Raw genomic sequence first — 116,981 nt, 5'->3', positions numbered from 1 at the left:
CTATCTATCTATTGGCCACTGGGATAGGATTAAGAAAAATGAGGCAAAATATGAAACTAAATTGCAGTACTTTTTAATGATTTTTAAAGACAGTATTTTTTCCTACAGTCAGCACAAACCCACAGACATCCTATTTATATATGTATGGGATGGATGAACCATTGTCTGCAGTCCTACCAAACTGATAACAATTGTCACTGCTGGATTTCTTACTTCCTGTGGACACACACACACACACACACACACACACACACACTCACAATCAGCAACTGCTAGTTTCCTGTCTGTGTATAATGGCTGTGTGTTTTTGGTGGTAATGGGGTGTGTGTGGTTGTGTGTGTAAATGAGTGGCACAGAGCTCCATCTATGTAAACACCAGCTCTTTATTAACACACAACCGTCAGTGACTCTGTAAGGTCACCAAATATCAGGCAGATACATGTGAAATGTCAGGAATGTGGTGGCGATCACATCTACCAAAATAGCTGCGATACAGCGGTGTGGTTAGTCATGTTAGCCTCCCACTTGCTCGACCTGAAACGGTGGCTACTCATGAACACATTAGTCACTGTTACTGTATTTGTGGGTGTGAGTGCTGCGCTGATGTCATGTGTGAGTAATGAATGAAAAATAGGCTTTTATCAGAGTAGCTGATCAAACCGAACACAGTGGATTACAGATCAAAGTAAACAACAACAAAACAAACTAAAATCATTCTAAATTGACCTCATATCACATGTTTGATGTTAAAATTAAATTTCTTCAAAGAAAAACTGATGAATGAAGATAATAAGAAGTGCTGGGAAGTTTCTATGTACATGTCTACTAAAGTGCTGTACTTCAGTACAATTGTGAGGTACTTTACTTGTGTGTTTTGATTTTAATCTATACTTCTACTCCACTACATTTATCTCCCAGGTGTAGTTCCAAGTTACTTTTCAGATTTAGATTTATGTAAAGAATATTAAAAGCTTATAAAAAAGGCCTTTTGGCTTGTGACCCCTTAAATAAAAGCAGTTGGGGCCCCTTGTCATGTTTCAGATGTCTATGAGTTGTTAGTTGTTCCACCAAAGAGATCTTTCCCTTCAACACCTCAAAAGGTTTAATTTAAATAAAATCAATTATCCAGTATTCCACACAAAAAACTAAGATTTGAGAAAATCCAAACAATTAATAAAAATCTGCGTAGTTGATTTTAGTTTTTTCTTCTTTTGTGCGTCATTAATCAGCACGCGGCCCCTCAGATTTATGCTGTGACTCTTTGGAGGGTGCCTGACTCCTCAGTTGGGAACCACTAGATGAAACTACTTAACTGTGTGAAGTAGTTCAAAGTAGCATAAACCAGATCTGGCAGTAAAATGCTGCTAACAATCAGCCATAAATATTAATATATTAGAGCAAGAACTTTAAGTACATTCTGCTGCAAATACTGGTGTTTTCATTGTATTTGTATTTTAACTTAAGTCAAATGTGGTGGGAAGATGAGTCAGTTTTTGCTGAACTCTTTTAAAATCAGTGCCAGAAGTGAGAAACCACAACAGGAAACCATCTTTACCAGATAGCCCTGACACTTCCTGTATCTGTGATATTATCACACACACACACACACACAAACACACACACACACAAACTGGGAGGACACAGACAGAAGTCGCACTGATTTGTACTGACAAAATGGAAACCAATGTTCCTGCTGCCAGTGTCTCTATTTAGACTTTTTTTTTAAACCAGTAACTGGAGGAGTCAATATCTGTCCAGTTCAGATAAACAGCCACTGAGATCATCTGCTTTTTATCATTTGCTTCTTTTTTATTTCACACACGCAGAGATGAGAATCACATACTGGTTTGATGTCCTCGTCCGCCTGAATACTTATCATTATTTTGTCTCTTGCTCTGACTAAAACAACCCTCTCTTATTATCTGTTTTTAAATAAATGATAACATGTAGGAATGTAATGTGTTTTACACCGTATCCAGCTTACTAAACCTTTCTGTTTGTAGAAAAGCACAAAAGTGAGATTGGAGTTGATGCAAACAAAGTCTAAAGACAAAACAGTAAGAGCTACCAACGCAAGCAAATATTTGATAGCGGATGACTAAAGAGCCAGTTCAGCACACTTAATCACAAAGATAGCATAAAATATGGTAATAGGCGTTTCAGTAAAATCAAACTTACATGGAACGAAACAATGCAATTTGAATAGAGGAAGTTGGGTGTGATGTGAAAGCATCAAAATGAGGAAAAGGCAAGGTGAGCCAAAGCAGTTTGTTATGTTGAAATATGTAAAGGAAAGCTATTTGCTCTAAAGAGCTTAACAACTTGAATCATGGACAAAAACTCAGCCTGTAATAAAGTAAAGATCACAGAGGAGAATGACTTTTCTTCTAGCACCACCATGAAGTTCACATTTGAGTGAAATGTCTACATCTACTGAATAGATTGTCATGAAATTTGGCACATATAGTAATTTCCCCACAGGATGAAATGTAACTTTTAACATCTAGCGCCATAATCAGGTCATAAAAAATACCTGCAAAACTAATGCTGTGTTTTGAGTTAATCAGCATGCTAACACACTAAGCTAAGATGAAGATTATATCAGCTAAACACCAGCATCTTACTAGCATGCTAACATTAGCATCTTTCCTCACAGACACTGGCTGTAGACCTTTACTAGCTTTTCATCTGTGTCAGTCTTTCTGTATTTCCACTCTTGACATTAATGTTATTTATGTCAATGAGTAGATTCAGACCTGACCTCTTGAGTGTTTTGCTCGACTCGGGCCACTCCCAATAATTTATCACCATCTGCGTGTGCATATGTAGTGTTGTCTGAAGTGTGTTAAATGGATTGCTGTCATGGTAGATGGCCACCTTTTTAAATCATCAAATCTATACTCTGCAGTGGGGCCAGTATTAACTACATGCAGGAAGAGAGAGAGACACAGACCTGAGATAGGGGTGGTGAATATATATAGCCCACTGGGTGTGCCAGATAAAAAATGGATGGATCAAGATGAAGAGGAAGTAAAGTACTGATGTATAAAGCTCATCAGAAAAGCTGGTAAAAAGTTAGAAATCAGAGAAAAGAAAAAGAGGGCAGGGAGATGAACAAATGTAGAAGATATGGAGGGTTTCCTTTTGTGATGAATGACATGATTGTTTGACCTGTGGCTCGAGGTCAGCGTCTGCTCTCTGTCTTGATTCACCAACTGTTAATCTCAAACACAGATTATACTCCCAATTTCAGATTCACATTTCCCTTTGTCAGACCTTCCCTTTAACAACTATCAACCCTGACATAATCCTTATTCCACTGATTTCTAAGGGGAGGGAGAAAATCTTCAAGAAAAGAAGATTTAAGTAGCCCAGATTATCACCAGTCGACCACGCTTCTTAAAAAGATAACAAAAGAAAACGTCAAACGTCATCAGTGCTGAGAAAGTTACTGCATGGGGAGAAAGAAGGTTCTGAACTGAATGAAAAATCAGCCTTTCCTTTCTGAGACACATGTGAAATACTAAACTAGCCTGGGGGAGATAAAGTAAACTAGGGGCTCATACAGAGTGTGAGACAGCTGCACAAAAACACCAGCCTGGAAAAAAAGACACATTTTCTCTCTTACCTTTAGTTGTAGACATGGAGATACTTTTGATACCATTTTTTTGAGATATCTCTCTTCACTCCAGTATAATGGAGGTAAAATCTATTTAATTTATGGTGCTCCAGTGTAGATATAGTAGGTTTTTAAAACGCTTCCACAGCAAATATGTCTTTTGAGAAACAATGTCCTGGTCACTCTGGTTTATCCATATTTTCATGGTGATGAAATTGTGAAATACAATATTTATGTCTAAATACCTAAAGGGAAAGTTTGACATTTTGGGAAACGCTCTTAATTGCTTGTTGCTAAGAATTAGATGAGAAAATCGACCACGGACATGTCTGTACAATAAACATGAAGTTACAACCAGCAGCCAGTTAGCTTATCTTAGCTTAGCATAAACACTGGAAACAGCTAAGCTAAGCTAACTGTCTCCTGGCTGCCGCTTCACATTTAACAGACAAAAATAAGAGTGGTATCAATCCTTTCATCTAACTCATGAAAGTTAGTCTGTTTCCCAAAATGTAGAACTATTCCTTTAAGTAATAGTGAAATTACTGAATTAACAACTAAAACAAGTTCTCCTTTATGGTAACGTTTGTGATTCTCTTCCTGTTTGCTGTGACACATTGGTGAATCAGCTGATAGTGAGGTCATCAGAACTGTTCTCTATATTTAGCATCTTGTTTCTTTTGCTTGAGAAAAATCCTATATTTTTCAGACATAGGGAAACACGCCAGTGAGAAAGACATGCACATGAAGATGGATGGTAAGTGTAATTTAAAACTTAAAAAAGCAAGGCAACTTTATTTGTATAGCACATTTAAACAACAAGGCAAAGTGCTTTCCATAAAACATAAATGCTCTGTTTTTGTATAGCAACTTTCTAGTCTTTTCAACCACTCAAAGTGCTTTTACATTAGATCTGCATTCACCATCTGAGCCTAAGTGCCCCTGGCAGCTGTTCCGCCAAGGGCAATTCAGGGTTCAGTATCTTGCCTAAGGACACTTCGACATGCAGCCTGGAGGAACCAAGGATTGAACCGCTGACCTTCCGATTAACAGGCAACCCGCTCTACTTCCTGAGCCACAGCCGCAACATAGGGAAATATAAAAAAGACATTTAAATACAATATTTAAGAAGAGTCAAATAGTAAATAAAAACAGGTTAACTTACCTGGTGTACCCTTTTGTTAACCCATAATTCTAATGAGTTACGATTAATCAGGTTTTTCACCTTCCATTGTTTTGCCTTTTTGATTTCCCATCTCTCACACCAGTCAAACCTGATATTTAATTCCTCTCATTCATGATCGTCATTCTACAAATATGAAGATGCTTCTGCTGACTCAAAAAACCAAAAGGTACTACTATTTACATGGTAAACAACTACTTTTTTGATGTAAACTAAGTACTTTTCACTACAAATTAGTTAAAAGGACAAAATATAACTTACAACAACAAGGAACTCAAACCAACAGTGTTTTAGCCTGAAATTCCTCAATGTAACTTGATGTTGATGTTGAAAATGTTTGAAATAGCAATGTGTCGATGAGTTATTTAGTTTGAACTATTTTAAGTTTAAAACTAAAAGAAGTCATTCAAAAGTAGGAAGTCGCTGAACTAGAGCGCAGATAATATAAGCAGCCAGACCTTTGTTATGTAAATCATCATGTTTGAGTGCAATATAAAACATTTTCTAGATTTGTATTGCATTTGATTATAATGCAGGACACTCAGGGCTCAACAAGGTAAACAATAAAAGTATTTGCATTTCAGTAAGTAAATGAGTTCCCAGAGACATTCTTGCTTAAGTTCTCATCACTCCCATCTTCAGAACAACCCCCGCAAATACTCACATTTACACTCAAAGTCTCTGTTCGGTGAAGTCTCATGTAAGAGTGTGTGATCCCTTCACATCTAAAGTAACAATGAAATGTGATCCGACAGGCAGCTAAAAAATGCACTTCTCTCTCTGCATGGCGGCATGATTCAGTTTGTTATCTATCAACACACCTTTCTTTTTTCCTGTTCTGTTCTCACCATCTGTTGCTCATATTCCAAGAGAAACATTTATTTCTCCCACACAGTGCAACAGGAAACATCTGCTGTAGCGTGAAACGTGGCCATACAGGACACATCCAAAAGTGGAGAGAGTATTGCATGAATTTAAAGGTGTGAACAAATGACTGTAAGCTCTTATAACAGTAATAACAGAGCCACAGAGAACTCAGTATGTTAAAACACTCCAACACATCTCTGTGCTCCTTTCTTTAAAAGGTGATGGGCCCATGTGACACAAATATTCTGGATTAATGCCAAGTCTCCTTAGGGAGACATCACACACTGTCAGCATAAGCACCAATGTGATGTTTTATTCATCACATTCATCACACCCATCACACCGAGGCAGGTCTTTCTAATTGATGACACCATGTGTGTCTTATATTTGTTGATCAGGGTCATCCATATTTATCTCAGAGATCAATGCAAAGCTTCCAGAACGGCAGAATCTAACTTTACAGACACAACATCAGACCGATTACATGTGCAAGCCAGCAGGGATTAACAGCATTGAATAACTTCTTTTTCTAACAGGATTCAAATGAAGCAGGTGAGGTTTAATGTTGAAATTAATGGGAACCATAAAATGCAGATTCTGTCATGACTGTAGTTTCATAAAACTTTGTACAACAACCACAAAAAGACATTAGGAGTACATTTTCTTGACTATTTCTCACAGTGTTTTTATTATTGAAAGAAAATCGCCTCACACTTTCTACTTCACTTGCCTTTTTTTTTATTGGGATCAACCTTTCTGAAATCAGCCTTTCTAACAGCAGATATTTAGACTTCTCACAACAAGAAAAGCACAGGTGTTATGTTAACTTTACAGGTTTGGTCACACCAGAATATAAAACAGCCAGTCTGGGGGAAGCTAAATTCTTGTAAATCTTTCATTTTAAGTTCAACTTTGTTGAACACTGACACGCAGAAGCATCGACCAAAAGCAAATCGAGATGGAATTGAGAGCTCTCCAAAATGTCACAGATATGCACGAAAAGTTGTGCCTTGCAGTTATGAGACAGGAGTCAATGGTACAAATGCAAGTGATGAACAAACTGTGTTAATGTATTCTCATTAGCAACCAAGCCTGCTACCTTACTGACTGACACTTGGCAAGCCTGAGAGCTCTTGTAATCAATAAGTACCAGCATGTTCCCAGCTAGCCAGCTACAGTAGCCATCTAGCCATGCGAGTCTTCATTGCATCAGCAAGCATCCAGCCCCACCTATACTGCAAAGACGCAAGTTAATTTTACCACTTTCTGGTGTGACCAAGACATAATAATGACTCTCACCCATTTAGGAAGTGAACCAGCATACAATACAATGACCCTGGAACTGAAACAGCTATCAATGTTATTAGTTATACCTGTGTTATCTAATTATATTTGCCCAAAATATTATCATACCCATTATAAAAATGTATTCACATGCATGTTTTAATGTACTTTCCATACAACATATAATCTCAAACTATACAGTAGAAGTAAATGAAAAACTAGCAAAACAAAGAACATCAATGTAAAATCATTGATCTACTATATGCTGTGTCTTCAGTCTGCTGTCTTTCTGTTCCTCTGACTCAGCATTCCTGTTGGTGCTCCTTCTACATGAAAACAAATCAATAAATGAACTCTGCCAACATGCAACAACAGCACAAAAATACAAACATGCAAGCTGGCTTTCACATACAACCCAACGTCACACATGTTCTACAGACTACAACATATGCCCTTGGTAAAGTGGAGGGGAAGCATGTGGTATTTGTCAAAATCCAGCACATGCCCTGACACATCTATGCATTTATGAAGACACACACATGCACAGCACCGTGGCTTATTGTTTTAACCTTCTGTTGTGTCCTCCCTTCGTTCCCAAGTGACAGATATCCTGTGTAACTAATACACATTCGTTTCTGTTGTTCCAGAGACAAGTCAGGCATTGTTGGTCTAACTGAGGAACCTAATCACATGTTGTTAAGCCTAAATGAATTGCTCTATTTATGGCTCTAATGAATTGCTATGTATAGCCCTTCCAGTTAAGCCCATATTAATCTAAAAGAGCACTGTAGCTCAGTGTTATTCATTTACTGTTTCTTTGTCATGTGGTGTTTTTACTTTTTCTTATGTTCATTAATTGTGTACTTTTTCATCATCATGCTTCTTCTCTTGAGGTTTTCATTCTTGCTTCAGACCTAAACAGCACAACACAACACAAGATGAGTTAGGATTGTGTCTGAGATTGTCAGTGTGCAGGAGCAGTAGCATGATAAGGAAGTCCTCTTTAATAGGTGGACAAAGTACACAAATTCTGTATTCGAGTACAGATACCCTTGCTACAAATTAAAATAAAATAAATAAAAAGTCAATTTGAATTCCTACTTGAGTCAAAGTACAAAAGTACCTGCTTTTAAAAAGTTATATTAGTATGGTTATGTTTGTCAGGAGTTGCTGACATGACAAACAAAATTAAAAAAACATTTGGCAAACTTTACTATTTATTAAACAAGGACCTTCATGATTTCAATAATAATTCAAGTTACTAATTTATGTGTTTATGTGTGTGTGTGTGTGTGTGTGTGTGTGTGTGTGTGTGTAGTATTCAGATCCTTTACTTAAGTACTAATACTGCACTGTAAAGTACTCAGTTACAATTAAAAGTCCTGCACTGAAAATGTTATTAAAGAACTAAAAAGTTACTAAAGTATGTACTTAAAGTATTAAAGTAAAGTAAAAGTACTCAGAGCAGAAAGACAAAGTCCTGTGATTGTTGTACTATTAGATATGAGATTATTATTATTACTAATGCATTAATGTAAAAGCAGGATTTTATGTATATATTATTTTGTATCGGACTGCAGCTACTAATTATTTCCATTATGGATTCATTTGTTTATTATTTTCTCCATAACTGATTTTCAAAGTTCTGAAAATAGTGAGAAATGCCGCCACAATTACCCAGAGCCACCTTCACAATGCTTGCTTTGTCTAACCAACAGTACAGAGCTCAAAATTATCACATATAAAATAAAATAATTAAAAGGAAATTTCACAATTTCTATCTAATAATCGTGTCAGCTGTACTTGTATAACATGACGGGTAGTTTAATTTACAAAAAAACATAGTGTTCATATAATTTGTGTGTAAAAATCTTAATTTGTAAAGTAACTACTTACTGAAGCTGTTAGATAAATGTAGTGAAGTAAAAAGTACAATATCTCCCCTCATCAAATCATCTATGAAACTGTGGCCATTGTGTTTCAGCTAATAGCAACTACATGTAAGTTTTTACATTTTATGTCATAAATACCCAGTTCAGGAGAGGTGAGATGGACTGTGTTTTTGTTTCTTGGAAATAAATAAAACCTGTGAGCTATGTTGAGCCACACGAGACAAAGAAGAAGAAGAAAAGGACAGAAATAAAAGCACCAACAGAAACTCATGCACAGAAAACCCAAAGATAAAGATCTCACAGCACACGAGGACACACGATATAGAGGAAAACAAGGAGAACAAAATAATGTAAGGACATGCCTATTTTAAGTGTATACTGGATATACTGTAGACCCAGTAATTCTGCACATATGATGATGTGCTACAGGGGCTTTGCAGCATCTGTTGATCTGTCCTGTTGACTGAACATCTATTAGTCATGAAACAGTGGAAGTCACTCCACCCACACACAGCTGACTAAGATCTCCCTTCTTGTTTTTGTTCAAAATGTTGTAATTTACTGACATGCATGCACTGTAGATTCATACAGCCTGTTGTTGCTAAAAAAAGCCATACATTTATATATTTGTACTTTACAAGTTTTCGAACTTGACAGTCTGTTTTTATCTCAATTGCTCTAGTCTCTGATTTTTACCTGTATTTATATTTCTGTTTGTTTATGCTGTTTCCTTGTTTTTCCCAGTTTCCTTTCAAACACTTTTTATCCTCTATAATATTCTGTAATGCAATCAGTTGCCCTTCCTCTCTGTTATTCGGTGGCTGGTCCTACAGCCTGGCTGCCTATTTTTTCAGTGAATGTTTCCTCTTCTTTTCCTCTGTGCTGCCAAGTCTACCCTGTCCCCCCAAAAAACACATACCCAAGTAGAGATAATTGACCAAATGGCTTCAGGTGGAAGTAATCTGATACACTTGGCTTAGCATAAAGACTGGAAGCACGGGGAAACAGCTTGCCTGGGTAGGCACAGTGACTTCTGGCACCCTTAGAAAAACTGCAGCCTGTTGTTTTTACACTCCAGTTTTACGGATTACAACATTTGAGTTACTGCTTTGAAAGTTGTTGAGACAAAAGTCTCACATCCCTCTGTTTGTCCCAGTAATCTTGGGCAAAAATCTATTTGCCAAATGTTATTTCTTTACACCTAATTGCTGTTAAGCACTTCACTTAATGTCAGTCTGTCCAAAGATAAAGTCCGTAGGACTGGGCAACATGTTGCTTTTACTAGACAACTGTTCTAGTAAACTCTAGACTCTGTTCTATTGTGTATCAGACTTGATGTGGGAGTGGGGAGCAGTGTAACAAACAGATCCACTCACTTCCACACTGTTGAACAAGCAATTAAACAGCAACAGAGTGAAAGTGGAACATCTTTGTCTTGTCTCACTGCACCGGCCATCTGCAATCCACGGAGACTTATTAAGTTTCCATTGCGCTCAATACGTTTGTGCAAAGCAGCAGGCTAGAAACATGCTAGAAATGAGGAGATTGAGTGGAGTTAAAAACCGAGAGAAAAGGAAGGGAGGGGTGGACAGGAGGTGACAAACCCACGGAGGGGAACTGAGATTCATAGATGTTTGGGGAGCTTGTGCTGGGCAGAGCGGTCATTGACAGGGATCTGGAAAAGGCATTAGTGACTGCGGTTGCAAGTATGGAGAATTCCTTTCTAAATGCGGTTTCCTAAAACAGCTGCAGGGCTGTTTTGGGTTGACGCATGTTAACATTATAACTGGGGTGGAATAATCTGGTAAACACATACTTGGATTTTGAATAACAAACAGGGTGAAGATGACAGGTTACTATAACATAAGATCATCTTATAGCGTATCGTGTTAGTTTTCAGCAGATATAGTTAAGATGCCTGACTTATGTGGGAGATGAAGTGGCTGCAAACGTCATATTAATGATTTACTAACCTTTCAATGTATAAATTCACTTCAAAATCCTGTTTTGTAGGATTTTAATTCAATGGAAAACTGTGAATTTTCTCATAATGTGATATAGATTATGTCATCTCTATCTTGTTGACATTGAAAACAGTAGTTCACAAACCAACACCAACCACAAGGTCTATTTAATAGCTGTCCTGGAGCTTTTGGTCATACCACATGTCATTCAACTTTTAAGTTAACATGAATAAGAAGTCCACTGCTGAGGAATCTCATGTGATATTTCTATGTGACTATGATTCTGAGTGTTTTTTTCTGCTTCTTGTCCTGTTAATAGTCTTGTGACCCCTGAGTTTCATCTTGAGTCTGCTTGTGGGGGTCCTGACCCCTGCGTTGGGAACCACTGACGTAAAAGAGTCTGCGGTAACTGGACTTTTATTGCGTTTCTTGACGTTATGTTACTAGTATGCCGTAGATAGAGTAAAAAAAACTTCTTCACTTGTTTAATTTATTCTATTAGCTCATTCCCTAGAGACAAGTGACAAATGAATTGCTGCATTCTGTATTTTAAGTATTTTAGAATGTCTTTTTTTCATAGAGGTTATATCAGTATAACGAAACTGTGTTATCACATTTTAGTAATATGATCTGGTTAGCAGGACTTGTGAAACAAATTAGTTTTTGCCCCAGCTTATTTCCTCCAGCTTATATTCGTCAAAGGGAGACGATATGCTGATGACTTTCACAGTACAGTACAGTGTTCTCTTTATGGCCTTATGGCAGTCACACAGTATGACATTTTATGATGTCAGTGTATGGTGGCTGAACAGGGAAACTCTGGCTGATGGAAATCTTGTGGACAGTATACACACAGTACACAGGGGTAGATGACATTATAGATTGCTTATAGATTTTATATAGTTGCTGTCAGAGTTAAAGAGTCAGACTCAGGCCACAACACAGCTAGCTGAGATAATAAAGACTGATCTCACACAGGATTTGACTTTTTTCTACCCAAAAGTATTTCAACAAAAGAACATATGCAAACACTAGATTCCCTCTGGCAGACAGATGGAAAGACAGCCAGGCTTCTCAGCCAGTTCTCGTGTTTTTTCTTCAGAATAGCATTTTTCCCTGACCAGCAGTAATGTGGAAAGTCCTCATTTGAACCAGGTGCAGCCATCATTCAGCGGTACAAGCCATCAGCAAATTGCAACCCCTCCTCTGGTCTCTGGCTCTGTGCCTGCATGTTGTGTAGCTGGACTGATGCTGTCCAGCCAGATCGAGGTCAAAAAGGTGTTTCTAAATAAATCTGGGAGGTGTTCTCCCTCACTTTGGGAAAAGCAGAAATGCCGGTGGATTCTGATTGAACCAGAAATATATATAAATGCATAATGTAGTTTGAAAACCAATTCTTGCAAAACAAAGGACATTTCTCTGTTAAGTTAATGAGCAAACCACCCAGAGTCTAAAGGCCGTTAACATTTAACAGGGAAACAAGGATTACACAGGTCAAATCATTCAAAGGCCTTGTTTGGTTGTAAAGGTCATTTTATTGAATGGACCATGGCAACAGTGACAGCGGCAACACTTCCCACACTAAGTGCTGCTACTTCCATCCATGTTCATACACATGTACTGATATTTACAAATGTTTGAGATGAGCTAAGTGAGTATTTGTAAGGTGTAGAGTATCCTAATGAATGTATACACTTACAGAGAGGTGACTGTGTGTATGTATCAGCTCTGTACCTTTTAAGCAGCACAAACAAAATTCTATTCACTCCCTATTTCTGGAGTGGCAAAGCTTCAGAGATGGATATCTCGAAATCCTTGGCACATAAAAACAAAACCACCTGCACAACATTGCTTTAAAAAAATGGAATTGGTGAACCTTCATAAGGGAAGCAGATCAGAAGATGTTTACATGGGTCACTTGGAACATAGAGACAAGTTACATCGTTGTCAAACTAGTATGAAAACTACTGCTGATGAAATTCACAAGACCGGGGTTTCCAGACAGTTTGAAATATTCAGCCAAATAACTATGAGTTCTGATGTCTGTGCTCCTACTGGTTCCTATGTTTACCAGCTCAATAATATCCTCTTAAAATGACAGATTTTTCTTTAGGTCAAATGTTCACTGTATGTTTCAATTTGTTAATATGTTGAACCCAAAGCTTCTACAGTTTACAGTTACATTCTTTGAAACCTCATGTATGCCCTCAAAATGGGCAAGACCGTCTCCACAGTGACTGAATGGATTTTTAATATTCAAACTGGAATAAAACTTCATCTCCTTTAAGTTATTTTACAATTTGAACTGCAAAGTTAACACAATCTCTTAAAATGTTAATTTATGAGACACATGATTCCAGCTGTTTTAATGTGAGATGGGGTCTCTATCTTTATCATGCAGTTGATGGTTACATACTTTTTATTCAGGCTATACCACATACATGACATCCTGCTAAAAGACTAAGCTGAACCTGCATGTCCCTAGCAAAAAAGCTTTACTGACTTAGGCTATATATTTTCAGTATGAGTACTAACTAACTAACTGCTATCTCAGCTTTACCTGGGGTGGCTGGAAACTTCAAATATATAATTCCAATATAATCCAATAAAGAGTCGGACAAAGAAACTACTGTTAACCTAAATTCTGATATAGTATCCGGCTCAACAGAGTGGTGTGTCATCAGAAACTGGGCTATTACCCAAGAAAATATAATTAGCTAAAGAAATTCTCCTAAAGCTGGCTTTATAAAAGCGGGGTGTAATAAACGCCCTATTTGATCATTCTTTACACTTTGCTTCTGGTTTTCCAAAGGCTGAAAACAATGACAACACCCTTCAAACTCTTTAGATACTGACCTGTCTTTTGCCACATTCATGGCATATTGTTTAGACCATAATTACAAGAAAGTGACTAAGATACAGGAGACAATGTCTCCCACTGACAAGTTTCTGAGGAAACTGTTGGATATGAACAAGAAAAGAACTGAGACAGGCAATATGTAATCAAGTTCAGTTTTACTGATTGGGCAAGCTACGGTCAGAATACCAGGAAATCAGTCCAACGGGCAACCAAAACCCAAGAGAGAAGGGAGATCCGGGAAAAACATGCAAACAGGATCAAACACAGGCAGGTCAGGCAGATCAGGATCAAGGAACTGCCTGATAGCTTAACTGAAGACACTAGACAATCTGACAGGGAAGTGAAAGAGGGCTTGTATATGTACTGAGGGCTAATTGGTGGAATGAGCTGCAGGTGATGAGAACTCATATTAGCAACCTGGTTTCTAAGCTCAAGATAAAGTTTGGCTTTCTCTACAGATCAAAATCATGCTTATCCATTCGTGCTAGAAAATACCTGGTGACGGACACTTTTCTTCCCATATTAGATTATGGTGATCTGATATATATGAATGCTTCTGCCCAATGCCTACAGAAATTGGATGTTGTGTATCATTGTGCATTGCGTTTTTTCACTGGCTTTAATTATAGGACACATCGTTGTACCCTTTACTATAAAGCTAAATCGCCCTCTCTTTATGCAAGAAGGTACACTCATTGGCTGTGTTTCATCTAAAAGGCACTTCTTGGACTAGTTCCTACCTATTTGATCATCTTTTTAAGAAGTACTCAAGGCCATTATGGATTACGTTCAAAGGACGTCCTACACTTGTTGGTCCCCCGTGTCCGAACAGAATTAGGTAAAAAAAAGCCTTCATGTTTTCTGCACCTTCTGCTTGGAACCTTCTTCAGAACTCGTTGAAATTTACTGTCTTTATTCCTTATAGACATTTTGTTTCAACTCTGAAGGAAATGGAGCAGGTGAACATTGCTCAATGTTGCTGTTTATAAAGTTGTATTCTGCCTTATTCAACACAGGGGCTTGTCTTATATGTATGTGTACTTGATGTCTTTTGTATATGTTTGGAAACTGTTCTTTATGTTCTTTTATGCTGCATCTTGGCCAGGTCTCTCTTGCAAAAGAGATTTTAAACTCAATGAGACTCACCTGGTTAAACAAAGGTTAAATAAAAAAAATAAATAAATAAAAAGATAAGAGGGGAAAAACAGGTGAAGGGAATGAAATTAAGTGATGGCCAGGCAGGAGGGAGAAATGGGATCTGAAATGACAAGAGAGTTAATCAACTGGCATGAAAACAGAAACCAAATAACGGAGTAGATCATGTGCAGGGAGGATTTGTGAAAATAACCACAGAATTGTCAACAAAGTGCTGGCAAAGCCTCAAATGCTCGCAGTCAGATCTAAATAAAACCCATCAATACAACCAATTCACCTAATTTAAAAGGAGCTACACACAGTTTGTTTGCAAAAGCACCTAATTTAGGTTATTTAAATTATGTGACTACAAAATAGCAACAGCAGTGACCATCTTGGAATAATGCCTAAACACTCCAGAGTCAGAACAATGGGTCATTGTCCTGTTCTTCCCATTCAGTCGACAGGCCTGTCAAACACACTGCTTGACAGCCCTGCTCCTGCTGTCGCTAAGTTATGACTGGACAGTCACTGGTTGCCTGTTTTGAATAGTTGGCATCTTTTGTGATGTTAATAGTTTATATTATGTAGTATGGCAAATAAATATTACCATGACAATGTGAACTCTTCACATTCTTAGGTCTGTTGAGAACTAAAGCAACATCTACAGGGACATAACTGTTGATCCAGCTGTATGACTTAAATACTGTGTACTGTGAGTGTGTGTATTAGAGGTGAGATAAGAGGGAGACTGCACTGCCAGTTAGACCAGTTTCAAATATTCAAACTATCAGTGGGTCACAGAGTGTGACTGTTGCCATACCTGCGTGACTGTGTGTGTGTTTGTGAGAGAAAGAGAGAGAGAGAGTGAGTAAGCATCAGGAACCAGTTTGTGCAGAATCAGCTGGCCGGCTCGTTCCTGAAAACAATGGGATTAAGAGCTATTTGGCATCTCGTTTGCTTGCTGAATTAAAACACAATAAAAGCAACACTGGTGTAAATCTGTTCTCTGTTTGCTGACACAGTTTCAATGTCAGTTTACAAGACATCCTGTCTTGTACAACACATCCTGTCTTGTAAACTCGGAAGCAATGACACTGAAATTACCCTCCTCCGTATAGTACAGTTAGGAGGCTGTGCATCATCTGTGGCACGGTACAGCGATTTACCATGAATGTGACATGGCATGAATGCAGTATTAGTTTATTCGTCTGATAATTATCTGTAACAGGGAGCTTATGTATTTGGCATGGATGGGTTACCACACTGTCGGTGCCTTGCAGGTACAGACTGAGGGGCCCGTGCTCAGGGGGCCCCAATACCAGAGAGTCTGTTTGAAGTGACTTTTCATTGGAAAGTTAAAAGTAAAGATATACCAATCATGTTTCTTTTTGCCCCTGAGTTCATTAATATTGAGTATCCATCGATACCAAATCTAATCAAATATTTATGTTTGTTTACTTTTCCAACATATGCCCTCCTACTTTGCTGATTTCTGGTTGGTTTGGGGGCCTTTATGTGACTGTGCCAAATGACCCATTGTCTCATACTTTACCAATAGTTTTTTTGTCCCATTTGTTTGTCAGCTTGTTGCACAGTGGGATAGCTTAAGCATAATATATTTCAATGAAATTTGGTAGAATGACATTTAGAGCCATGGAACAAGCACCACCATTTTGGCCATTTAATATACATTACATTTTTGCTTGACCCATTTTTGCCTGACCATTGACCCTTCGCTAAGCCCCGCCCCTCTTAATTACTGTTGCTGTTGTTTCAAGTCTGAGAAACTGTCGGCATTGCCACTGTCTATTACTGCACTCTCTGGAGAAATATTTGTTGGAAAAAGAGATCTCAGAAAGAAGCAGACAGTTTTGCAGTTGCATTGTACATTTGAAGGTTGTATTCAGGCTGTCAGACTGACTCAAAGGGACGTGAAAACATGAAAGATAGAAGCTAAAGGCTACCGATCACACAGTACAGGTGAACCACCGTATCTCCCGACGATTGAGACAAAAGACAACGAAATGAATGATCAACACTGTTCCTGTGAAGCTGGGTAGGCCTCTATTCATTACAATCATTAAAAAGCAGAACAGTAGGGCTTTATTATGTTACATTCAGTAGGAACAACCCACAGCCTACATTTTTCTGAATTTATTTTAGGTTTTGGAGAGAGACTAAATCGTACTTCTCCTTTCAACCTCTCTGGGTAGCGACTGTAACTATTACAAGTGCCCCAGGAACAGCGTTTGACCATATCTTAAAAAAAAAATACAGCTAAAAAAAGCTAGAAAATGACTCTTTTTACATTAGAGTCAATGGAGCACATCCATGAAAGTGTCGGACCTCAGTTAGAGCAGTCCTATACTGCGCTGTGATTGGCCAGCTGCGTATTCGGGCCGTGGCTTAGTGAAGGGTCAATAGAGAGTATGCGCATGACGTCACAGAACGCAATTACGCTCACTGAGTGGCAGAAAAACAAGCAGCAGTGTTAGCATGAATCAGCTAAAACACAAACAACACATCTTAAATGGTAAAGAGCTGCACCGGTTCTTTGGTAAGCAGATAGGATAACTGTCGAGTCCAACTGCCTTTAATTTGAGCAAATAATCACTTGTTTTACTCCCGGTTTGCTAAACGCAGCCACGGTAACAGATGTTTTGCCACTCAGTCCAGCGTGTTCCAGAAGGGGAAGTGACATCAACGCAACGGATGTGATGAAGAACCTGATTTGTTAAGACTAGTCCTTCAGTACAGGCTATAAGCAAACCTCAATTGTTTGCCATGTTGACGTTTAACCAACTCTCCTACAAATTCAGTTCATTTACTATCCTCACCAAATTTGATATATACTATATTAAGATGTTTTATTTATTTAAACATTCTCCAAAAATCAACATCATCAGCCAATCAACATGATTAAAAAACACACAGAAAACCCACACCTTCTATTAATAACCTAATGCATTTAGAGGATTGTGCAGCCCCAGCAGAGGTTCATGCAGCTTAACACTTTGTAGTTTAGTAAAACAAGATATTTGTGATTTTTGTGTGTGTCTCTTTTCACTGGATTTTGTCAAATTCTGTTTTCTGTCTCTCAGAAATCTTCCCCCTCTGTGCCCACAGTGCCTTCTGTTTCTCTGGCTGTCTCACCATCATTAAAAAAAACAATTAATAAGCTAGTATTTCCTATTGTTCTCTGCTACTAAAATCCTGATGAACTTTGAATCCAGCAGCCCAACTGATAATCACACTAACACCCTGACTCCTTTTTCCCCCTCTGCCTTTAGAAATCAAAAAACACTCCTGGTCCTTTGCCATCCCTGCAATAAAGGAAACACTTAAGCTGCCTACGTTTCCCACAGTCCTCAGCTGCAGGCAGGCAGAAAGGACTGTAATTTGCCTGCCTAATTACCAGGCTATTTAAAGTGGTGTGTATGTGTGTGTGTGTGTGTGCGTGTGTGGGTGGACACAAGGCACTACTGCACTATTATGCAGCACTTACACAGTATACACACATCCCAAACGCCCCAAGCTTCACACGAACATGAGAATAGAAACACACACGCGCGCACACACACACACACACACACACACACATGCTGAGTAGCTCCCAGCAGCTACAATAAAGCTGTCAGAGTCTGTAGCATCTCGGGGAAGAGAGTAGAAAAAGAGAGGATTGAGAGATAAATGGAGGGCTCACAAAGAGAGAGTTGAATAATTCATAGAAGTTTTTTTTTCCGGATGGAGCTTTCCTTTGTCATCATCTCTCTCTCTCTCTCTCTCTCTCTCTCTCTCTCTCTCTCTCTTTCTGAATATCTTTGCCTCACATACAGCGCAAGTGCAAGGAGATGATGTTCTTGAATTAAACCTTGATAATAAGAGCTGACTTCACAAAGTATAAAGGAAACTGAGATATGAGAATATTTGAACTGCATGTTCTGTGAGTTTGCATGACATGTTGTGTAAGTCATGCTTTTAATTATTCAAAGCGTCAGGGTTTAACAGAAAAAGCAGTCACATGGGATGATTCTGTGTTTTTTGTTCTTGTATTGTTTTATTATGTTTATTTGCTATTTTATAAATAGATTTGTCATGTTAACCTGGTAATTTTTCTCTTTGTTTGAATCACTGTACAGCTTTTTATATGATAGAACATTCTATAATATATTTTACTGTAATTATAAAAAACTTTTTGCAGTACTTATATTTTGTGAAGATTTAGATATGTGCATTAAAAGCTGTGTGGGTTGCACACAACTACATACTATATATTTAATAGTGCTCTTTTGTTTTGAATAGATTGTGAATGCCATAATCAGAGTATCACAGTATGCAGCATGTGCTCTTTTTTTAAACCTGCACCCATTTATATTGTTACAACCATATTCAAAAACCAAGACATTAAAATAGCACCAGATATGAAATAATAAAGCTTTTATAATTCATGCAGATTTCTTGTCTCATTTTCTACACATGGCATTTTAATGACACACAATGCAGCGTTCAGAGCACACTGGTGGCGGTCATACTGCCAACTGAACAATTTCAGATGCAGCCACACCCCACAGACACTAATCTTCAACGTGTTTGAATGAAAAAAGAAAATAAGCTCACATCAGATTTTAAATAGATTACTAAAGCATAAAAGTATTTTCTAATGGTCCTTGGCAATGCTCAAGAAAAGTATTTCCTTTCCTGTAAAAACTCTCTCACTCCTTTTGAAATGTCAACACACACACATTTCTCTCTCTCTCCCTGCCTCTCTTTCTACTGTGTGTGTGTGTCATTCAGCTAAATAAAGCCGTGGAGTGTTGGGCTCAGCATCTCTGCATTGCCTGTTCATTGTGCTGCCGGGAAAGCAACAGTAGCAACCCCGCGGATGATGCACCATGTCAGCAAACACATAACAATGGATTGTCTCATACAGACACACACACGTGCATACACACAGAGTGACTCCCGGCTGTCACTAGTGTAACACACTATGCCTGTTTGCAATATGTAGCCTGGTACAAACAACATGCACACACACACACGCGCACACAAATGCAAAACAAAAACAAATACCAAAACATTCTTCAGAGGCAAAAGAAGGCTTTATGGGATTTTGTTATAGATTTTCCTGGAGTACAATGAGGGTTTTAAAAAGCGAAAACCAGGTTATTTAAATATGGACAGTTAAGTCAACAAGTACCTTAAAACAAAGTATAAAATTGTTATGCTGATGATTCAGACTACAAAACGTTACTGACTTTGAAGATACGGGCAAGATAGGACCGCTATTGTATATTAATTGAACACATAGGGCAGTGAGACGCGTCATGCAGCACCAATCAACCAATCATATCTGGATCTCAACCAATCAGCTTATGGTATTTCACAACCAACACAAGGTGATCGGGTAAGAGGAATAATAACCATGTGTCTCGGAGCACTTTGTCAAGAGAAGACACAACAAAACAGCTCTGACATGCTAGTTTCCCATACGACTAAAACTTCTTGCTCAGCAGTCATTTTTGTTCCCAACACCATTATTGTGCTCATATGATCCCATAGTCACACGTGGTCTGAATGTGTGTTTCTGTTATTTAAAACTGCGCTAATGATCATTTTTATAATAACAAAAGATCAAATGACTATGGCTCAAATGAACCCCTTCAGCCTTACGGAGCATTTTAACATCTTTCAGCTTTTTCTTCACTGTTACTGCTCTTATAAACCTAATTTTAGCCACAACACTAGCCTTCTGTCCACTACCTGGCCAGCATTTACTGGCAGACAAAGTTATGGCGAACATTTGGTGAACATAGGGGTGCATTTAGTATTTAAAGAGACAGATATTTTCCTCAGGAGTGGGGTGATACCAAAACAGAGTTAAAAGGAGAGTGAAGATTTGACATTTATCAGGTGACTGGACACAAAATTAATGCTAATGTTGCTCTGTGTCTGCAGCATGTGTAACTAGGCAGCTGTTAGCCACATCAACAAGGTGTTAAAATATCAATATTGGTGTTTACAGCTTCCGTTCAACCCAAATTGCAAAATGAAAAATAACATGTTTAAAACTAGACATTTTTTCTTTTCCCTGTTAGTCATTAACCAGTGAGAGAGGCTAATGAGCTAGCTGGCTAGATAAGTAGTGACAAAAACAGACTGCAGGGAGATTTACAACTTTTAACTAATTTAGCATTAGTAAATTAATAATATTAATAATATTTTCTGACAATTTAAAGACAATTAATCAATTATTCTTAAAAAGGTATTGACAGATGAATTGATCATAGTTGTGTCCCAACATCTGCACTCTTCAGTCAAAACTGAAGTAAAATTGAATGACTTAAAAGAAGAAAACACTCAAAGACAAAAAGTACACACAAATCCTGTTCAGTATCATGATAAGGTGTTCTACTAGTTGACATTACATACATTAAGACACATACTGAGACATTTCTTGTGTGTTAGTGAGGAGAACACAAGCTCAGACCCAACCAGCAGAAGATGAGCTCATCTCTGGTTAAGCTCATAAGCTGCAGAAAATACTGAAACCGCTAATGATGGCTAACTGCTGAAATACCCACACATGTCACCGCGACTGGCAGAGGCTGACACCTAAATACAGTGTGAGAGGCTGGAGGCTAAAAGTGAAGCTCGCCACAGACACTAGCTTCTAAAAGCAAAAGGCTCGAATCACTGCCTGCTGTGGTTATTAAGCTTGAGGCAGAGGCTGCGAGCAGCTGCTGTGTGGTTAGCACAGATCTGATTCAGACTGGTATATGTTTTTCAAACCATGATGATATTTTTGAAAAGGTTATCGTTTGTGCTAGTATTTAATTTCTTTAAATACACGTCTTCTGTGCTTCACATAGACATCCAGTGTGTTATTGATCATGCTGAGCGAGTATTTAATTAATCAAACTGGAACATCAGAACAAGGGGGGTAAATCTATACTTCCTGTTGAGCACAAACATCAGTCCTCTCTGCAACAACCCCAGGGAAAACATGCTGCAGCAGCTTGTGTCCCCATATCAGACAAGTCCCTCAAACCCTGGCCTCTCCATAAAAGGATAGAGCAGCTCTCTTGGAGTTTGGATCCTGATCAGGCATGTGCATATTGAGAAATGTCTTTATTTGCTTTCTTTTGGAGAGGTAGATACCATGCTCATGTCGGTAGGCAATTAGCTTAGCTTTGCAAAATGACTAGAAGAGGGAGAAACAGTTTGGCTTTATCAGATGAAAAAAACACCTAACAACAACCCTAAAGCTGACTAATTAACACATTGTATGTCTTTGTTTTCACACAAATACAACATGCATCTGCACCAGCTTAAAAAAATTATGAACTTGAGTGTGAAGAATTTAACTTATTTAGGCAACGAAGGACATCAAGGCAAGATTGCAGAATGCCCAGGGTGCATTTTCCTAACTCATCTCATCATCTGGAAGTCCAAGCAACACAGCTTTAAACAGGTAAAGGTTTATTTCTGTAACAGCAACGTCCATCCTAATGTTTGTCTCTGAATGCTGGTGGGAAACCAAAGCTGGCATTAAAAGGATTTAGGCGTTCCACAATAGATGCCTGAGAAGGTTATGTGGCATCTTCTGGCTGAACAGCATCACAACCCTGGAATTATACAGAAAACCTAAAAGCAAGAAAATGATCTTGAAATAAAGCAGATGTCTGGGCCATGTGCTGCAAATGGAGGTGATTGCATCCAGAAGATGACGTTGAGATGGACTGGAAGACCAAACTGACCGGGCACAGAGCTGAGTTAAGATGAGCCTAAGGCTGTATTCACACTGAATCAGGCATTGCAGCAAGAATGTCAGTCATCCAATTAATTTTAATGTGGATAGTGCATTGCGGCAGTGGGGATCACAGGGGATGCCACCTTGAGGAAAGTTGAAACAGAATCAACTTTTGGAGAAATGCAACCCAGCATCACGATGCAGTGTCAGAAGACAGCCGCTGGAAGAAGAACCTTGTTTACCATGTGGCATCGTAGCAACCTGCTGTTTACCGAGCAACTGTGAAGATGGAAGAGAGACCTTTCCAGAACTGTACAGCCCTGCCATGAGGGAGTACAAAGATTTTAATTCACATGCAGTCGATTGGCGTTATGTTGCTCTTCAATTTGGGATTCATGGTTAGTATTTCTACTTGTTCTACAATCAGCACACCCATCACACAAATAGTCCATGTCGTGACACTCCCACACCGCCGCACAACTTTTGGAATGAATAAGGGAGCTCATTTTGACCTTAAATCCAACAGGGGACCAAAAGGATTATCATGTTTGTTTGCTGTTGTTCTTACAGCCTGAAAAACACTTAACTGATAACTTTTCTTACAGGAGCTACATCAGGTCACGAACCCTCTGATTTCACATCTCCTAATATCACTTTGAGATAATGTCTGAACAAACCAGATTATGTCAAATGTTATCAACAATCTATTTCTTTAGTCCACAAAGTAAATAAAAGTGTTGTTTCTGTTATTGTAATCACTGCTGACTTTACTCTTATTTAGCGTTTTACTACTCTGTGGTGCATTATTGCAGAAGGAAGGAAATTAGTGACTTCTGAACCATCTGTTCCTCTGCTGGTTTCCCTTTACCACCTCCTCCCTAAACTCTAACCTTTCACCTTTGCCTTCGCCTCAGGTCTCTGATTATTCTTGCCTTTGCAAAGAATGCACTTTTGAACACGATAAGCTAATACAGACTGCAAAACATGCTGGCAGCATTTGTTAGACACACCCAGTCATGTAGCACATTTCCAAAGCCAGAATACAAAAAAAAGCAAATAAAAAGCACATTCCTTCTGATCACAGTGTACATTTTAACAAAAGTTTAACATAGACAATAATTACAAGAAACCGAGCAAATACATATTTGTTATGGCGGCAACAATGTGGAATAGTGAAATAGAGAAAAGCAGTACATGTATGAATGTTTACCAGACATGATTATAATGGTTTATACAAATTATAGAGTATAGAATATGTGGAAAACAATAGTAATTTTATATACCATCACTGTCCAAGCATGTTCCAAATAAACAGCTATGTTGTTGTGTCAAACTTCACTTGGCATCTAAGAAAAAATAAATCAGAAAATTATATTTGACCATGGTATTCTACACCCAATGACTCCACCATCTGATAAGCAAATAACTAATTACTGTCTGTCTGGTCAGCTGGATCTCTTTTTTATTTATGGCTTAGAGGAATTTATATTGGGTTTATTAAAGCTAAGATGTGGTTTTGAGTTTGTGCTCCACCCCGATATGATTCATATAATGCAGTTTGATTGATTAAATACTTATAATAAATACTCTTCTTTGATTGTCTGAGGGAAGCTTTTACCCTCAGCTGATTCTAATAAGAGATGTTTATCAGATTGCAGATTGAAGAAATATGTCTTCTATTTGTTGTTTGTAGGTGTCCACAATCTTTGTTCCAGATGCCTTTCTGCACTAATGAGAAGTGAATTCAGATAGGAACAACTTATCTGTCATAAAAGTAGTCAGATTTAAAGATCTGTATTTTGTCGGCATCTTCAATGCAACAGGATCAGTATCGGTCTCAGTCTTTAAAAACTCATATTAGTCAGACCGCAGTCTGGTTCACACACAGGTCTGAGATTCCAGGAGGGATTTGGGCGAGAGAACTGGAGGATTGGGTGAGAACAGAGAGTTTGTAGTAAGAAGAAAGTGTGTGTGTGTGTGTGTGTGTGAGAGAGAAACAAAGTGAGTGCGTGCGAGAGAGTTTTTTCCCATGACTCTGTAGCAGTCAAACAGGTAGAGGTCTGGGATTAAAGAGTGCGGCCCAGCTCAATCTGGAGTAACGAATTCTCCCCTCACAGCTCTCACTGGGCTACATGAGGCATTAGTTCCACTTTACCAGAGACAATCAAAAGAAACAGAAAACCGCAAAAATCTTCTTGTTATTCTTCAATTTTCATATCACACTTTTAAGTCATAACCGGCATCATTTTTATGAATCGATCACCTTTATCCGCGAGTTGCAGCACAGTGGAGATTCAACATACTATATACATCTTTTGTCATGAGCAGAGGGCTCTCAACAAACTGAGAACAGAGCACCACCTGCAGAAAGACACTTAAACAGCAAAAGTTGTGGAAAAAGTAAGACACAATAAACAAGGTTTTATTGACAGGTGATCTGTTGTGCATAGCAGAAATGCCACATCATGAGCACTTTTAAGATAAGAAAGAAAAGGTTTTGAGTTACATCACCTAATCTAAAGGTCTATTTATTCTAAATGCATTTTATTGATAGTTGGTCCCCCCAACTTGTTCCTATTCTTTAACCGTTTTTGCTTTTATTTGATTTGAATATTTATTAAAATGTTTTTGTAACTATGGTATTAAAAGTGCTTTACTTACTATCTTGAAGAAAACCATGTCTTTATAAACGAAACTAAGAGTCTAAAGCCATGTCAGCAGCTCTGTACTCAGAAACAGCGCTTACATCAGCATGCTAACACGTGCATAATAACAAAGTTATTTGAATTCTTCCTGAGGGGAACGTTGAAGGTCTAAACTAAATTTCATAACAATCAGTGAAATGGTGACTTGACTGACCAACCAAAAAAAAAATCCACAAAAACACTGCCAAAGCATTTAATTCAAGCATGACATGTATTGTACAAAAATATAATCTCTTAACTTTTATTTACCAGCCTGTTTTCTGTATTAACACCAAAGCGAAGCAATCCATCAGAACATTGCTGTCAAAAAGTAATGGTGAGTAAATCCACCTTTTAAAGGCAGCAAACACAGTATATTTGAATTTTTGTGCAGTTTTTGAATTAGAACACATCAAAGTCACGGTTTCATTTACATATGATATATCATGTTCTGTATGATTTCCAAATATTAGAACAACATGTTGTTTACTGGGACCTTCTGTGGCTTACTGTCTGTCCCTCTCTATCTCTCTCTCTCACACACACACACACACACACACACACACACACACACACAATTGTTCCTCTATCCCTGTGATGACATCTCACTGACATAATGCATTCCCTAGCAACTTACCCTCACCTGAACCATCACAACTACATGCGTAACCTTTACCTTAACTCTAACCTAATTCTAACCTGAACCCTAAAACCAAGTCTTAACCCTCAAAAAGCAAGCAGTCTCTACCCGTTGGGATATAAATGTTTGTCCCGACGGTGACACAAGTCCCCATTGCTTAGTGTGGATTCAGGTAAAAGTCCCCACCCGGATATAAAAACATGAACCACAAACACACACACACACACACACACACACACACACACACACACACACACACACACACACACACACACACACACACACACACACAAAGAGGTATATTATTAAAGTGCCCTAAGCCGGTGTGCTCAGGGAGCTTTCAGCTCATATGTGAAGCAGAGTAGACATACCTGTCTGTCTGCCACTGTAATACCTGTAATTCTCTACCTCAGGGCCTGGCAGTGTGTTTGTGTGTGTGTGTGCAGAGAGTGGTTACCTCTTACTCCCATAGGTCCATTTATTTAGCCAATAAAGCATTAGTAAACTGTAGTTAAAATCCAACCAACCAATCAGATGCCTGCTTGCCTGTGTGACTGTATTCAGCGTCAGTCAGCTGTGTGTTGTTGTGTTAGTATATTTTAGGGAATGTTAAATACTTAGAGAGTCAGATATACGGCAACTATTTGAACTGTGTTTACTTAGTAAAGGCAAATTTATTTATGTAGCACAATTCATACACTTCACATAAAAACAGAATGTTATGCAATAGATAAAATATAAAAGGATGCATAAAATCACTTTTACAAAAAAGTAGATCAATGTTTTAATAGTGACACATCGTTAATAATATAATGCCCTTATAATACTGCTTATACTGATGTTTCAGTTAAGTCTATGTCAAGTAAAGTGATATTATCTGACTAATCTCGGCTTTGGTTTGGAGAATGTTTTTTTAAATAAAAAGGCGTGGTGCAGCTGAAGTATTCATGCCGCTCAAGACAGTTGTCTGTGGATGGTGTGCAATGACAACACGTCACTGTATCCTTTAAATCTGGGTTCAACTACTTTGAATAATGGACTTAGGCTGATGTGAGGCATCCATGTTGGTTTGCTTTTTCTGGCACTAATATATGTTGGAATTTGTGGAAAGATCTACTTCTCTTTGTTTTAATTACAGCTAGGATGTTGATGTTAACGCTGATAATTACAGTAATGTCAGATGACATGAATGCAGAATAATGAAATTATTTTGGATGGCTTAACTTGCCACAAAGACTGTAAACAGGGGAAAACAGGTAGTCTGGCTCACTTTGAAGGCAACAAAAGCCCCTTACCAGCATCTTTAAAGGTCAACAATTAATAAGTTATTTCTTGTTAGTTTAATCTGTACAAAAAAAATGTCAGTTTGTGGTTTTACTGGGAGGCTGTAACTGAGAGGTTTCTGATATCTCAAAACTTTAGTAGACTTGTCCCTTCTGTAATATAACAGCACTTTACGGAAAAGTGTTAGCTTCAAAATCAAGAAGTCACTGTGCCCAGCCAAGACACAGAACGGCATATAATCCCACCATAAAACCACAATTTGTCAGTATTACACTTAAATTGTTTTTAATGATTAAGCAAACAAAATTTAGCATGCTAATTCATGATCTTTAAAAGTGCTAACCTTTAATCTTTGGACAGAGCCATGCTAGCCATTTGTAGGTTTTTCTAGTGTTTTTGCTAAGCTAAAGCTAGGTTACAGCTACTTAAAGAGACATTTTAAGGAGAGAATAAGAGGTCAAAAGGGTGTCTGAGGTTACAAAATCAACTCAGTTCAATGTGGTTTACGTCTACATAGGACATTGGACATCACCTCTCTGCTGTTGGACATATCTTTGGTAAAATGTTGAGTAGGCCCCTGTGTCACTGGACAAACGCTGTGTCTTCCCTGTTGTTGTCACCTTGGCTTGTTAACAGAGAAACCACCAAACTGGAAATACGTTTATTGTGTGGCAGGTTTGTCAGCAAGCAGAAGAAAGGAGTTCCTCCTGCAGCATGACACAACATGAAAAATAAAGAGGAAAAACACAGTGGAGTGTGGAAAAAAGTAGAGAAACATTTTAGGGCGTGAGCAGCGAGGAGTTGCAGAGCGGTGTGACGAAAGGAAGATGGTAAGAAATAGAAATAAATCTTTAAATGCAGCATGGCTGTTTCTTGAGCGGATTTATAAAAGGAACCTGAGGATTGGAGGGTAAGCTGGAAAAGTCTCCTGGTGAGGTGAGAAGAGTGTGTGTACAGCTGAATTTGAGAATTTGTGAGATATTACTCTTTATGTAAGACAGGCAGACCAAATCCCCTACTGTGGGTGTGTGTGTGGGCATGTTTGTGCTCTGGAACATACTTATGGCATAATATTTCTTAATAAAGAATATTGATAGGGATTCTTGCAGGAAGATGTTGGGAAAGCTGCAGAGTTTCAACACTTATTTAAAAGAGAACACCTGCTCTGTTATCTGAAAAACTTATATGTTTTATGTAAACATATGTTTTTAAGTTGTCATCTCGCTCCTGTTATTTACATCATTGTACTCTTACTAGTGGTAGGAGAAGTCTTCGCACCCTTTTCTCAAATACAACACAACTATGTAAGAAAACTCTGTTACAAGTAAAAGTCATGCAATCAAAGTTTTCCATTTAAACTTAAGAAAAAGTAAAGAGGTATTAGCAGAAAATGTACTTGTGTAACATTGTCATATAGATTACAGTATATTATTTAATTATTATTATTCATGCATGAAGTCTTGTATCACATAATGTCAATTTGCATTTCCACAGAAAACATTTTCACTTGATTGGTGAAATGTGTTACTATCACTGGACTCTGACTCCCTCTGGTGGTCAAATAAATACCTTAATAAAATGTAGGCAGAGTAAAAGAAACATTTGGATTAGGAACACACCTTCAGACCTAAGACTTTGATTCAGACACCTTAATTACTAATTATTACTAATGCATATTTATGTGAACTGACTGAACCGTTATGAGAACCAATGTAATGTGACGTATACACTGTGTGGTTTTTGTAACATAGTCCACTTAGAGTGTTTCCATAAACAGTCTGATGTTTCTATACTAGAGGAATTTACAAACACAAATCTGATCAGAAATCTCAAAAAACAAAACAAAAACAAAATCCAGTGGAACTAATGAGACAGATTAAACTCATCAGATCCAGCATGTGCACACTTTCTCCTTTTGCCAAGTGCAAACTCACAAACTTGCTTAAAACAGCTTAGACATATGTTTACAAAACACAGGAAGGATTATTTGAAGCTACTGCATGTTTGTGTATTTGGATGTATGTAAGAGCTTCACACAGAAAACAGCTCATAATCAAGCCGACTGCATGATGTTGCTCATATCAGAGGACGGTGGAAAATCGTAAAGAAAAGGATGACACATGTCCGAAAACTGATAACAAATCAACATAAGCAGCCACACCAAATTGTGTGTTAACGACAGGGTGGAGAAGTATATAAGAAGTCTATAAAAGTAAACATCTGATAAAACCACAGCCCAACACTGTTATCACACTGGCCGTGCACTGCTCTTTCTGTATAAAGAAGAGTAAAACCATACCAGGTCTACTCAGCACACAAGAGGGCAAGTCAACCACTGCTTGTGTTATGTTCTCTTTATAGTCCTAACCAACTGCTTATCTGTGCAGGGTCACAGGAGGGCTGGAGCCAATCCCAGCTGACCTGTATACCCTGGACAGGTCGCCGTTTATCACAGGGCTGAGGCATAGAGACAAACAACCACACATTCACATCCACACCTGAGGGCCATTTAGAGTGACCCATTAACCTACTTTGTCTTTGGACGATGGGAGGAAGCCGGAGCACCTGGGAAGAACCCATGCAGACACAGGGAGAACATGCGAACTCCACTGAGAAAGACCTGGGACTACCAAGGTCTGAACCCACAGTGCTCTCCACTGCGCCACCGTGCAGCCCTAGTCCAAACCAAATGGACAGTTTATTCTAAAATATATAAACCATCATCATAATTTCCTATGTAAACAGTTCCAAAGTCAAGACCGTGTCAGAGTAAAACAGGTGATTGTCATAGCTACTATCATTTTATGATAATTGCAGATTATGACTCTTTACGACAGCCAAGCACTGATCGTTTCTTCATAATTACTGATCTGGTATCTTGGATTACTCAGTGAAGTCTGTCACCACTTAACTGTCATTTAAGTTGTTGTAATTTGACTGGTCCAAAGGCCTCCGCTGGCCTCGCTCGGCAAAACCAGCTTGTATCCATTTTCCCTCTCTGTCATGTTTTTTTTTATTTTTATTATGATTCTCAATATTCATGTATGGCAACATGAACCCACATGAAAAAAGATGTACAAAAAACATTATGACCAGCCAGTCTGAGATTGAATTGTTGTTGACTGTCAAACATATAAGGATGTACACAGATTTTCCTGTACTGCATAACCTACCATAAACCTTACACTCGGCACCTTCGTACTCTGCCCTTGGCTGTAAAGAAGAGCAGGAGGCACAAGGAGAACACACTCACAGTCCAACGTCCACTTTAAAATGGATAATTCTGGTGCCAAGAGTCTCAGCACTGCGTTCCCTCTTAGCTCAGAGTAACAAATTACTTCCTTAACTCTTTAGACTTTGGAAATAATGCAATATTAATAACATGTTGAACCTCTCTACGCCTTTTTTATAGGGTTGACCACTCCCTAATCTTAGGGTCGACTTTTGCTCGAAAAGAACTGGTTCATATGACGTGTTGTCCTGCATAGTTGGAAAAAAAACTATATGGCTTCTCTGTGCTGATATAGACAGTTTCACATAATTGTCTGACATGATCAGTCTGAGCTATTTCCTAATCTGCGATAAACCCCGATCCAAGCATTAGATAGTACAGACAGCACTGACACATTTCTGGTTGACACACATTTAACCCAATCGCATGTTTTATTCATTATATACATTCTTCCCCTTCTTCCTTCAGGATGGAAAAGCCTCTAAAGCAGCATTTAGACTATTGCTGGACCAAAAAAGTACCCTTTACTTATTTTGATTTGCAGCTGCTTAAGTCTCTACAGACATGATCCGATAAACATAATACAAATGAACTAACTACACTACAGTGCTTAGAATTAGACCATAGTATTGACTGGGTTTTAATAACAGGTTAATGCAGGCTCGATACACCCGTCTGAAGATGATGTTTGTTTCATTTTGAGTACAGCTGAGATAACAGAGAGTGGACTGATGTGTCCCCGTGTTTTTGTCATATTTTTCAAATAACAACAAGCTCTCGTGTTGCACAAAACGATGAGCTGGCAGTGTCGTAAAAGATAAAGGATAGAAATAACATGCAGTGAACCTTTACTCTGTGCCACTTCTCCTGTATATACGGACAAGAACTTTAATGTATATGCAACAACTGTCAACAACTACTGAACACAGCCAGAGAGAAAAAACACAAGACTATAAAAACCAACCAGAAGGGACTAGGGGTGGAAAGATGCACAGTAAAACATTTAGGAGGAAGTAGGAAAGAGATGGACGGAAGAAAAGTGTCTTTTGACAAATCTTGTGACATCTTTAATGATTCAATGTAGGGAGGGATTAAACCAAGGGAGGTGTTCAGCCTGATACATAGCTGAATTACAAAATTGAACATGTGAGAGGCAATTCAGGGGCTCAATGATAAGGGAGCTCTACCTAAACAGTGTGTGTGAGAAGGCTGGACTTTGTTCGCAGCTATTTCCAGTGCATGAGTCTCACTGACTCAATCGTTTTCAGCAGAAAGAGTTCCTCTGACTTTACTCTGAAGCCGTGCAGCTGCTATATGAGGCCATTGATCCTACATTAACAGTTTTGTTTCTTATTTATTTCAAAAGGTAGAGGGTCTGTGGAGGTCTTTTTCTTTTTGAGAGGCAGCCATGATCAGCCGTAACTTCAAGAATGTGCTGGTGGTCTCTGTCGGCTTTCTGTCCCTGTTCACGGCTTATGGAGGCCTGCAGAGTTTACAGGTAGGTGGAAGAGTTTCTTATTTATTTTTTATCAGATTTATGATGTATTGCTCATTAGAAAAACTCAAATGTAGGAGTTAGTATCATGGGATTTAAGGGATTTATTCAGAGGTTAATTCTTAGTGGGACGACTAATTATGAGATTCTATTGTGTTATGTTAACAGATTTTATTTACAGCCCATTAAATGTTCTTTGTACATCTTTGTTTTAAATCTCTTCTATAAATTGTTCTTATTCAGTGATTTTACTTGCTTTTGTGAACTTGCCCCTCAGTCCAAGTTGACATGACATGATTTTTTTGTCTTCAAATTTATATTAAACCATTTCAGCCTATCTTTAAGATACAATATGATTTTACTGACTATCTTAACGGCAGCTGTTTCTTCATTACTGAAGGAACTCGCACATGCAATCTACATCATTTTAAGAAAATATGATTTTTTTTTTAACCACAAAAATTACCCTTTTTTGACTGTCAAGTTCAAATTTTTTTGATTAACTAAACAACCTGGTTATAGCAGTGGTTAATGAATATTTACATAACTAAGTGAAACAAGACGCAAAAGAAAAGAAACACTTCTATGTATGTGTACAATCTAGGTTGAATAAAATTAAATATTATTAGTTAAACAAAGCACACAAAAACAACAACAGCAATAAAAACAAACAAAAAAACTGCAAAAATCTTGTTAAATCAGAATAAAAAAAGTGCTTAAAAACTACATGGTTAGCCACAGCACATGAAGAACAACTTTCCATAGAGTCAGCCCAGCCCATCTGCACAACTCATATGGTACGCTAATCAATTCCTATCCAGCCAGTTTTCCCAGTTTGACATACCACAGAGATAGTGCAGGTACAGTGGAAGCTTTCCATTTCACAACAGCAAGTTTTAAATCCCGTAACACATGTGGTATTTCCCAAGATGTACAAACTTGGTGTGAATGATATATCCTTACCGGAAACTGTTTCCATATAGTCATGGATATTAGACCAGAAATCCGCACATTTGGGAATGCCCATGGCAAATGAAATACAATAATTCACATTACACCTACAACACCCTGCATCCTCCCACAACCCTGCACTATGTAATCTGTCAAGTTCAAATATTAAAGATGACTCAGTGTGTCTCTATGAAATCCACCCTTTCCCCCATATTTAGAACAGATGGCTTCTTAAAATGTTATACTTTTACTGAACTTCTTAAACAGAAGTTATAAATTAAATAAAATTAAATAAATATTTATAATTAAATAATATAAATAAACTCCCTACTGCGTTATTAATCAGTTTTAATGAATGTGTTTCATATTGACGCAATTTATCTTCCAATCTTGAATTGAAGAGGCTACAAGCTGCTGCTCTTGCATGATGCCCTCTAATGCAGTCTTGTCCTTGTGCTGCAGAGCAGTCTGAATGCAGAGCAGGGGATGGGCGTGGCGTCTTTAAGCGTCATCTACGCCTCCATTATCGTATCCTCCATGTTCCTGCCTCCCCTCCTGATCAAAAATCTGGGCTGTAAATGGACCATCGTTGCTGGCATGGCCTGCTACGTCACCTACTCCATTGGAAACCTCTATCCTGGATGGTAATCAATAAGTCAATCAATGAACTCACCAGTCTCATGGTAGCTGTTAGATTTGTTATTATTATTATTATTATTATTAGTCATTATTTATTATAAATCTTTATTATTTCTGTTTGTAGGCGATGCGGTCGTTTCCAAAAGTGCATTTGATAACAAAATCAAATGAGACACACTGGAGACAAAACTTTGTTACAAAATAAATATTAACAAAATAAATATCAGCATAATAGATGTGAAAATACTGAACTACTAAAAGCACCTCTACCTAATGCAGGGTCAGGTTTCTAAGGGTTTGGGTAAATGTTTCCCCTCAGGTCAACACAGGACAGGACATATATGAAGCATGATAGTGTTTTATTAGGGAATCGACATCTGTAACGACTGAGTAATGTAATGTTTGAGAGTTAGTTCACCCAAATTACAAAAAAAACAAAACATATCCATGCAGATAGCTTTGATTTTATTTAGCTAGATATTAAAGTATCCATCTCTAAAGGTCTAAAGAGTTTTTTTTTAAAAAGTTTTAACAAAGCAGTAAAAAATTTTATTCCTCATTGCTCTCCCACAGGTACACCCTCATGCCCACCTCAGTGATCCTGGGATTGGGCGGCTCTCCCCTGTGGTCGGCTAAATGCACCTACCTGACCATCTCCGGTAACAACCAGGCGGCCAAGGAGGGCAAAAAGGGCTCTGACGTCATCAACCAATACTTTGGCATCTTCTTTTTCATCTTTCAGTCGTCTGCTGTTTGGGGAAACCTCATGTCGTCACTCATCTTTGGACAGGACACCAATATAGGTAGGAAGACAAGTGAAATTGAACATAACTTATTTCAGCCGCCTGTCTTGAAATTATGAGTAGTTTAGTTTAGTTAGTTCATTACTTGCACTTTACTGAGGTACAGTAACTGGCGTGACAAAAGAAGTTTGGTAAATGTAATGAGCTGTGGAAAGTTAGTACATTTATTAGACAAGTACTGTACTTGAGTATAATTTTGACATATTGTACTTTACAACATTTTACAACAGGGTTGTAGAGAAAATCTGCCTGCATTAAAAACTTCTTGAATATTTCCATTTTTTACTACTTTTGACTTCGACTCCGTACATTTCAGAAGGAAATAGTGTACTTTTTACTCCACTACACGTGTCTTACTTTTTACATTCAAAAACATATGATATGTACTTTGTATACTACTAGTCAACACAGTAATATACAAAGTATCTAAAAATCTCTTGCATGTATTTTATTGGTCACAAACACAGAATAATAAAATGTTCTGTAATAATATAAAAGTGTAAGCAGTCAATCAGCATAATAAATACTTTTACTTAATACTTTAGGTACATCTTGCTGATAATAGTTTTAATTAAGTAACATTTTGTATTCTGGTGTTTTTATATTTATTTGGACTACAAAAGAGCTGAGTACATCTTCCACCATTGAATTTAGTATTTTAAGTTCAACTAACTGCTGAATGAAGAGTTATATAATAGTCAGATTAAGTGACAATAACAAAGTTTCAGAAACCTAAATGAAACGTACCTGTGATGACTGAGTCTTCAGGTAAGGTAATAAATAAATACTGATCAGAGCGATGACCAACTGTAAACAGTCTGTGGTGGTGTTGCAAAAGTTTGTGGTCAGGTGAAAATGTACAAAACAGGGTGGTGCAACTTGCTAAAACAGGAGGTCTCCATTTCCAAACATAGTTGGTGATTGGTTATCAATGGCCCATAGTCAAAGTTGAACTGTGAGTCTGGGGGAGTTCGCTGGAGATTCGATTTGATTCCTGGATAACAGCCCATCTTCATTACTGACCTGCAACACTGGTGGGTGTAACTACAAAGCTGCACCAGTAAAGTCAAAAGTATGTCAAAAATCCCAGCTTTCTGTCTGTCCTATCAAATCAAACTTCCTTTTGCTCCATAACAGATAACTGACAGCCCATTGACACGTTTGATGCCGTTTAATTCAACCTTAGGCTGATGAAAAAGAGCAAAGAGGTCCATCTGTTGCATGCTGAGCATCTTTATTTGTCGCTTTGGTTCTTTTGGTTCTGGATGGGGGTGGTGATGGCGCAGTGGATAAGACACATGCCGTGTGAGAGACCCGGGTTTGAATTCACTGTGAGAAACCATTGTGTCACTGAGCGAGACACTTAACCCCTAGTTGCGCCAGAGGCGTGCGACCTCTGACATGTAAGTTGCTTTGGATAAAAGCGTCAGCTAAATAGATAAATGTAAATGGTTCTGGGTATGCTATTAGATACCTTTATGGTATCGAGTAGAATCGAAATGTCTCCAGTCAAACAAGTACTTCATTCGATACTTTTAACCAGATTGCAGCAAAAAATCACTATGTATATGTATTTACACTAACCCAACCCTATTCTGGATCTACTTGATATGCCCTCATCCTAACGCCTCAGCCTCATACTTCATTGTACATCTTGTGTGTAGCTGATAGTGGGCAAGGTTTAACTGCTGGTTTACAGCATTTTTTATGGGTTCAATTTGAGAGAGAATAAGAAAGAGTGTGTTGCCAAGTATGCAGCATACAATTTTATTGGTGTTAATGCTCTCCAGCTTATCAACTTAGATAATGACAGGCACTTCTTGGAAGGATAACACAACACAGCTGTTTATTACATTTTTATTTCCGTACTGTTTTAGGGCACGCACTGTTTATGTTTGCGGAATTATGAATTATAAAATGTGCCTCTTATAAAAGTGAATAAATAGATTTACAATATTTAATGATACACTGCTCATTGAATTAGATAACTGATGGAAACTATACAAACTAATTTAAAATATTAATATCAAGAGCAATATTTTCATCTTTAACTTCTACATTTTTGCTTTCCAACTCATTATATAGATCATCATTTCATACAATGGCCTGCATTATGTTTGAATTTTGCTATAGACATGCATTTTGTCTTTAAAGGGCAATAAATAAGACCCCCCCCCAGAAGTTATATACCATCCATCCATCCATCGTCAACCGCTTATCCTGCGTACATATACACACAAAGAAAATCATTTGTATGATTAGTGAAGGCTACAGCACATTTTCTTCTTTCTTTTCTTGGTGAAGAGTAGTATTTACGTGATATCTACGTGATATGTATTGTTTGTTGTTTTTCTGACAGCTAACATCACAGCCGAGCAGCTGCAGTCCTGTGGAGCGGCTGATTGCGGCCTCAATATCAGCGTCAACAGCACGACCACCAGACCTGCTCAGAAACTAGTGTGGACACTCGTCGGAGCCTACATTGGTAACGCCAGTGTTTACTTTGGCATCACAGTCAAGTCTGAAAGATTAAATAAGGATGTTCTTCCACAACGGTGCAGGGTTCTTTAAACAGCCCCCTAAACATACAGGCAGCAACTAGGACAGATTTTTTGGAAGGTATTTGACTCCAAAACAGAGAACAATTACCAGGGAATAAGTGTTTGCTGTAGGTCAGACATTTAAGACAACATTTGACAGCATGTAAAATATAGTGACTTATGTAGGATATATTTTGACTGCTCAATTACTTTTCACCCACTAGAAGTGGTGATTTATGTGTTTAAAGAGATAAAGTTGCAACAGCGTTCATCTGATTTGGATGTGCACACCCTCAGATTAAAAGGATAGTTTAGGGGTGCTCTAGTGTCACCCCAGAGTCTCCCCTAATATGCTGTCATCTCTATACTGTTGACCTTGATTTCTTAAATAGCCATGTTATAGTTCTTGGGTACAGATCCTCTTCCTGCCAACTAGATAATATATGGTGTTTTATAAAAGTGGCTTAATATTTTTACACAACTTTTACTGAGTCTTTGAGGGATTCTTCCAGAGACTGCAACTGTTAAGAATAGGCTATGTGTAAAACGGAAAATACTTTTTATATTCAATAGTCTTATGGCAGAGATACCAACAAGAAACACAATTTTAATGGACAAAGATGAAATCCTAGATTTTCGGTTTCATTAAAAAACTAAAATAATGAACCCTATAAGAGCTTTTATACTATGGCGAGTGGTAAAATTCAGATTTGAAGTGGTGGCAAAATTGGAAAAATAAAACTCCAACAATAAAATAACTTATTCTTCGACACACCTTCAGTCAGCAGTGTGAAAGTAATCAGAGAAAGCAGTTGCACCCTCTCAGATCATGATAGAACCATGGTTTATTCTACTTCATAACTATCAGTGTTGTGTGGTAGGCGTGGGACTGCTGGCCATGGTCATTGTGGCAGTGTTTCTGGACAACATTGACCAACAGCAAACGAGCCAGTTTCGTGGGAACCGGGAGCCGTTTTGTCACACCTTCCTGGCCACGTTTAGACTGCTGAAGGACTGGAGGCTGGTGACCCTCATCCCTCTCACCATGTACAGTGGCTTCGAACAGAGTTTCCTCTCTGGGGAGTATACTAAGGTATGGAGATCTCCAAACAAGAATCAGTAACCATATTGTCTACGTATACATGACGCTTGATCCTGAGTAAGTCTCCCTTTTACCATGAATAATTGTCAAAGTACTAGATTGTATTCCAATAATATTGTCAGACTCATGATGTACTGTTTTACAGAAAGGATAAAAATTGATGCAGCAGAACCTGAGGAGTATTTTTATCTCTCACATTCTTTTTTTCATTCTTTTAACATGCCGTCTATATTACCCACAATGCTACAGAGGTCTGATAAACTATTTTTATTTTCTAGTCTTCAGACCCAACTGATGCTCCCTCTGGAGACACAAATGGCTTTAATCAACTTTTTTTTTCCACATGTGCAGTAGGCCTGTAAACAGCCTGTAAAATCAGTGAAGTGCATCTTTAAAGAAATTGTTACATACAATATATTGGTGGGAGGCAACACATGTAAACAGATGGGCGCTAGCAGGAAATAGAAGCTGTTAAGCCGCATTTTAGTATATTGTACTAAAATATGACAGAGAAGTGGAATATGTTTCAGGAGACGTTTGATAGTTTTTTCGTGGCTGTGAAACAGGGTTACCGTTAGAATTCCTTGTCATGGTAAATTAACTTACTTACTCTTTGTACTTATACGTGCATCTCAAAAAATAAGAACAACGTGGAAAAGTTTATTTGAGTTTCACTTAACCAGACAGAGAGATTAAATGCTCAGGAAACCTTGCACGTGTTTTGTTTTTTGTTTTGTTTTGTCGACATTTGTGTATTATAAATTCTTTATTTTGAAATTCTAATAAATTTTGAGATGCCGCAGTTTTGATTTCCATGAGCTGTAAGCTTTGATTATCAAGATTAAAACAAACAAAAAGGTTTGACATATTTCACTTTATTTAGCGCTTTACACTAGATTAACTGTTGTGAATCCAAACTGACTACACGCAAAAGAAGAAAAAAAAAATCAAGAACTTTGCACACTTTTCAAGTCAGCCTTCAGACCATCAGTGAGTGTTTGATTTTCAAAAGACATATTTTCAGTGAACTATTCCTTTACAGATGCATTAGTCTTTATTCCACTAGGGGGCAGAAGAACTGTTGAATAAGTGTATCAAACTCCAAACCCCATATAAAAAGTACCTTTCTCTCTCAAGTGTACTCTTCCAGACAATAATCTCACAGCCCTGCCAACAGCAGCAACCTTGATCAATATAGCGGTGTGGGGAATTAATTAACGTCATAGCAGCCATGGCTAACGTTTTACAAGATATACAGCTTCCATCATGTAACTAAGGACTTTCTAAATTTATTACAAGTAATATACGGTAATCTGATGACACCCAAATAAACGACTCGTAACTAACATTATGTAAAAGGGTTAATTGATTTGCTTCAAATTGTTCGTTTGAGATGTAAGTAAATGTTAATGTAATTAATAACTGATTCATAGTTAACTGTTAACGTTGGTCTCAACAAAATCTAACGTTAATGTTGCAAAATAACGTTACCACATTTATATATTAAAAATAATTTAAAACCTTGTGAAGTATAATGTCAATAACAGATATGTGAGTTATTTTAATACTTTCCGGTGTCTTACCTTGACTGTGAGCCATAGACTGCTAACAACACGGCCACAGGATCCAACCGCCACCGTACAGCACTGGGGGTTTAGAAGCTACCTTTGCTAACGCAGAGTAGCATATAGCATTAGTGCCTTAGCATGAGCTAACTCGGTCCTGTCGAGCAATTCGGGTCGTGGGTGGAAACCACTGTCGCCCAGAGCCCTTTAAAGACCCTCTTTAAAGGGCTCTGGGCGAGAGTTTCAGCAACACGTCACCTCAGCTGCACCCATGACCCGAATTGAAATTATTTATATATGAGATACTGGATATATAATTATCCAAGGAAGGTTAAAATCAGGGCAACTGGACTTGGTTGATGATACTAGAAGACGTTTCGTCCCTCATCCAAGAGACTTCTTCAGTTCTGACTGACTGGTAGGGAAACTCAAATATTTAAACTTGCCAAGATGATCAATACTGCTGGTTCGTTAGTGCTCCTGGCTGCTGTAACGACCATCGTTATAGTCACTGAGGCCAAATCTGAACGACCATCGTTGGCAACTGATTGATTTTAACCTTCCCTGGATAACCTTCACAGACATCTTGCTAAGATATATTTGTAAATGTTGTTTCTTTGCAGAACTATGTGACGTGTGCTTTGGGGATCCATTTTGTTGGCTTTGTGATGATGTGTTTTGGAGCCTCTAATTCTCTGTGCTCCTTTCTCTTCGGGAGACTCGCTCGGTACACTGGGAGGGCTGCCCTCTTCTTCCTGGGTAAAATCTCTTTTATAGTTATACACATACAGGGTACTGTACATGTGGTGACTTTCTAAAAAAAATAAACTGCTCACTGCTGTTCTGTAGAGCTACATGCCTTTGCCTTCAAAGTTAGGATTCATCATGTTCTGTGTGAAGAAAATATCCTGCTAAAATGTAATTTGGACAATATGCTCCAATTTGTTGTTTGATTCAGAAGGGTTGAGATGCTCTCTTCTGTTGCAGCCTCACTTTATCTTTCAAGTCAGATCAGGTGGATGTTCACCAGTATTCACTTTGTCATCACCGTTTCCTGTGTTGTCCTAAATTTTGGTTTTCTGAGCTGCAGAAGACGCTTTTATAAATATAATCATGCAGTAAATGGAGACTAAACAAAACATGTATGAAAAACCTGATCTGAATGAACTGCCGATATCCACTTGACTACCATGTTTGTCCATTTTCAGCTGCAGTGACCAACTTTTCCTGTATCATTGCTCTCATGTTCTGGAGGCCTCATCCTAACCAGCTGGCTGTCTTCTTTGTATTTCCTGCCCTGTGGGGTATGGCAGACGCAATCTGGCAAACTCAGACCAACGGTAAGAAACTCCCAACGCCTTCGTCCAAAGAACTGGATATTGTAATGATAATGATAGTTGTGTTTATCCATCGTCCTTGTAATAATCCACACATCGTGCAATATCTGCAACAGTGGAGAGGTATCTACACAAGACTGCTATGAAACTTGGCATGGATATGTGTGGTTCAACCCAAGCACTGCTTCTTTAAATCAAAATCATTATTTAATCACATATTTCAAACAGTTATTGCTGTTGGAGTTTGTAAACACTTGAACTTAACATATGTTGGCCCGTCGTCTGTTTTCTGTCCTGCAGCTCTTTATGGCGTCCTTTTCCCCCAGGAAAAAGAGGCAGCATTTGCTAACTACCGCATGTGGGAGTCACTCGGCTTCGTTATCGCCTTCGCCTACAGCACCTTCTTATGCCTGGAGTATAAACTGTACATCTTGCTGGCTGTTCTGCTGGTGACTGTCATCACTTACCCCATAGTGGAGTACCGCGAATACAAGAATCCCACGCCGCCCATTGAGGAGAGGACCTACCTAAGCCACAAAGAAACTGCTCAAACAGAGGACAAGACCGTTTGCCAGACAAAAATGTAAAAACTGAATTTCAAGTGTTTTGTTCTTATTTAATTTTTTTTTTTTACATCCTGATATGGTCCCTGCAAATCAGGTGTTTGACCTAATGCAAAATTGTTCAAATTGCTTTCAAAATGCTTTCTAAATGCCACAGTGAATAAACCTGCTCAGAAACCTGCTCACTGATTTTCACTGCTTCACCGCCCCCTAAACCCTCTTGTTCCCTTGTGGAACAGTACCACAAATAATAATGTCACATTTCAAATGCCAGCAATTTGCAGCTGAGATCCAAAAAATCCACTACTGACAAGGAAAACTATCACCACGCTAAACGCTGTAACAAAAATGCTGCATATTTGACTTGATGATGAGATCGTAGTTTTTCTGGCGGAATATTGTACTGCGATTTATCCCTGCTGAAAATGCAGGTTATATACAGGTTAAATATCAATTATGTGCTGGGAAATTAGGACCTCAGATTGTTGGTCTGTCATGACCAACAACCTTCTAACAATCTTCTCCACGCCGACTTGTTGTCTTTTTACAGCGGTGTTGTATTTGTATCCAATTATCACAGCTTTTCTACTACAAAGCAATATTTTTTCACATTTTATAAATGTTGACGTACTGTGACTAATATGTGTAACTGAAAATAGATACAGTAACCTACTGTACATGTTAAGAGCTTAAACTTGCAAAGTGAAAAATAAACGTTTTAATATTTAAAACTTTGTGTCGAAATACTGTCAAACTTGTCAAACTTGTGTCCTTTCACCCCATTTTGTGTGATACTACACTGTCAGCTACCACAGGTACAACACACAACAGCATCAGCTGTCTATGATCGCTTGGAAGACTCTCCGGAGCTCCATAGGCCATGGTTAAATCACACACAAATGCAAATAAAGGTCACTTTTCTTGTTTGAGATAATGTATTAAAATAACTTTAGTTTTGATGGGTTTCTTAAGCAACATGGGATTAATTCCATTGAAATTCAGTTTGAAAGGCGTTACCCCCAGCCCAATGTAATGTGCAATGCTATGTTAGAACAGCTGCCAGAGCTGTAACAAACGTTTGGTTTTTGATGGCCTTTTCACTCCAAGTAAATTCGATGTGAAAATTCCTGGGATGATTTGAAAAAGTAATTTAAAGAGGTCATATTGTGCTTTTTGGCTTTTCCCCTCTCCTTTATTGAGTTATATATATTTTCTTTGCATGTATTAGGTTTGCAAAGTGAAAAAGCCCAACGTCCACCCCAAAGGGAGTTCCCATCTCCCACGTAAAACACTGCTCTGAACTGCCTGAAAACAGCTCGTTTGTAGTCCAGACATTTTCCCGCTTTGCTGTGACGTCATAGCAAAATGAGTTAGCTGTTCACTTTCTCCGGTGAGTACATTTAGTTCACTTGACAAAATTATCAGCCATGTTAAAATGCGTTAATGTGAATAACAGACGCACCTAGCTAAGCAAGCTAGCTAGCTCCACACACGGCCGTTATCTCCACTGTCTCGTCCAACTATGGTGACGTCCGGACATAAACTTGTTACTGTGATTTAGAGACAGAGCTCAGTTACAACTTCATGGATGAAAGATACATTAGTTAGATACATACATTAGTTACAGATTAACAACTCACCGCTCTGAAACTCTTGCTCCAGTCTATGTTGCCAAGCTGGTAAGGGGACATACAGCTGAACCGAAGCCGTGTTTACCGGCTTCTCACAACACGCCTTTCTCTGCTTCTGATTGGCTAGTAGTTCTTACCTGGGAACTGCACATGTGCAACTCCCAACAAAGTTCATGTAGAGGCAAGATGTATCACTCCATAGCTAAAACAAAGCGTTCAACACACAGGGTTAAAAGAGGAGCTGCAGCAATGTGCTGTATGACAAAGATATGGTGTTTTTTGAAAATGAAACCATGTAAACCTGTTGTGGTACAATCCCTAAAAATTATTTTGAACCTGAAAATGAGCATAATACCACCTCTTTAAAATATAGTTAACTTTTTTTTGGTCAAAGTGAAAAAACAATCTTAACTGCATAAAGAATATATATACTAATACACCTCAAGCTTTGTATAATGACAACTGAATTCACTTAGAGGGATACCCCCACTGAAGGGGCTTTTTTCTTTTTACATCTGCTTCAAGCAAAACATGGAAAGTCCCATCTACTTCATTTGGCCTTACAAAACACTTATATAGGTGAAAAATGTTTTTTTAACGTGGTTAACAAGGTTATTATTGTTATCAGCAAAGGACCTGCAGAAATATAAATAACACAATAACAATAACAACACCTTTTTCTCCCTTCCCAATGATGACATTAGATATCAGCAAAATTTACTCAGAGGGATACTTCCACTGAAGGAGCATTTTGACATTTATAAGAAACTACAAATATCTTACCCGCAAAACAAACCTGCATCAAACCACAAACTTCAGGTCATGTGTGACTTGACGTTCTATAGTTTTGTAAGCTACTTAACAATTTATACAGGTAGAGCTTAAACGATTAGTTGATCAACAAACAATTAATTGGCAACTGTTGTGGTAATCGTTTATTTTTCATGGTTCCAGCTTCAAGAATGTGAAAACTTTCTGCTTTTTCTTTTTACTTGTTTTAATAATTTTAAAGTGTTTTTAATAATTTTGAGGTTTGGACTGTTGGTTGGCCAAAACAAGCATTGTGAGGGTCACTTTGGGCTGTGACGATTTTTTTTAAACACCAAACTATCAATCAATCAATTAATGATGAGATGATGACAAAATAGTCAGTAGGTTAATCATAACGAAAATAATCATTAGTTGCAGTTATAATACAAAATGAACTCCACTTCGATCAACTATGTCAGTAAAATCTTGCTTTTACATGAAAAATTAATAATCAAATGATATAGTCACTGGGAACCTTTCTCTGCATAGAGTACTTTAACATTATACTTTATGTACATTTCTACGGAAGCCCTAAGCGGCCATCAATTCAAATCTTTGTTTTACTCTGTTTTCCCGTGATAATTATCTCGTGATAACAACTGTTGTTTTCTCGTGATAATGGGATCATTTTCTCGTGATCTTGTGATAACCAAACAGAAGTTTAACACAGTGGTCGGCAGGAACGTTTTGTAATGGTAATTTCAGCTTGGTTTTAAGGGTTACCGATCAGCTCAGTTGGTAGAGCATAAATCTCATTATCTTGAGATTGTGAGTGCAATCCTCATAGAACACCAACTTTAAAAAAAATCTTTTTCATAATCCTCTTTAACAAAGTTGTTATGAAGATGACTAATTTGCATGCTCACAATTAAGCAAGTGCTGGAGTGTGTGCATCCCAGCGATTGGTTCACATTGATCAACCTATGGACTTTTAGGAGGAGGAATTCATCCACTTCTCATTCAGGCGAATCCATTTAACTACACATTTCATGACAGCTATTTCAGAACCTTTGAAATAGCTGTCGGGAAATGTGTGATTGGATTCCCCTGAATCTCTCCATAACAACTTTGTTGAAGAGAATGATGAAAAAACACAGAAGACCCAAAAAAAGTTTGCTGAGTTTAACCTAAAATCCTGGGGCTGCAAGCCCTGGACTCCACCAAGTGAGCTAACTAGTAACACTGTTGAATGAAATTATCCTAAAGAAACACACCTGCCGATCCCCTGTATTCAGCTATGGTTCGTTATCTCGAGATCATGAGAAAATTATCCCGTTATCACGGGAAAACGGAGTAAAAATGTCTAATTAGACATTATGATTAACATTCACATTTTTATAAGATTCTGATTTTGTTTTTTTAAAATAATACTTACTATATAGATTTTTCCTAAAGTGGTCTACACTTAAATGCCTCAGGCCATGATTAGGTATTTGGATTAGAGTCCAAAATAAACAATGCCATCATCTGCAAACTTGATGACGTCAACAGATTTTCGTTTTATTAAGTTTAGGGTAATAAAGAACATACAGGGACAATAAGCTGCATTTCAAATGGTGCTTTTATTGCAATGTGTTGCATTCCCACATTCATAGATGTTATAGATTTGTTAGTCAAAGCATCATTTCCTCAAGGTTGGCATCCTCACCTTGGAAAAAACAAAACAAAAAAAGCAGAGGGATCAAATGCACGAGGTGTTTGTGTTTTGAGTGTAGTAGAGAAGTGTGTGTAAACTTGAGCAGCCATGAACACATGAATAAACATGTCAAACCTCCAAATTTAGACTTCCAGTAGATGCAAATAAAAGAGAGTTTTTAAGTTGTCAAACAAAATGAGTTTTGTTTGTCTGTCAGCCTGCAGGGCTCTCACTCCCTGCAGGGACTGGACCCGGCCTGAGACTGATTGTCTACAACATTCCAAAGAAAAGGTAGATTTCTTTATATTCACGTTACACACCTGAACGGGGGAGGGAGAGGGGGAGTATTAAAAGACACAGAGAGATAGAGAGAGAGATAGAGAAAGAAAATATAACATGCATAAAATTCTCCCAGATGAACATTGTCACTCATATTGTCTTGTAATAGCTGCTCCGATGCCTCTTTAAAAACAAACTTTACATGAGTGTAATATATAAAACTGGACAAAAATGAGTAAAATGGATAATATATATTTATATATTTATTTATATTAATTTGTACATGGGAGAAAGTGGAACCTTGGTCATTTTTTCTCAGATTCTCCAAAGACAGCATTACCGCCCCCTAAAAACAAAAGTGGTGAGTTAATAATAAGCCTTCTTTTAAAGTCTCTCAACCGCCAACCTCAGTCCCAATACGGCAGCACTTACAATACTTGACAACTCATGCTGTAGTAACTTTCACATAAGAGAAGAGATTAGTTTTGAACACCTGCGTTAGGAATGACTGGGAGTTAAAGGACTATGTAGAGTCTTATTGGTGCACAAATACCAAACTATTTTGGACCAATGACAAGCGAGAATGCTTTATATTTTTGACTTAAGATAAAAGCAACCGAAGCTGATCAAACTGTATCCTCAATATTTGATGCGTCAAATGGTTTTTGGTTCTTTTTGCAGTGAATTTCCCTGACACCGAACATGACTACCTACATCAGACATTAGCCCGACCCTGCACCAGGCATTGGCCCAATCCTGGTATCAGCACACCACAACATTATTCTACATCTGGCAGCACAAAAGTGTGACAAGACAAGCAAACCAGAGAAGAGAGGCAACAAAGTTAGTGTGTTGTCATTTATGTCAGTGCACAATTGTTGCTAGATAGCAGAGGTGAAGTCTCACACAACCAGACTTTTGCTAATAAGCGAGTGTCCACCTTGGTTTAAGGAAAAACAAAAACAAAATCCTGCGGCAGAGGGAAGTGAACACTGAGCAGCGGCGGCAGCTACAGAGCTAAGTGTCGACGGTTGCTGAAACTGTGTTGTGAGCAGGAATGTTCTGAGTTCAAGCTGGAGAAGTTAACCTTTATTTTTTATTTTTTTTACAGTATGCCTGGTGTCAGCTGACAGCGCAGAGAGGAGAGGAGGGGAGGGGACATCACCTGAAGAAGACTGGCATAGTATTTATACTGAGGATCGGTTGGTGTAAACAGAGAAAGACAGAAAGAGACAGAACTACATTACAAAGAAGGTAAAGTGTACAATTTTTAGTCATCATTTGGATAATAGATATCCACTAGGTCAAGTTCTTCATAAAGAACCCGAGCAATTCATTGATTTCAAATTAAACTAGTAAAACTAACATTTTCTTTGTACATTCAGGGGACATTACTTACTCTATCTCCAAATACTAATCTGATTGTTTCCGATGGCCTTTTCACTCCCAAGTAAATCCGATATAAAGTGCAAAATTAGATTGTATTTGCAAATTCCTGGAATAATTTGATTAATCTTCTGTGTGTAAAAAAGTCATTTAAAATACAGTAAACTTTTTTTATAAAGGTGAAAAAATGTTTAAAAAAACCCTGGATAACAAGGTTATTATTGTTAAACAGCAAAGGAGCAATCTTTACTCTTTACTCAGAAAATATATACAAGAGGCACCTCAAGTTTGGTATAAAGTATTCAGTTAATGGGGGGGGGGAAAGCAAATTAACTTTTTTTTTCTCCCCCAAGAATGAGATTAAAAGCTGTGAAAGGTCATCAGATTTCAACTAAATTCACTAAGAGGGATTTTGGGTCTGTTTGTTATCTGTGTAAAGCAATTATAAATACCTTAACTATGAAATTAATGATTTAGTGATGCTCCAGTGTTAATTCTACATACCGAAGTGAGGAAACGCTTGTTTCAGTAAGGTGCATAGCTATCAGTTGCAATGTTTTCTTTCTTCCTGTAAACGAGTGATAGCACTACAGGCACAAAATACCTCATCGGTGGCAAGTGGAGACGCCTCTAAACTGACCTAACGTTTGGGGACATCACGCAGAATGTTGCCGATAGGCCACTTTAAAGGACACGTGTCTAGAAAGTAACGAGGAAAAGATGAACATGCAAAACAACGTCAAACAGCAGCAGAATGTCACTGCGAAGAAAGAGAGAAATCCAAAACGAACAAAAGGGCCGCTACATTATGTTTTGTCCAGTGATGATGAGGTTTGCATATGATATACATCAAACATCTTGAAGCTTTGGTCATTTACTATTGATAAATGCAAAAAAGCCTACATCAGTCAGACAGTTAGAAAACTGAAAAAAGAAGCCTACTAATATACACAACAACCAGGCAATGCTTCTCCATAAAACCAAGGCTCCACTCTCCCAGATCTGCTTAAACTTTTGACAACAGAGAAAATTAAATAATATGGCCTTTTTTTTTTAAATTAACCCGTACAAAGAGCCAGTCCACACTGCTTCTCTCTCAGTAAAATCACATTCAGCAGTCGCTAAAACCATTCTCTGGCATAGTTATCTGAAACACCCACAGGTACTGTGCAGGGTCTAAAGAGTAAAAAGAAGAAAAGAATCAAACCAGGACATCTTCGACTTTTCCATCTTAGAGAACACCAGATATACAGTATTAATCACTTACACACACACAGACACACACACACACACACACGCACTCACTGATAGTCATATACATACATACATCATTTGAAAAATAAAAAAGTAGAAAATCAAAACATAAAATCAAAACATGACGGAGGCGAGTAGTTTTTTTTTTTTTTTTCTTTTTTTTACCACAAACTCGGAGCACTACTTTTTTTGTAGATTCTGAACAAATACATATTCACATTTCTCTGTTATATACATTATGTTAACAGCTTGAAACCAATGTTAAAGAACCTAACCTTGTACCTGTTAAATGTAGTGAGGAAGGAGGGACTGTCGTTTCCATTGAATGGCTGTTGCATAAAAAAAAGATTACATATGTATTGGTTGTATTTGGCATGTTCGTTTGTTTTTACGCAGGATAAGCTGACAGTTGCTGTTGCGTTTCTGCAGCTAACAGAGTAACAGAGGAAACCATTTCCATAGGAATGCCTATTCCACGCAGAAAAGTGTAAGGAGTGGGGAGGGGATCAATACTGTATGTGTGAAATCATCAGAGCAGATAAACAATATGAGGCTGACACTGGCAGAATCCTTCCAAAAATACATTCTTCCACTTTGTGCAGCTTCTGTCTCTGAAAAATTTTGACATTGACCAAACAGCGGCACAGGAGTGTCTGACGGGTGTTTTTCACACTGTGAGAAATGAGACAAATGCTCTAGAAAACATGACAACTGCTGCAACATGGATGACGTATGTTTACTGAAGAAACACGTTACCAACTGCAAATTAAGATCTCTGAGCTTCCTCGTTCCGATTGATGGGCTCTCTCTATCTACCAACAGTTTTGCCTGCAGTTAAAGGCATCACATTTACTACAGATTTTATTTTGAACAATACTGGAATCAGAGTCTCAATCAAATTCTGTTGAATTTGGGAGTGCCTCTCCTCAAAGGGAGCTAACAAGGGTTAAAATAGCTCCACCGCAAATCATCACTTTAAGTGGAATGGAAACTGTCTATAAAACCGACAATTTGGGTTGGAGGAGGTTTAACTCTTATTCTGTTCTTAAGTTCTACAGAGAAGCGCAGTAATGGAAACTCTCAGTTTGGAGGTAGAGGAGAAGTTTTAGTCTGAGACACCACTGCATTTCACACGTTTTGCACTGCTGGTTGAACAAAACAAAGACAGTGAAGATGTCACCTTGGGCTCTGGGAAACTGGGATTTTACATACTAAACACTTAACCGATGAACCAAATGTATGTAATGTAAATAGTTCCTGGTAAAAGCTAATGTGATGCACGTAAAGAAGAATATACATGATGCAGAAGGTGTTTAGCGCTGCAGTCGACCAATCGCACAAGCGGCTCACAGTGTGAAAACATGGTCAAGAGGACAGATTATCAGACAGAACTGTCTGATAAAACAGTAATGAGGTAATAAAAAGTTGTTAAAAATATCTACTGATGATTTACCCATATGCCTTTCTAATAAATATACAGACAGACAGAAAAATAATAAAATAAAATAAAACCCATCTCATAAAGTCTTTTTAAATAATTAATTGTTTAAAATATCTGTTTTATGTCCAGGCAGCAGGGTTTTTTCCTGCATTTATCACTTGGTAACTGTTCCTGGGCCTCTGTTTGGATACACAGTGCACTGATTTGCACTTTAACACGTCCAAATATGCACTTAAAGCATTTCAGCTGAGCACAAAGTGGTTCTCACATCATACAACACCGTTGGTGGGTGGAATGTTGACCTTGTATACTATCCCTCTATATATGGGTAATGTTGCATATAGTGAGGCATCTCTGTTAAAAAAAAAAATTATAAAAAACAGTACACAGGAAAGTCGTACTCCACTGAAGCAGCACCCGACTGTACGTTGTTGACCTAATGTGAGTGACTCATTTACAGGAGGTGATGATACTTCCTAACATTTGAACGTGATGTATGCGCTGTATGCAAAAAAACCTCTCCACAGATTCCACAACTGTCTCCGAATTCCCATGACAGAAGGAAGATTAAAAAACAGAAAAACAACAAACCAAGAACGAGGATTCACACAGGATAAGTTCAGTCAGGGAACGTGTGATTTTGTGCTGGAGTACAGACGTGGCAGATTTAAAATCACTGAAGACCTTTGTGGTCGTTACAAATCACAGGGTGTTCCCTAATTAAATTATTCCTGTGCAAAACGAGCTTAAAGGACTGATAAAAAACATGTCAGGCCTTACAGCATCCTACACTAGAAACCCTTGGGTATTAGTGTGCCACACTACGCCCTAAGCAAATTCTGATTCTGTTAATATGCCTGATATCAAGACCATTTGTGTATCTTCACATTATTTAGTCATGTAAAGAATATTTAGAGGCAACGTCTCGGCAGAGTTTTCCTTTTTCTAAATTCCCGGTAAGGTGTGAACTATGAGAAGCACATCATCTTCTGTTTGCAGACTTTTTTCTTTTTTGCTAACAGAGGTCTGTTATCGCTGAGAGAGACAGTGTCTGACTGAGCAACAGTAGTCAACAGAAAACTGTATGTGTGTGTAGCCAGTGGAGTGAAGTCTTCATCAGGGAACCAGAGGTGGAGAGAGAAAGGGTTGAATCCTCCCCAAAAATAAAGAAAGTCCCAGAGGGGAACAACACTGATGAAACAGGTTTGAAGGAGGTGAGGAGAAAATAGAAAATAACCTATCTTCTGTGACTCAACCCATCTTGTTTTGATTCAATTTCATGACAGCTTTAAATTAATTATCCATCACATCTTTGTTAGGAACTTCTATTACTATAGCCTCTACTTAAATATCATTATATAGGAACAATATCCAAAAGCACGCCGTTTGCTGTGACTACAGGCACAATGTTGATGAGGCTCAAGTACCGTTAGCATCACCAGAGGTCATGTAATCACAGCAAAGAACACAGTTTAAGGTATTATTACGCTTTCTTATACAATGGTTACAAACACATGTACTGTCTGAAAGGTTTTCTTGAAAGTATTGTACATACATAAGAATAAAAAAAGAGGAGGTAAGCAAGAAAAAATAGCTAACTAGCTCCCTGGTTACCACAAGAGAAAGCAAAGCAATCAAACTCCCCCTTTTTTTTGCAGAAAGTGTGGCTTCTTGTAGCGTTAAATGGGACGCCGAAGGGAGCGAGACGTAGCTATATTTTAAAAAAATCAATTGCTTAAAATTTCTTTTCACATTTCAGAAGATGGAATAACTTCTTCCTCCACTGCAACATGTAGCGGTGTTACAATAACATGAATATCATGATGCCAAAAAAAAAAATAATAATAACATAATCTCAAAAACCATGAGCGGACATTATTAGAAAAAAACCAACCCTGGATCGAATCACATTATACATAGTTTTGCTGTTCTGAGTAATCAATTAATTACACTTTCTTTTGTTTAAAAGGAAAGCAGTTACAAGAGAAGAGTGAGCTCATCCCCAAGTCTTTGTCCTTCTGTACTGTACAATACTACCCGCCTGCATGGTGCACATGGCAAAAAACACTGATAGGCCGAGAGACAGCATGAAAGATACAGAGAGAGAGAGAGAGAGAGAGAAAGAACCCAACAGGGCTCTGTATTCACAGCTGCTGAGGTGAGGGGTCAAATGTGATGGACAGACAGTTAAATAATCATAACAGTCTTTCTTTTTTATACTCTAAAAATAAAAATAAATCCTCCTCCCAGGGGGAGAAAGACACGCAAGTTCCAAACTGAGCAGCATCCCGTCTGTCTCCCATCCATCCATCAATCCATCCATCCATTCTGGCTGTTGTGAAAGCTTGTTCTAATGACCATGAAGGTGATGATGATGATGATGACGGTGAGAGCAGAAGATTTTAAACTAAACAAAAACAATTCAACCAAAAATAATAAAATAAAACCGAAGACGTTATAGAATAATATGTAGAAGAAGAAGCAGAGCTTGGGAAAAACTCAAACTTCCACCAGGCACTGTAGCTGATAGAGAGAGACAGTCGCAGAACCAGCTGATACTGAGCTTCTATCCCACAATGCCACAGAGGTCTGAAACCTTAACATTCCCACATCGCTGAGAGACAGGTAGAGTAAAACATAAAACAAAACAAAAATAAAAAAGCCAGAGGTGCTGCTGTGCGGGATACGCCCACACTTAAAACGCTGAGCTCAGCTGTATGCTGCAACTCATGCTCCCAAGATGCACTGCTGCGACGGCCCGACAGAAACCGTCCCATCAGAAAATTAAACAAAAGGAGGCCGGCCCTGATTTGACAGTGACGACAACTTGGCAAATCTACAATGATGTCGCAGTTGGTTTCTTGGGTCAGGAAGCAGGAAGTAGGTCACCAAGGAATGAGCAGCAAGACAACACTGCCTTTAATAGGCTGAGGCAGACAGACAGGTTGTCAGACAGATTAGACAGGCAGGTTTAAATACACTGCTGCTCCTTCTGACTCCAGTCTTTTCTTAAAGTATCCCCCTCCCTCCCCCCTGCACAGGAGCGGTCAGGCTGCGTAATGCCACCGACAGCCAAACCTCTGAGCCCACACACTGTGGCCGTCCAAAACATCCATCCTTCCATCCATCCATCCAAAAGGTGAGACAGAGACAGCAATGGGTCTGGTGCACCGAGGAGGCGTAAAAGTGAGAAGTAGAGAGAGTAGGAGAACTGAAGGGGTGGAGGTTGTCACTCGGTGAGCAGCTGCTGGAGGAGGCTCTTCTGCTGGGCCTGGTTGTTCTGGGAGCCCTGCGGTCCGGGGCCCTTCTGGGAGGGCGTCGCTCCGACAGAGCCCTGGTTCAGGTAGGAATCACTGCCAACCAGGTTCACTGTGCACTGGACGTCCGCAAACACCTGAACCTGCTGCACCTGCAGAGACAGAGGCAACAATAATACAAGGACCAGACCAGCATTGAAGGTTTTACAGCCTCATCCTCACTGGAGCCCCACAGATCCTGGATTTTAGAAGCTACTGATACTGATATCTGTATTTGAGAGTAAAAAAGAAAATCTGTCAACAATTATAATTAACAGATGTTTCTATTCTTCTTTTTTTATTTATTTAATTTTTGACATAAAACCGTTTTGGATAAGGGTCCCTTAAAATTGGTGGTGACTGTACTGAGGCGGACATTTTACAGCAGAAACCTGTCTAGTGAACAAGCTATGTATGTAATCACACAGTTTCTAATATACCTGAAACATGTTTTCATCTTGCTAATAAAGGCAGGAATTTATGTGTGTGTTTGTGTGCATTTGTATTTCGAATACGTTAAGAACTGTGCATCCATTAAACCTCAAACTGAGTTATCGCCATCACACAGGTTTGATATAAGTTAGAAAAAAATTTGTTGATACGGAGTTCTAAGAGTTTTAAGTTCTAAGGAAAAGCTGAATATCTAGCGGTATCTCTGCCATTGTCGTGTTGTTCCAGTGTTATTAATGCTGTAGGTGAAACCAATGTGAGACACATGTGAACAGGCAATGCTCTAGTATCTATAATTTCTGTACTTTCTCAATCCAGCAGCTAACATATACACAGATACCATTATATCTGTCATATACCAATAATATGAGCCATGCCAAGTATTAGAAAATGAAATTGGGGTTTTAAGTGTTACCTTTGTTCATTTGATACTGGGCATCTGTAGGTTTCAAAAACAAACTTTTAAGAACAAAAATACCTCTCGTTGGTAAAATTAATTTAACAACCAACCAGCCTGGCCCTTGTAATCAAATAAAGTTGTGACACAATGAACAGAAAATAAATTCCTGTATTTAATTGACAGAAACAGAGAAGTAGAAAAACAATCTAAATGAGAACAACACTCCACGTTACGCATGCTTTTCTTTCCTTAGAGGTTAAATTTAGAACTAACAAGCAACAGATGCCACCAGGATGATGTCCTTTCCAACATGCTGTATACCAGAGTAGAACTCGGTGAACTGTACTTATATTTTATGGACTCGAAACTTCAAGGAAATACACCACAAAGTGGTAGGAGGGTAAGGGGATGGATGGAAGGAAAACACGAGACAACCCTTCAAGACGATAAAGAACCTGGAGGTTAAATGTCACGTACCTGCTGGTCGCTGCATACTGAACCCACGCTGCTGAGGTTACTGTTGCTCATGCCAACCGGCTGCCCCATGGGAGGTAATGAGCCGACACCACCCGAGCCTCCGGCCATGGAGACGGTGATGCTCATGTTGTTGTAGACCCCCTGCTGGCCAAAGGCCTGTCCTGCACTCTGTACTGACTGACTGAACAGGCTGCAGTAGAAACAAGACAGCACATTATTCTGGGGGCACGTGAAAGGGTCTCACTTAAAGGTTCAGTGTGTAAGTTTTAGTTACATCTAGTGGTGAGGGTTATGAATTGCAACCAGTGGCTCACGGTGCATTCACATGCTCCTTGGATGGTTCCATTTTCTCATTGACGACGATCCTGGCAAACGACCCAACTGGGGTTAAATAGCTGAGTTTCCCTGCCAGTCAGTCAGAACTAAAGAAGTCCCTTGGATGAGAGACGAAACGTCTTCCAGTATCTTCAACCAAGTCCAGTTGCCCTTGATTTTAACCTTGGTTGGATAACTATGACCTGGATGACTGAGAATCTTCACAGATATCTTACTACAAAGTTGGATTAGCTTTATCTGAGCGTATAAACAACATGCATCTAGTTCACTCAACATGGACAGCAAACTAACCGGCACCACATGAATGCACCATTCTTCTTTTCTTATTTCTAATAAACCAGACGACTACTACTACTACTACTAACAATACTACTAACATTTCTTCTTCATCATCATTGAAAGTAGTGACGAAACACGCTCTGTAGAGCAGTTTGTCCGATTGGGCTACTGTAGAAACATGGCGGTGCAACATGGCGACGCAACATGGCAACGTCCATGTAAGAGGACCCACGGTGTGTGTAGATAGAAATGGCTCATTCTAAGGCAGTGGTTCTCAACCTTTTTTGGGCCAGCGAACTGTATCCATTATCCAGGTCCCTTACTGCCCCCCATCAAAAAGATGTTGGCTATTTGCCCTAAAAATTGATTATTATAATTGTTATTATATGTTGATGTTGCTATTGTAATTAAAAACATTTAAAAAGCACATAATTGAATGACAAACATATTTATTACTTTCCCAGGGAACAAAAAAGCCTACTTAAATTTAATTAAGAAGTTCATGTTCCTCCCAGAAACTGTGTGAGAAGCCAGAGACGGGGTGGGGCACTTAATAAGTGGGAGGTCTGAGATTTTGGCACGTGACAATTCAAAGTATAACAGAATGGAATATAATGCAGTAAAGCTCTCAGACATTCTTTACTGCTTTTAAAATATGTTCTCCTGTAGATCAACTTCGTTAATATCATCCCTGCTGAGTTAATACACATGATTTAGTCTCCCCTCCTCTTTTGAGTCTTTTGTTTGGGGATTTAACCTCTAAATATTTATTTGAGGCACATTTTCACCTTGGCGATAAATTTTAATTCAGTTATTAACTGGATTTTAATAGCTCATCTGTTTTAGCAGGTTTTCCGCTTACATTCAAAACTTTCTGCACATTCAGAATCTCGCCCACATTTATGTTTTCTCTTGTTGTGAATCTTTGGGGTAAACTCGCCTTAACTTTTTTCCAACCAAACAAATGCCCCCCAAAAGTACCTCAACGCCCCCCTTTCCAAAATATTGCTTCCAGCGCCCCCCATCATACTCTGAACGTTGTTCTAAGGTAATAAAAACAAAATGGTTCATTACATAAGGTCTTTTTACACCACTGAAAACATGGTTATGTATATTATATTGCATTTTTGTCAACAGGTCCTCCTAAATATTACACACTGGACCTTTAAATAAACAAATTAAATAAACTATAAAAAGCTGTTGAGGCATGTGAGATAACAAGTGATTTTATTTTACCAAATTAGGTTTGCATGAGCCCTGTACGCTTCCTAACCTGTTGCTGCCCACGCCTGTCTGTTGCCAGCTCTTCATGTCTGGTGACTGGTAGCCAGGAGGTGGCGCTTGCTGAAGCAGAGGACTCTGGGAGGTGGAGTTCTGAGGTGACAACAACGGGCTGGTCGGGCTCATATCAGGAGGGAAAGGTGGGTCTTGCTGGATAACTTTAAGGAGGAAAAGTAAAAAAGTTAGGTCAGTTAAGACAAAAAGTGAGTGTTCACCTTTCCTGCTAAATGGTCAAAGCAGGAGTACTTACTTCTACTTTTTTGTATTAAGCAGTTACTGCGCATTTTTTACTTTATCGTCAGCTTTTGACCAAACTCTTTTCCTTGTCTCGTCTATCAAACCAATCAGGTCTTTTACTTTATTTTCTGTTGATGGATTAGAGAATTTTTGGTGTCTGCCATTTCCTAAAACTAACTACCTAGCTCATTGTATACATCTTATATTGACAAAAAGTGAAAAGATGAAATACGCCATTGGACATTTAATAATGCAATGTTGAAGTACAACTATCTACAATAAAAAGTAGCAAAACAAACATCTATTTGATATGAAACTGTAGTGGATTGTTAGTCTGGTCTTAAATGTGGTGGAGCCTGTTTCCTTGAACTTACCAGGCCCTCCAAACTGCTGAAACAGGTTCTGCTGTAATGAGGAGTTCACGGTGCTGCCGAACTGGCCCTGCACGGCGCCAATCAACGTCTGGTTATTCAGGGGAACTCTGCTGGACAGTTTGTTGTCCAGAGGGCCCCCGGTCATGGGGCTGAAGTGACTCGGTGAGGTAGGGGATTTTCCCGTCATTGGGTTGTACCCTGGTGGGAAGTTGAACTGCTGCTGTTGAGGCGTTGTTGGGGGACCTTTTGGGACCCTGGCAGTTCCAAAGGACCCCGCGGCTCCAGTCGGAGCACCTGCCATGTTCTGTCTCATCAGCATGACCTTCTGCTGGAAAAGCTGGCGCTGGCGGTGCTGGATGCTATAGAGCTCCCTCTGACGCTGGGCCAGCATCTGGGCATTCAGCGGAGGCTGCTGACAGATTTGATGTAAAAGAACTTGTTACACAATACTTATTCTCTATTTGAAATATACAATACACCTTGTTATTCAAGAGGTCACTCATTCAGTGTATCTGCAGGTTTTAAGAGAGAGTAAATTAATGCAATAATAGTCCAATGGTATAGTCAAATGTTTACGGTCTTTAAAGTGAATCACTTCCCCACTTCTAATTGAACTGTATTATCTGATTTCTGGCCACTTGACTCCATGTGCCACTATGTCCACCAGCTAGCTGCTAACTTTCAGGTTTTTGTGCGGTGCTGCTGAAACTGAAGCAAATGACAGTGGTGAGAGTGAACCAAAACATCAACGAAGCAGACTGTAAAACCAAAAAGAAGTTGGAGGATTAAGAATAAGCAGACAGATGCAGAAATGCTCTGCGGAGCTGAGAGGAGACAGCTGATAATTATCTCTGGGTTAATCACTAAGAGCAACCCTGCACACGAGTATTCAAAACATAGTTAAAATAAAAATATTGTTTACATCAGCTTTAAGTAATATTTTCTTTCAGGCTCTGTGGAAAAATAGCAGCGGGTGGTCAGGGAGAGCAGAGCGTCATTGTCGCCACTGTGCCACTCACTTGTGAGGACATCTGAGGTTGTTGAACCCCCTGACGAATTCCTATGTTCACATGTGGAGCACCTCCTGGAAACTGATTCATGCCTGCCATCCTGTTCTGGAGCTGAACGTAGGGACAGAGAAAAAAGGTTCAGACAGGGAATAAAAAATTTGATCACTGACATTGGTAAGAACATAGAGGAGGGATGAAATCCGAAGATTCATTATGGTAAAGCAGGATTCATACTAACATAAAAAGCTACAAATCAATAATTTGTGCTGTTCATTACACCTCTCAGCATTTGTCTTTGATAGTCAGGAGCAATAACAAAAGCACAAAGGGCACAGAAAGTGTGAAAAATAACTCTAAACAGTTCCTTTCTATGACTTGGTTATGGCTTGTGCATTGCTATTGTATTAGCATCCTTTAAATCATGTGGATAAATTACACCTAATAAGGTTTCTGAACACGTGTCCTCCTGCACAGCTATGACTGTACTCATTAAACACATTGAGCCGCAGCAGAAATAGTTTGTTGCAAAAGCAACTTAGCAACATCTTCCATCCCAAAATGGAATATATCCCTAATGAGGTGAAATACAAACCACCACCCCTGCGTCCTCACCTGCTGTGGGCCCTGCAGCCTCTGCTGCAGCTGCAGACGCAGTTGGTTGGGTGGCAACCTGAGCTGAGGGCCAATCCCCTGTGGTCGCATCATGCCTGGCCTGAGCCCCACGCCCGTTGTCCCACCAGGAAAAGTCCCTCGGGGGGCTCCAAACCCCAGACCCTGTGGCCCTATCGTGGCCAGCTCTGGAGGAAACTGAGCTTGAGGAGACTGTGTAAATTGGGAAGGATAGGTGGGGAGTTTAGGGTCCATAGAAACTGGAGTGGCAGTGGATTGCTGGATTGGGAAGCTTTGGGGCAAAGCGTCAAAACAGCCACCCTGGAAAGAGGCAGACAAAAATAGAAAAAAAAAAGAGATATTAATGATGTGTTTCTTTATTATAAATGAAAAGAGCTCATAGCCATGTCATTTCAAAACAAGTAAAACATTTTGCTACATTCAGAATAGTTAATTTTTGTTTTTGAAATGTTAAATTCTGTTCCTTAAAGTTGAATGTGACTTGCACCAAGTTAGTTTGTGATTTCTAAGAGACTGTCTGATTACCCTCTCCCTCCCTGACATCTCTCATAAGAGCCAGTGAAGCTAAAATAACTTGACTGAAGTTGTGGATTACTTGCAAAATGAAAATACCTCCAGATTTACATGAAAGCAGATCAGCAGGGTTTTTTGCCAAATCCAGCTTGGTGGCTCAAATATTCATGGCAGAGGAAATTAACATTTTAACTGAGCAACTGTTTGTTGTGATTAAACCTGCAGTGCAGACCTTTTGTCTCCCTCTTCTGACAGTGAGAGTAATTACACAACACTGTGGACACGTGCCTTTAGGCTCTGCAATGCTGAGCTGTTGCTACGGTTGCTTCCCCCTTAATATTAAATATGTAAAGCCTTTCCTAACTGCGCTCACGAACGGCACTCTTTATACCTGTGCACATTCACTGCCCAGTATCACACACTTACCTGTACCAGTTTGTCAATACCCAGGGCCTTATCCAGCTCAGCCAGTTCACTCTCATCAGTGCCACTGAGGAAGGAGACGAGCTGCTCTAACAGAGCTTTCTCATCGTTTCTGCCTTCAGGTGTGGTCGGAGGGCCCAGTACTTCATCCAGCGTACAGGGCACACACTGCCTGCACACACAGAGAAACACAGCAAGAGCCAGTGGGTAAAATCAATTTTCTCCCATAATTTCAGAATTAAAATTTACAGTTAAGTGAAATAGATTAGGTATTTAGAGTACAGTAATACTTACTCTTGTGGCGATGCTAAGTTAGTTTGTAAAGGGGCTCCAAGACCATCAAAGGACAAGGTGTCAGATAGAGCCAGAGGCTGGAACTGAGAGTCTCCAACATCCATCTTGGTTAGGCCTGAAACAGATTTGAACAGTTTTAAGGGGGAAAAAATCCACAATTAAAAACCTAAAAAATATATTAACACTGAATTATGTAACAAATTTGGATTAAATTATATTAAAATCTTGTACAGTAACACCTGCTAAATTTAAACGTAAAGTTAACATCAGCTTAAAATCCTACTTTTGAGGCACAATTTTCATCTTGCTGCAATGACATAGCACTGTATTGCTCTCTGCTACATTACAGTGCAAAGCTATTATCACTTCAGGGGTTATATATGTAACACAATACAGTCTGACTTTACTCAATGGTGATGTTGGTCAGGAGTACTGAAACTTTAAACCTGAAGAGGTTGGTTCAACAATTCCTACTGCTACAAAAGATTTAATGTCAAGTTACTGTATATTTGTATATTTTCAATGACTAACTGTGATAGTTTGACTGTATTATGTTTTCTTGTGTACCAGTGCTTGAACTGAACGGGTTGATAACTTCTGCCTCTGGAAACGGGCTGTTGTCTTTGGGGGTCTGAAAAGGGTCTCCCTGACCCTGGGCCTGTGTCTGGCTTGGAGTGGGGGGACCGCAGAAATCAAAAGATGACTGATTCTGAAGGCTGCAGCCAGAGGGCGGGCCGCCATCACAGAGCCCTGTGAAACAAACACAAGCACATGGAAAATCAGGAAAAAACAAAATAAAAGTGTCATTTATAAACATTTTAGTAATGACACACAGACTCAAACTCTGAGACTTTTATAGACACATGACATTCTGCAGTGTTGCAGAAAAGTAACCTATTCTGGATCCACGTGTGGTTTGTTGACACCGCAATACCTCCGAAAAGCCACAAGAGGGCGTACAGACGAACAATGTGTAGGTAAATAGGGACCAGTCTGGCTCATACTACTATACTGGGTACTACTATTACTACTGATAATATTATAATAATAATAATAATAATAATAATAATAATAGATAATTATTTCAAATCCAATAACTATTTATTAAAAACATTATTTTGTAATTTCTTGAAATAATAACGGTATTTTTCTTTTTAAACAAAACACTCTTGTATTGAGTGTAGTATTGATACTGCACTTCAATGTCCATAGGTTGTATGCAGGTAGTATTTTATTTTTTTAACTCATCTTCATGCCTCCCCTCAGCTGAAACTGTACCTCGGTTAGGAGTGCCGGGAGGTTCTCTCTTCACATTTACATTGCGGGGAGTGCTGGCCTCTGCAGGCTGGAGCTGAGAGGGTGACTGCAGTTTAAGCTGGGGGGAAGGGGAGTGGAGCTGGGGTGACAGCGACTGCAACTGGGGCTGGGACAGGGGGGACTGTAGTGGCGCTTGGGCCTGGGGTTGGGGCGCTGGAGACTGGAGTTGGGGGCCTCCTCCAGGGGTTGTTGAATCATCACTGCCCAGTTTGGCCCCACTAGGGCCTCTTAAGCCAGGCAGCAGCTGGTTGAGAGGGTCCATGTCAACAGCACTACCAGACAGCTGAGGGCAGGAAAAAGAGAGTTAAGCAGAAAGAAATACAAAGGGATTGAAATGAGGGGAAAAAACAGGATGGAAGAATGAATGGTGTAATGTCGTAAAGAGTAAATAATTAAAAGAACAACAGGTGGCAGAAAAGGGGGACAGACAATCAGTGACAGAGAGATGGGAAGACAAAAAGGTCAAAGGCCAGTGAGCTTCAAAGGCTGCAGCAGGTAGCTGAGCCTGCAATGGAGACAAAGTCCAAGAAAATAAACATTCAGCATGATTTACAACGCCGGTCCCACAACTGCCTGTGCAGGAGCAAAGCTCATTGGGGGGAATTCCAATGTTTAAATGTTAAGTATTCTTCCTCACCTGTGTAAATATGTTATATGCACTGAATGAGGTGTTAGCTAAACGGGCTAAACATCATTCTGCTCTATCAGGAAAACAGCTAACACTCAGTTCAACTCACTTGCAGGTTGCGAATGCCTGTGGAGTAACCCATGATGAGGCTTTTAAACTCAGCCTTGTCTAGCTTTTATCATATTCTGGTTTTTAGCTCTTTAACTATTTGAGGCAGATAAAGGCACAGCACACCCTCACAGGTGTTTTTAGTTGTTTTGGTTGATTAGCACTTTGCTCGGGTTAAAGGTGATTGACGCTACTAACAGGAGAGTCCAGAAGATTTCAGTCAAACATAGTCTGCATCCCCATTTAAAATTAAGTGTGTGGGTTGACCAGAGGTGTGCTCAGCCTTTAAATGCATTTCTTTTAAATTATTATGATCATCAAGATATGTATTGTATGCATTATAAAGCTTAAAAATAATACTTATAATGATGAAACTGTTTCTAAATGGTCTCAAGTCACATGAATTTACAGTACAGAAGTGCCAGAATATGTTCACCTGCCGACATATATACACACATACCAATGAACAGCAACTGCGAAAAGCCAGGCCAGGTGATTTATTGTCTACTTTTATGCTGGCTGTTTGGTTGGGGTTAGGGAGGGTTAGGGATAGACAATCAAAGTCATGAATCGAAACTTGTGCATTTAAGTTTCGTAAAACTTCTACGAAAACCCACGGCAGTTAATGCCCACTAATATCTGGCTGCACACCCGACCACCAACACCCAGGCGCTGTTCAACAGAGATAGTGGTGTCACAGATAATGTCTTCATTTACAAAACTTTTTTTCTATTCTAAACAGCACAACATTCTCTCGGGAAAACTGTCAAAGGTGAAATCTTGGGTTTAGCTTGGTTTATCACAGATCATTATGACATTGACAACAACCGTACCGTGGAGTCTCGGCTGTCCCTGCGGCTGTCTCTGCGGTTCTCTCTGACGGGGCTTGATTTGGGACTGATGCAAGCAGAGCTGCTGGAAACTCCCGCAGGTTTGGATGCACTTCCTGCTATGACGATAGACCCCGTACAGGCTGCTCCGTCCACGCTGGCTCTCTTCTCCACTTTTACCCTAACCGTCTGCAGGCTGAGAGCAGAGGGGGGTGGCAGGTCCCCCAAGTCCTTCAAAAACAAAATTACGTTTCCGTTAGTATTTTTCATGACAATCGTGTTTTCGTGTGAAGATGATGTGGATTTTACAGGGCGGACACAAATACTGATATTTTATTTAGTAAGGATGTAGTAGGGAGAGAATAAAAAAACAAAAAATTTAAATAAACACTGATAAATCTGTGAAAATAATTAGTTCCATATAAATAAAAATCCATATAAATCTGAACATGCTAAGTCTTGACAGAACCTTGTATGTAAAGGTCATGTTTAAGTCTCACCTTTTCGTCTGTATCCAGGAGAAAACGGAGTAGTTGATGGTCCTGTGGCTCTCTGGAGCTGGACTTGGAACCTGCTGTAGTCAGTGCCGGACTGGTAGGCGGCTCCTTCTTAATCTCAACCTGGTTCTTGTTAATTCCTTCCTCAATGGTGGAGGAGGCATCGTTGGGACTACTGTCCTGGAGCAGCCGGTGTAGGATCTTATGCCGCTCTGTTAGAGTACTGTGCGAGGCAGGGCACTGAGGGGCAGGAGGAGGGTTTGGAGGATGAGGTGATGAGGTGCAGTGAACACTGTTGTTGTTGTTGTTAGATTCAGCTCCTGTCCCGTTGCTGTCCAAGAGCTGACTGGGTCTGGGGTTACCCAGCTGTGAGGCAGAAGGAAGGGGGGCTTTAACAGAGTCCTCTCCCCCTTCTTCTCCTCCCTCTGGAGGTTTTGCTGATGGAGGCCGAGTAGAGGAGCCGGTGGGTGTACTGGTTTGTCTCTGACGGACAGGAGAGGACAGGGAGAAGGACCCTGTTGACCCACTACCGGCGCCGCTACTACAATCACCACAAGACTGCTGCCTGTTGAGGCTGCCTCCACTGCTTGGTGCCCCGGCTGGGGAAAGGAGACCCGGTGTGGAAGGAGAGAAGGGGTTCCCCGGTACGCGAGGGCTTCCCCCTAACCCAGGACTGGCCCGTGGCATCCTGGGTGACATAAAAGAGGTAGGGGCGGCTGTGAGTGGGCTGCTCAAAGGAGATGGGCTATTGACTTGCTGGGAACAGGTCCGATTGGGCGTCAGGTAGCCTGTGGGTGTGGCTGGGTTAAGTCCATGGGAGGAGGCGTTGCTGTTGTTGGGGTGAAGGCCAGCGGTGGCGAGGCCTGAGCCTTGGGTCCAGTTGCTGCCGGGAGGAAGGGAAGGGGAGCGGGAGGCGGTTTGGGCAAGGCTGCCAAGGTTCGGTGGAAGGCTGGGGTTAGTGTTTTCCTGAGAGCTAGCAGTGTTGTGTTCCCTGGGAGAAAGCAGGAAAATAAAGCATAACTGTAACTTGAGGAGACTACATGGTAAAAAAGCACTGTAAAGTCCACACGGTGCACGGTTCATAATATGTGTGTTTACATTCACATTAGTCTTATGCAAGTTTCAAATGGATATATCTATTTCCCTGTATATGATTCCAGGTTTCAGACCATCTGCATCATTGCAGGTGTGTCCGTGACTCTGCCAGAATTCTGTTTCTGTACAAAGCTTTTTACAAAGCTCTTAATAGTCAGGCACCATCTTATCTTAAAGAGCTCATAGTACCTTACTACCCCACCAGAGCACTGCGCTCCCAGAATGCAGGGTTACTTGTGGTTCCTAGAGTCTCCAAAAGTAGACTAGGAGCCAGAGCGTTCAGCTATCAAGCTCCTCTCCTGTGGAACCAGGTTCCAGTTTGGGTTCAGGAGGCAGACACCATCTCCACATTTAAGAGTAGGCTTAAGACTTTCCTCTTTGATAAAGCTTATAGTTAGGGCTGGCTCAGGTTAGTCCTGAACCATCCCTTAGTTATGCTGCTATAGGCCTAGACAGCCGGGAGACTTCCCATAATGAACTGAGCTACTCTCTCCTCTTCTTTCTCTCCCTCTGTATGCAACCTCATCCCATTAATTCATGTTACTGACTTCTTCACTTTCCCGTAGTCTTGTGCTTTCTCGTTCCTCTCCTCTCTCACTTTCTGCAGGTGTTTCTGTCCCTGTACCTGTGGAGTCTGGATCTGTGGTTATGGGTCACCTGCTGCCCCCATGTTCCTGCCTATGTTTGTAGTCAATAACTGACTTTCAAATCAAATAATATTTCAATAATATTTACTGTCAGTTTTCACATCAAACTGGAGGAATAAAAAAAGAACTATTCTAATAATAAATTCTTAATTTCAGTAAACTAAACGCTGCATTTAAAAAAAAGTTAAAGTTAAGTTAAAATAAAGTTCTTAATTTCAGAAAAACAAATAAAGAGTGTTGCCTGAAGTGTAGTCTCAACCAATTTTATAATAAACACTCAACACATCTTAACAATTAAACAGCTTTAATACCTCCTCTTCACTCTCATTCCCTCTTACTAACCGTTTCCCTACTTTCTCTTGTTCATTGAGAATGTGAGCTCTAGCTTGTCTTGCTGCCTAGGATTGTATTTCTGTTCCCTCAGTTCAGATTTGAGTGGGTACGTTTGCTCAAATGAGTGCTTTGTCTCGTAGTGGCGCTTCACATTGCCGCTTTTATTCGTGACAGTCTCGGATCATATGAGATATTCTGGGTTTGAACTTCCTGTGGGAAGAATGTAAATGCAAGAATCTGTGCATTCTTGATTAAAAGCCATGTGAAATCTCTTTTCTCTGTCGTCTCCTCTGTCCACGTGTGTATCTCACTCACGGACTGAACTTGCAATGTTTATCGGAATGCACAGATTTCACAGGCTGAGCAGCATCACATGAGACATTTGGAACACATGTAATTGGCCTGTGAGTTTCCTGGGCCACTAAACCAGTACAGTAAATGCTAGAAAAGATGCGCGAGTTAAAATAGAAACGCTCCATCACGAGGTAGTAATTCCCAATAATAGATCGGCTGTAGGTCCGGGTCCGAAGAGGATGGCGGCTAGGTCCGGATCTGGACCGCCAATTATTGACCCCTGTCATAAACATTACTATAAATATCTGTACCATTATTCATTCAGTCTATAGCAACATAGATTCTCTCCCCTGTGACTGTGCTGTATTTACCACTCTTTAACTTCTCACTCTAATCAATAGAAGACTAAAGAAAACATGACATTTATTCCCTGCATTGCCAGAGCCAGACACTGACTTTCATTTCAAGATGAAAATCAATATTAGTATATTTTTTGTTGTTTTACTTCAACTTAGAACATCAAACATGGCCTGAGAATGAAAAACCTGGATTCAGCAGTTCCTGAGGATGCCACAGTCTATCAGATTACTCCAGCTAGCATATCCCGATCTTATTTGACTTTATTTTATCCCCTTTATTTTATTGTATTTTACTAATTTTATATTTATCTTAAACGTGTATTTTAGTCTTTTCAATGTTTTCATGCTTTTATCTTGTATTGTTTTTGTATTATTGTCTGTTGGGTATTATTGTCTTTACACTTGTTAAAGCACTTTGTAACTTTTTTTTGAAAAGTGCTCTACAAATAAAGATTATTATTATTATTATTATTATTATATCCAGGCTTCCGAAACCATGATATGGAGCTAATATGTGCAAAAAAAACAACCAGGATACTCCAAAGACCTCATCATAACTGGGATTCTCAATCAGATTCACTTTACATTTTGTTGGTCAATTAACTTGTATTTGGGTCTGCATTGATTTTAATCTATTTTTTGGGCATCTTCATGTTTGTGATGATAATTTTTTCAATGCACACAGTCTAATTTCAAAAATAATAGAAATAATGACTAATTTAAACATTTTATAGGAGCATCATAAAGCAATAGATCATTCTGTTGAACACACTGTTAAACTGAGATTTTACGTTTGCTGTCCAAACAATAGTTTGGAATCAGCTCCAAAAATGATCGTAATGTACCACTGCAATACACGGAAATCTGAACAGTAGAGTCAAACACAGTACCTGTCAATAGTGTGAATGCCCATTATGAAGGGCTGTACGTCAGGGTTGGGGGGGCAGCAGAACTTGCAGCGGGTCTGAGCGCTGAGCGGCGTGCCATCACTTAATGCAAAATGGTACAGCGGGCTGACAGCGGTGCCGTGGGTCATCACTGTTGGGAATACCAACACACACAAACACACAAAGGACAAGAGAAAGAAACAGGGTTTAGACTTTAGTTTGTTTTCCTAACTTTTCCTTTCACAGATGAATCCAGGCTTAAAGAGCTCCGACACGTCCTAACGGCCTAAATGAGACGTTAAGGTGTTGCAGTAGCTACACCACAAGTGAATTCAGAGTTGGAATAATCCAATACAGTTCTGCCTTCTATTTATCCTTTTACTTACATGCATTGATCTTATAGGTAAGGTAATTATGTCACAGTCGCCTTGAAACGCTTATAATAAGGTTTGGACTTGAAACAGCTGACCTTGATGAGGAAAAGCTTATTTTTCTTGCAATACAGAGAGAATAGAAGATATCCTTTGATGCATCACATAAAGCTCTACCACACTGCTTAACTTTGGTTTGTATTTACAGGATCTATATGTAACATGATGCTAACATGTAAAAACGATCCATCCCAGCAGTTCTGCTGCTGGCTTTTAGACTTTAGGGTAAATCAAGATTGATTTTAAGATGTGGTGGACAGTTTGATGATACTGGCCTGAATTTAGCAGCTGGAATATGACTGTTTTGATCCACGTTTGAAAGATAGATTGAATTGAAACGTAAACAATTTGTCGATTAATCTATTAGTCTATAAAGAAATATATATGTTACAGCCTTTCCTGTGCTTCCCGCTGGATAAATCTGCATATCCAGAACACAAACTCTGAAGTTGATGCAGGTTTGGAACCAAGCTGGCACTACAACACATCTCCTGCAAGTAGGAAAAGTTACAGAAATTTTGTATTCAAGTCCTTCTATTGTAATGTTATTGAATTAATGCTGAAACTCTGGTAACCATGGCAGAGCTCGCAAGGAGTGCGTCAATGATTTCTGGGAGTGAAGCAGAAAAAAAGAAATCAATTGTGGCTACTCACCCTCATGCAGCAGCTTCTTGGCGTGGGACGGTTCTTTGCCCTGCGGCTGAAAGAAAGTGTAGATGCACTTCCTGACCAGGTCCTCCCAGCCAGGCCGGCCCGTTGCTCGCAAAGCACTCGTTTCTATGGAGATTATCTTCCCTGAAGCGGAGCGCGCACACACACACACACACACACACACACACACACAAAGATCAGTCTACACAGATTTCAAAATCTGCAGTAGCCTCCACACATTCAGGGTTCACACGTGGTTCACACTTTTTGAGTCGGAACATTTCCCAAAAAGGCTCTTTAATTCTTTCTTTTTTTCCTCTCTAAATTTTTTAAAGGGGTTTCAGTCCACCTGGACCTAAATGCATCATATTAATATCATATAATAAAGTAAAAGTTTGAAGCATGATAAAAGTATCTGTATATTCTGCTACTTCCCTGTAATGTAACCCAACGGCATGCAAGAGAACCTTTTTGCTGAGAGTACCGAGGTGAGTACACATCTCAAATTCCATTGTATTCCAGAAATACAATGGCTATTATATTACACATATGTGTGTCTCTGTGTGTGTTACCTGTGGGGTCCTGCTTCGTGATGAAAGACTCAGTGCTGAAAGGCTGGGCACGAGGTATCCGACAGGCAATACAGATCAGGCAGCTCTGCAGGTCTGAAGAAAGAAAGGACACAAGCAGTGAGGTTTGTGTGTGCGTCTGGTTCTGTAAACCAAATAAAGAAAAAGAAAAAGAACGAACATATGTGACCGCCAACAAATGTCTAAACTGCTGTGGAATAGATGCAAGAGCCCGGCCGAATTGGCGTGCCGATATGGTCTAATAATTGCAGATAAATCGGTTTCGGTTTTTATAACAGCCGATAAATGACAATTCAAAAAAGAAACAGAGACAGAAGATGGATCCTTCAATCATGTTAAGAGTGTTGCCATTTCATAGTTTGTCCACCAAACTATACTGGGACTTCAACACAAAAACAGAAAGAAGTAGCATACTGTGAGGAATGTTGGAACTACATTATATAATGTTATCAAGGCCACTGCAGCAACGCCTCCGAACAATATGAAATTTCCTGCAAGAATCTGGTCCCCGTCCAACTGGTCAGATAGTGTAAGTTGAGTAAAAAAGAAAAATAGATGAGAAGATTTTATCTATCAACAATTTATCACAAAAAATTGGATTCCTTCCTGACACAGCCCACCTTTGATGTAGTCAGGGAAATTAGAAAAAGAAGTGTCATAAGAATATCTGAAAATAAATGTTATTTCATATTACACATTTTAACATGTGAGGCTGCTTGTGGGGTTTACTTATTTTACATTTTGTAGTAAAATATACAGTAAATTAAATAAAATACTGACAGCTAAAACTATTCTGTATTAAAATGTTTCCACCCACTCAGCATGGCAGAGGTAACTGAAGTCCCAACTTGAGACCATTTTAATGATTCGTGTGTGGAAAGTACTTCCAAATTCCAATTTCCCACACAAACATTTAATCAAGCTTTTATATTATGTTTCACCAATGCATATAGGAGCTACCTAAGCTGAGCTTGATAAACTCAATTTAGAAGCAAAGAAGTGGTTAAAGCAGTTGTAAAGATGATTTCAGCCACATTGGGTTAGGGAAATAAAAAAAGCCTTCATAATAAAAGACATGAGACTTGCACAGAAATGACAAACTTAAGCTACAGTGATGACACACCAGTAACCAAGTACATTTTATATATCCATTTTCAAAATATTAACATATATACATATATTTTCCTTTCCAAAATATTAGATATATATAATATCCATATTGATATTGGCTTTAACATCGATACAATGTATTGTAGGGTTAGTGTAGGAAATGCCTGAAGACTGCGTGCATATGAGTGTGGATGTTTGCACGTACCATCTCCCTCCTCCTGCATGGTCCGTGGTTGGGACACGGTGAAACACTGCATGATCTCATATTGCTGCCGAGCCTCTGGATTTTCCGAATCCAACTCATCCGGCGGCCTCTTCAGCATGCGACAATTAAAGGCGTGGCTGTTCCTCCGGCCAACTTCCTGCGGCCACGGCACACCATTTACTGGACGAAGAGGAAAATAAACACACAGTTTAGTATTGCTGAGTAAAACTACAATTAACCGTTGTTATTGATACAAAAAAAGAAATACATCATTTGGGAAAATGTTAAAAGTTACCCAAAGGCAGAAAAGAAGAATAAATAAATATAGGTTTGCAAATGTTTTTATGAGGACAGAAATGCACTGTTGCAATGCAATGTTTTGGTGAGTAACAATGAACAAGAATACTCCTCAGGGCACCTTAAGATTAAACATACAGCAAACTATTTAATGTGATACCTTGGCATTGAGTGTTACAAATAGAAAAAAAAACATGGTCAACACAACTGATACGTTGTTTTTATGTTATACAAAATATTTAAAGGCTGGACGCAATTATTATTTAAGCCACATTCCCCATAATCATTGTTGCTATAACATGCCAATCTTATTGACAGTTCATTCAGAGTAATCACTCCTGGCTCAAAGTTGATGCAGCAGCGATTTTCAGATGCAACACACCACATTATGACAAATGAGTTTAGCATATTTTCCTTATTTTGCCCAAATGGTGTAATAGTTCATAGACCAAATCATCCTATAATCACACCCAGATGTACTGAAATACCTTCCTGTAGGGTAATATGTGTGCCTCACTGGGATGGCAAAAATGTAATTTTCACTATGAGACTGGTTTCCAAAGAAAAAAGGAGGAAATACAAATGTTCAACCTTGTCGTCTACTGCACTCTGTTATCTTTTGTGCTGATATGACGCCCGTCAGACCCCCTCCGCTTTCTTTATAATCTCTCCTCAAGGTTGTAGTTAAAAATTAAAACAACACTATCACAGGGAAGAAAGTCACTGTTTCACTCTTCCCTCAAACTCCCCCACACATACTCATATCTGTACACTGACTTTACAGTTCATTCACTCTCCTAGCAACATTTGCAGCTTTGTGTAGAGCACTTAAAACGGTGTTAATTTCAAATTCCCATAGCTCGTCATTCTACTTTTCTTCACAGCTCCTCAAATTTGCTTCAGCTACAGTACTTTCCATCAATAAACCAAGTTAATTATCTGTATTAAAGTATGTATACTGATTTTGCAGCCAAAACCCATCTCCTGCGTTTTAATTGCCTCCTTAATGGGTTTCGTTGGCATGAAAACAGTTAAATTTGAAGATACTGTAAATGTAATTACCAAATATGTTTAAAAAAATAATAGCTATTGGCATCTTAAACCTAGCATATAAAGTATTGGACAGCAGATGCAGTCAGTATTCTCAGTCCCAGCTCACTCACCCAGGCTTTTCGGGAGCAGATTGCGAACAAATTCGTTGTGGTCTCCCACATGGAGGATGCTGTAGACACTGGAGGTCATCAGCTCCTCTTGGGCGTATCCAAGGTAACTCGTCACATTCTCAGAAACAAAGACGATGCGGCCCTCCCGGTTGACGACGAAGAAAAACCCATCAAGGGCCTGAAGGAGAAGGAGAAGGAGCAAGAACAGAGGGAAGAGGAGTAGTAAAAGAAAATCAGATTGTGTGTGATGAGTGAAAATCCCAGCAGTGGACTTCTGGATCAATTCAAAAGAACTGTAGTGTTTTCGATTGTGTATGCATTGTTCACCTCTAGCAGCATGGGCCCCAGCGCCTCTTTCTCCAACAGCCCCTGGCTACTGGAAGAGATGTCGCTCTTCTGCACCTCATCATCTGGAGACAGAAGAGCTGCTTTCTCTGTCAGGAGGGGGAAAAAAACACAATAACAAATCTGAATACACAGACAGAAGTGTCCTGTACCAAAAATCTGATAATAAATTAGGGAATTGTTAAATGCTTTAAATTGTCAGATTTTCTACAGTGTCGATCAAAAAATTATTTTGTAAAACATGAATATGAGAAATTAAGATGTGCCAGTTTGATCAAATGTTTGTTGTTTTTTTACTGTACATACTTTTTGTTATAAAATACTATAACTTCTTATGGATTGCAGACAAAAAAATAATTGTTGTCAGTGAAAATCTAAAGTGCAAACTGGTTAAGCCTCTGACAATTCACTCCAGTGTGTGTGTGTGTGTGTTTCCTCACCCTGCTCACGCCGTTTCATCTGCTGGATTTGGTCCACAGTGCTCTTGAGGATGTGGCACTTGTCGGGCTTGACACTGAGACTGGCAATGTCGCCCATGTTGGATGACAGCAGCTCAGCCAGCTCCTCGATGTAGCGGCACTCCAGCTCCCGTCGCCGCTTCTCCAGACTGCAGAAAAAATAGGAAGTTGTGATTTAACCTGATGTGTTTATTTCTTAATAAACCAATTAATCCTGTGGTCTATAAACATCAGAAAACTGTGAAAAATTGTTTATATTTTCCAAAGACTCTTCAAAACCACCCCCAAAACATAAAGACATTCAATTTACTATAGGACAGAGGGAAGCAGCAAATCTTCACATCTGAGAAGCCAGAAACATAAAAAAATAGACGTGAACAATTAATTGATTATTAAAATAATTAGCCAATTTAAACCTCAAAAGAACTTAGAGAAAATACAAAATACATTTCTGTCTGGCAGTCTGGCACATCATAAAAGTAACACTGTGGCCTTGAGTTGTTTTATCTGTAATAAATAATCTGTTATACCATAAAATAAAAAGATCCCACAAATCAACAAACTTAAGTTAACTTAACTTTGACTAAACCATTTTATCTGATATTTAAACAAATGCTTTGTTTAACTTTGCATGAAAAGTTTTCAAATAATCTTTATAAGGATTTTCACATCGGACACCAACATTTGGAATAAGCCATCAGGGAAAACTGTAATTGTCCCGGAAGACAAAATACACTGTTGTTTCTCAATAATATCAACCTGTTGGCTGCGAGTGACGGAACAGTGAGGAAGCAATAAGAGAAAAACGGGAAGCTGGTGAGAGACCAGAGGATATGTTCAGAGAAGAACAACCTCAGTCTCATTGTGCAGGAGATCCTGCTGAGGGAAAGACAAGGTGGCACCGGGGGGAAGTTGCCGAGAGGAAATAGAGGTGAAGGTGGAGAAAGAGTGTCGCTGATTTTAAATGGTTTATTGTTCTCTTGGCTGAAAGGAACACAATTAATAGAATATCTCTTTAATCGAGATGAAACGTGATTTATGGATTACTTGTTTGTAACTCTTTTGACAATTGATTAATCATTTAGACATTTTTAGGCACAAATGCCAGACTTTTCTTAAATGTTAATATTTCTTCCCTCTTCTATGAGAGTAAACTGACTATCTCTATCTCTTGGACAGTTTTTGTCGTATTGCTCGACCAATACTGGATATTTAAGTGGCCAATACTGATATTTGAAAGCAATTTTCTTTTCTGAGCACACAACAGAAAAAACATTTTTGATAAGGATCTTTGAAATTTGAGTACTCACTGCAACATTTCAGTTGAAAATTTAACTTCAAAGTACTTTCTGGCAAGGGATCTACGCAAGGGAGAATTAGCTCTAACATATCTCTTATTTTCTGCAGTAGAATTGCATTGTTATTTATTTGCCAACATTCACACCATCTGCCTAGCACATTTATCTATAAAGCTCTAATTGGTTAGACAAAACAAGAAATCTGAGGTTATCTTGAGCTGTGGGGACTTGTGATTTTGACTTACATGTTGTTTTACAAATTGTTGACATTCTACAAGCAAATTATTAATAAATTAATCAATATAATCTATAGATTAATCAACACTGAAAATTTCATAGACGCTTCTGTTTTTACATTTTCAGCCCATCTTAACATGTTGCTGTTTAACGTAAACTAAAATTAGCCAAAGATTACATTTTGTTTACTTCAGATCACAGGAGCGAAAAACTGAAACTTTATCAAACAACAGGCGGTTTAACTGTCAGAGTTTGGAAATGTATAAGCAACATCACAGTGTACTGTACGAGTGCAGTGGTATTCAGCCAGCTGCCAGTAATTTGCAAACATGAAAGTGAGTTTTATTTTAAAGCAACTTAAATCTGCCTTTAGCTGTAGTCTCTTCAGGCTCTTCACACGGCCTTGTGCTTAACCTCTTTCTCAAGTTTCAATAATATACTTCCAAACCGACGAGTTACAGCAAGGTATGTGGTAAACATGAAAAAAGGAATGTGCGTATACGTAAGTATGTGCGTGTGAGACGACAACAGTAAAAGTAGGTCAGTGCATTGGCCAGCCAGAACACACAGGCGTGGTGACCGAGGGAAGGAGGGAGGGGTGAGGAGGACGCTGCTGTGTGAATGCGCAGGTCAGTGTCTGCGTGTAGTTGCTGTAGAAATACTAGCTGGGCTGTTACATCAGCTTACATCAGCTATTGGGCCCTACAGATTCACACACTAAGCACACTGAGAACATTCATTCCTTAACCACTACATGACCAACCTTAAACCTAAAGCTGCATCTAACCCTAACCCATAAATCAGGGTCTAAACCCTGCGATGGCTTTTTACAGTTCCAGAAGATTTTCCTTTCCTTCCTCTCATTTAGTCACCCTTATAGATGCGCATACAAGATATCACGCACCAGACAGCGTTGAAAGAGGCTCTCAAAGTGAATGATGTGCCTTTGTGAGCTACCGTTTCTACACTGCACTGCAATACACATCTTCACACTGTCGTCACTCATCACGTCTAGTGCTCTATAGGGGGAGTTAGTGGCTATTTATGAGGCCAAACGATTGGGAGGAGCAACAAAAGTGAGGACAGATGTGACAAGTATGTATTTTGTATGTATACCTTTATTACTAGGAGCCTTGGGCATATTTCTCATCACTCACTGTTTTAACAGTGTTTGGGTAACTACTGTCTGAATATTTTTTAAGGGATGCAACAAATGTTTATTCTTATTATGAATTAATCTGTTGATCAATTTCTAATTATATCAAACAGAAAAACAGCAAACTCTCACATTTGCAAAGGTGAAACCAGGTAATTTCGCTCGAGAAAAGACTTAAATCATTATTCGATTATCAAAATAGTAAACAATTAATATTCTGTTGATTGACTAATTAATTTCTAATCATTACAGCACCCAACTTTTTGGCAATGCTGTTTGGTATGTTCCCCCATCATGAAGTTGTGTCCCTTAAATTCACATGTTAGGGTTTAGTTTCTGCAGCACCTTTTTGCCCAGTAATGTAATGTTTGTATAAATGTCACTAACAAAATAAAAACACGTGGCTCGGTCTTTACCTTTGCCCTGATGTGTCGCATGGTGAGCTCTTCCTCTTGCGTGACTCTGGTGTGGCAGAGTCCAGGGGGTTTTCCCCTACTGCACTCATTTTCAGCTTCAGACCTGTAGAGGAGGAAAAACAAGCAAGGAAAGATCATTAATCATTCATTCTGATGTATTTTTTATTTTGTCAGAATGCTGCAGTTTTCCCAAAAACTTGAAAACAGACTTGTAAAGTGGCTACTGAAACTTTCACTGCCACCAACAACTTTGATGAAACTATAGAGCAGGGTAGTGTTGTAGTCAAGACCACCCAAACCGAGACCAAGTCAAGACCAAGACCAGGGTTTATTGAGACCGAGACAAGACCAAGACTATTAGGGGCTGAGACCAAGTCGGGACCAAGACCGAGTGAGGGCGAGACCAAGACAAGACCAAGACCAGGGTTTATTGAGACCGAGACAAGACCAAGACTATTAGGGGCTGAGACCAAGTCGGGACCAAGACCGAGTGAGGGCGAGACCAAGACAAGACCAAGACTATTAGGGGCAGAGACCAAGTCGAGACCAAGACCGAGTGAGGGCGAGATCAAGACAAGACCAAGACTATTAGGGGCAGAGACCAAGTCAAGACCAAGACCGAGTGAGGGCGAGATCAAGACAAGACCAAGACTATTAGGGGCAGAGACCAAGTCGAGACCAAGACTGTGTGAGGGCGAGATCAAGACAAGACCAAGACTATTAGGGGCAGAGACCAAGTCGAGACCAAGACTGTGTGAGGGCGAGATCAAGACAAGACCAAGACTATTAGGGGCAGAGACCAAGTCGAGACCAAGACCGAGACCAAGTCAGAGACCAAGTCGAGACCAAGACCGAGTGAGGGCGAGATCAAGACAAGACCAAGACTATTAGGGGCAGAGACCAAGTCGAGACCAAGACCGAGTGAGGGCGAGACCAAGACAAGACCAAGACCAGTTCCCCACATTACATGACACACAGTAAAATGTGAAACGTGATCATAGGTACTTCTCAAAGTGATCTGAAAGATCCAGATTCCCATAAAAATGCCCACATACAAACATACTTACGTTGATTTCAAAGATCTGAAATCAACGTAAGCATCTTTATTCAACACTCCTTTTCCATGCTTACCATCGTGGGGAGGGGTGACAGTCATTAACAGTAACAACACATTTTTAATTAGGGTTATTAGTTGCATTTGAAGCAATACTTTTTACATCCAGACTGTTAACAATTAATCATCACTCAATGTCCGAGACCGAGGCAAGACCGAGTACAAATGCCATTTCTCTTGCTCGCTCTCTCTACCTATCCCTCATGAACACAGCTGCACAAATCTGCCCAACACAACGCTGTCAATGTTGGAGACCCAGCTTTACAAAGTTATTAGCAAGCATGTAAGGAGCCTAGCTAATAAGGAGAGCTAAGTTTTTTAGGCTAACACGCTGTACATAGGTGGAAGACAATATCGACTGCACGCCATTATCATAATTATTTAGAGTGTTCTACCTCAGATTTGTTAAGTGATCCACTGGTTGGCATCAAGTGTTTGTCGTGTTCTAACCATAAAGAATAGATGAAAACCACATTTAACCATCTGGTTTCTTCAACTTTCACTCAGGAGCAAAAATCAGCCTTTAAACTTGAAAGAAATAATGATTTGACATTTATTGTGATAATTAGCGCTTTCGAATGACGTGAAAGTTTTTAATCACAATAACATTTATTGGCCATTTTGTCCAGTACTAGCATCCAAACATGAACAGTCAGAATTAAGATGTGTAATAAGTAGGTTAAACTGACAAAAAATTTAATATAAGGCTATTCAGAGAAATAAAAACGTTAAACAAATGCAACACTTGCAATTGAAAGTTTCAACTTACATTAAATATATTCATCGTAACTTGCATTGGCAAAAATACATCAAATATTATACTTATGTGTCAAATCTACACTGTAGGTTCGCCGCAGCCTACTCATTTCTGGCTTGTCTGTTTCTTCATTTTAGTAAAAATTTAAAAATAACTGCTGTTCAACATCGATTAGCTTCAAGTCCAACATGATCCGCTCAGTTTCAGTTGCCATTGTTTGTAGTATCCGACCTACACCACCAACAACAGCAGCTAAACTCACACTGACAGCGCGGAAGAAACTCAACACAGTGGAAGACACAAACCCCACAGCCAACTAGTGTTTTGGCGGTGTAATTGCAGAGCGACACAGACACCAACGCACAAGTATAAAGGCTCACGACCCAGTGCAGAAGTGTGAATCAGCATTTAAAAGTTAGTGCATCACAGCACCATAAGTACTCTGATTTATGTCAATTCCGCAGAAGAGAAGGACACGACCACACTGGATTTAGTTAACATTACAATATTTATTTAGATGTATTTATATATACTTAACTTGTAAATTTTGCTTGGTTTTTGGAACATAGCTATAAGGGATGTACAAAGTAACATACAGTAAATTCGTGTACAGTCTTTTTAATGCTGAAGTCTAAGGTATTGTTCCATCATGTTGAAATGTGTCAGAAACATACAAAATATAACAGGGAGGCTCCCTGTTATATTTTGTATGTTTCTGACATTCCTCTTCAGTCTCTCTTAATGGACTCCTGCTTGTTCTTTATCTGCAAACTCTACAGTCTGCATCTCTCTCGCTGCATCAGGAGGGTAACCATGGCAACAACAAAAAAACGCTGCAACATTCAAAGAAGCACACCGTGTATAGAGAATAGTTAACAGGGTCCCTGCACGACCCATTAAGCCAAGTATTGAAGTTAAACGCCTTTTAATGGTATCAGAAATTTAATTTAAGACCAATGTATTGCATTTACATTTATCCATTTAGCGGACGCTTTTATCCAAAGTGACTAACAATTGCTATACATGTCAGAGGTCGCACGCCTCTGGAGCAACTAGGGGTTAAGTGTCTTGCTCAGGGACACAATGGTGGATGGGTCAGAGTGGGGGATAGAAGCTGGGTCTCTCACACCAAAGGCATAGTCTTATCCATTGCGCCATCGCCACCCCCCTATTAATCCAATTACACACACAGAGCAACAAAAAGCAGAAATGACATGGATTTCTGTCACGCTTAGCAAAGTTTAGAGACAGACAGGATTTATTATTTTATTACTAACCCGCTGTTATGTGTGCTGACAGAATTTGAGACTGAAAGCCTTTAAATTATTTTTGGGGTCTGTACATGTTGTGACTGGGAGGCACATCACAAAGGGCAAAGATCGACTCAAGTTTCTTAATCTGTGAAACCACAGCCATGCTGTAGTATCTAAATAAAAATCTGTAAATGGTGGTCATACAAACTTCAGACACACAAAAAACGTTTTAAATCCACGGGCAACCTTCAAAAAACAAGCCACTATTGTCAGTGTTGGGTACCGCCGCAAGGCCACACTGCTCACAGGACGCTAATCCATCCTGACTAGCCTTGTTTACGTTTCACCTCAAATCACCCTTCTCCTCCTCGGCCCTCCTTGTGTTGCTGACACGCAGCACTTAAAAAAAGATCCATCTGCCACAGTGAGCAATGAGAACATTGCTGCACATTAGCACACAATGAAAATACAAATTAGCCTCGTTTCTCTGAGACTGGGTTCAGTATGTGCTTAAAGAAACAGCTGAAACTGTAAGTATGGTGAGAAAACCTGATTATCAAAATAAAGTTTGCAACAAACAACATGCACAAAATTCAAGAAACAGGAACAAGGCTTACTATAGATCTCTGTGTGTGAATGTTTAGAGTGTTTTTAGTCAATCTGCAGCCTGGACTTGTGTTGAGTCTGGAAATAAAGTAATAATCTGCAACATATTCGTTAAACAAATGTTAGTTTTCAACTTTATGCTATTTTGATGAGCGATTAATCAGTTTGAGTCATTTTTTTAGGATTCCAGCTTCTCAAATGTGAATATTTCATGGTTTGTTTACTCCTCTATGACGGTACACTGAATATCTTTGGGTTGTGGACAAAACAAGAAATTTGAGGACGTCATTTTGGGCTTTGGGAAACACTGATCGCCATTTTACAAGGCACAATGTAAATGTATTGTCAATTTAACAACAGGGTTGTAAGATGAGATGCAGTATGTAGTTATAGAAACTAAACAACTAATCAATTAATAGAGAAAATAATCGACAGATTAGTCCACCCTTGAATAGTGCTGATACCAAAACCACATTTCTATTGATACATTACTTTGCTGAGTATAGACATGTAAAAGGTCAACCATAATTTCCCAAAGCCCAAGTTGGCATATTCAAATGCCTTGTTTGACAGTAAAAAACACGAAGATATTTCAGCACAGAACGCCTGAGAAACTGGAACAGAGAATTATTGGCATTTTTAGTAATAAAAAAAAAAAAACTTCATTAATTTTCTGTTGATCGACTCATCTTTTCAGCTCTAATGTGAAGTGACAGCAGTTGACAGTGACAGAGGAGAGAGGCTCCATCGTTCCAGACCGGACTCGCCATCGTAATGCGGTTCATTTATGATGCTGACAACTCCCAACTTTTGCCTGTGCATTTCTGGCAATAAGTCAACACAGGTACGGTTTATTGACGAAAGAGTGCACAACATACAGTAGTTACATTTCATAGCATACTGCATATGCTCCACTCTGACTCTATGTAGATAATTTATAAATTCACATGAACACGCTCTAGCGGTGTGTTTATACAGTGAAAACATTCCTAACAATCACATTTACATTTCCCTATAGAGAGAAGCAATGAGGGAAACGTGGCTGAAGTGTGTATGGTCGATAAGCTCGTCAGCCGTGCACAACAAGCCATAAACAGCCATCGTCATATTTCTGGGTTTTCCTGTTTCCCTACCATTATGATTATGTTTCGTGAACAACAGTTATTCCAACCTGGTGGTTAAGTGTTTATGATGAAGTCAACGTCATCACACCTGGGAGCCAGCTTTGCTTCACAACCCACCAATGTTATGCTATAAAAAGGCAGCATCAAGAACATGCAGTACATGATGGGGTGAACTCAATGAACTCTTTAACAGCAGTCTATTACATGCATACACAGTTGGGGTCTTGCAGTGCTTGTAGAATAGAGCAACACTTAGACCAATGGCAGGTTTCCTCTTAGTCTACTGCTCTCTACTGCGCATGCTAAACATGAGTTCTTGGGTCATGGATTGATTGCTGTTTATACACCTTTACTACAGTATCAATGGATGGAATATAAAAATAAAAAATATGAAAAGCTATCAAAGAGAAAACCATGTTCATTTTAGAGTCATTGTCACCTGACAGATTTTTTTCCTGCTGTGGAATGTGTTAACAAAATGCTTTTTAGAAAATATATTAATTAAGACTGATTGCATTAGTATATACGCAATAATTAGGCAACTGTTCTACCCCATTTACGCTTAGTCACTTCATGTGTCTTGGGCACATTGGACAGCTTTCTGATCTCAAAAAAGGGGAAGTGTAAATGCACTCATGCATCCAAAGGAGCGTCACAAACCACCTCACATTCTAGCCAGATGTTAAAAGGCGTTTTTCTGATCCCTGGGTGAGGGAGCCGCCGTGGTTCAGAGTTAGAGCCGTAAAGACAACATAACTTTGTCTTAAATCTCGTCTGCGTTTTATCCTCATACGAGACACTTGAAAAGACAAGTGTAAATGGGGCCTTTGTTCAACTTTGTAGAGTTACATTTGGCTGCACAACACTGTTTTCTATTAAATTATGCCTTTATTTCAGAAAAAAAATCTCCATTCAATAAATCCCTCAAGCAGAGAGTATTATTTAATTGACGCAGCTAACACTGAATAATTAATAAAGACAGTTTTATACTCTTGTTGCTTCATGTCTTAGCTGTTATTAACTGGTATATAAGTAGTCTCCACGAGTATCACTGTAAAGCATGAAGTGCAGGAGCTGCAAAGGCTGAAAAATTATTTCAAAAGGTTTAGTATGGAAACATTTATTTAGTTTGCGCCATATACTTTTAATGTACTGTACACAAAGGGTTACTGTCATGGGTTTAAAGTATTGAAGTGTCGGATGACTAGCAGAATAACTGGCCTTTGCTTGTCTGTAGCCTGTGGTAAAAAGTTGCTGAAAACAAAAACAAGACGTGAACCATCAGGGTTAAAAAGGTAATATGTTTATGCTTCAAGCTAAATTCACTCTTTCATGGCAGTCCGTGAATAATTTGGCTTACTGTATTTGATACTATCTGCCTGTAGTCTCTCAAACTACGCTGTCACTATGAGAGCCCTATTGTTTTCTGTTCTGTTGCATTCATTTGCTGTGGTAAGCTAAAGTCACCGCTGTATTGTTGCCACATCACAGCACTTCTGCTTCACATGAAATACATATAAATGCCAAATACAAATGTGTCTTTAATGTGAAGGCGGCAGTAGGCCTTTACTGTGAAAACTCGTTGGGAGGTGCTGACAATAAGACACAAAGAAATAACACTCTGCAGGAATTAATGATGTTTAACGTTTAATGTTGATGAGGGAAAAATTAAAATATGAGGGAAGATGGTTACATGAAGAGGCAGAGAAATGTTTTAAAGTTTAGGCAAACCATAAACTTTCATCATGTAATGAATATAGTCTTTTCCATTGTGTACCTGTCTTACCAACATACAATAAACAGCATGGGCCCTGATCTGTAACTTGTTCTGTGTCTTAACACAATACCAGTAATCCTACATGAGGAACAACAACTGTTGCTTGTCATAAACAAGTTGGACATAATGGTATGTCCTCTATGGTTAATTGCACTGAAGGAAAGTTCAGCAGCATTGTTAAATAATGGGCTCTGTTTACATGGAGCAACTCGCTCTGTTATGATTACTAAACATGCACTCCAGAGGGGAAGCCAGCACCTTCTCCACAATAACTGTAAATACCAATATCCTGTTTTTTCACAATTTACGCCCACCCAGAAAACTGAACTTTCACACATGCATGAACAATTACTCAGCAACCCCTATATACACACACACACACACACACACACACACACACAACACAATTAGTCCTACCAACTATTTACTATTACTACACCAAAACAGCAGCCAAACTGTTCGAGCATGTCATTTTTATTCAAAGAGCTTCTTCATAGTTCAACAACCTCAATCAGCGGGACAGATCTACTGACTCACAGCACCCAGTGGTGAAAAAGTCACATTCATTATAGAAAATTAAAATGTTCAAATGATCCACTTTAACTTTCTCTTTGTCTCGCTCTTTTTCATCCACATACTGACAGTATCTGAAGAAATGACACTTTGCTAGCCTGCTCTGGATATGACGCTGAGCATGTGCACTCAACTTCTTTGGTCGACCATGGCGAGGCCTGTTCTGAGTAGAACCTGTCCTGTTGAACCGCTGTATGGTCTTGGCCACCGTGCTGCAGCTCAGTTTCAGGGTCTTGACAATCTTCTTTATGGAGAGCAACCGTTATTTTTTTCCAGATCCTCGAGGTGCCATGTTGAACTTCTAATGACCAGTATGAGGGAGCGTGAGAGCGATAACACCAAGTTTAACACACCTGCTCGCCATTCACACCAGAGACCTTGTAACACTAACGAGTCACATGACACCGGGAAGGGAAAGTGGTTAACTGGGCCCAGTTTGGACATTTTCATTTAGGGGTGTACTCACTTTTTTTGCCAGCAGTTTAGACATTAATGGCTGTGTGATGTGTTATTTTGAGGGGACAGCATATTAACACTGTTATACAAGCTGTACACTCACTACTTTACATTGTAGCAAAGTGTCATTTCTTTAGTGAAAAGATCTAATCAATTACTTACAAAAATGTGAGGGGTGTACTCACTTTTGTGAGATACTGTATAAAATTAGGATCTATCTACAGCAAGACGACAACTTTCTCTTTTCTCTCAGGCTGAAAAATATTAGACAAAGCACAGCTTTAATTTATTCATACAACCAGATAGTACAATACCGCTAAACTGATGCCCTTAACAGATCCTTTTTCAATGACCATTCAAAAGCTACATATGTAAAAGCACAGCAGCTTTTACAGCTTGCACTTATTATAACGTCCAGTGTGTGTAACGTGACTGAAACAATCATAATTAGAACCGCTACAGCTGCAGTGTGAGCATAGCCTCTGTCACGTTTTCACACATACCAGCCTTGCAGTAAACAGCAGAGAAAGGGGGGAAAACATTTGCAGGAAGAAAAACAAATGCAACTCTAATCCACACACCTGTAGACCAGGTCAGCCTCCCGCACCTTCTGACCTCACCCCCCTCTCTCTTTGTGACGTATGGTGGAGGACTCGAGCCTTCGGTCGCAAAAGAGGAAGAAGAAAAAGAAGCAGCAGCAGCAGCAGCAGTGAAAGCGCAGCAGAGGCAGACCGCTGAGAAACACAGCCCAATGCCTCCACATGCTCTCCATTACCACCACCTGCCGTCTCAATATCTTTAGGTCTGTCTTTTTTCTCTCAAAGCTCTTTCCTCCTTCGGTTTCTCATTCCAGAAACTGATCACTTCACACATGCACACACAAACTCAACAGTGGTAATGTATGGCTGGCACGGGTGGGGTTGGGGGGGTAAGGAAGAGACCACCAGGTAGAGAGTAGGGAGTAAAGAAGGTGGATTGCCAGGACAGAGGTAGAGAGAGGAAAGAGTAAACAAGGTTGAGGAAAGGAAGACTGACACAAACACACATTCATTATCCTTGTTAGTCTCCCTAGTGTACATACACATTTTCACTAGTTTCCTTTTTCACTGTTTAGGCTTTTTTTTTTTTTGTAGATCCCATATCATTTTGGTATGTAAAGCACACAGTAAGTAAGCAAAGGGTTTCCTACATGGTTACTAGAGCTCCACTTCTCAGAGTTCATATCTCATATTTACACTAAAACAACATGATGTTTGGTAAAATGTCCACAAAAAAAACTCCCCGACTTCCCCGGAGATTTCATCAATTTTCATGACTTTCTCTGATATGGCGACCATTAAAATTTGATATTATTCCAGGAATGTCATGACTAGTGGGAGCCCTGGAGTGTGGAGTATTCACTGTACATAACAGCAAAAGGCTAATGAAGGGAATATAAATGTATATATTATGCTGTATGTGCTAATGTAATGTGAGCAGCTTATAATTTCAACAAAAGGTAACACAACAGTTATTTTCTGCATAAGATCATGCACACAGTGTGACCACCCCTCTCTTCTGCACTGAGTTGGTACAGCCCATGAGAAGCTGCTCTGTCACTGTTGCTAAGGCCCACCCTCTTGAATATAGGACATGAGAACGTATACAGCTTCAGTCGACAAGGGCTACGGTGCACCCACTGACTCCTGGATTATATTCGTACATGTTGTATAAAAACGGGAGTATTAACATATGGACAGGACAATAACCAATCATCATTACTGTCCATTGCAGATAGGTTTGATTAAGCAGCACTTGTTGTCCTGCTGTGAAGACACATCAAGCAGAGATTTCCTCTTTTGTGGGACTTTATCCACATGTGGCCTCCACATGAGGTGAGGGTTAGGGTCAGTTTACTCATAATTCATTCAATGAACAAACTCTGATATTGATAAGCAACTACACCTTCAGCTCTTGCATCACTAACGTCACGAAATGTTCCTCTACAAATTAAAAAGTCTTTCTATCAAACTGTCTGATTATTAATTATCTATGACGTTCCTTCTCATGTTTACAGCAGATCATTTGCAAATAAACAGCAATCTGACATTTCATGACCTTCAGTTTTACACAGAATGAGTGATTTATTTTGATTAATTTTAAAAACTGGTGTATTACGTTCTGAAACAAAATATTAGCCTGTCTGCATGCATAATTTATCTAAACCGAATAAATCAAACTGCTTTTGAAGTGGTCTTTCTCTGAGAGACAAGTGGGTTTTGGCTTATGTTTCAGTAACTGGGTTTAAGAATCGAAATGCAGTCTCAGTTATAAATTATTTAACTGCTTTCATGTTGTTTCATAGAGAAATCAGGAGAGAAGAGATAGGGTTACATTTTCCACCTTTATGTATTTTCACAGAGAAAAGAAATACACCACACTCCTAGAACATACAGGTGCAACCATGTGCTTAGTTACTGCGAGTTATCATTTTACCCATGAGCACACATTGCCTTTTGATAGACAACAAAGTTTTTCTATATCTGAATCCAAATGTTACACAACGCTGCTGCACGCACATTTATGCAGAAAGATGCTTGTCTCGTCAGTTAGACCAAGTTAGACAAATTCGACCACAGACCCCCATCTGAGAGGATTTTTGCCTTTACATGTTTGATTACAGAAAATGTATGAAACCCATGACCCACTTAGTCTTATATTTACTGTCATTGTGTTATGGATGGAATTAAAACAAAAAATAAATTATTCCCCTTTTCGCTAGGTAAGGGGCCCGGTAACCCCCTCAAGGACCCCCACTTTGAGAACCACTGAGTTAGACGGAGCCATCAGCGAAAGCAATTATTAAACATTAAGTACAATATTAAGAATTGCAAACTGCTGTTAATCACTTTCTTTCTAAACTTGTCATTGTTAATGTTGCTTATTAATGCAGTCATAACAGATTGATTAGAAAGTCTGCACGCACTAACAATGCATTTTTGTCAAAAATAAAAGAAACATGGTTAGAGCTGCAACTAACACCTTAATTATCAATTAATCTGCCAGTAATGATCTCATTAATATGTTTGTCTTTTAGGCTATAATGTCAAAAAATACTGAAACCTTCCTCACAAATAATTAATTATCAACTGATTTTCTTCTCGATTAATTATTTGTTGAATAAAAACGTGAGACAATAATGCTCATCACAATTCTCGACAGCTCGAGTTGACGTCTTCAAATTGTTTTAGTCTGATCAACAAGATTGTTAACATTATAAAAGCTGTAACCCTTGATGATGATTTTTGGGATGTTTGACATGTCAATAATCAAAATTGTGTAAAATTGACATAAATTGTCTGTCGGCTGACTTATCATTTCAGCACTAAACATATTCTTCATTCTAACTAATGACATTAATAGAAACCAACAGATGGGCGTAAAATTTTGTGACTGCTATGGAAAATGGTTGTGGGTAATGTATATACAATTTTTGATAAATGGGTTTAAACATGTTAAAACGATAAAAAGTTTCATATCTTTTGATATCAATAATTATCACGATTTCTCAAATTCTTTTGAGTTTAAAGGCTGATTTTTGCTCCTGAGTGAAAGTCGAAGAAACCTGATGGGTGATTGTGGTTTAAACTCTTCTTTATTGTCAACACTTGAGGCCAAACAGTGGATTGCTTCATAAATCTGAGGTAGAACATTCAAAACTATTATGATAAAAACTTGTCAAGAAGTAAAATCAAGTAAAATATTTTTCCTTAAAAAAAAAGTCCTTTTTCCTCAACAAAATAAACATCTAAATAAAAAAATAAGTCCTACTTTGTGTGTGTTTTAAGTGACATTTATTGAATATCTATTGAACATTTATTATATTATTACTGGAAAAAATTATATTGCAATAATTATTGTTTTATTGTCCAGCCCTAGTGTGGTCCTTTAAGAGTCCATGCTTCTCAAATGAATGCCCTGTTAAATTCCCCCATTGTTTCCCACCATCTGTGTACACCCAGATCCAGGATGTTTACCAAGAGTATGAAATAACCTTGGCCTGCACACAGCTACATACACTACTACGGTAAGCCAGAGTCCTTGGTGTATAGAATACATAGTGTAAAGTAGTGTGCAATGGTGACCAGACTGCTGCTACTCATCTGTGCAGCAGTGGGAGTAGAAAAGTGAGATCTAGCATTATATTAGATACATAAGCAAGCTTACAAAGCAATTTAAATACTAAATAATAATGAGAAAATATATCTCTAAATATATCACTAAAATTATTATTTTTTGAAAACATGAGTGTATAACAGGCAGATCTGCATATCTCATTGCTCACCTAATTTTTCACAGAGCATTTTCAATCTCAAACACGTTCACTGCCAGACATGAATATTCATCATTTATTGAGCTCCATTAGTCTATGTGTAATTTGGAGTGTGGGTGTGTATGTGTCCTTCTTTCAACTCGTGAAATGCTGAGGGAGGCGTAGTCCGACGTGCCGGGTTCAGAACCATGCAGCCTGTTCGGGCCCACAATTCTCAGAGTGCACAGGACTGGAGAATAAAGGCCAGTGAGAGAGAGAGAGTGTGGTATTATCCTTCTTCTCTCGCTCTTACCTATTAATTTAGCCTGAACTAACTGGTCCTCTTCAAAAGTGATTTGACAGACTATTAAGTCTGCATGGAGACAGTGAAGACTGGTCTTTCAAATTCAGCCAATTACGCAGTCTGTTTTGGGTACTGAATGAAAAACATTTCTGACTTCAATTTATTTTCACACAAGGACTTTATAGTTGTTGTGTCACGACAATGGATAATGTTCAAAGGAAAAGGCAATATAACTATTCCCTTTAAATGCATTTACACCCTCAATCCAACAGTTATTTTGCCATTTCAACTAGAATGATGATAATAATAATAATAATAATAATAAATTATGGAAATCTTTACAAAGACTTTATTATACATATATATAAAAGAAACCAATGCATGCAAATTTGAGGATTTGCTGTTCTTCTCTCTTTTATATCAAAGTAAACTGAATATTTAGTTTTTTTAACAATCCACTGGATGTTACCTTGAGCTCTCAGAACTTGAGTGATTTTGATGTTCTCACAATTTATTCACATTCAAATCCTTTGTAGACAAAACAATTAATCAAAAAACAAAACAAAAACACAAACAGTGAATGTGTGCACATTAAGTCCACAGCTCATTTTCAGCTAAACACAGCAAAACAGCCAGCTCCTGCGTTTTGCTTTACTTCTCTGAATACTGACCTACCACTGCCATCCTACAAACATGACCCTAAGCCTTAGTTAGAAGCTCAGTTCATGCCAAAATAATATATACAGCAGTGTATTTTCAGTCAAAAAAGCAAATAAACAAACACGATAATAATATTCTAGGAATATTCAGTGAGAATCACTGTTGAATAATAAACATAGCTACATAGGAAGGATCCAAACTACATTAGGCTGTGAGCTGTATTCACCCGCATCTTAAGAGTGAAACATATTGCAGCAATCAAACAGAGCACACATCGCTGACCAGCCACACTTGACCTACTTGATCTAGGGCTCCAGTGAGTGAGTCATGTGGTGGCTGTGCGGGCACCTAAATACTAATGTGATCCTAAAAAATGAGATTTCTATGGCACCTTTAAAACATGCATGAGCAACATCTCTTTCTTAGAACCAATATCACTGTTAGTCTGGATAATCCACACACCTTACTGTGAAGAGTTCTACTTGCTAGTGAAGAAATAGTCTCAGCGAAAAACAATGACACTATGTTCTAACTCAGACACTGTGTCTGGAAAGACATAGGAAGGATCCAAACTACACTAAGCTGTGAGCTGTATTCACCCGCAGCTTAGGAGTGACACATACTGCAGCACTCAGCACACATCGCTGACCAGACACACTTGACTTACCTGATCTAGGGCTCGAGTGAGTGAGTCATGTGGTGGCTGTGGTGGCCTTGTCCAGGGCTCAGAGCAAAGATAAAGGGAGGTAAGGGGAGACCGCGGGTGAGATCAGTGGTGGACGAGCCGCTTGGAGTGGAGATGATGGAGCGGTGGTGGTGGGGTTATGGCTCCACGGCCGCTGTGTCGCACGGCACCATCCCAGTTGCAGGGAGAAGCCTGCTGGCCTCTGACTGGGAAAAGAGAATGGAGAAAAGAAACACAACACTGTTAGTATGCAATGCAGGGGATATTTCATCTGACGGTGTACAAATCGTACTGACAAGAGTTAATTTGTCGTGGAAGTTGGTCAACAATCATCGTGTGATCCAGATGCCAGAAAACACTTTCATTAAGTGAACAGGAGTTCTGTAATGTTGCAGACTAAGTGATGCTGTTCTTTCAGTAGTCAAACTATACGATAAAAGTGAAAATGCGTTCCTTTCCACCGTATTTACAAATGAGAAAAAGATAGAGAGAGATAGATTAAAGGAGGCATTCATGATTTTAGTAGATTTTCTATCCTGCAGTCATGTTTTCAAATATGACTAAACCATAACTGAAAGATGGGACATTTTAGGGCTTCATGTGCAAGATAGTTGAAGATTAATAAAGATCTACACCACCTGCAGGCTGCCATCTTTAGGTATAATAAAAAAATGCAGGTCATCTGAACTATACACAGTGCTAGAAGCTTCAACTAAAAAGGCCATAGACATCCACTTTAATAATCAGTTTCAGCACACACAGAGACCAGAAAAGTCTGCACACTGATTCATCTGCACCTGATGCTTGTGTTTCCTCATAAGACATCAGCCTGATATCCGCAGACAGCTGGCTAGTTAGCTTCCCAGCAGGTAGGGACATGGTAAAATCTACACACTGTTCTGTCAACATCCGTGGCTTCATTTCTCATAATCAGATTGCCTCATCAACAAACACAAACCGAGAACTCGCATCAATGTGCAGAGACTATGCCTCTTGTAGATTCACTACGATAGGCACAGAGACAGTCGGACACCTGGAGTTGGGAGACACCTTAGTCACGACAAACTGTAGTAGATGCACGTACAGTGCAGCTATTCAGGTGACATTTTGCAGGACTGTGTTGACTTGATACAGCTAATGTAGCCAATTAATCACCCAGCCCGACATGCACATATGCACAATAAGCACCTAAGAACATTGTCTATAAGGCAGAATTGTAATGTCTACGTCAAAAAGACATGAAAGAACAATACAATACACAGAGGTATGATCTTCTTTTTAATGAAAGTGAAGCACGTCTCTGAGCCTACGACACCTGTTGTTGACAGCTGGTCATACCCTCTAGGGGGAAGAGTTTCGCAAACAAAGTAAACCAAAAAAGCGTTAAAGACCAATCAAAGAAGTACAACCACGTGATTGTGTCATGACTAAGATCAAAGGGGTTTGAAACTTTATTATAATCTGTGTAGTCTGCTTTACCAGCAGGAACAAGAATTTAATTTTAAAGTCTCCTGTGGTTCCTGCACAGAAAAAACCCCTCAAAAATGAAGAACTTGAAAATACAAACATTGATTGCACATAGGTCCCTGATCTCCTTTCAGTCACTGTCATCAACTTCACGTTTGGAAGAATCTTAAGTCTTGTTATTATTAACTGTTTGTAAATGACTCTCCGGGTCTACGCCCCTGGCTGGTTCTGATCCTTCACAGTCCTCTCCCCTTTAGCTTTAGCCTTTACCCATTTCCGTCTGTTCAGGTGGCACGCAATTCACCTGTGCAACAGTAGATCAGTCATTTCGGAGAAAGTGCAATCATAAGAGCAGTGCACGATGGTGATTTTCCTGGTAGTGAAGCAGACTGTACACACCAAAAGCAGTGCTGAATCAATCAGCGGCCAAAATGATCGCTGCATCACAGCTCTACTTAAGAAAGGGTGATGCACTGGTTTTAGATGATCCTTCCTTGTTGTGTGTGCAGCTACACTGCACAAGAGAAATATTTTGATTAACACGAACCTCAAACACACCAACTGATTTAGTATTCCTCCTTATCCAGTCCCTTTCCTAAAGGAGCTACCAGGGAATCGGTTTCCTTTGGTCATGAAATTATCAAAAGAGCTTTGTGAGGACTGGTTTGCCTGAGATATAGCCTATGTAAGGTTTTCTAACAACAAGCTCATCGGCTTTTATGGGATCACATATTTCCCTCGGTGTAAATTACACCTAGAGCGAACTGACGAGTTAACGGGTACACAGACTTTTTCAAAGCTCGTGTATGTTTTTGTTCGTCTTGTCCTTCAAAACTAGGGACGGGAATGCTGTTATTTTTTTAAATTAATAAAAGACAAAACCAGAGAAAAAGGGAGAGTACAACAAAGATAGAGAGAGTGTGTGTAAGATAACTTTATTTGGTTCTCACTTATTATAGCAGATGAAACTCTCAGAAAGACCCAGGTAGCGGACACGGTGAGATTCAATGGTGAAATTAAATTGGCCAGACTGACAAAACTAGCAAGTGCCGATTTTCTCACAGTACATTTGTGACGAGACCCTGCGGACACGTGTTCTAGATAGAATACGTGTCCTAACCCATCTTTCTCGTCTTCACTTAAGGGTGTACTTATTTTTGTTGCCAGCTGTTTAGACATTAATGGCTATGTGATGTGTTATTTTGAGGGGACAGCAAATTTACACTGTTAGACAAGCTGTGCACTCACTACTTTACATTGTAGCAAAGTGTCATTTCTTCAGTGTTGTCACATGAAAGGATATAATCAGATATTTATAAAAATCTGAGGGGTGTACTCACTTTTGTGAGATACTGTATATATGCCTCATAGTGGACGGACGCCTGCTCTTTCCCTTCCATATTCTTGCAACCAAGCAACCTGTTTAAAAGCAAGAAATCTGTCTTTGAAGGCACATATTAAGAGGAGCTTATCAAATTTGCTGCCAGCAAAGACACATGCACTAGTTTATGTTCCACGGTATGATAAAGGAGGTGGTGATGCATTTTGAACACACACACACACACACACACACAGTGTGCCAAGGACAACCTGCCTCCATACATGTACTTCAGATAACTGACAAACCACGTCATTTGATAATGTATTCAACCATACATTTTCAACAAAGACGTCACAGGCCTGCATTCCACACATAGTCCTTGATGTCTTTAATTTTCAGAGGAAGCTCCATCTGCCTGCAGTCTCAGCTTCAGTAGACTAGCTGGCTTGTTTTGGAATAGCATGACGGTCTTTATGCCTCATCTATAAATGCTTGTAAATAAGTACAAGGTCTACGTGACAAATGGTGCAGATGTGGAAAGGGCAGACAGCTTTTACAAGCACACGTGTTATCAGCAAGGGAAGGTCAATGAGAGATTCCAGATTCGGAGCTCAGGTCTTTTTTAATTATAATCTAATAGCATGTTATGTGTTGAATGAGTCAGTGTATCACATGTCATAGCACTAACAATACAGTCATGAGCTCAGTCTTACACCTTATTATGTAACGATGAAACTATGCCAACATTTACCCCTAAAGAATAACAGACTTATAACTTGTTATTTTAGACAGTAAGACTGACCTGGTAACACCATAAGGGAGATCATCCCTTTATCCAAAACACATTACACACCACATTTTATATACTTGCCATCATTTACTGATAGTAAAAGAGCTTCAGAAGAAGTTAAAGGGATAGTTCGGGTATTTTGAGGTGGTACTGCTCCATAGTCAGAGTATTACATAAAGTAAACGGCGGTCTGCATGTTTCCAGTTAGGAGAATCAGACAGGAGTCCCAGCATGGAAGCATAGCAATGCGCTGCTCTAGATAGGGGCTGCAGAAAATGTATTTTAGCCACATAAAAAAGACCCACTTATCAATATCAATTTAAATGCACGCTATATTTGGAATATTTTCACCGCTTTACCTCGCCGTCAGACAGCCTTTTTATTTGGCACTTACTGAAGAACTCACATATTCCTACGCACAAGCACAACTGCGCCCGGACTCCTCTCTGCTTCTCCAAAGTGGAGACGTGCTGTAGGTAATACTTAGACTGTATATAAGTACAACCTCACTTCAAAATACCTGAACTATCCCTTTATCTTTCACCTGCTTCACTTTAACCGTCTCAACATTGCACTGAATTTGCTGATAGTTTTTGGAATATTCGTGTGAGCATATATTCCCACACATGATAAAAGGCACGCCACATTTACTCACACTGTTTACAACACAACGAGACAAAAGAAGCAGTATGGTAGCTTGATTTAGTCATGTTTTCTAGCAGATTTTAGTAGAATCTGGAGAGCGAAGAAATAGAAACTGAGAATATATTTTTAATAGATAATACAATATTATTAACAGTGTACAATTTACAGTAGACAGTAACTAAGAATTAGTTACTACAACAAAATAAATATAAACAAAAACTGTCCTTAATTTGGATAATTGTTCAAAATATGCAGCTATGCAAATTACATGTTTATCCTCCAACTTCTTGAAACGCTTACACACTCTTCAGGTGACAATTTCATAACATTACAGCAATCAATCCTGCCATGGCTCACTAGTCGGCTAATTACAGTGAAGTAAGTCAATAATTACAGTTCTATGCACAATGATGGCGATTGATTTTCACAGCACATTTAATGCACCCTGTGTTTGTTTAAACATGGCACCATACACTGGATGTTCAGAAAAGAGTGCGCACACACACAAACGCACTCCGCATTATCCCTCTAAAAAATAAATAAAAAACCCACAGTCATCTGTCCATGAGGGATGCATTTTATGGACATCCAATTAAATTTTTTAACATTATCTGGTGGGGCTGCCATGGTCCAACACGATTAAAAAGCTATACAGTCTCCTGTGGGAGTGTTAGAAGTAGGGATGACAGTATGCAAAACCTTGGAAATTACTTACAAATCCCTGTTAACACTTTATTACTTTGTTATACTTAAACAAGAATTTTAATTATATTGTTTTGGAACAATTATTTACTTGGCACCTCTACAGCGAGAGACAGGTGCATCTGAGGGGGACAGGTAGGTCAAAAGTTGCAAAGAAAACTCCTGCACACTGTCTTAACTTCCAAAAAATATACATGTATTGACAAAGTTTCGGTGCTAGACCGTCATCAGGAAATTTAGCTAAAAAAAAATAAAAAGACTTCTTTTTGCAAAATTATATTGTTTTAGAAGGTTAATGAAACTGTGCTGAAAAATGTGTAATCAGTTCAACAATTAATCACTTAATTGACTGACAGAAAATTAATGTGTAATTAACCGCTGCACAGTGCAGCTTCTGAAATGTGAGGATTTAATGTTTTTCTTTCTCATATGTGATATAAATATCTTGCATTTTGGTCTGTTTTTCTGACAAATCATTTGAAATTGTCATCTTGATGAGCATTCCTCTCTATTTTCTCACATTTTAGAAACAAAGCAATTAATCCATTAATTGACACATTAATCAGCATTGTAAACCCCACTACAAAGAATCCTTAATATGCAGCCCTGCATCTAAAGGAAGGGGAACATCTGACAGTTTCTTTCTAATAAAAACAATGAACAAGCACAAGAATGTTACACCCTCTTTATCTTAACTGCAGATGTCCTAGACCTCATAACCCTGAACCTGTATGGCAATCCCGAGGACTAACAACAGTATCATTGGAACTACATACATCTACATCCTGTACAGACAGGAAATGGTAAAACCTGGATCAATGTGCAGATGAGAATTCCCTTCAATAACAAAGGGATTTCTGTTGGACAAATTAAGTGAACTACATTTCTCACAAATGTTTGCATATGTATATAATGTATGATAAATGTATAAATCAAACTCATGTGCACATGTAAGGACAAAGTGTGTATTCTCCCATTGGGTGAACCACATCTTTTAGGTAGATTCTTATATCTTATTCATTTGTAATACTCTCCAAAGTAAATTCTGCTTTAAATATATTGAGGGAGGAAACAGAGAAGAAAATACTCACTAACAGCAGGTAAACGGGGGTTTTAGAGTAACTGGCAGAACAGGTAAAGACAATATCTTTCCTTAAGGTATTTCTTGTGTGTCATCAGTGACATGTGTAAACACTGCAGTTATCACTAAAGTTGTCACCAAACCTGTTTTAACTTTACACATATTTTGTTTTCAAGCATGACCAAAATGTGGCAGGCGAACCTGAGATGAAAAATATGAAAGTGGTCAACTGCCTTCTAGGGGTGAACGATTAATTGCATTTGCGATATTATCGCAATATGATGAAATGAGATTTTCTAATCGCAAAGGATGCAATTACACATGGTAGAGTACACCAGTCTGCAGATGAAGCATCAACTTCACACATTACGCTGAACTTTGACTTGTTGTACAATGGCCTTAAGCTTGACAGAAGCTGACACTACAGAACCTTTAGTGCCACACAGAGAATGAAAGTAGCACCCGCCACCCACGGGTAATGAGGTGGTGGGTGAAATCATCGGGCCATCCGTCCCTTTGGCGGACTTGAAAAATGCACAACAGAAAGACACATGTAGTAAGGTATGTTTAATTTATCTGATATTGTGTTGGTCATACTATATACTGATTTATTGCTTGTCAGTTTTGAATAATACAGAAGCTAAAGAGCTTAAAATTTAATCACATATTAAATTGCAATTGCAATATTAAAAAAAAAATAAATAAAAATCGCTCTTTGATTGTTTTCCAAAATAGTTCAGCCCTACTGCCTTCCCTAGAGACATGCACCAAGCATGGCCAAAAAACAAGCAGAATGACCTCAGACATATGATGTTGAAAGTTATCACTGCAACAGCATCTGTGCAACAGCATGGTGCGAAAACACTTGTGGCATGTAACATGCCATAGGCCTTCAGCCAGCATTTGAATAGTAATTATTTGCACCGCATTGCACTTCACACAAAACATTACCACTTCCTTTCCTCTTAGTGCTCTGTTTCCTTCTGTCAACGGCCACAGTCTAGACATTGCCGATGCAATACGTATACTGCTTTGCAGCCTTTCTGCTGTGCAATAAATCAGGCTATTTTCCTGTGACTTCTGAGCAAGGTCTTGTATTCACTAGCACTGACGTTTCTCATGATGATGGATAGAAGACGGTGTTTCAGTAGACGAACAACTGGACATTTCACTAAGCCACGCCCCAAATACGCAGCTGGCCAATCACAGCACAGTATAGGACACACTCTTAACTGAGGTCCTGCACTTTCATGGCTGCGCTCTATTGGATCATTTGCAAAAAGAATCGTTTTCTAGCTTTTTTTGCTGTATTTTTTCAAGATATGGTCAAACACTCTTCCTGGGTCACTTGTAGTAGTTACACTCGCTACCCAGAGAGGTTAAAAGTATGATTTATTCCCTTTCCAAAACCTAAAACAAATCCAGAAAAATGGATAGGTTGTGGATTGTTCCTAATGTAATGACAGTTAGCTAGCTAACTTACTTACTGAATGTAACATTATATATCCCCATTTTTCTGCTTTTTATCGATTGTAATAGTGAAGAGAGACCTACCCAGCTTTACTTGAACAGTATTAATCGTTTATATCGTTGTCCTTTGTCTCAATCATTAGGTGATGTGGTTCACTTTTACTCTGTGATAGGTAGGCTTTAGCTTCTGTCTTTATTTGTGTCACATCATTTGACAGCCTAAATGCAACCTTCAGATGCACAATGCAACTGCACAACTGTCTGCTTCTTTCAGAGATCGTTTTTTCAAAAGATTTGACAATATTTCTCCGGGAGTGCAGTAATAGACAGTGGCAGCGTTGCGATAAAAGTCCGACAGCTCCGACAGTTTGTTGGACTTAGCAGTAACTACAGTACACTTAACAGTAACTAAAGGGGGCGTGGCTTAGCAAAGGGTCAATTGTGATACAAAGATAAATCATGTTCAGGCAACTTCAAAAAGGTATCCGTGAATGCACAAGGGTCTACAGATTCAAATTCTTTCACATCCTCCCAATGACATATTATATATATATATGTGTAACATAACGGTGAGCAGTATGTGCTTAAATTAACTGCAGATAATTATATTCAGAAATCTGTGTTTGAGTACATTTCAGGAAAATGGTTAGAATACAGAATGATCGTGCACTGGTCTGATTTATCATGACAGCACCTTTCAGGCAATCTTGATTAGACAGAAGCACTAATAATTCACTGTAGCATGACTTGTGGCACATATATAAAACAAAGAATACATCAAACTGTTGAGTTTGAAATACACACCCTGCTGTAGTTAAATTAATGACTCCAAGTTAATCACTTTAAGACTGTTAATTGCTTTTGCTAGCGATGACTGATGGAGAAAAGAGCAGGTCACGAATTTTGGGAGATCAATAAACTAGCCAGCACCAAAAACTCGCCCCGAGGGTTAAACTATCTTCTTCCTCCTGTTATACAAGATCATCATCAAAAATGGATTCCTGGCTTCATCTCCTTTACCTGACTCGCAAACTCCATCCTCTGACAGGGATGCGATAGTAACAGTAAACATACTCATGCATTTGTGCCCAATATCGTCCACAACAACAACAAAAGGTGTATATAGGATGCCACATAAAGCATTCTTAAGTGCGGAAATAACAAATATGCAAGACACATTTAAGTGCTGACTGCAACTTGCACTTCAGCATCTTACACTTAAGTAGTATCTTACCAGCCACCCATTTAAAACCCAGGCACATGGACACCTTTACGCTCCACTTCACAAAACGCACCATATGTTCATTACGCACTGTTCATTTCACATCTTAGGTGAGATACCAACAACTGTTAACAGTCCTCTAATTCACTTGACAGTGTCCCCTGGGCTCAGGCAAACGTGCAGTCACATCAGCAGAGCATAATGTACCTGCAAAAAAGGTTCTCTTTATCTCTTAGCGATTTCTACACTTGCAGTATTATTATTCTGGCACACACTTAAAAAAAAAAAAATCATAAACACCAATCAAATCCACACAGGAAAGTAAAAAGGACACAGTCACATAGTGCCTCTCCTTGTTATTGTGGCCCTTGGCCAAATTGGGCCATTGGGGCTCAACTGACTCACAACACCACAATATCCGCTCTCCTTGCTCTGCTTTCTCACTTGCCCTATCAATTTTTCCCTGTACGTTTGTTTGTCTCATTCTTCGCCTTTACCTTTCTCCTTCCCTCCATTTCCTTCCATCCCTCACAAATTCTCACAGTCTGCTGCACAAGACTTTTTTTTTCTCCAGGCGAGAATGTAGGCCATCACTACGACAGCAGGAAGGCAGCAAGGAGTCGAAGCAACACCGCTCTTCTTCCCCGCATTCTGCTCGCTCACAGCAGCCGAAGACAGTACGCATGTGTGTGTGTTGCTGTCTCACATGAGCTCTGAGTGCCAGAGTCGAGGGACAAACCACAGTATAGAGCAGAGCGTGCTACACAGGCTACACCAAGAGCCGATCTGTTCCAGCTTTGCAGAAACGAGAGTTCCTGCACGTCCCATTGCATATTATCAACGATGATCTGAAGCGCTCTGGAAAACAGTTTATTTTATCTACATACTCTCATTTCTGATAACACTGATTTGCCAGGACTATGTAAACCAATGCCCCCACACTGTGTGCTGAAACTGGACAAGAGATTGTAGACATCACACCTTGAATCAAAGGAATACTACATCAAGAAAGATTGTTCTTCATATCCCCTAAGTAAACAAATATACTACAATTAAAGCTCTTACCAGATTGCCTTTTGTCTCACCTGCCAAGAAAATACCATTTACCCACAACTACTTTTTGGCACAGAATAAATATATACATTATAAATATACATTTATAAGCATAGTTTTGTGTTTTTCCTAAATTTTGGCACACACAAAGAGTGTGTACAGTGACCAGCAGGAGCAAAGTTTAATGTCAGACAATCACGCCAGGTGATTGTCTGACATTATGACATTATGTGATCGGTGACATTTCACTGCCATTTAATAGAGCCGGGGCCAATATTAGCTTATCACAGAATATATATGCACACTGGTGTGTATGTTGGGCGTACATACCTTGGTCATAATTCCTCAATGACAAAATTTATTGAATCTTTATCAAATGTTTATGTATGTTACGCTCATCTAAAAAAAATTAACATCTGTCAGTACATCTTTAAGATCCTTCTAATAAATGTATGTGTGTGCATGTTTGTCTGTATTTCGATTATGTCAAGAATCGTGCATCCAATCAACTTTGCATGTGGTTGAAGTGTTGCTGTGGACCCATGGGAGTGCAGTGTCCCATTTGGTACAATTTGGACATGCCACACGTTCAGTATTAATAGACTTTGAATAAAGTACAGCGAGGCCGGGGTACACTCAGTGGGGCGGGACTTGCGCTTGTTGTAAGAGTTTTATTAAGTTCGAGCTTTGTATGAAAAAGCACATTACACAGTGGGCTACCACGATTAGCATTTGAGCTTACTGCTGTAGGTGAAACCAATGTGGTAGTGAATTGTTGAAACGTAGTTCTTGTTATCACGTACGTTTGATATACGTTAGAAACGAATGTGATGAAACGGAATTTTGAACGGGCAATTGCAGTAATTTTTTTAAATCTAACCCCCCCTCAAATTTCAATATGTATATTGACCCTTAGTAATCCAGTATCAGTTGACCTCCTAATACAATTCCATCTGTGGTAGTAACCAAAAACACGCTATTGTAGACATTAATGAACATCACATGGCTTTGTTGTAATTCACCGACACATCTTACACTGTGCATTGCTCATAATTATAAAGCTAACATGTCATGTCATCCTTATTTGACATGTCGGCATTTACTAATTAGCACAGAACACAAATTCTTTCCGTCTGTGCTTCGTTTAATCCATATAAACTATATAGCACACTGTTTTGCACGGACATTTGTTACTGTCGCACATCGCGCTTACGCCGTGAACACGTGATTATAATGCCACTGTTTGCAAAGTGGAGGAACAGAGAGAAAATCCTCAGCTGAAGCAAAAGTACTTCTTAAACGATGCATCGATTAAATAATCTGTAGACGCTTCGAGTACTAAAATCATCGTTAGCTGCAGCCCTACCAGGGACGTGCACAGGAATTTTGAAGGGCAGTTGCTCTGACCTGAAAAAAGGCACTAAACACAGTATCCAAAATGTATTAACAATATAAATGTCACCAAAATACATATGAGAAAAAGAGTTCCTTATATTATTGTTTATTGTTTTTTTTAATCATTATTATTTTTATTTTTTTCCTTTTTTTTTTATTTGAAAATAAATAATCTAGATTGAATTGACAGATGGGGAAAACTCGCTTCTAATAAAATATTAAATAAAAAAACGCTTAGATTTCGGAAAAAAATACAATCCTTTTTTAACCTTTTGGCTTCCCGTACATTCAGTTGCGCTTCTAGCTCGTATTCACTTCTGTTGGTACGTATCACGTATGGTAACTGGGCAAAACTACGCATGATTTGTTGTAGTATGATTGCATAAAGGAAGGAAACAGGAATTCCGGTAGGGAACAGAATCGACTGACGTGCAGGCAGCGCTGCAGCAGTGCAGCCACTTAAACAGAGTTTGCCCTTCCCCTACTGACTTTCACTTTCGGTGCCCGAATGGAAGTGAATGAGGCTTTGCGATCGCGATTATTTTTTATTTTATTTTTTTTCTCGGAAGGGCGAGTCGGAAGGGCAACTTGAGTCAGGAAAGGCAAACGGGCAGTTGCCCGGGCAACCAGAGCAACCCCCCTGTGCACGTCCCTGAGCCCTACAATAAATAATTAAATTGCCAAATTCCCATCAGCTTTGTGTTGCAACCCTTTCCCCCATAGCCCTGGGTTGTAATAGTTATTAACATGTGTAGGAATGCGGTTGACGATGGATGATGGATGTATAGGAATTTAGGAGTGAAAAGTCTGATTTTTTGATCCATGATCAGTGTGTCACACAAACATACAATGTTCAAAGATTAACTGAGGGAAATATGCCGATTTAGAGACACTGATTCAGGCTATGTCAAGTCTTCGTACCTACAGTAATGTAAACACCAAAAAAAACTTAACTGACCCCTGATTCCTACAGGCGGCGGCTGTGCAAAGTTTCGGCTACGCTGTGGTTTTGTTCCGTCCTCTGCCAGCCATCAGTCAACTTACACTGGAAGTGTTTTAGAAGTGTTAAGCCTGCCCCATGTTGATGATTTGTTGTTTAATTGTCTACTCTAGTACTTCTACTATCGATCACAGCACTCTGTGAACCGGTTCTGTTCCTTTCTCTGCACGGCCTCATATCTCACATGGATCATTTCAAAGTAAGAGCATTTTGCCTGCCTGAGTTTTTGTTTATTTGTTCAGTTGTTCTTCTGTCATGGTTAAGTAGGCTATGTGGTTGTTGTTGTGGTTTGTTTGTTCTAACCGTGTTTGTGGTTGATATACAATCGGGAGTATGCACAGGGTGTTTTATTTTGAAAAGACTGGATTCTATATGCCGTTTCTGTGTCTGACTTCTAGCCCGGTTCATCTGTTCTGTGCTGCTTGACGCAGCCTTCGTCAAAAATAGACTGGCTGCGCATTCTGAGGAGCGTAAGCACAAGCAATGACTAGAATGGCTGCGATCGGCAGCCGCGGCGCAGCCGTAACGCAGCGTACACGCCACGTGTGAGTCCGGGGTTACAGTTACATGACAACTGTATGCGCTGAGCCAATGTGGCAAGTGAGCCTCGCTGGTCGATCTGCCACCACAGACAACATTCATCAGTGTTCAGTATTTGCTGGGTGTTCTGACGCAAAGTAAAAGCATCAATGACATTTTCACAGGTTGGTTGTAGGGGTTCAAAACAAACATGAAAACCTACTGTAGCTCCAGCAGAAGAATGCTGTGACAGTGGCGGGCAGGCTGCAGCAGTGCTGAGTGCTAAAATGGCTGCTCATTCTCCATACAGACACAGAGCTTAGTGGGAGGAGGAGGAGGGCTCCCACTACCAACAATTTGCCTCAAATGTGGCTCATCCTTAGGTAGGCTTAACAGCTTGTGTGAAGAGCTAATAAAAGGAAATGCCATCGCCATTGCTTGCAATAGACTAAACATTAAACACATGGGATTATACTCCAATAAGACATATAGTACTCTTCATCAAGCAGCCAGCAGCAATTTCTTCCCTCGTCTGCCCACACATCCCATCAGTATGCATAATCTCTCTCTCTTTAAACTAGAGATGTGAAAAGCTTGTCTTCTTGCGTGACAGGATTTGGTTAAGGAGCTTCATCGTTTCTCCACATTCCAGTTGCATTTTGGGGGTTGAGAGAGTGCACCCATCATTGATAATATTTGTTTGCGCATATTGTTTGATCTGTCTTATAAGTTACAAAGTTAATCAGACAGAATCTTTTATTTGACATTTGAAGAAGCGACAAAACAACAGTTATGACTGTTCTTGTTTACAGTTGGCTTGTACTACGGCAGTCAGTTATCACTCCGCTAGCAGCTTAAGTCTCTGTACTCTATACCCCGGCTCTTATCTGGTCTACATCTTAGCCTAGAGAGGCCCAGGTACAGTGCTTTCACTGTGCATAACAAAGTCTGCAACACAAACAGACTGCCTGCTATCAGTGAGTGTACTCAGGCAAAACAAAGTAGTAAATTGCAACACAGAAACATATTGATTTTTTAAGAAGTAACAAACATTTTTAATATGATAAAAAGGGATTTCAACATGAAGCTCAATTTTATGTTAAAAACACCAAAGCTAATAATAGTTTGTAGCAGTGGTGTCCATCGGAAAATCTGTCTTGAATAAACCCAGGAAATCATCGCTAACACGTTCTCAGAGACACATTAATGATTTTGGGATCTATAAATACAACTGACTTGACTTGAAGTTTAAAAAGCCTTGAGCTTTTAATTATTCAAATAATATAGCTAGCACTACAGCGTCTTAGAAATCAGTGCAAATCAAAGCTTCACATACCTCTGTTTCCTCTCACAGACACATTCATTCATTCACTTGGATGAAGCTGTTCACAATATTTTGTGCTGTGATTCACAATTTTTTCTATTAGTATTTACAACCGTATTTAAAATTAATACAAATGGATTTATTTAAAGCACCTTAAAACCGCACCAGGACCCAAACGCCTATAAAAAGCAAATTAGGTAAGCAAATTTAAAGTGAAGCTTGTCCATTATATTAATCCAACGCTGACTTCTTTTCTTTGTCTTCCAACTATTTTGAGGACAGCCAATCTTTTATGTTAAAAACAATGACTGACCGTATGAAAACCTGCCCTTCATGAGTTGTAAGACTGAAACTAGGTTTGTGTGGTATCAAGGTATTACAACCAGGGTATGACTTTAAATACCATCAAAAATACTGACGCTCTTCTTTCTATTAAACTGATATGGGGATGCTGTATTGAACTGATGTACTGTACACCCTAAACGCTGCGTGAAACTGCCTGACATCATCTACAACGTGACAACCCCCTTCACTTTTCCAGCAATTGGTTAACAACACACACACAAACACACTTTGGCTGCAACTTTTATTCACTGACAAACTTTAACCTACACTGTAAATTTGCTGCTCACCTTTTCCTCCTCTCCGCTGCATTCACCTGCCGCTCGCTCGCCACACACTCATTACGCCCACCTAGGGCTTTATGAAATCCATTTTAATTTTTTCTAGATTTCGTGTTTTCCATTTAAATTTGCATAATCATGTGCTAGACAAATTAAATTTCAACAATTCACTAAGAAAATAATACAAATTCAGTCAATATCAATGAATATGATGTGTCATGCAATTATGCATACAGAAATATTCAAATAAATGTGCAATTATCTATGGAGACAATTCAAAATAAATCTGACTCCATCCACACAGGCACGAAATCAAGGAGTTTGCATCTTGTATCTGCCGATGCACATCTGACAAGTTTGTTAAAGTGATGAACTCTTGTTAGCGTGGCGTCTTCGATGTGATGTGTGTTTGCGTGTGTGGAGGAGCCGCTAAACCCGGCCCTCGCTGAGGGCTTAGTTTTGTGCTGTGGACAAAATCCCTTATAATGCTGGGAAAAGTGCATCCACATTTTGTCAGATTCCTTGATATTCCAAGTTTTACAGTTAATTCCATTTTTATTGTCAAACTCCGTGATATTGGCATCCTGGAAATCTTAGGGAAAAGAAATAATAGGCTTTTAGTTAAACAAGGGTTTTATGGCTGATTTTAGGTATCGTACATAGACAAGAATTGAACGTAGTCACTGTGAAGTCACCCATTGGTTTCTTGACTGCCGATTTGAAGCCTAGAGTTTGGCAATTTGGCTTCTGCCGTGTGGATGTGACGATATTTGGTGGCGCTTATTCAGGTTAACTGTGATTTTTAACCGGGATGCTTATTTTAGCTTGTGACAAGCAGAAAAGCAAAACGTACTTCCTGGAAAGAATGAACAGCCGACTCCTAATAAGCTTCAGCAGATTAGGGATGTCAAGATACCAGAGATTTAGTAGTCGACGCAGATACCAGTAAAATTACATTCCTTTCTCTATACCAATTCAATGCTACAGTGAAAAACTATTTCACAAAACAATTAATCTCATGTACTTCAATGTACTCTCTTTTAATAAAAAACATTTTAACATTACAAAAAACAACTAACATCTGTGAATGTTGTGAGAGGATGTCCAGGAAAGATGAGAGCTGATTGATGTTAATCTATTCATAAATGAGCAAGCTATTGAAATTACAACCTTGCACTGTCCATATTTAATTATTAAATTAATGAATTCATCTTTTTGATTGAAATGTATCATATTGCACTTTTGAGACGGCCCCTATCTACACCTTTAGTAAAAGGCGCGCTAGACAGACATTCAGTTTGCAGTGCTGCAAACTACATCATCATCTTTGGTGATATTCAGGTGATCAAAACTGTGAAAAGTCTGCCTAAATTAGCTCTCCAACTGTGAGAAATCAAGGTTTGACACGGAGCTACTGAGTTAAGAGCCGCGAAACTAACTTCACCCTGGTTTCCATTCTCTTTTCTATTCTCGATAGTCAAACGGGACCTGTTGCTGCAGCTGCACTTATCTTCCACATGTTGGGTCCCCAGAACCTTTGGGGCCTTCCAAAATGAGAATCGACATGTTTTCAGAATTTCTGTATCTATTTGGTACCGCAGTATCGGTTCTTTTGTCATTCCTACAGCCTCTATCCTGACTGTCAATCTCAAGTTAGTCCCGCCCTTAAGCATATCCTTTTTTATACACTATTTTCCTCTAAATGAGACCATAATTTACAACATGAACCTCATGCTGTATTGAAGAAGACCTGAAACTAGCAACTGAGACCATAAACGCATTATGAAAGGGCTTACTGAGGTATTAAATCAGGTGGGAAGAAGGGTGATTTTAACGTTATTTCTAATGAAACCGGGTTGGTGGAGTCGCCCCCTGTTGGCCGTTAGAGAGAATGCCGCTTTAGGTTACTTCTGCATGGTTTCGCCTTTCAGACCCGGATGTTCCCGCTTGGCTGCAGCTCTAAATCAAATCCCTTATCCCCATATTATTATTTTACAAACTACTGTAGCTCTCATTTTGAGCACGTTTTCCACGACATGACTGCGGTCCCCTAAACTTTCGTCACACGGAAGTGGGCGTGGTTTAATCTATAGACTCGCAGCGACACCTTGAGGCCGCTCGGACTGTCATACACCAACAACATTATCTTTCTTTCTTTCTTTCTTTGCAGGTGGCGAAGTGAAGCTAAAAATGTCCCAGCGAGTGCGCTCACTGCTGCAGGTTATGTATTCAGTTAGGAGAAGATGGTGTCGGTGGATTGTAGCAACGTTATGTGGAAAGATCAACAATGAGTCAGGCGTGTGTGTCTGTCTGTGTGTGTGTGTGTGTGGTGGAAGAGGAGGCCCTCAGCATTATGCTCCGCTGCAACGACCAGTTAAATCATCATGGTCTGTCAGGATGTCATGCTTTTTTTTTTTTTACGGTGGCGTGTCTCGGTTGACTTACCTGTGTGGTCGTCCGTTTAACTTGCCAACGGGGTCTTCACGCTAGATGATTAACTCCCACGCAAACGGCCGTTTACACTGTAACGTTAACAAGCCAGCTAGCTAACAGCTTAATTCACTGCTTAACTCAGATGTCTTCACTTTTTTTTTTTTTTTTTTAATCCACTGTTACTTTGGATTGGTAATTTTGCGGTCAGCTGTGGCGATCATGTTATTAAACCCGAGTAGGCTTGGCAACCAGGCAAAAGTTGTATGTTAGCTGGCACGTTTGCAATTTAACGTCAGCTTATGTTGACAAACAAGCCTGCGTAGTTAGAAAAAAAACAAAATCACACGCGACTTGAAGCTAGCAAATGCCAAGGCTGCCAGCACGGTTAGCTTAGCCAGCTAACACAGCTTGCTAAAATCCAAACCTTTTTCCGAATATCCTTTTTCCACCCACTGTGCTCCGACTTGTATCCCATCGGCAGCAGCAAATCTTAAGTAACTCCCGGAATCACTTGCGGGGTGGTTTCTGCGTTTCAATGACGGCGCACTCGCGTTTGCAAACCCAAGTTATCGCTTTGGTCTCTGCTCTCCGCCATTTCCAATCTCTCAACACAAACAAACAGGGCTGCTCGTGCACGCCCACCGTCGTGGCGCGTTCACGAGGATGGCAGACGCTCCTATGCTGTGAATAATATAGTGTTGATTATACGTTATTAATGAGGCGTTTGCATTAACACGATACCCACAGCATATATGCAGGAAGGACATTATAGAGAGTAAATGGAGTAAAGTGATGCACTGTGCAGAATTCATAGTGTCTGATGCACTGTATAATTCATAAGGGCACAGTGTAGGGCTAAGATTATATTCATTTTCTCGATTAATCCATTAGTTGTTTGGTCTATAAAATGGTGAAAAATGTTTCACAAAGCCCAAGAAGACGTCCACAAATGTCTTGTTTTGACCACAACCCAACGTTATTTAGTTTGCTATCAAAGAGTTGCAAGGAAACCAAAAAATATTCACATTTTGAGAAGCTGGAATCAGATGATTTTGACTTTTTATCCTTAGAAAATGATTATTTTAATAGTTGACAACTAATCAGTTAATTGACTAATCATTTGCCCTCTAGTACAGTGTGTGTACTTAACTACAAACTAAAGCTTACTTTATTGTCTGCAATGTGGGAAATTGTTTTTGGCTTCACCACACAGCATAAAAAGACATTTAATGAGCAAGCAAAAAATAATTAAATGCCAGAGTTGTAACTACCTTTGAGCACACAGAAGTCATGGCCTCTGATTTATTTACCTCCTGGGAATTTGGGATTTAACTAACCTGTGGGGAGTTTACAATAAAAATCTTACTAATTTACAAAGCTGGTTCTGTTATTTTCACCTAGTGTTTTCAGTCCATCCAGTATTCTGGATTGAGCCAAAAGAGTTTTATTCCAGGTTGAGGGGCCTTTTAAAACCAGATCTGCAATTTCTTAATAATTTCCTATACGAATGTAATCAGGTAGCCTACTAATATCTAGGGGTGTGAATCTAATGTTCTGATTCCGATTCAAAGAGCGAAGGTGCGATCAAAACGATTATCGATGCATCTTGAGGCATCAAAAGTTTTGATTAGTTTTGCCTACAGATGCACTGTAGCTTCATAATTCATGAGGGTACAGTGTATGTACTTTATTACGTACGCTTACTTTATTGTCTTCAGTGTGGGACATTGTTTTTGGCTTCACCACACAGTATAAAAATACATTTAATGAGCAACAAACATTATTTACAAATAGATAAATGCAGTTAGTGCTCAAACCAGAGCTGCGGCCACCATTGAAGACACTGAGGTCACATCCACTGATTTATTTTTCTCATGGGAATTTGGGGTTGAAATAACCTGTGGGGGGTTTACAGTTAAATTTTTTCTCATGTATAAAGCCGATTCTGTTTCCACCAGTTTTGTGGATTTAGCCAAAATAGTTTTAATCCTGGCTGAGTGGCCTTTAGTGAAGCATTAAGTGAAATAAAACAGTAAGACTTTATATAATTAATTAGTAATTTCCTAAAGAACTGTATAATCAGGTATCCTACTAATATCTAGGAGTGTGGATCTCGTGTTTTGATCCCGATTCAGATGGCGAAGATCGAACGATGTGATCAGTGCATCTTGAGGCATCAAAAGTTTTGATTTCCGCAGCCTACATGATGTTTTCTCACTGTGTAACTTTCAAGTAAAACATTGTATTTGTAACGATCCATCCATCAATCGTCAACCACTTATCCTGCATACAGGGTCACAGGGGCTGGAGCCAATCCCAGCTTACATCGAGCGAAAGGCGGGGTACACCCTGGACAGGTCGCCAGTCTATCGCAGGGGTATTTGTAACGATCCATAATTTAAATGAACATATAAATTTACTTCCATTATCTTTTTAGTTTAATTAGACAAATTATATTAGGGTTGGAAATGCAGACTATATATATTTTTAATTTGGTTTTTGAAAAATGTTGGCATATTGTCTGTATCCATCTTAAGACTCTGACCTGTTCATAATTCCTGATCCGTAACTTGTGCTTGTTTATAAAGGCATGCATGGACTCACATGTGATGGAAGGAGTGTGTCGCGTATAGGCAGCGGTGAACACTCTCACAGTCTGAGTCTGCAGTGGGAGGCTGCCTGAACGGCTACCAGTGTGTTATTATCCAGTTCCCTTAATTGGCACATTAGGGTGATGCTGTCCTAAATAAAATTTTTGTTCTTAGCGTATCACTGTTGACTTCTCAATTCAATTCAATTTTATTTATATAGCGCCAAATCACAACAACAGTTATCTCATTCTTTGCATAAAAGAGCAGGTCTAGACCGTACTAGTGTTGTAGTACTCCAGACCAGTCTTGGTCTCGAGACCGGCCTTAAGACCACTTTTTGATGGTTTTGGTCTCGTCTCAGACTCAACCCGCATTTGTCCTCGGTCTTGTCTCGGTCTCAGACATTGAGGACTCGGAATTTTATTTCAAGACCATAATTTTGGGAATATCAATAAATTGCTTTTGCATTGTCTGATTTATTTGTTAACATCCTGACTTTGGTTGTATGTAAAACGTATTGCTTCAATTGCAACTAATAACGCTAATTAAAAATGTGTTGTTACTGTTAATCATCCTCTCAGCGATGGTAAGCATGGAAAAGGAGTGTTGAATAAAGATGCTTACGTTCATTTCAGCTCTTGTATGTGGGTGTTTTAATGGGAATGTGGATCTTTCAGATCAATTTGAGGCCTACCTATGATCTCGTTCCACATTTTATTGTGTGTCATTTAATGTGGGGAACTGGTCTTTGTCTTGACTTGGTCTTGGTTGGGCGGTCTTGACTACAACACTAGACCGTACTCATTATTATAACAGAAACCCAACAATTGAATGACTTGAATGTAATGAAAATCTCTGGCTTATTAGCAGCCACCCAGAGTCTGTTGTCTCTCTGTGGTTGCCAATAGAGGTTGAATATCCCAATTAATATATAAAATATATTGTTATGTAATGCCCCTTTAAAGCTACTTAATCTGTCTTTTGATTGCAAATTGGGGACAGAACTCCCCAACAAGCTAAAAATCAGACATGTTCGACATATTGTGGGCTTATAGTTGATAATGTGGTGGCAAACTACACATCCAGCAGATGCAGAACAACCTTTTGACTTCAATAAGAGTCTTATGGCCAATAATAGATTCACTCTTCTTTAGCTCCATTTTGGCCTCCATCAACTCCTGGGGGAAATATCTGTAGCTGCTTGATGCTTCACTTTGTTACTAGGTAGTTGTTAAAGGGTAACTTTGATATTTTTCAACCTGAACTCTATTTTCCCATGTTTTTGTGTCTATGTGACTAATTGGGACATATTTTCATTTAATTGGTCCTGTATTGAGAGAGCACACTGCAGTCGGCACAGCAGCGGAACACGGCTGCAACATAAACCTTGCAGGCAAATGCGAGTCCTCAAAGAACAGTCGCTATGTCGCTCTCATCAAATACAAATCAAATAAAATTGTTGACAAAAATAGTAATTTTACCTCCCTGGTCTACCATTGCCTTGGTTGGTTAGTTTGTTTTCTTGCGACACTTTGGTGTTTTTAACTATTTAAAACACCAAAGTCACACAATAAAAACAATAAAGTAACACAATAACACAAACAAAATAACCAACCAAGGCAGCGGTAGACCAGCAACTGTAGTGTTCTGCAAGGTAAATGACTGTTATCACTGATACTTTTTGTCTTGTTTTGAGTCTGCTGGCTTTAGTGATATAGTGACTGTTTAAACAAAAACAATCTTACTCTTTAAGAGAAGGTCTTGCTCTGTAGGGATCGTTTACATAATGTTGTCAGACACTGAACCTGTCAGTGGGAAAAACAATCACTTTAGTAGATGTAATTTGACAGGGCGCAATTGCAAGGATTACGTTGCAGCCCTGTTCCGCTGCTGCCGACTGCAGCGCGTCCCAATTAGACACATACACACAAAAACATGGTTGAAAAATTACCCTTTAACGTAGTTGTTTGGTGGTGATAAGGCTACAGTAGTTTGTTGGAAACAAGGTTGATGAGAATAATGAGACTGAAGCAAAACAGTAAAGTTGTGGAGCTTAAAACCAGCTGAAAAAAACGCTCTGTAGAGACATTAAACCATTGATCATGAGTATAGAAAGACTGCAGCTGTTTTGATGAAAGTAAAGAAATGTAGCTGTATGAGCTTCTGTTAAGTCTGTTAAGTATCCTCAGACTTCATGGCTGCTCCACATTGTTCTGAATATTGTGATGAAATCACATGTAGGAACCACAGTAGCGTGTGCATGGGCGTGTCTTTACGAGACATTCTGGGAAATACCCTGAGAAGTAATTACATGTGTGTAATATGTTAATTGGTCACTTACATTCCTTTAGAGCTCTTTGTCTTGCTTCAAAGTTCAAGGTTGTGACTCACTCAGTTGGAATAAGGATTCATGACAATTCTGACCGCCGGAGCTGCTGTGTTATTTTTTGTTTTTCTGTTTCAAATTTAATAATTGTTGGTGAGCACCTTGTTAAAGCATGCCTGAAAAACATGATGTTGAATCTATTTTTAAAAACATTTTGGTAACTGCCCAAATTTACTATATGAATGACGGCAGGCTTATTCACAATATGCAACTCACCCACAATTAATTTTCTGCCACTGTGCTCTCTGTTGGCTTGATTCCCAGACATTTTGGCTGAGATACTTGTCAGTCAAGGACTCCAAAAATACCCATTGTCAAGCTTTAATATCTTCTCGGTGAAACAATAATTTAAAAATCAGCCCATAAATGCGCTGGAAACAGTGAAATCAGTTATCAATTATTTTCTATAAACTCACTCACACCGTCATGCAGCAAAGACTGAAAGGACAGTGGGAGTGTGAATAAATTCTGCTGCCATTTTGATACAACTGCACCCAGCCAGAAAATTCATGCTGAAAAACATTAATATTTAGTTATTTATATAGCAATTTAAACGAAATAAGAAGCTGGTGAGGGCGGCATGGTGGTGCAGGGGTTAGCACGAAGGTCATGGGTTCGAACGCTGGTCGTCCCAGGCCTTGCTGTGTGGAGTTTGCATGTTCTCCCCGTGTCTGCGGGGGTTCTCTCTGGGTGCTCCAGCCTTCTTCCCACCGTCATGCATGCTATTTACGGTCCTGCGATGGACTGGCGACCTGTCCAGAGTGTACCCCGCCTTTCGTCCGATGTCAGCTAGGACTGGCTCCAGCACCCCGGGTCGCCGGGGAGCTGTATGTATGCATGATAAGCATTTGACAATGTCTGAGTAGGTGAAGAAGCTTGTGCTACACAGAGAGTATCTGCAGCCACTTTCAAAGGCTGTTTTACTGTTTTGTTTGTGGACATTTTTAGCTGGCTGCTCCTGTGTCACGCTCAGTCGATTAGTTGAGTGGCAGGGTCTAGTCTGAGCTCTGACTGCCGCCCTGTGGCACTCCCACCCCATTTTGATGCAGTGCAGTTTGTGGATTTCAGCTCAGCATTCAACACAATCTCCCCCATGAAACTGATCAGCAAACTCAGCACTCTGGGCCAGTCTGCAACTGGATTTTAAACTTTCTCTCACACAGAACCCAGACAGTTTGGACTGGCGGGCACATCTCCTCTACTCTGTGCTCAACACGGTAGCCTCCCAGGGCTGTGTGCTCAGCCCATCCTGTTCACGCTGTACACCCACGACTGCATCCCTCAACATGAAGAGAACTCTGTTGTGAAGATTGCGGACGACACCACCATCATCGGCTGGATTTTAAAAAACAATAAAACTTCAATCGTCACTCTTGCAGAGTGGTGCTCAGAGAACAACCTACTGCTCAACATCAGCAAAATCAAGGAGCTGATTGTTGATTTTTGGAAGAAGGAGACAAAGACACACACTCTTGCCTACATCAGTGGAGCTGGGGAGGAGAAATTAGAAGAGAGATGCACAATAAATTGTTATGGCCCCGAAGACAGGAAAAAGTGTAAGGAGGCACAAAGATACTTGAACGAATAGCTATGGCTGCGGGGAGGGGTCCATAGAGTATGCTTATGTACAGTACCCAGATTTCTGTGCGACGTCCCTGTATGACGGTATCAGTAGTCATTTTCATTATATCAATAGCAAACACTGTTTGAACAATCAACAAGTGGAGCTGAGCTTTACATTACAAACAAAGTTAGAGTAAAGACTGGCTGGATAAATAGTTGTTGAGTAATAAAGTACAAATAAAACAATTTTGGTAATTCATTAATCGTAACTTTTTGAGTAAAATGCCCCTACTTTCCTACTTTTTGAAGGTTTGCTGCTTTTCTTTGCGTTTAGTGACATGAAACTGAATATGTTTGGGCATTGGATGTTTTTTTTGTACACAACAAGCAATCTGATGGCATCGAATTTGGCTCTGGATAATTGTGAAACTATTTTATTATTGACTAAACAATGATTTTATTAATCAAGAAAAAGTACTGTATGTTCCCAATCAAATGCCATTTATAGTTTCACTAACAAATGCTATTGTTATCTCCCGATTATAGAAAAGAGAGAGTACTGTATGTGTCAATGCCACCAAAGTACAGCACATGTATGACAATATTTACAGTGTATAGTTACAGGGAACGTAGAATCACGTTTACACAAAGGTAAGTAAACACATATGCATAAATATATTTCCTTAAATGTTGTCTCATGACAATTTTGCGATGAATTCTAAAGAGGACTTTGTGTTTTAATTATAGATGAATTTTTTTTACCCTTTTTTTACACAGAAAAACAGAGGCGATAACAATACCACGAACTGCTGGATTATGTGCAGCGAGCAGATGAGCAGTTCTGGGAACACATCGGAGAAATGAACACTGATGTATTTAATGAAATGGATGAGGACACAATTATCTGCTGGGTCTTGGCAGGCGAGTGGTGGCTGCCTTTGTTTTTATCTTTACTGTACATACACTTGATAAAGTATTTTGCTCATTGATTTCTATTGAATGGTGTTTCTCCCTCCTAAAATAAAGGTCTCTTTTTCACAGACCATAACAGCACGGAAAGTCAATTTGGTAACAGTTGCATTAACTGTTTTATCACCACACTGCCAGGTCACAACAGGGCCCCAGAGAAAATGAGGTGAAATGGTAAGGTCAGCTGTGTAACGTATCAAGTCGGGACTGTGGGACAGTTGCTGGCACCTCTAGTTGAACAACAGTAAGTATCTACCAGCTGTTCATACTAATTATTCACTTACAAAACACAAATCTTTTTGGCAGTGTAGTGTGAGTTTATCTTTGACAAAGAAGATGCCGGTGAACCACCAACTTTAAGACCAAGACCCAGGGTTAGTCATTCGTTCATTTCTTTGAAGTAAACGGTAACAAAGTCATGACTGCTGTTTCTAGATCAGCTGAAAAATAATTTTCAGAGACAGAGAAAGGACATCATTATTGTTAAGGTACAAGCAAATGAAAGCTACTCCTTGGTCAGTGGTGGAAAGTTACAAGTACACTTACTCAAGAACTTAAAGGCAGAGCGAGTGATTATGCAGGATTGTTGATACTTAAGTGCCAAACAAATCTCATTGCTCCCTCAGATGCTCTGCCCTCCCCAAATTCAAATCTGAGGTTTCTCCAGTTTGCCTGGTCATATAACTTGTTTCTGTTTTACTCTTCAGACCTTTTCCCTCTTTGGCTGTTTCTTCACAGTGCCTGAAGTCCAGCATGTTCGAATGTGCCGGTGTATAGAACTCTCTCTCTCATCACTCTTGTGCACGAGCACTAACGCCCCCTGTTGCTGATTGTTGGAACAACATTGTGTGGCAAGGTCCACACCACTTTCTTTATTTGTTTAACATTTACAGAACCAGGGTATATTGGATAACAATCACTTACTATCCCTTTGAGTACAATTCTGAGTACTGTGGTGTATTTTACTTTAGTGTTGTAAATTACATACAAGATTTTAAAAATAATAATGAGCATTTAAAATACAATTTATTGTTGTACAGTAAAATAAAGCCACCCAACAGTGTAAATATTATTCAAAGTAGCTCTTCTGCAGCTAGCTACAACATTTAAATATATATATAATAATAATAAAACAAAGGCAGCCCACTTTGGCTGCATGATGAGTACTTTTACTTTTAGACTTTAAGTAGGCCTACATGCATTTTCATGTGTAATTTGACAGGTAGATGGTGTTTAGAAGTCTTGCAGTAACAGTTCTTAGAAATGTGGCTGGGGTTTTGCCCAACTGGATAAGAGATTTCAAAGAAGAATTCAAGGGAATTGAGTGTTTGTGATAAGGAGTGTAAATCCACGTGTAAAACATTAACTCACGTGAGTGAAGCAACAACAAAACGTGACTAAGCCGATAACTTTTATGTCCTTAAGTTGAGGATTGGCAACAAGATAACATACACTTCAATTACAATGTATTAAACAAGGATGGTTTAATTACTTTATATGTTAATGAAAGATTAGATTACACCACTTGAGAACTGTAATAATGTTTTGTGACTACAAGTCAAACCTTTAATAGCAGTAGCTGGTGCCATCCAGCTTTTTTGTGTGGAAATGTATATATGTAAGTACAACTCACCTACTTAGTTGTGTTAACATACTGTGGCAATATCAATGACCTACTTTAGTATCTAGCTATACTAACATAAAATATCACAATTACAAGACAAATGCAGCCTTTTTGGGGTTTTTACCACCTGAACAAATTAAACAAGAAAAGAAAATTATATTTTCCAGCTTTAATCTTGGAAATTACAGATGTTTGGATGTACTGACAAATGCTGTGGCGCCGTCAGTAAGAGCACAACTGTTAGATGCAATTAGACATGTGGCTTCTTCTTTGCTGACATGCTCTGTAGTTCATAGCTGGACAATGTCTTTTAGGGCTGTCATTTGAAGAGTTTGAACTTGCGCAGCAGCGGCTGGACAGTCTCTTTTGGACATGGCTTCAGAGCCAAGCAGGTGGGGATGTTCTCTGGTTGTTCGATCCAAAGCTTGTGGGCCACACCAGCCTGTGTTAGATTCTCTGATAGACTGGAGAGGGCGGTCTCGTCTGGAGCCTGGAGGAAAATTAAATACACACAAGTACAGTCAACTAGACTTTTAAAAATCATTTAACACATTTAAGACTTCACCAAAGATTGTCATTATTTGACATTTCACTCCGGTGCTCCATAAGATCATTTTTTTTGCTGTTTCCGTCTAAACCACATGTAGCAGTGAAATTAAAACCTCTAAATGCATCATGTATTTATACAAATTTTCTGAATTAAGTAATTATTGAATTTCATCATAGTAAAATGTCCTATTCGACTCGGCTCTAATGAAGAGCTGGTTTCATCTTATAACCTTAACCATTATCATTTAAAATATAATAATTATATCAACCCTTAATATGATTTCCATCTCAAGGTTAAAATGTGTTATAATTTAGTTGCTCAAAGATATCTGTATCACTACTTCTAACCCTAAATATTGTATGGAGAAATACCAAGCTCCATTCGAAATTTCGTGATTTAGATTGATTTGCTTATCAGCACATATTTATACCAGCTGGAAAACCTTTCATGGACTTATATCTTTAAAGAGTGACGGGGTGAAATTCGGCACTCAGCATACACTCCTGACAGAACTTTTACATTATGAAATCCAGGACTTTTTAAAATCGCTTCACCTTTAATAGCGAACTTAGCCAAAACCAATGGTGGCTCGTGCAAAGCATAATAGAGTTTAAAGGAATTTAGCGTGGCCGAATAATTCAACAAACCCGAATAGCTTTTAATTTGTGATTACCTAAATTGTCATAAACGATTTCACCCCTGTACATTTGTTGACAAACCGGGCGGCGCTAAAGTGACGAATATTTGAATGGAGTCTTGAATGGTGCTTACCCCAAGCACCACTTTATGCATTGAGTCCAGCTCTGCCAGGTACTGCTGTGTGTCCGGGTCTCCGTAGTGAAGGTGAATGGCGGCGGTGGCAGCATGACAGGCCTGAGTTATAACTGCTCCCAGTGGCCAGGACAGCTTGTGGACCAGATCCGACCGAACAACCACATACTGGACCAACCGGCTGGGAGACCCGGCTCCTGTGGCTGCCATTTTCAGCCAATACAGGAACGTGTGTTTATTTTCCGGTTCAGCCGCTGTGTGGTTTATCATGAAAGGATATTACGTTACTGCCCTCTACTGGTTACTTTTAACTCAAACCTTCATGGTAAAACCAGTTTGACTACATCTTGTACCAGCAGAGGAACAACCTCTTCTCTTAATTGCAAACAATAGATCCAGTAGGCCTATATGTAAATACACACGTGTGTAGTATGGATTTATCAACCCATTATCTCCTTCCAAAATAGTTTCCTAAACACAATTAGGACATATAACCATTTTACATTTTAAAATGTCTTTGTAGTTTAAACAGCTGGTATAGCTAATTACATTTACATTTTTTTATATTATTAAGACCCAGTTTTACATTTTTATTTTATTTTTTACATTTACCTGACGATTATCCAAAGTGACTTAGAATTGCTATACATGTCAGAGGTCGCACGCCTCTGGAGCATCGTTGGGTTAAGTGTCTTGCTCAGG

General features: G+C 39.2%; 3 protein-coding genes across 6 annotated transcripts; 1 reads left to right on the top strand and 2 right to left on the bottom strand.

Annotated features, from left to right (window-relative positions):
* Nucleotides 1–31,570: 31,570 nt before the first annotated feature.
* On the top strand, nucleotides 31,571–42,122 carry unc93a (unc-93 homolog A). Of its 3 annotated transcripts, none has more exons than XM_038727264.1 (8): nucleotides 31,572–31,894; nucleotides 33,310–33,486; nucleotides 34,055–34,284; nucleotides 36,644–36,769; nucleotides 37,706–37,917; nucleotides 40,115–40,250; nucleotides 40,700–40,831; nucleotides 41,129–42,122. In XM_038727264.1, the coding sequence occupies exons 1-8, from the start codon at nucleotides 31,827–31,829 to the stop codon at nucleotides 41,413–41,415; spliced, it is 1,368 nt and encodes a 455-aa protein (XP_038583192.1). In that variant the 5' UTR covers nucleotides 31,572–31,826; the 3' UTR covers nucleotides 41,416–42,122. The 3 variants fall into 3 exon arrangements, with proteins under 3 accessions (XP_038583193.1, XP_038583192.1, XP_038583191.1); XM_038727263.1 differs by having other exon boundaries at nucleotides 31,574–31,894; nucleotides 33,305–33,486; XM_038727265.1 differs by lacking the exon at nucleotides 33,310–33,486 and having other exon boundaries at nucleotides 31,571–31,894.
* Nucleotides 42,123–45,375: 3,253 nt separating this feature from the next.
* Nucleotides 45,376–106,464, bottom strand: ncoa1 (nuclear receptor coactivator 1). Of its 2 annotated transcripts, none has more exons than XM_038726208.1 (22): nucleotides 105,838–106,464; nucleotides 88,763–88,986; nucleotides 75,181–75,283; nucleotides 72,056–72,222; nucleotides 71,598–71,704; nucleotides 71,271–71,448; nucleotides 69,811–69,990; nucleotides 68,478–68,570; nucleotides 67,909–68,049; nucleotides 66,827–66,974; nucleotides 63,212–64,199; nucleotides 62,715–62,942; nucleotides 61,107–61,428; nucleotides 60,396–60,578; nucleotides 59,829–59,943; nucleotides 59,538–59,706; nucleotides 58,581–58,898; nucleotides 57,978–58,079; nucleotides 56,959–57,370; nucleotides 56,340–56,505; nucleotides 54,452–54,641; nucleotides 45,376–53,237 (listed from the first exon to the last, which is right to left on the bottom strand). In XM_038726208.1, the coding sequence occupies exons 3-22, from the start codon at nucleotides 75,267–75,269 to the stop codon at nucleotides 53,058–53,060; spliced, it is 4,476 nt and encodes a 1,491-aa protein (XP_038582136.1). In that variant the 5' UTR covers nucleotides 75,270–75,283; nucleotides 88,763–88,986; nucleotides 105,838–106,464; the 3' UTR covers nucleotides 45,376–53,057. The 2 variants fall into 2 exon arrangements, with proteins under 2 accessions (XP_038582136.1, XP_038582137.1); XM_038726209.1 differs by having other exon boundaries at nucleotides 56,959–57,367.
* An 8,268-nt stretch (nucleotides 106,465–114,732) lies between these two features.
* Nucleotides 114,733–116,520, bottom strand: ptrhd1 (peptidyl-tRNA hydrolase domain containing 1). Its single transcript, XM_038727742.1, has 2 exons — nucleotides 116,280–116,520; nucleotides 114,733–115,448 (listed from the first exon to the last, which is right to left on the bottom strand). Exons 1-2 carry the CDS (start codon nucleotides 116,487–116,489, stop codon nucleotides 115,278–115,280), a joined length of 381 nt encoding a protein of 126 aa, XP_038583670.1. The 5' UTR covers nucleotides 116,490–116,520; the 3' UTR covers nucleotides 114,733–115,277.
* Between the last annotated feature and the right edge of the window lie 461 nt (nucleotides 116,521–116,981).

The sequence above is a fragment of the Micropterus salmoides genome, unplaced genomic scaffold (assembly GCF_014851395.1).
Source record: "Micropterus salmoides isolate LMB-PRFRI ecotype aquatic unplaced genomic scaffold, ASM1485139v1 Ms_hic_scaffold_18, whole genome shotgun sequence".
NCBI lineage: Eukaryota > Metazoa > Chordata > Actinopteri > Centrarchiformes > Centrarchidae > Micropterus > Micropterus salmoides.
The sequence above is the reverse complement of the archived record's forward strand: the minus strand, read 5'-3'. Positions and strand labels throughout refer to the sequence as shown.

Bases quoted from the DNA above. Each gene is read 5' to 3' on its own strand.
- unc93a (XM_038727263.1), top strand. From the start codon at position 31,805: ATGATCAGCCGTAACTTCAAGAATGTGCTGGTGGTCTCTGTCGGCTTT. The intron at 33,487-34,054 runs GTAATCAATAAG...GCTCTCCCACAG, and splicing joins GGAAACCTCTATCCTGGATG to GTACACCCTCATGCCCACCT. The intron at 40,832-41,128 runs GTAAGAAACTCC...TCTGTCCTGCAG, and splicing joins CTGGCAAACTCAGACCAACG to CTCTTTATGGCGTCCTTTTC.
- ncoa1 (XM_038726208.1), bottom strand. From the start codon at position 75,269: ATGAGTGCAGTAGGGGAAAACCCCCTGGACTCTGCCACACCAGAGTCA. The intron at 71,705-72,055 runs GTGAGGAAACAC...CCCTCCTGACAG, and splicing joins GATGAAACGGCGTGAGCAGG to AGAAAGCAGCTCTTCTGTCT. The intron at 69,991-71,270 runs GTGAGTGAGCTG...CTCTTCGTCCAG, and splicing joins TCTGCTCCCGAAAAGCCTGG to TAAATGGTGTGCCGTGGCCG.
- ptrhd1 (XM_038727742.1), bottom strand. From the start codon at position 116,489: ATGGCAGCCACAGGAGCCGGGTCTCCCAGCCGGTTGGTCCAGTATGTG. The intron at 115,449-116,279 runs GTAAGCACCATT...ATTTTCCTCCAG, and splicing joins TGCATAAAGTGGTGCTTGGG to GCTCCAGACGAGACCGCCCT.